Genomic DNA, 141,472 nt, shown 5'->3' on the forward strand with positions numbered 1-141,472 from the left:
CCATGGCAGCTTTGTAACTTTGTGGGATAAACCACTGGGGGCTGGTACGATATCCAGACAGAGGTGACGATGCCTGGCCTGGGGCTTGAGGAGTGGATGAGTTCAGGACGATGTTACTGAATGCTGGGAACAGTGAGTGCAATACCTATTTTAAAGCTGGGGACACCGAGGGTCGGGGTGGTGAAGCAAGTGGCCTCATCAGAAGTGGCCCTGCGCCTTGAACTGGGGTCTGCCTTCTGCTGCCCCCTCTTGGCCCACAGCCACCCTCCTTCCCCCATTCTCGCTTTGTACAAGACCTCAAGCAACCCTGCAGAGGTCTGGGGCGCCCCGCTCAGGGCAGCTTCGGGAAGGAGGTTTTGCAGGTGAAGGTTTTGCAAGAGTCGGGGCAGGGAGAGCAGGCCCGGGTGGTCTCCCACGCACCTCCCTGCCCTGCCTTCTGGTTTCCTCTCTTCCCTTCCCTTCCTTTCCTTTTTCCTCCCTCAGGCCCCCCTCCCCTCTTTCCTTCCCTTCCCTTTCCCGGACAGCGGCGCCCAGCCCTGGGTCGTGACTCACCTCCTTTTGCTGCTGGCAGCCGCGCTGGGATCCGAGGCCACGCCCGCCACCCGGAAGCCGTGCTGTGACTACGGGCCCCGGGATGGGGGGGGGGACAGGGCCCTCCGGTTGGCCGTTCCCGGGGCTCAATAAGAGTGGCCGGCGTGGAGAAATCTTCTAACGCTGAACTTGAGACCCAGAAGGCAAAGTGTGTGGGCTCCAGCGGTACCCCCTTTGCAAGCCAATTTTGAGATCTGGGGCGCAAATTGGCTGGCGTAAGGCTGGTTGTGTGTGAAAAATCCTTGACCCCTGGGGGATGGGGTTCAGAACTCCGGGCCTGGTATCCCCTCAGCAATCCAAGACAGAAGCAGACCTTTCAGCAGTGTGGTCGTCGGCCTGGCAGTGTGACCTGTCCTCTCCCAACCAAATCACACAGCACCTGGCCTAGGACCTCTCAGAACCCTAGGGAACCTGGGTCCTTACCACGGTTTGAGGCTCTAATTAGATTTAAAATTAAGACCGGCCAAAACTTGGGTTGCAAAACTTGGGATATGTTATTGGATGTCTTGCATTTATCCCATTGATTCTTTTAACACACACAAATATAATATTTATATCATGAATATTAATGTGTTCCTATAAATATAAATAAAGCAATAATATAGTGGTTTCAGTTAGAGATCAAATGAAAGGCTGACTTGGATGCCCTGTGGGGACAGGAGTGAGAGCCTGATTTCTGGAAAAGCCCTCCAGGCTGATGTCCCAATGTGACCTGGGGGGTCACCTCACCTCTGTGAAGCCTCTATTTTCTCATCTGAGAAGTGGGAATAGCAACTTGCAGCTGCTACTGCTCCATAGGGTTGTTAAGACAATGACATTAGTTAGTAAAGGCTCAAAACATTTCCTCAGTGTCTGCCATGAGCCAGGCATGCTGCTAAGCTTTTGATGTCCAGGGGAGCAGGTGATCCCCAGGGTGGACTTCATTCAAAGCCCTTTTTCGAGGTGAGAAAACCTCGGCCCAGAGAGGTGAGGTGATGTGAGTCAAGGCTGATTCCGGGACTGTATTCTCCGTGACTCCGACTAAAACTCTTTTAGCTGCTGCAGATCGTTAAAATGAGCTCGTAAGAGCACCCTCTGCCCTAGGGTTCTGAGGAAGAGTAAATGAATTGATCGTTTAAAAAACAGTACAGTGCCTGGCACAGAATAAACACCCTGCACGTTTTTTGCTACAATTTCAAAAGCCCTGTCTTAGATCCACACAGCCTCGGAGAGGCAGGGTCCAGTGCGGGGCTTCTCTGGCCGCCCCCCGCCCCCGCCCCTAGCAGCGCCCTGTCCAGAAGGGGTTAAGGCGCTAATGATTTTCCAAGCAGAGGTTGAAAGGAGCAGGGTTTTGTGTGCCTCACACACACGTCGGCCCCTTTCCTCCCTCCCTCCCTCTGCGAGTCCTGGAGCCTCTTGTGCAAGCCGCCGGCGCCCGCCGGTTCCCAGGCCCGGCTGCAGCTGCGGGCCGAGGGGCAGGGCGGGGGCGGCGCGCTGTTTGTCTAGCGCGGCGGTGCCAAAGGCGGCGGGCCCCAGACAGCGCGGCGCCTCCGTACACCTGGGGATGCTCAGGTTAAATAGCTCCGCATTCCTCGGGCCCAGCTGATGGAAACGCTCCCAGGCCGCCGCTGAGCCGGCCTCCAGATGGGCTGGGGCCGGGCCAAAGGGGAAAAAGAGGGAAACGTGGAACCCAGAAGGCGCCCGAACGGCGGGGGAGATGGCCCCCGCCACCGCCACAGCCCCTTCCTCCTGGGCAAAAAGGCCCTGTCCTGTAGGACTTGCAGGGGGACGCGCCCGTGTCCTCGTGGGTGGGCTGGCATACGGGGGCCCGCACGTGGGGGGAGAGTGGGCGCACACGTGCGCCTCCAGGACACTGCAGGGACCCGCGGACGACAGTTAATGGAGATAGTAATGATAAATAGATGTTTAGCCTGTGTTTCAGGCACTGGGACACAGGCGAAAATTAATAGTAATAATACCTACATATGTCTCTATCAAATAAACACCACGTGCCAAATCCTGTGCTGAGCGCTTTATTCTGTGCAATAACCTTGTGAGATTAGTCCATTTGAAGGGGTGTGGTGGTATCAAACAACATAATTTACCTACAAATACTTTGTTCTTTGAGGGGTGTGGGGTCAGCATCTGGCATTATTTTAGAGCTCGTTAAATGAAAATCTTTTATTATTTCGATCACTGCCTCTCTGAGCCTCAGTTTTACCTGTTGTAAGATGGGGATCAGATCCAGCTTTTAGCCCTCCAGAGATCCATGAAACCCTTTATGTAAAAACTTCAGCATAATGGCTACTATTTATCTTCCCTTTTGACAAAATATATTAAGAGTGTTTGCCCTCCTAGGGACAGGTTCTTTGTCCTTTCTGGGACTCGAATTCCCCCTGTGAAATACAGAGGGGTTAACCTGGCAGAGATATTTGAGAGTTGATGTTCCCAGAGTTGGGACCTCAACTTTAAACGGAGGGTTTGTCAGTCCACAGTCACTGCTGCTTCCCTAGATCCAGAGGCCCGGGAATGCCAACTGGCCCCAGACACACAAACCCATGCATTGAGCTAGACCCACTCAGAGAGGCTCACAATGCATTTTGGCACAATTCTTAAGCCCAAATAGCTGGAAATTGCACACTTACCTGCAGAACACATGTCCTCACATTTACCCTCCTGCATACACTCCCACGAGTATCCTCATTCGCCACCCCCCCACGCACAGGGCCTGTACGTGAACAGATGACCCAGCCCCTGGGGGGAGCTACCAGTTCACTCATGTCACACACACACGTCTAGACACCCATATGCACACCCCCGTGAATTATGAGTGCATGCACACACACACACACACACACCTGTCCAGGCAGAGAGGCCATTGCCAACACCATCTTCCTTCAGTTTAGGAGCTGGGGACCTGGCTGGCCCACCCCCTCCTCAGAGCCTACACAGGAGCCCCAGGGAACGAGGAGGTACATGTGAACTGCTGGCAGAGCCAGGCCAGGGTGAGGAGGCTCAGCCTGGACCAGAGCAGGTGGCCCAGCAGCTGTGCCCAGCCTGGCCCTGCCAAGTTGCTCACCCACTTGGACAAGCCCAGAACCCCAGGGCTAAGCCTGTTTAGGTCTGGTATCCAGGGCAAGGTGGCCTGTTGGGGTAGGCACCTCCCACTGGGGAATGGGGCTACAGCAGCCTGCCTCAGACAAGTTGGACTTCCCTTCCATATTGGCAAGGAACTGATGGTCCAATGACCTAGTTCTCCAACTTAAATGACTTCAATACTTTCCAGCCTCAGTGGGGGTACTGGCAGGTTGATCTGCATTTTAACAACCTCCCCAGGTGATCCAGTTGGCCCAAGAACCACTTTGAGAAACCCTAGAGGGCTAGAGGATTTAATTTTATGACATGGGGGATGCAGGGAAATGGCCAGGCCTGGGGGTTAAGAATAGACTTTAAAGACAAGGAAACGCTCATTCAGGTCGGTAAAAGTCCAGATGTGGCCCTTCGGTTGCCACGGGTCCAGCATATCAGCAGCAAGCCAGGTCAGGGGTCAACCCGCACGCCCCCAGGCCCCATCCCTCAGCCCAAGAAGCCACTGCGACTTTGCTATCATCTAAAATATTTGTTTAATAACAAAAAGCACCCCCACAGAACTATTGTAAAACAATATTCTCAGTCAGTGATCATTGTAATATACAATACAAGCAATAAATTTCCTCAGAAATCTGAGAAGCACCAAATGTGACCATTTTTTAAAATGTCTTGCTTTTCAAAAAACAGAAACACGCGGGGTGGGAGTCCCTCCCCCCGAGCCAAGTCCCGAGACCCCGGAGGCTGGCAGAGGGAATCCTCCCCCTTCTCCAGTCCCCTAGCCGTCCGCCTGATCAAGCAAGCGCCCCAGGGCTGCCAATATTTCAATTTGTCTGCAAACCCCCAGTTCCGGCAAGACGCTTGCAGGGGGGGGGGGACACACTTTTCCTCTCCCCCTCTTGAGGGCTGGGGTCCGCCGTTCCCCGAGGACGGCGATTCAGCGACACAAGATGCGATCGTCCGACGGAACACATGCAGCCTGTGAAAAGGAGAGAGAAATGAGGTGAGGCGGACGGGTTGGAGGGGGTGGCAAGCGCGGCAGGTCCCCCGGTCCCTCAACTCCCGGGGACACGCGGGGGTAGAGGTCCACGTTTTTGCAGGTCTCTTGGAGCAAGTCTGCACAGCCAGAGGCTCAAGAAATGAAACGAACACAGGGGCACGCCTCCACCCTCCCTTCTCTGGGCCTCAGTTTCCCCATTCGCAGAAGGAAGATGGTCTACAGTTTCCCAACTCGGGCCTCACCTCGGCTGCCAAGGCGCTGATCTCGCCGTTGAGGGTGCTAAGCGGAGCTCGGGACGGCAGCCCCCGGCCTCCGGCGGCCCCGACGGCGGATTCCGAGTCCAGCTCCAACTGCAGGTCCCAAATGTAGTCGATGACGTGCTGAAGGATCTCCACCTTGCTCACCTTGCGGTTCTGGGGCAGGGTGGGCACCAGCTCCTTGAGGCGCGAGTAGCAGCCGTTCATGTCGTAGAGCAGCACGTTCACCTGCTGGTCATCGAGCAACGCGGGCAGGCGCGTGCCAGCACCGCCCGCGCAGCGCGAGATGGCCACGCTCTGCTCCGACAGGCAGCGGACCACCTCGCCCGCGCCGCCCGCCGACTTGCCCGCCTTTAGCGAGCAGCTGGGACCCGCAGAGGTCGCGGCACTACCACTAGCGACCTTCATGATTCTGGCGTCGCAATAGACAGAGGGGAGGAGGACAAGCGGCTGGAGGAAATACACCAGGTGTACCAAGAAGACGAAAGAGCAAAGGAAGGCGAGTATAGAAAGCGAGAAACGAGGGCCAGCGCCTGGTTTTATAAAGACTCCGTGGCCGCCCCTACGGGGCGGGCTCAGAATGTTTAAAAGCAGCCAATGTGCGGCCTAAAGGCGTGGCTTTGCGGGCTCCCGGGTCCCGCCCCCTGCTCAACTCTAGCACCCTCCCGCACAAGTTAAAGGGGACCCCGATCCCTTCTTAAAACTGACTGGGTGGGAGGACACGGGGCAGGGGCGGCAAATGGACACCAGGGCTTCTTTGGGAGCGTCCGGAAGGAGACAAGCGAGGCTAAATCGGTATTGCCGATGATGATAAAGACTTCGGGATCATTTTCCCGTGTCCGTTTCTCACCTCTCGAGCTCCATTTTACAGACGAGGGAAACTGAGACCCAGACGCAGAGTCGACTGGCTTTAGCTCGCCAAACGTTCCCAGGACTAGAGCCTAAGTTTTCAGACCTGCTTGGAAGATTATCTCTCTAACCTGATCTCCAGAAGAAGATCTGGGCCGAAGTTTTAAGTGGGTTCCTCTTTGCACTCTACACCCCGGGCTGTTCTCCCTTCCCCAATGCCAACGAGAACGGTGCTGGCTAAAGACCCCTGGGCCGGGAGGGTTTACCCACGTCCCTCCGGGTAGGAGCAATTAATTCAAGAAAGTCTTCTAGGGTTGGGAAGACTTTGCCTCCAGGACCTGAACTAGATTTTTTTTTTAAATGGCGCGCAATAAAGTGGGGTCTGCACCCTCGAATTCTACCCTAAATTTGCAGCCCCTGCAAAAATCCCCCAAATATGCAACCGGTGATTTTAATTTTTTTTCTTCCTTTTATAGCTGGGATTTTGTTTTTCTCAAAGACCTCGGAGCAGGGTCTCCCTCCCACGGCGCGGCAGCTGCGAAGCTCGAGTCTTCCCCCCCTTTCCCGGGCCGGCCTGTGTCAGCGGCTAAACAAGCGGCTCAGACCGTTAGACGCCAGGCCCGTGACGTCATCCATTCATAAAACCCGGACGGGCTGTCAGGCTGGCGCCGCGCGGGCGGTCGCCATGGAGACCGCAAACTGGGCTTGCTCTCCCCACACTCTTTGCCAGTCACCTGCGAACCTCCGGCCGGGGGCCTGGGAATGCACTCTGAGCGGGCGAGGCCGTCTGGCTGGGGTCACCTCCCCTCCCCGCCCCACACCTGCGAGTCTCCCCACCCTGTCCTACCGCTTGGGAGGTTCCTGCAGAGCCTCCCCGCCACTCCCCTCTCTGTCTGGGGAGAGGCCCAAGTCCCGATTCCAGCTCAGCTGTTGGGTGAATGTAGGTGAGTCGAGCACCCTTTCTGAGCCCTAGTATCTTCTTCCTGGTATTTAGTCATAAAAATGACCGCTAATTGCGTTCCTACTTGTACTAGGCATTGTGTGAACGTTTGCCTTTATTTTCTGTAATCCTGTCCACAACTCTTTAGAGAGGAACTGTGTGGTCTCAGAGAAAGAAGGAAACTGGCTCAAAAGGCCTCTCTAGAGTCACAGCTATTGTAATGGCTGCATTACAAATAAAAAGGACACAGTAGTTTAGTGCCTGAGGTATCTGATGGAGGCCAGCAGTTTAACTCCAGTACCTCGGCATACCACAGGCAGGGAAACTGAGGCTTAGACTAGTCACAGGGTTAGCAGTGATAAAATCCTCTGCTTACAAAGGAAAGGATGACATTATGGTCTCCCCTCCCCCCAGCAATTAAATCACTAAGTATCAGCAGGTTTTGTTTTCCAACAGTCTTGGGGGAAGTGCTACTAAACCAGCCCCCTACCCCCCGCCTCAGGAAACCCAGAAAACTTCTGTGAGACCAATTTCAAAGGAGAGAAACATCATCAATGAATTAGCAGGACTCCCCACTCCCTTGCTACACACTTAAAAACTCTCCAAACTTTCCAGACCTTGTTTAGCAATTATCTAGTGATGGAAGAAAGCATTTTGCTGCATAAATTATTGCTAAAGAATTGGAGGGACACTGGTCAGCCAGAGGAAATCAGAAAATTCATTATTGACTGTGAATCGAAAAAGCAACCCTGTTTCCACAAATTGATTCCAGAGAAACCTCAACACCCAGGCACAAAGATGTCTGCTCAAGGGTGTTCATTGTAGTGCTGTTGGCAAGAAGGGAAGTTGAAATAATCTAAATGCCCATCAGCTGTGGCATGATATAAACTATGACTGGAACATGAGTGCTGTCAGCACCTATGCGGCAGGTGAAAAGTATGGTCAGATGGGAAAAGCAAGTGACAGACTGGGGCCCCAGGGAAGAACATTTTATATGTAAAAAAAAAAAGCAAACATACTGCTCCTGAGTACACTTGGGTCTGGAAATGCATACCAAAAAAACAAAAAAACTAGGGAGGACCATGATGCTGCAGAAAAGAACCCAAACACTATACTGTGTGGTTCCTCTTTGAAGTTCTAGAGCAGGCACAACTAATCTATGGTGAAAGAAGTCAGAATGGTGGTTGCCTCTGGGAGTGGAGCGTGGGAGTTGCCAGAAAGAGGGGTGAGTGAACTTTCTGGAAGAATGGAAATGTTCCTTATCATGATGAGGTGTAGGCTACACAAGTATATGAATTAGTAAAAAAAAAAAAAAAATTGATGTATACATTTTTGTCCATTTCATTGTATGTAAATTGCACTCCAATAAAAATATTAATGGCAAAAAAAAAAAAGATGGGCAGATAGAATGTCAGATAAGATAGTTGGGTGGAAAAAACGATACAGCAAATGTGGCAAAATGTTGAAAGTGGCGGACCTGGATATCTGGGGGAATAGGGGTGGGTTGGAGTTCTCTGTACGAGGCTTGTATTATTTTTGTAACTATCCAATAAGTTTGAAAACATTTTAAATTAAAAGTTAAAAAAAAAAGACAAGAGGATCAACACCAAATTACTAACAGGGGTTACTGCCGTGAAAGGAAGTAGAGGGAGTTGGAGAGCAGTATGGAACAAGGATTTCACTTTTATCTTCACATAGGTATTTCATTCTTGTTTTTTAAAAAAGTTTTATTGAGGTATGACTGACATACAAAAAACTGCACATATTTAAAGTATACAATTTGATAAACTTTGACATATGCATACATTCATGAAATCAACACCACAATCAAGAGAAGGAACACATACTCAGTCCCCCCCCAAAAAAATAAATGTCCTCATACCCCTTTGTTATCTCTCCTTGCCCCAAGTACCTAAGTAACACTCTATCTGCTTTCTCTGTAGATTAGTTTGAATTTTCTAGAATATTATATAAATGGAATCCTATGGTATATACACTTTTTTTGCAGCCTTTTGAACCTAGCTTCTGTCACTGGAGATTCACCCATGTGTTACATATCTCACTGGTTCTTTCCTTTTTATCGCTAAGTAGTATTCCATTGTATGCTGTATCACAATTTGTTTATCCATTCAGCTGTTGAAGAACATTTGGTTGTTGATAGTTTTGGCTTAGTACAACTAAAGCTGCTACGAACATCCTGTGCTTTCCTTTTTCTTGGGTGAGTACCCAGGAGTCATATGACTGGGACATATGGTAGATGCTTGTATAACTTGGTTAGAAAGTGCCAAACTGTTTTCTAAAGTGGTCAGACCATGTTATGTTCCCACCAGCAGTGTATCAGATTCCCAGTTCTCCCACATTCTCTCCAACAGTTGGCATGGTCAGTCTTTTTTTTAGCTATTCTAATAGATGGATTGTGGTATCTCAATACAAATTTTAATTTGCCTTTCCCTGTTGACTAAAGATGTGAGTATCTTTTCATGTACTTATTTGTCACCTGTATATCTTCTTTGGTGAAATGCCATTTCACTTATTTTGTCATTTAAAAAAAAACTTTATTTTTAGACAATTGTAGATTCAAGTGGAGTTGTAAGAAATAATATAGAAAACTCCTTTCTGTCTTTCACCCAGGGTTCCCTATGGTAACATCTTGCATAACTACAGTACAATATCACATGCTACTCTTTTATCTTTTGCCATTTTTTAATTGGGTTGCTTGTTTTCTTATCATTGAGTTTTGAGAATTTTTTATATATTCTGAATACAAGTCCTTTATCAGATACATCATTTACAAATATTTTCTTCCAGTTTGTGCCTAGTCTTTTCCTTCTCTTAACAGCATCTTTTGAAAAGTAGAAGGTTTTAATTTTGAAGTCCAGTTAATCAATTTTTTATTTTATTTTATGGATCATGCTTTTCTTGTCATATGTAAGAAAATAACAAAGATTTTCTCCTATGTTTTCTAGAAGTTTTATAATCTTAGGTCTTACATTTAGGTCTATGACCCATTACACACGGGTATTTCTTGAGTCTATTTTTAAATAAATGTGCATATGCGTACTACTTAGGGTAATAAAAAGCCACTCCAAATGTTGTTTTTTTGGGGTGCATGGTTCAGGAATCGAACCCGGGTCTCCCGCATGGAAGGCGAGCATTCTATCACCGAATCCAAATGTTTTTTATACCTCCCTCTGGATTTGACTGTTAGTCAGGATGAAGTAGAATGCCAAGGACACTTTGCAGACAAATGGGAGAGAAAGTCAAGGGACAAGTAGAACCCCCAGTGGTTAAGTGCTTAGATTCTGCATGAAACATTTATGGGCATCCACCCCAGGCCAGGCGCTGTGCTAGACCACGGAGGGTAATTATTCTCACATCAGGACTACATTATGAAAGTTCTTGCTAGATGCCGTGGAAACACAAAGTATTTCTACCTTGGAGGTCGCAGGAAGGCTTCCTGGAAGAGGTGACCTCTTCTGTACATATTATGTAGGAGACACACAAGGAGAGATGGCTTGAATGAAGGTGTGTGGAGGGGGCACAGGTGGCTGGAAAAATGTAAAGCTTTGAAGGTTTGGGAAGAAACAGTTGGCTGCGGAAGGAAGAGTGGACAGGCTGGGCTGGGGTCCAACAGCTCAGGATTCAAACCCTTGTTTTGCTGTGTGACCTGGAGTGAGACCTTTTACTTCTATGAGCCTCTGCTTCCTCATTGGCAAAATGATAAAAGTTCCTACCTTCCCTTGGGGGTTATTGTGAGACGCCATTGAGATTAGACTCACAGTAGGTGCACATGAAATAATGCGTAGTATTAGCATCTGTTCAAGTCCAGGCCAAGCCCTTGGGGCCCAACTGGTGGCAATTTTGCTTCCAGGTCTTTAGTGAGCCCTGGGGGACAGGTTTACAGACACCCTGAAATGTTCAAGCTTCCAACTGAAATAATAAACATACCCCGACACACCTACCCAGCCTATGGGGAAACGGCTTTGATTCAGTCCAGAAGACTTTCAGTCCTCTTAGGTGCTGTTTTTTCTCTTTTACATTTTAAGGCCTTTGACAAGGAGTTTAAATAAAGATAACCTGTTTATCTTGTTGCCAAACAGGGCATTTTTCTGGCCTTCTCCTTGGTACTGTGAATGGAGTGAGCATTTTCCTCCCAGCCCGACCTGCCCAGGTCAGCTCAGGAAAACAGACCCCTTTTGATGGCCAGGAAGTTGGGAGGGCTCCTTAAACAAACCCCGCACCGTTCTGACCCAGGATCCATGCTACTAATCTTAGGAAGCCCTTCTCACATACTTTGCACCCTTTGATTTTCAGAGCTGCCTCCTGGGACTGTGGCAGCAACAGCTGGTGTATGATAATAACAGCCTATTTCACAGATGGGAATGTCGGGTCCAAAGAGAAGGGACCAGCCCTTCACACTTTCAAATCCTGACTCTGCCACTAACAAGCCATGCCTCAGTTTCTTCATCTGTAAACTGGTATTGCCCATCCCTCTCCATAGTGTGGTTGTGAGAGTGAAATAAGCCCAGGGCAGGCCGCAGGATCTGGTGATGAGAGGGAACGCTTTTCCATGATTATTTCCGTCACCACACCACCTGTCCTGCCTGCCACTGTGTGGCCTCTGCTCTGGCCCGCAGGGCTTGAGGCAATGGCTCACATTTGCTAGGTGCTCACTCTATTAGGCCTGACTCATAAGATGGTGAGTTCAGGAGGGCAGGGCCCAGGGCCTTTGGCAGTACCCGGCACACACAGAGGTGCTCCACAAGTATTTGTTCAATGAGGAAAAGACAAAGCAACAAATCCAAGACAACTAATCATGAAATAGGTAGTGATGTTATATATTCCTTACAGCTGAGGCCCAGAGAGATTGAGTTACTTGCTTCAGGTCACACAGCTGGGAGGTGGCATTGACCCCAGGCTGTCTGGCTCCTGAGGTAGGGGCTGGGCAGGAGCCCGGGGCATATGTGCCGGCCTGTAGTCCCCACAGTGCATCCTCGTCAACGCATGTTGAGGGCGGGGACATTCCCTAGCGCCTCGGAGACTTGGCCTTACAGGCTCGGCGGCGGTCCCCCCAACCCCGCGGCCACGTGACCCGGCCCGGCCCTGGCCCGGCAGCTGCTCCCCAGATGTGCCCGCTGCACAGCGCCGTCTTCCAGCCGCCAGGCCGGCGCCTTTGGGCTGGGACCGCCGGAGCTGCGGGGGAGAGACCTTTGGCTCTGGCTGTCCCTGCTCCCCCCCACCCCCTTGTAACAGGAGACCACAAGGGCCGCCCCCTCCCTTAACCCGCCCCCCCCCCCCCAGCACTGGGAGCCCAGCAAAAACTGTGCTGCTGCCCTGCGATCAGAGAAAAAAGTCCAAACCCCTCCCCCTGCCTGCGGGCCCCGCCCTCCACCCCGCCCCTCCGCAGCAGCATCTGTTGCAACGCCCTCACCTGCCACCTGGCCCTCTTTACAAACTAGCTTGGTTCTGCTTCAGGACCTTTGCCCTTGCTGTTCACTCTGCCTGGAATACTCACTGGCCAGATCTTTGCGAGACTAGCTGATTTTCATCCTTCAAGGCTCAGGTCAGATGTCACCTCCTCAGAAGCCTTCCCAGAAACCCACTCCCACCCCCACCCCTGGCTACTCACTTTCCTTCCCATCCCCCTGACCTTAATTATTCATTTTATTTATTACCATCTGAAGTGATCTTTGTTTTCTTCTTATTGTCCATCTTCCCCACCCCTCACTCCACATCTGCCAGGGAGTGAGCTCTAGGAGAGCAGGGCGTTGGCTCCCTTGGTCACTGCCGCGTCCCTAGTGGTGAGCGCAGAGCCCGGCCCTCAGAGGGTAAACCCAGCATAGTACTTCGAAGAAATACTATTTAGAGTAATATCTGCTGAAATAATTAATTTGTTGCTTTATGAGCCTGTTTCCTCATGCAAAGTGGGTACAGAATTTGAACGTAACCCATAGAGTTGTGACACTTCAGTGGTAACCACAAAGAGGGTCAGAATAGATATTTTTTGTGTCCTCCCAGAGGTCTCATTTTACTGTGCCCCAACCCTAGCAGGAGGCTGTGAATGAACATGGAGGGGGGGCGGCTTCTGGCTTCAAGCTCTCTCCCCTTAACAGGCTATGAGACCTCTGCCAAGACCCTTTACTTTTCTAGATCTCAGTTTGCCCATCTGCAAAATGGAAACTTCTGCAGCCCTCCATGCCATGGGTTCTGTGCTGGACTACTGGGTTGTTGTTTCAGGGAGCGGGGCTCAGGCCTAGATTCACCTTTTGCCTCCCATCCTGTTTTCCAAAAGAGGCCCCAGAACAATGGACGGGAGGCTGGAGCCGGCCAGTCTGGGCCCCTCCCAAGTCCCCAGCAGATCCAGCAAGGGGAGGGCCTTCCTGTGGACAGACAAAGGTCCCCTGCTGCCCCCAGGGTCTCCAGTGGCAAAGGGAAGAGGGCAGAATCAGGGCTCAGGGAGCTCCCTCCTCAGGCCACTCAGCACAGCCCAAACCTTGCAGGGCCACACACTGTTCCACATACCCACAGAGCAACACACAAATACACATCCCCACAGAACCAGCACAGTACGCATTTGCACAACTGGTCCCGTGACACAAGTACATCCAACTGCCAGCAATGCACCAGTGCACACACCCAGCAGAGCAGCATGTCAAAACATACGGCCCAGCGGCAACTCTCCAGGATATGCCATCGATGACACTCAGCCCTCAGTGCACAAACCAACACATCAATAAAAATACTGAGACCCGAGGAGGCAGCATACAGAGCACCCAGTCATCACACCCAAGCAACACACCAACACAATCCCCTCAACAAACACAACACACAGATACATATGCCCTACACACAAGTGTTCACCTAACAGAACACACACTTACACCTATATGAGTATTGCTCTCACAGACACCCCAGCCCCATGAAGATGCACAGAGAGAACACAGAGAGACACACAGAACAACCGATATACAGATGGATTCCACCGGTTTCCCTAAACACTGCCCCCCCACCCCGTGCTCATGCCCGATCAACATGTACCTGACACCACTTCACAGACACTAAATTGCCCCCCAACCATCACCAAAGTCTTCTTAGGTGTAGACAGGCCTCCTCCCCCAACACACACACAGTTCAGAATCCTGCAAAAGTCCCACAGACTCACAACCAACCACACCAGCCCAGATCTCGACCTCTCACGCCCACGGCCGCAGCCGGGAGCCCTGCCCAGGGTGGAGGCGTGAGAGTTCTGACCCGACGACCTGACGGAGGCCGGTGCGGAGAGCGCCCCGAGGCCGGGCCGCCGCACCCTCGGCACCGCGGGGAAGAGCCGGGCACAGCCCGCCCACGCCTCAGCTGCAAGGTCCACGCAGTACCCGCGAGTGGGATTAGGTGGACTGGAGAACGAGGCCTCCAGATGGGGGTCTCGGAGGTTCCCCATAAGCCCACCGGGGGACAGACAGGAGAGCCCAGGGACCCCCCCTTCCAGAAGTCTCCTCCCCCGCGCGGTATCCCAGCCCCGCCTTTGGCCTCCTGACTCACCTACCTCTCGCACACCTGGCTCCCCACCCCCTCCTGCCCGAGCCCGGAACCCGGAAACCCGCTGAGAACGTATCTCCCAGCGTCCCACCCAGTTCCCTGCGCACCCAGTGAAACCCCCGGCAGCCCCCACCCAACCGTGAGTACCCTGTCACCAGGGGGCGGCACCCTCAGCCGCTCCCTCACCTCAGGCAGGGGGGCGCGCCTACAATCTCCAAATCCTGTGACTCATGAAAATCTCTTCTTAAATCTTTAAAAAAGTCTTACTATTTTTTGCTGATGCAAAAGCAGTGGTGTGCTGGTTAAAAGGAAGTTAAGTAGTCCCAGAAACACTTAAGGAGGAAAGAGACTCTTCCTGGAGATAGAGCAGAGGGAGTGCTCTCAGAGAACCAAAGAGCCCTGGGTTCACCTCCTGGCTCCCCTGCTCCTGAGCTGTGGACTGCAAACCCCTTCATTTCCTCCAGTCTCGGTTTTCCCATCTGTTAGAGTGGGTATGGTAGGAGTCCCCATCTCTCCGAGGACTAACCAAGTTGAGTGACATAAAGAGCTTAGAACAGTGCCTGGCACAGAGTTCAACAGATACTCGTTGTGTTTATTACTGTCACTTTTCCCCTTTCCTAGAGGTAATGCCTGTTAGGTAATTGGTTATTTGCTCCACCTCCGAACCTCAGAACTTTAGAGTCATTAAATGCCATCCAGTTATCCTGTCCACAATGGGTGTGCTCCTGGGATGTGCTGGGCGTTGCAGGGAAAGAACAAATGCAGCCTGGTGCTCCTGGTCAGATGCGGGAGAACCAAACGGGAATAAGCCCCACGTAGCTGGTTTGTGTCTGCTGTGCCTGCATGCTGGGGACAGAGATGCCACCAATAATTGGTCCAATGCCAGGGCATCTTGTTGGACTAGAAAGGGAACCCCTTCCACTGAGCATAGATGCAGCCCCTGCAAGCACTGTCTAAAGCTTCTTTATATTTCTCACAGCCTATTCCCGGCTTTGCAAAAGCGATCCCTGCCCAGGAGCTCACAGACTGGCAGAGAGACTGAACAGTAAGCCAACAAACACCTCCTGAGTGCTGTGACTAGGAAGCGAGGGGCTGTGGGAGGCATGGCCCTGGAGAGACTCCCGGTCCAGCTAGGGGAGGTCATGGAGGCCTTCCCACAGGAGGAGGTGATATCTCAGCCGGGATGAAGAAAGATGAGGAAGGGGGAGGCAGATGCTCCTGATCCCCAGTGCTTGCACATCTGGGATGTGTGCCACAATTAAATTGTGAAACCGTTTTAAAGTCTTTAGTATAAAGTCTTAGTGAGGCTGTGGAAAACAGCAACTTTCGTCCACTGCTGGTGGGTAAGTAAACTGGTGTGATCACTTGGGAGCTCAATTTGGCAATATTGAGTAAAAGTGAACATTTGAACAACCTATGACCCAGCAATTCACTCCCACGTACATACCCTAAAGTTCTGTGCACGAGATGCAGAACACATGGGCAACACATTGGCAGCCCTGTCTAAAGCAGCAACGAAGTGAAAACTCCCCACTTGTCTGACAACAGGAGGAGAGGGAAATAAAATGACAATGGAATAGTACACAGCACTCAACAGGAATAAACTAGACTCATATGCATTCTTCTAGTATATACAAAATATGATCTTGCTCAGCGAAAATATAGAATGGCTTTTTAAATGCGTAAAATTTTGAGGGCAGAGATGGCGGCGCAGTATCAGAGTTCTCCTCTGCCATGAGGGGAACCCTAGTTCAGTTGCCCGTGCCTGCCCATGCAAAAAAAGAAGAAAAAAAAAGTGTAAAATTTAAAATTTACAAACAATGTTATATGTTGTTCATGAATACATTTCTTTCTAGTAAAAATTTAACAAAAACAGTTTAGAAGAAAATATGCCCCCAAGTCATGATATTAATTGTGGGAGGGGGTGGCAAATCGTCTTGGAGAAAAAAGGAAAGGGAGCACTGGTTAATAGAAAAACTAGCACCATTTGTAGAGCTTTTTTTTTAAAAAAAAAAAAAAGGGGGGGGGGAGCAAATCCAGCAAACTCCACAGATCTGGGCTGGGAAATAAGGTATTTGTAACGAAAACCGCATATTCCTCTGTAATTTTTAAATTCCACAAAATAAAAAGTTAGGCAAGAAACGAGGGAAAGAAACATTTCGGGCAGAAGAATCAGTGCAAGCAAAGGTTTTGGGCAGGGGAACCCAAAGTGCTCGGCCTTGGAGGAAGGGGGCAGGGTGGGTGGGGGTGGGGGGCGGCGGGCAGCTTGTCAAACTGGCCCTTGGAAGGGGCGGGCCTGAGCGCAGCGGCGCCCTTTGCCCTAACAGGCAGCCTTCTTGGGCCGTAACTTTGTGCCAAGGCCGGAGAGGAGGGACCCCGAAGCCGGGTTTTTGTCTGTGATCCGCACGCGTTTGAAAGGCTTTCCTCGGCTCGGGACCCCTGCCACAGCGGGACGCCTGGCGGCGAAATCCGCGGGACCGCGCCGCCGCGCGCGGCAGATGGGCAGTCCAGGATTCCCGCGCTCGACCCGTGGGAACCGAGCCGGACCGACAGGGGCGGGGGCGGGGACCCCGGGAACCGCCCCGGGAGACCCGTGCGCAGATGGGGCGGGGGCCGGGGGCGGTGGCAGATGGGTGCAAGGTCGGTCCAGGGCTGGGGGACAAAGGCTGCGGGCAGATGTTCGTGGCCAGATGCTCGCGGGGGAGGGAGGGAGGGAGCGCCTGGGAAAAAACCGGCCTTCTTTCCCGCCGCCCTCCCCCTGCGGCTGCTGAGGGCGGGCCGAGGAAGGTGCGCTGGTGCGGCCACCACCGGGGACCACTGGGACGGGGTCGGGGTGCGAGGTCCGGTCCGGGTCTAGGGGTTTCCCTGGTGGAAGAATTTTACCGCTAGCGACCCTATTCCCATAACCCTCCCACCCTCCTGATGCAAAGTACCAGAAAGACATTTCAGGAATCAGGCCTGAAGGCCCCCCTCCCACGTGAGCCCCCCACCCCTTGCATTTAGTGCGGCATCCTGCGTGTTACCTGATGTGAACCTCTGCATCAGCGTCTGTGCAGCCTCAGCAGCAATGCTGGTTGACATTTAGTAAGAACTTACCAGGGCTTTAAATGATTAGCGGGTTTAATTCTCACAGCCACCCTGGGCAAGATGTGCTTTGAGGATCATCTCCCACTGAGGGGCTTGTGAAACAAGCAGCTTCTGAATAAGATCTGCCCAAGGTCACAGAGTAAGTAGTGGCAGGACTGGGAGTCCGAGTCCAGGCTACTGTCAGAGCCTGTGCATTCTTGAACTTGCCTGTGCATTCTTGAACTCCACTCCTCTTTTAGCTTCCTGTGCGCTAAACACCTTACACACCTTATTCCTTAATCCAATCAACAATTATGGAGCGCTTACTTCATGCCCAGCTCTGGATCAGCACTGGGATATTGTAGTGGACAAAACAGAAGTCTCTGTCTGGCAGAATTTTTATTCTAGGAGTGGGGGCACACAAAGAACAAGCAATATATGTTACTTTATCTGCTGATAAATATTATGTAGAAAAATAAGTCAAGAAAGGGAGATAGGGGCATCTGGGGTTCAGGTGGTTTACAATCTTAGTGGGAGCTGGGGTTAGCAAAGTTCTCCCAAAGCAGGTAATATTTCAATAAAGAACTTGTTCCCTCACCTCCTTCAGCTGTTGGAGGTGGGTGGGTGGGGGAACACTGCAGGCAGAAGGCATAGCCAGTGCAAAGGTCCTGAGGCAGAGATGCACTTGGCTTGTTCAAAGAGGGCGATGGAGCTGCAGCTGAGCAAGGAGGAGACTATGGGACATAAGTTCAAGGAGGTATTACAATGAGGACATTGACTTTTACTCTGTGAGCCAGAAGCCATGGGAATGTTCTGAGTAGTGGAGGGCCTGACCTACCCATCACACTGAATCTCAACAACTCCGACCCTGTGGTGTGCGTGAGACATGGTGGGTATGAGGCCTGCCCTTCCCGGTCTCGGGCTTTGTGGTTCTCCATTTGTGCAGAGATGGCAGTTGGTTTAGATCAAAGTTTCTTAACTTCAAGGCTCCTGGGTGGGTTTCAAAGTTGGGAGAATGATGCATTTTTTTTTTTTCCTGAGGAAAAGGATCCACAGCTTCTAATAGATTGCTAAAGGGATCTGGAAGGGATGCCCCAAGGGTGTAAATGGTTCATGACAGTGGTGTTTTTAAGAGCAAATGATTGGAAACAACCTAAATATTCGTGAGAAGAAGAATGGCTAAATAAACTATGAAATACCATGGGTCCTGGGAAATCATGAGATGGCCATTTTACTTTCAAGAATTTATTCTAAGAATATACACAAACGTGTGAAATGATGTATGTACAGAAACAGCAACCAACTGGGAAAAAGCCAAATGTTCATTGATCCTATGGGGTGATTGCAAAAATGATGTTCTATCCATTCAAGAGAAAACTTGGCAGCTGTAAAGGAGAGTGAGGAAGTTCCCGGCATCCTGATATGCTGCCATCTCCAAGGTCTGCTGATAAGTGGAAAAAGCAAAATAAGAGTTGCAGAGTAGTGAGTACGCACCATCACCGTCTTTATGAACAAAAGAAGAAAAATAATAAGATTATATAGGTATTTGCTTGCATTTACCCACTGTTCCTAGGAAACTGGTCATAGTGGCTGCCTCTGAGGGAGTAGAAGGGAGACTTTCCTATCTTCTGAATTGTGTTCCATGAGCATGCATGCGTCATCCAGTCAAAGGATGAAATTAAAGGGTAAATGGGAAGGGTCTGGCCCCAGAAAAATATTAAGGGAGTGGCTATGTCCCTGGGGACTTGCCCGTACCCTGAGCTGCTGTGGCTTGGAGATGTCTGTGAACAGCGAGTGGATGAAACTCCCCTGGGCGCTCACATGGTCACTGGAAGGACAGGAGGGCTGGGGGCAGTGACTCCCTGTCACTGGGGCAGGAACATTTCTAGAATTTACTTTTTTTTAACGGCTTTATTGAGCTATAATACCCATATCGTACAATTCATCCATTTAAAGCGTAAAATTCAGTGGTTTTAGTATATGCAGAGTTGTGCAACCATCACCACAATCTTAGAACATATTCATCACCCCAAAAGAAACCCCATGCCCATTAGCAGTCACTCCCCATTTCCTCCAGTTTGTCTGCTCCACCCCCCACCGCCAGCCCTCTGGCAACCACTAAATTGCTTTTTAATCTCTATAGATTTGCCCATTCTGGATAATTCATATAAATGGAAGTATAAGATAGGTGGTGTTTTGTGATTGGCTTCTTTCTCTTAGCATAATGTTTTTAAGGGTCTTCTAGACTTTACCTTTTAAATACACACAGACCCCAGTAAATTGTAATAGTGATTGTCTTTGGGATTGGAAAGCGGGATCACTTTTGGATTGAAGGCAGACTCTCCCTTTTTGTTTTATGTACTTCCGTATCATTTTCTTTTTTTTGGAGTGGGGTGCATGGTCCAGGAATTGAACCCGGGTCTCTTGCATGGAAGGAGAATCATTTACTTTTTTATAATAATGTATTCCTCGTATTAAAACTGATTGAAATGGCAACGATTCATTATAGAGCATTTGGAAATATAAATCAGCCTCAAACAAAATAAAAATCATCCTTACTCCCATCCCTATGCCCATAAATGCATAGAGAAAGCCCCTGTTTGAATATTTAAGTGCAGAAGCGGGGGCTGGATTCGGGTGAGGGTGCAGGAGAGGCGATTTGCACTGGGGAACAGCAGGACCGACCCAGTGGTTTCCAAGATTCCATATGAAGAGGCAATGATTTTTTTCTCCTCCCATTAGTCGGTCACTTAACACAAGGTAGGATTGTGTATTTATTTGAAGAATCATTTAGCTTATGGGCATTTTAAATCTTAAGGGGTATAAAGCAAATGGGAATAACAATTCCAGCATCACTCAGTTAAGAGCAAAGAATGTGGGGAAATTTGAAAACAGCCAGGGCGTAGTACCTGGCAAACAGTAAGTGCTTAATAGAATGTAACAGATGATTAAGCCAACTCCTTGACCCAGAGAATAAAAGACTTGTGCTCAAAATAATAATGAATGTTCCCTTCCTCCCTCGGGAGAACATTCCCTCCCTTCTTTAGTTATTTCATTCACTTGATGCTCAGTTATTAGCATCTTCTGTGTGCCAGCCTCTGGCCAAGTTCTAGGGACGTAGAAATGAGTGATATTTAGGTGCCTTTCCTTTCCTTGCTTCCTTTGGGACTCTCATGCAGCTTTTTCCAGAATCATTATTTAATTCAGCAGTGCCACCCTGTATGGTTGTGGTGGGGATGCCACGTGCTCTACTTTACCACGTCCAGCGTAAGCCCTCCAGAAACCGTGGGGACCCCTGAGAGTTCATTACTGATACCAATCAGAAGTGGGGGTTCTGTGCCTGATGTGCTCAAATGACCAATTCCTGAGACCCCAGGGTTTCAAAGAGAGAAAGAGTCATTGCTAGGCACAAAGCAGAAGTACTGGCCTAAAAATCTGTCTCCCTGAACTGCAGTAACTCTGATGGTTTTATAGTACCAAAAGATGGGCAGGTTTTGGGATAATGAGCACGATGGCTCGAGATGATCTAATCTGTGAGCATGTGCAGAATGATTATATGCTTAGGCACATGTCACTGCATGTAAGAAAATGCGGCCTTAAAATGATGGGGGACAGATGAGTAAAACATATGGATTAAAAATAAATAAATAATAAGGGGAACAAATGTTAAAATAAATTTAGTAGATTGAAATGCTAGTGATCAATGAAAGGGAGGGGTAAGGGGTATGGTAGGTATGAATTTTTTTCTGTTTCCTTTTTCTGAATTGATGCAAATGTTCTAAGAAATGATCATGATGATGAATATACAACCATGTGATAAAAAAAGAATGTTCATATTGTATGTTGATTGGTTTTGTTAATAAAATTTTTTAAAAATGATGATGGGCATGATTTTTTTTATAGGGCACATACAGCTTAAAGTTGAAGCTACTGCGCATGTCAGGCGGGCCCCTTGTGGTCAGATCCAGCTTTGTCCAGCAAGATAGTTTTGGAATTTGGGTGGGTTAATTCTGGGCTGAACCAAGGCCTTTCATTGATAAACATTAGGGGCTGCTTTAGTGATCATAAGAGTATAAAGCTGAAAAACAGGATGAGGGTCCTAGGTTTTAACAAGCACAGGATATAGGCTATATCATTATACAATCATCAACGAAGACCAAGGCAGCTGGAGTCAGAAATTTCAGATATTTCCCTCTTTCTATTCTAATACACTAGAAAGTAAAAAACAAATACCTGCATGATTCAGTAAACATGATAATTTCTTTTCCTTTTTTGTGGGGGGAGGGGGTGGGCGTGCGTGGTCTGGGAATCGAACCCGGGTCTCCAGGCTTGGGAGGCCAGCATTCTACCAGCGAACCACCCGCGAACCCCATAACCATTTCTTAAATCCAGGCTTCTCGGGTGCATTACTAACCCTGTCCCCTTTCGTCCTGCAGTCCACAGTTTGAGCCTGTCACCTGCGGGAACCTTCCCAGCCACACTGCGACTCGTGTCCCATCCCCTCCGTCCTGCAGGTGAGGAATGGAGAGGGCAGACTGCTGGGGGTGCACAGGCAGGCCGCGGCGCGAGCGCTCTGGCCACCTGACTCCCGGGACCAGACGCAAGCGGGGCTAGGGGCGGCGAGGAAGGGGCTCCTGCCCTCCACCCTCCACCTCCCTTCCCTGGGAAAATCCAACAGGTGGCGGGGCCGGAGCGCTGGGGGCCATTGTGTGGGGCCCCGGAGGGTCGGGGGGCCAGTGTGTGTCTGGGCGAAGATGGATGCCTTCATTTCCATGTGAATCCTGGGAAACCGGCGCCTGCGCTGGGGTGGGGGCGGGGGTGGGGGTGCGGCTGGGTGTTCCCAGGCCCGGACCACACAGAGGCTGGGAAGGGACTCCAGCAGAATCCCGAGGGACCCATGTTTCGGGGGAAGCAACTGATAATGGGATTTCCCTTCTTGTTTAATTTCTTATTATAGGCCATCTCCATCCTGTGGGGCTTAAAGAGAACAAAAATACTTATTTTTTCTAAGGGGTGAAAAAAAACCTTTCTTTCTCTCTCGGTTGCAACTTTCCCACCGATTGCGCCGCAGATCGGGCTTCATAGTTCAAGTTGAGCCTTTCAACGCCCGGCGCGCAAATCAGCATCTCTGTGGGGAATGTTCCAGCAGCACTTTTTTTCCCCCCTATTCCTTCAATGGCTCTTCCATTCATGTAAGTGCCTAAGTACATCCAAGGTGATTACTGAATAGTTGTTGAACAAATCAGGGTGGGGGTGGGGGAAGGTTTTAGGCCTGGAAAACAAAGGAGTCATCAATTTTGCCAAAGCCCAGAGGACTGGCCTGGGTTTAAGAAAGAGACCAGACCCCCCCCACCCTCCTCCCCAGGGGATGTGAGCAGCGCTCATTGAGTGCCAGGAGACACGGGCGCTGTTTTAAGGTTTTATCTCACATGGAGCCCGTGAGGTGTGTCCCATTTTCAGATAAGGAAACTGAGGCTCCAAGTTGCTTGGCCACACAGAGAAGAGCAGAGTTCGAGTTTCAGGCCCTGTTTTCTCCAGCCCCAGGGTTTGTGTCCTCCTGGAGCTTCTCCAGGGAGACCCAGGGAGGCTGGTGGAGACCCGGAGACTGGGAGTGGCACAGGCAGAGGGGAGCATGGGCCACAGACCGAGACCTGGGACCCCCCCCCCCCACAGCTCTGGGCACAAAGAAGCACCAACAGCACACACTCACAAGCTCGCACAAGCAAAGCCTTTGTAAAAACCCCTTACGAACCCCAGATACTCCTACAGCACACAGGGTGGGGGTCCCCCTCTCTTTCTCTCTCATACACACCCACACTCACCTCGGCGCTCACATACACTCCTAGATATACCAAGATAGACGTGGACAGGTGAGCACGTGTTCACAAACGCAACCAGGTAAGAATCACATCTACAGTACTGTCAGATTTCAACACCCTCACATCACACTTAAACCCACACTGGTATACTCTCACAAGAATGCGTGTTCTCTCACACCAGCCCCAAGGACCCGGGTCAAGCAGAAGGGACCCAGCCCCGCGCCCCTCAACTCCACTCCGCAGCTTTCTAGCCTTGGCCTCCTGGGTTTCTCTAGGCACTCTATCCCCACCACCTGTGCCACGTGTGCCTCCACCTCCCTTCCCCCCGTGCCTGGGGGTGAGGGGAGGCACTCAGTTCCTGGCGGCAAGGGAGGTCACCTCCCTGAGGCTGACCAGAAAGGCAGGTGGCTACGTTGGATGAAGGCGCTGGGCCCCTGCCCACCCCCACCCCCCAGGGCTGGTCCTGGGGGGCACGGCGACCTCAGGCAGGCCAGTCACCCAGTCTCGGGGAGGTGAGGGGAGGAGGGGAGGAAGCGCCCATTGCAGACCCTGGAGGCCTCATCAGCTGCGGCAGGGGGTCTGCCTTCACATGCAGATTGGCTGTTTGTCTCACCTGTTCTGCTTTAAAATGATAAAGAAGCGGGATGCTGTCTGCATACCAGGTGGGAAGACAACCGACCGAAGGAGAAGAGGTTGTTAATGGTGGAAACAAAGTAGATTCAAAATAGCGTGCTCCATAGATCTTATTTGGGTTAAAATACATAAGTACAGGGAAAAGATTGCACATATCTATGTTAAGGTGTTACCGGCAGTAACAGTGGAAATACGTGGTGTCTACTTTTTGTATGTATTCTGACTTTCTACAAGGCATGTACATAACTTCTGTGATAAAAGGTTCTTTATAAATGAGTATTTGATGACATGAGAAGTGACGAAGGAGAGGCGCCCAGCCATGGCTGGGCATGGGGTGGTGGCCCAATGCGAGCCCAGGGCTTGGGAAGGCTCCTGACTGCTGGGCAGTTCCCTTTTCTTCTCTATCCCTTTATTTCAAAATCTGTATAGTGGGGTCTCAGCACCTGGGGGGCGATGAGAGCATGAAGGATGTAAGGTGAACTGTATGCAGGCACGTGGGACAGAGCTGGGTGCACAGTCACTGCTCCGTAATGGCAGTTGCTGCTGTTTGTTACTATCCCACAGAGGCTCTTCTTGCCCAAGGCAGATTGCACACCTGGGTGCCCGCAGGGAGGGGTATGCACGAGTCCCCCAGGCTGGCCTGTGCCGGCTCATATGCCAGGTTTGTGCACGCACATCACTGTGCTTTGTGCACGCCCCAAGTGCACATAAAACTTGTGTGTGTGGCATCACAGTTGCATTTACAGGTGTATGCAAATAGGCCCGTTTCTCTGAAAACACCCTGAGTTTGGGGAAATGCTCTAGCCTCAAGTCTCTACACCTGGCACCCTCATTCCTCTGGTCCCCGTTAGCTGAAAGCTGCTGGGAATTTAGGCTTCTTCCCATCAGACTGGACTCAGATAGGCTTACCACTAAGGGTGGGAAGGGCACGTGTTGAACCCCAAGGAAGAGGAAACTGAGAAGTGGAGTCAGGACACCTGGCTTGGTGGCCCTGCTCTGCTGCTGAGACATCTGGATGGTTCTCTTTGGGCCATTCTGAGTCCTCAGGCTCTCTTCCATCCGCCCCCATGACCCCTGTCCCATTATCATGTAGAGTGCCCCCATTACTTGCCTGGAGGCCTATCCCTGGCTTCCTGTTCTCCAGTTCTAAGGCTTAGAAAGGGATGCTGCACTCTCCTGCTCAGAATCCTTCCTTGGCTCCCCATTACCTTCAAATAGAGCCTAAGCCACTTAGCCTGGCTCAGGAGGCCCGAGGGATCTGCTCGCCTCTCCACATCTCTCCCTCTTCTCTCTCATTCAAATCTCATCTTTGCCATTTCTTAGCTCTTTGAGGCCCTGGACAGGTTTCAGACCCTCTCTGAGTTTTAGATAATAGTTGATATTTCTTTTTTGTAGGGCTGGATTTTATTTTTCAATTGTATTTGTTTTTGAAAAATATGTTCACCTGATTAGAGATTAAAACATAAAATATACAAAATACTACATATACAACAAAAAACTTGCTGCAAACCACGATCCTTTTGTATCATCCTTGTCCCCAATTTAGCCAAATAGCATCTCTCTCTTTTTTTTTACATCTTGGAGGCTGTTCTTCAAATAATTATCTATTGACGTGCATTCCATGGATTTTTTTCACTTAATCCTCACAGCCTCCCATCAGATAGATGAGGAAACCGAGGCTCAGAGACATGAAGTCACTTGTCCAAAGCCACACAGCTGGTAAGCAGATCCAAGATGGTGAGTGCCTGCTGCAAACACATCCCCACGAATGTGTCCAGCCTTTCTCTCCATTCATTCAACAAATGCTGAGTGCCCCCCTGTTTCAGGTACTGGGCTGTGTGCTGGGGCTACAGCGGTGGAGAGGAAAAAGGCTCAGCCGTCGCAGAGTTTACATGCTAGTGGGGACAGCCAGTCAGCAAAGGAGTTGCTACTTGTTCATCCTGTTTGCCGCGTGAGAAAGCTGATGAACAGAGAGGGAAAGAGACTGCTTTGAGGTCACACAGCGGTAAGAAAAGAGCTGGGATAATCAGCTCCGTTTCACTGGATGTGAAACTCAGGCACAGAGAAGTGAAGTGACCGGCGCAAGAAAACCTATCCGGTAAGAGTCAAGAGTCCGGAATGGGACGCTCTCGCGGGCCTGCCTCGGCTGGCGGGCGCGGAGGCTGGGCCGCCGCTTGCCCCCTCCCACCGGCTGGCCCCGCCCCGCCGAGCGACGCCCCCTCCTCTCCCGCGCCGGCCTCCTCCCCTCGCGGCCGCGTTCCTGGCAGCCGAGGCCGCCCGTTTCCTGCCTGCGTCGCTGGGCGGGCGGCCGGCCCATCTGGCGGCCCCCACGGGGCGGCGCGGGGAGGCGGCCCAGACTCACTGGAGCCAGGCGGCGGCCCGGGCCCCCCTGCCCGCCCGGAGAGCCCAGGTGTGGCCGCTGCGGAGGTGGGGGTGGCGCTTTCCTTCCCGCTCGCTTGGCCCTTCCTGACGGGCAGGATGCAGCCTCCTCCACCGCCTCCTCGGCCGCCCCCGCCTGAGTCCTGGGGGGATCCGAGCGGTGGGAGAGGGCGTGGAGCGGGAGCGGGAGCGGCAGCCCCCGCCTCTGATAGCCACTCCTGGTGGGACCAGGCAAGTCTTGCCCTTTTCTTGGGGTGGGCTGGGAGGGGAAGAGGACACGCACTCAGTTTCCCCATTTGTGTAAGGATGACCCAACTCTAACCTTCGCCATCTCCCAGGCCCTTGCCTTGCCCCTCAGAAACCCCAGAAAGTTTTGTGGGAGCTGAGAGGCCCTTTCCTGCTTTATGTTCCAACTCTTCACTTCACATAGTCAATATATTCAGACACTTCAAGTCCTGACCAGGCCAGCTCAGAGAGAGCGGGCATTTGGCTGCTTGTGTTCCCTCCTGTGTCCGCAGTGACTTGACCAGCATGCGACACGTGGCTGGTGCTGAGGCCTGATGGAGCGTCTCAAAGCTCTCCCCCCACCCCACCCTGGGCAGAAGGTTGCGCCCGCCCCGGGAGGGAGGTTCGCACCCATTTCCCAGCCGAGGAAACAGCGGCCAGAATGCTGTCGCACTGGGGAACGCAGCCTTGCTCTGTCGGGTTCTAAGGTTGTCCCCCCCCCCCCCCCAATGCCCCTAAGAAAACCAGGAATCTAGCATCCCGATGTATGTCAACTGTGGACATCAAGGACTTAGAAACCTGACACCCTGGGTTCAAATCCCCCCGCAGTATTTACTTAACATCTCTCTGCCTGTCTCCTTATCTGTAAAAATGTTGGTACCCACCTTATAGGGTTATGAAGATTAAATAAGTAAATACTTCTAAAACACATTGTATTAGGTCAAACACGGTACACACAAATAAGAGTGTTTTGGGTCTCAGCAGGGCTGCTCTCCCCCTATGGAGGGTCCTTTCTTTCTATCACAGTCAGGGGAGACTGAGGCACAGAGGGGGACACTTAGCAAATCAGGGTCAGAAGATGGGGGGTTTGACGCAGTTTCCCAGGGATCCACCCTCACCCATGCCCAATCCTTGTCCGGCCTGCTGCCATTTTTCCATGGGACTCTGGCGGTGGCGGTGCACATCTGGAGTCTAGACTCGGAGGCTCTGCGGGCCGGGCCTACCGCCCGGGCTGGGCCACCACTGCCCGCTGTTTGCTCAGCTGAAGCTGGTTAATTGGAATTAGAGTGGCCTCTGCGGTGCTGACCGGGCGGGCGGGCCCTGGATGGCTGCTGCTGAGGTCTGTGGAACATCTGGCCGGGCCAGGATGGTCATTAGGTGGCAGGCGCCTGGCGCCACCGCCACCTCAGCCTCTGCCGGGGGCCGGCAGTGACTCAATGGGGCCTTTGTGGGCTCTGGGCCGCAGAGCCAGCTACGCTGTGTGCCTGGCCGCCCACCCCATCTGCCTCCCTCAGAGGGGCCTTGTTCCAGGACCACACGGCCTCCCCTCCAGAGGCGACTAGGAGCCAGCAGAGAGCTGAAAAGCCCCTGAAAGGGACCCCTGGGCCCAGGGGAACCTTTGAGAGTTCCTAACCTTCCTTTCCTTTTTGTAGAATCCTAGGTCCAGAGAAGGTGGGTGGCTGGCTCAAAGGCACCCAGTGCACCAGCCACAGTGACGTGGGCCCTAGGGGTCCTGGTGGGGGTTGCACGGTCCTTGGAATCCCATTTGGATTGCTTGAGGTCTACACTGATGTTCTCTAACAAGTTGGCCTCAATTCCTTCAGCTGTAACAAGGGGAGGGGTACGTGTGTGTTAACAATAGTACCCAGAGCCAGGGAATGTTTGAGAATTAGGTAAAATCCTGTATTGAGGTGCCTGATACATGTAACAGCTCAATACCTATCACCTAGTGAGCTTATTACAATGTTGTTCTTGATTCTCCACTTACACTTTTAACTTGGCCATTCCAAACTGGAAGCCACTGCTATCTTCAGCCTTTGAACCTGAGGCTTGGACAAGAGCGAGCCCTGGAGTGGGAGCCAGGGCCTGGCCACCCCTTCCAGTCTCGCTTCCCGAGCAGTCAGATGGATGAGGGCTGTGCCCACCCTCCCCTGGACCTCTGGGAGCTGTCCTGTGGGCCCAGGCTGCCATCTCCAGCAACTTCTGGGGAACCCTGGCCCTGGGGTCTCCAGCTCTCAGGCTGTGGCCTCTATGAATCGTAAGACCCAACGTCTGCCTTGTGCCTGTAGAGGAACAGGTGGTGGCACAGTTCTTCCCCTCGCCTCCCTGCTCCCAAGTCTTCAGGGGGCCCTTGGCCTTTGGTCCTGCAGTACTTATTTTGGGAAGAACTGTGGGAATGGACAGAATGGAAGATGGGGCCCTGATCTCCAGGGCAACCATATGCCTCCAGGGGAAGCCATATGGACATCAGATCCAAGGAAGCTGGCTCTTGCAAGCTTGGAAATAAAATCCAAACTCACTTTTTCCTGGGGCCCATTTCTCTGGCTTTACTGTCTTTGGCCCCTTGTGGCATCAGCCTGGCCTTTTGGTCCTCCCTGCTCTAGCTGCCAAGAGAGGTGAGAGGGGAGCACAGCGGGTACCTGCTCAACACCGGTACTGCCCCCTGCCCCAGTGTTCAGAGGAAGACTGTGAGGAAAAAACATGATGGCTGGAGAGAGGAGGGCTCATGGGCTCCCTCTGCTGGCTGATGGGTGTACCTGGGGCACCGAGTTTGCACTTTGGCCAAGCACCCAGACTGTTGGAAGGACCTGGAGGTCAGGGTCTAGCCCCAGGTTAGGATACCCCACTCTGCCCAAGAAGTCTCTGGGTAACAGGGTGAGACCAGTAAACCCAGTGCAGGATGCTGGTGCTCATGCAGAGCACCTTTCCAGGAGCATGGCCGGCCCCAGCAATGGAGCAGTTTTTAATGTAAGGCAAAGTCAGTCCACAATACAAAATCTAAAAATCAGACCCCCTCCAACCCCAACCCCTTGCTGTTGCCCAGAGATTGGGGTTGGGGCTTTCTTTGCCTGCAAAGGATGGGGAAGGGCAGAGGAAGGTGGGAGAAGGGGAGAGGGAGAAGCCATAGAGGCCCTGCTTCAGCGGGGTCATCCCTCTCTTGGAGCCACCCTCGCCCACTGCGCCCTCTGCCCGCCTGTGTCAGTCTCCATCCCCCGCTGTCTGGTCTGGCCCAAAGAGGGTCAGGCACCGGCTGCATCATTTCTCCTTCTTCTCCAGCCCTTTCGATGCATCTGCGCCCTCTTTGGATTCTGCCACTGCCGCTGGCTCCTTAGGATTTGACTCCTCATAACTGACCCAAAAAATAAAATAAAAACGACACATTTAGAGGAGGGGGAGAGCAGACCTTTGTGGCCTCTCCCCCCATATCTACCCCGCCCCCCCCCCCCCCCCCGCCCCCAGCCACCCCGCCCAGGAATCACCCTGGGCACAGGAAGAGTATCAGCCCCGCACCTTCCAGCACGTGGCCCTGGCCCCACTGGGTACCCTCCTCAGTCAGATGGCTCTAGGGGCCTTCTCTGTGCTGGCGGTGCCAAAAGGCAGCAGGAGTGGTGGCAAGTGGAGGAGAGATGGGGCCCAGGTTTCTGTTGGAGGAAGTAGCAAGACAGGGCAGCCAGCTGAGGCTACGGCAGGTGGGCTGCTCCCAGGGCACTTGGCAGGCAGCTCAGCCCCAAGGGCAGGAGTGGAGGGGGCACTCTACTGGCAAGTGACAAGGGGCCATTCTGGAAGGCAGACACCCTGGCTTAGCTGTGACTATGGGCTCTGCTTACTGAGCAAGTGAGTTCATGCCAAGGTCAATACACACAGTTCCTGACCAGATCAACCCTGTGAGGCAGGAATGTGCCCACTGAGAGGTAGACACAGAGAGGCTTAGAAAGAGGAAGGTGACTTGCCCAAGGTTATATACATATATACAGTGAGCAGTGAGGGTAACTGTTGCTGTTCAACAAGGGCCATTTAGTGCCACTTGCTCGTGAGCTCCATGTTACTGATGTGGCATGGAGGTGCTGAGCCCCATGGCTGAGTGTAGTGGCTGCCTGGGGCCTGTGGCAGAGCTGCCTCGTGCTTGCTGCCCACCCATGGCCGTATTCCCTGAGCCATACACTGGGGCTGGAATGTTGGCCCTACCTTGGGCCCTGGGGCAGGTGGGGGGAAGCAGGCAGGTGGGTACCCGCTGGGCATTAGATGGCGCTGGGATTCTGTGGGCGCCGGCGGCGAGGGCCAGCTAGCTTCTGTTGCATGGAGTCGGCCAGGCTGGCTGGGGAGCCCGAGACTGTGGGGAAGTGGGTGAGCCTCGGGGTGTGAGGCAGGATTTCCGCCGAGGACTCGTAGCTGTGTGAGAGACAGACAGAGACAGAAAAAAAGAGATGGAAGGGCAAAACTAAGGGAGGACAGAATCAGTCTTCCTTTCCAGAAGAAGGAAGCAGAATTGTGTTTCTGCACTTTCAGACTTCGTGGAACAAAACTGGCATCACTTGGAGAATAAAAAATGATGCACGTAACGTGGGACAGAAATCCTAGAATGAGGTGGGATTCAGCATAAGGGGTTGAGAAAACCTTCTGGACCAGAAGGGGGAAGAGCAAGATGAGACAAAATGAAGCGTTAGTGGCTGAGAGATTCCAAACAGAGGTGAGAGGTTATCCTGGAGGTTATTCTTACGCATAATATAGATATCACATTTTTAGTTAAGGTGTGACGGAGAGGCTGGAGGGAACTGCCTGAAAATGTAGAGCTGTGTTCCTCTAGCCATGTTTCTTGAAGATGACTGTATGATATAGGTTTCCCAGTGTGACTGTGATTGTGAAAACCTTGTGTCTGATGCTCCTTTTATCTACCTTATTGACAGACAAGTAAAACATATGGATTAGAAATAAATAAATAATAGGGGGAACAAATGTTAAAATAAATTTAGTAGACTGAAATGCTAATGATCAATGAAAGGGAGAGGTAAGGGGTATGGTATGTATGAATTTTTTTTTCTGTTTTCTTTTATTTCTTTTTCTGAACTGATGCAAATGTTCTAAGAAATGATGATGATGATGAATAAACAAAAACAAAAAAACAACCCCAAAAACAAACAAAAAAGAATGTATATTCTCGTATGTTGCTTTGTCAATAAAAATTAAAAAAAAAAAGGATGCACCTATATAAAGGAGCACGATGTAGTTGTGCAAAAGAATAAGGATGTTTTAGATGTATCTGCGCTGTCCTAAATATAAATATCTTTAAGTATCTTTAAGAAAGACTGTTCTATGAGAAAAACAATACACAGAATACTCCGTGAAAGCTCCCCTCTGTGTGGGAACAGGTATACACATATTTTCTTGTAGGTGTGCAGATGTCTCTCAACTGCCTATGTAACAGAGGCTGCCTCTGTGGGGTGGTAGGGCTATGAGGTCTATGGAAGTTTGAACCATGTGATTGTGTTACCTATTTAAAAATAAACACATGAGAAAAGTAAAACAAAGGATGAGGTGGAGAATCAGGGAAGAGAGATGGATAGAAAAAGAAAAGAAACCTTCTGCTTTCTTGCCTTAACCTAAAAACCTGGGTGGGCAAGGCAGAAGAGGGGTAGGGCAGGGTGTCTACATGGCAGGATATTTAGAGAAACCAGCACCCAGTAAGTGAGGGGCACCCTCTGCCCTGGCTGCCCAGGGGTGGTGGTGCTCACAGCTTGCGAGAGGACACAACAGGACTGGGACTAGGAAGGTGACTCCAAGGAGAGGGGAAAGGGGGCCAAAGGCTGGATGAGAGCCAGAGGGAGTGAGGGCAAGGTGCTGAGCTCAGGGACTCTTGCCCCATCCCAGCTTCCAAAGCTCCCCAGGGCTGTCCCCCAGGTTTTTCACCCTCCTTGCCCCCACTTGCCTAAGAGGCCACAGGGCTTTGCCAGGCCAGGAGATATGGGCAAGCAGGTTGGGAGCCCTGCTTCTAGCCAGGGCAGAGGCAGGCATGGGGGAGGGGTGAGTCACAAGTTTCCCTGCAGGCACCCAGGTGCAGGGGAGGCCCTGGCGGCTGCTCGAGGGACAACTTGGAGGCCAGGCACGTTGGAGTTCGGTGGAAGGCCCCTGAGTGGGCAGCTTCAATTGCAGCTGGTAGTTATTTCTGGGTCCCTGGTGGGGGGTTTGGGGGGGAATGGGGTGGGGTGGGGATGTCAGTGGTGCTGAGGAGCAGACACCTGCTGGAGTCATGCAGAGTTTGGGGTATGGGTGGGGCTGTGCACAGGGTGTGGCAGGTAAGGACATGGCTATGGGGAAGGGCATGGGTGCAAGTGAGATACAAACTGAGAGAAACTAGCTGTGGGTTACAGCCATAGAGGCAGGTGTGGGGCCCTAAATATGGGAAACTTAAGTCTCTGAGTAGGGAAGGGGTGTGTCTGAGGTCCCACTGCTGGTAGGGGTGAACAGACACTGACACCTGACTTCTAATCTGGGGCACTTTCTACGATTTCAGGCACCTCCACGTGCCCTTTTCCACTGACCACATGATGGGACAGAGGGTATGGAGGAAGGACACAACTGAAATCACACAGTGGCACAGCTGGGTTAGGAAACCACAGTTCCTGCAAATGGGACAGCTGGGAGAGAAATCCATACCAGCCGATCCCTGAAGGTAGGGGCTGCCTAGAGATCCCCAAGGCGCTGCCCTTCCCTGGCTCCAGCCCAGGGAAAGGTTCACCTGGTGCCCACAGGCCAGGCACCCACAAGCAGGTGGAAAGGACAAGGGTAGGGCTGGTGGCAGGAACAACGTTCCCATGGGGAAGCGTACAAACACCCCCCAGGCCCCACTAGCTGGCGGCAGGTGCAGCTGCACCCATGTGAGCATGTGTCCCTGGCCCTGCCTTACCTGAACATCTCTGTCACTTCTCCCTTGGCCAGCGCCACCAGGACAGGAAAGCCAATGCAGGCAGGCACCAGGTACAGGAGGGCAGGCTGTGGGAGGACACAGGCTGGTCAGGCAATGGTGGCCAGGGCCACTCCCATCACCCCAACCCCTCCCGGATATAGCTACAACCCTGGCTTGACAGAGGGAAAATCACTGGTCCAGGTTCACAAAACAAGTCAGGGGCTGGGCTTGAACCCAGGGCTCCTGACTCTCAAAGCAAGGCTGCACTCTGCTGGGAGGAAACACCAAAAAACAAAACAAAACAAACAAATAAACTCAAGCATGCAGGGCTTCAGCCAGGAGCCCTGGTTCCCAGGGGTCTGCCTGGCAGCGTCTGAATCAGCTGGGACATTAGGTTAAAACATGTGCCTCCTGGGGTTTATCCTCTGACAACCGGCTTCCCGAGGTACGGGGTGCCAGAAATCTGCATTTTAAACAAATGTCCCAGGAGAGGTTGTTGTAAGAATGACCATGATGACGATGACGTGCTGTGGCCTGTAAGAAGGTCACCCGGCTGGTCGCTGGCTCTGCCAGGACTCACAACCAGGTGGCCTGGCCCTGAGCCTGTCCTGAGCCCTGAGGCAGCTGCACTTGGAGAAAAGGACAATGATCTAAGAGCTCCTCTTTCTGCTGCACCTACTGTGGCAGGTGCTGGGCTCAGCACTCCTAAGGAAAATTCCATCCCAACTGTGTCCCTGTGACCATCCTCCTTTTGTAGAGGCAGAAGGCTGAGACCAGACGGACAAAATCTAGTTGTTAAACTGGGATTCGAACCCAGGCATGCTGGACTCTAAAGCTGTTTCTTTCTTTGCAGAATCTGAAAGTTAGACATCATTCTACTGCTCACATCTCTACTGCCTCCGATGCCCTGACCCCCGCCTCCTCCTCCACCCTGAGTGCCCTGCTCTGGCCACAATGGCCCCCTTTGGGTTGTCCTTGTCACCTCCAGCCACAGGGGTTTGCACATGCAATTTCTGCTGCCTGGGATGCTCTTTTTTCCCCACCTTTGCCTAATTACCTCCCCTTTATCCTTCAGTCCTCAGCTCAGATGTTACTTCTGCAGGGAAGGCTTCCTTCACATGGAGTCAGTTTCCCTTCTTGTGCCCTCTCAGAGCCCCCTGCAGTTCTCCTGTGCGGAATTCCCTGGCAGTTTGCAATGAACAGGCCTGTGCCACGGCTGATCGGAGGCTCTTTCTTTGCGAGGCTGTGAACTCAGTAAGGGCAGGGTTCACATCTGTCTTGTCCACTGCTGTATCTCTAGTGCTCAGAAAAGAGCCTGGGAAATACTAAATGAGTGGCTCCTTCGTTGATGCCCGAAGTTAAGGGGGTGTCTTGGAGATACCTGGGGTGGGACAATCCCTGTACCCCTCCTCACCCATCTGAGACCATTTCTTGGCACCTGCCATGTGTGGGTGTAAACCACATCACTTCATATATGTTATCCCTGAATCTAAATAATGCCTTAAGTATTAGGATCTGGGTTTTACCAATGATGTCACTGAGGCCTGGAGAGGCAAAGTGTCTTGCCCAAGTCACATAGGGCACTGTGAGTGGCTCAGGTGGAGTTGACCCTGGGCAGCCGAACATCTCCCACTGCATTAGGCCTTTGCTATGAGCTAGGCTTTGGGCCAAGAACAAAACAAATCACAATGACAAAGGTCCAGACCAAAATCCATGGGAGGCAGTCAAAGTAGTACTCGGAGGAAAATTTATAACCTCAGGTGCATTGAGAAGTGAAATAATTTAAGTTTTCAAATCAAGAAGCTAGAAAAAGAACAAAATAACCATCTCCCACCAAAAGCAGAAATAAAACAAACAAAAGCAGAAATTAATGGAACAGGAAATGAAACAAACATGAGCTGAGCATACTAAAATTTAATTTCTGAAAAGTACATCTCCTCATACTCATTTTATTGATGAGGAGACTGAGGGTCAGTGCGGAGTGAAAGGACTGGTCTAAGTCACATAGGATTTAGACCCAGCTTCTTCTGTCTCTAAGCCTGGTGTAGCTTCTTCACCGTGGCCAGGTTGGGCAAAATGAAGGGCTTTCCCTGGAGCGGGCTGAGTACCCCACCCCCACCCCAGGTCTGCCTAACTTGAAGGCTGGCAGCCATTGAGGGGCTCCAGGAGCCAATATGAGGGGCTTCTTTGGAAGTCAGTGAATCCCAGATAGCATTTCTTTGCTGTCTTCTTAAGATGCTGAGGGACCTTTCTGAAGAAAGTGATAAAGTGAAGCTGGGATGTATAGCTTGGGGCAGTGAGCTGGGTAAGGACTCCTGGCTTCCCATCCTACTGTGGCCTGGCTGCTTCTCTCTCTGTACAGTGAGGGGCCCTCCTCCTGATCACTCAGGGCCTTCCTGGGGCGCTCCCAGCATTCTGACTTGAGTGGGTTTTGGGCAGTGGCCAAATGGGTAGAAGGTCTCACCAGGGGAGGCAGCATTTTATTTAAGGCAAATGCTGGCACTGGGACTGTCTTAAAGAGAGAGAGGGACCCCATGGAACAGGTTTCCTTCGGATCTTGGATCCTCTTCCCAAGTGGGGTTTTTCTGAAAGATTTCCACCTGGATGCCCGGGGAGATGGGCTGGGCTGCTGGTGGGGAGCAGCACCGGCCTGGGGTTGGGAGTCAGGAGGTCTGGACCCGGAACCCCACCTGAATTGCTGTACAGAACCAGGAGAATTCTCTTTTGCCCTTGGAGCTGCAGTTTTCCCATGATACAAGGACTACCTCTACTAACCCCCTCCTAACAGTGTGAGAGCTCCAAATTGGGTCCTCTCAAGTCTAGACCACACTGCAGGCAAGGCCGCCACCTGCTGGCCACCAGGAGAATGGCTCCCAGGCTTAAAATCTAAGAGGGGTTGTATGCCTCTAGACCTACCCCCCCCCCAATTCAAGGCCAACTGCACTCGTGACCCCCTTGCCAAGTGCATGCCATTCTCAGCATGCAGTGCTCAAGATGCATTATTCACTGAGGCCATTTGTGACTGAGGTGAATGGGGCGAGACCCCACCTATCAGCTGGGGAACTTTGGGCCAAATCTGTAAAACAGGAATACAACTAGTTCCTACCTCATAGGGGTGCTGTGAGGACCAGATGAGTTAGTGAGTGAAGGGTTGAGCACAGTGCCTGACACAGAGTAAGCGCTCAAACAAATAGCTCTTGTGACAAATTTAAAGGCAGCTCCTCTGTGCCTCGTGCCTTTGGGGGTAGGGGGAAAGGGAAGGGGAAGAAGTCGGGGACAGGGAGGAGGCAGGGCAACAGCTACAACAATACCCACTAATACAACTGGGGCTGGCAGGGTTCTGAGGACTTATATTAACTCATTTCATCCTCAAACTCATTTCATCCTACTACTGCTACTAATACAAGCCCCTGCTAACAGTGGTTACTATTATTTATCCCCATTTTGTTTCTATTGATTGATGAAGAAACCAGGCATAGGTTCAAGAACTTGTCCAGCCTCACAGATGATGAATGTGGAGACTGGCTCACACCCAGGGCTCCTGGCTCTGTACCATCTTAGCTTGTGCTCCATACTGCCTCTGTGGCCAGCAGTTCAGAGGCCTGGCCTGGTTTTCAGGCTGACACAGGTTTGGATCCTGCCTCCACTACGTACTTGCTGGGTGGAACCTGAGCTTGTTTCCTAATCCATCCAGAAGACCTTCATGAAGTACTGAGCTAGGGTCTGGCACATGGGAAGCATGTAACAAGCAGTAGTGTTTATTATTTCCAACAGAGAGTAATCCTGTCCCCCATCACTGATTTAACCCATAAGATATGGGCAAAAAGTCCTCGGAGGGGCCCTGGGAAAGTTTTTGCCTTCCTGATGAAGGTGACAGGCATTGCTGGCAGAGCTTCTTTCTCCCATTTGCCATGAACGTGGATGTACTGCCTGGAGCAGTGGCAGCCATTCTGCAGCAGCGAAAAGAATCACAGACACACCTGCTCTGATACCATGAGCAGCACCTACCTCTGGACTGCTCATACCTGTGACAAACCCTGTGTTGGTCCCCAATATTCACAGTGAAACTACTCTTGATATACAGAGTGCAGGCCTGCTCACCTGGGCATGCTTGAAGATGTGCATGATGAAGATGGTAAGGCCCAGGCCGAAGATGTAGGCTGCAAAGCTGGTGTAGAAATAGGTGTGGGTGTTCTTCTTCAAGCTGCACAGAAGGCGTGGGGGGGAAAGAGGAGGGTTAGTTGTGGGGAGTGGGGCAGCAACATCCCTTCTGAGGAGGAGAGTTGAGGAGGACCCTGGAGGTTGTAGAGGGTGGAGGAGAGCCCTAGGTGGGGGGTCTGGTGGTAGGTGTGCACATTGCTACTGCCCCCAGTCATATGTCCCTGACAAGTCACTTTCCTTCTCTCCACCTCACTTTTCATCTGCAAAGTGGGAAAACTACAAGCCCTGGCTGCTTCTGAGCCTTGAGCTGCAAAGATAGTGAGAGCTACCCTGTTGTGAAGGCTGGGGTACAACTGCTTGCCTGTGGGGTTGCTACAGATTCTAGAACTAGAACTCCCTTATCCTGTGATCTGCCTCCAAGGAGCTGGCAGCTGAACCTGGGTCTCTGGCAGGTAGCCCTGGAGAGTCGTGTGGATCTCTCTCTGCATTATCTCTGAACAGCCAGGAACAGAGCTGGCTGGCACAATGTACCTCTACTAACAAACAGGTCAGGTCCCTTCTAAAGGCTGCCTGAAATCCTTGTATCCCTAAGGGCCACTGAGGTACTACACAAATGACCCAGATGTATGCAAGTGGAGAAAAGTTAAGTTTCACATGGAAACTGGATTTTGATGATACTGATCCTAGGTTTCTCATGACCGCTGAAAGCACTATTACTGTTTCTGCAATTATCAGGCTGAGAGACTGAGAAATGTTCATAAACCACCTCAAAATGAAGTGTGCAAACACAGCACACCCTCCACTGTGGAGCTGAGCACAGTGAGGGGGCCCGATCTCTGGCGCCACCTGCTGGCAGGGGTCCAGTTGCTCTGAAGCATTAACCACGATACTCAGCCGCCCCCACCCCCCCCCACCCCCAACCCCGCCCCTCGATTGTGCTCACTTTCTAGACAAGACGAAACAAGCCTGAGTATGGAGAGGAGCTGGGACACGGTGACCTGACCTCGGGCTGATAACAAACGGTGACGATGATGACCAGAGCAGCTGGGTTTCCTGGAGTGCCTCGGGGGTCAGCCTGCCCTCAGCACTACCTCTGCACACTCTCTCCAGACTTTTCTGGTAATACTGAGATAGAAACTCTTGTTTACCACACATTTAATGATAAAAAACCTGAGGCTCAGAAAGTCAGACCACCTGCTCAGGTCACGTATGAGGAAGCACTGCAGGTGCTATCAGGCCCTGCTGGCTTTAAATTCCTTGGCCTGTGATACTTTATTTTTGGCCACAGGCCCTTTCTTCAGCAGGTGAGCACTTGGAACCTCAAGATGGAAAATGCAGATAAAAGCAGAACTGGTCTGGCTGCCGTGGGGGTGGAGGGTCTGGCTCCCTGAGCTCCTGCAGAGCTGCTGGGGAGCCGCTGCCTGGGGGGGGCCCATCACTCACTGCTGTGGGTGAAGGACCACAGTTCCCAGTGACTTCCCTGAGCTCCTGCAGAGCTGCTGGGGAGCCGCTGCCTGGGGGAGGCCCATCACTCACTGCTGTGGGTGAAGGACCACAGTTCCCAAATAGCTTACCTGATGTCAAAACGCAGCAACAAGGCAATGAAGATCCCTGAAAGGAGAAAGCCAGGGTTGGAGGGCGGCAGGGAAGGAGTGGGAAAGTAAGCTAGCACTCTGACTGGCTCCGGGGAGGTCACAAGGGCCAAAAGTGTGGCCAACACTGCTAAGAGACCAGCAGGCCACCTAGAACAACGAGAATTTTTTGCTTTGGCCTGGGACCACACTGACCTAGCACCTGACAGCACAATACTATGTTGCACTGAGTCCATTTATTCCAATGTTGGTCCCAAAAGTGCCTACTAGGTACCAGGCATATAGGGGTGAGCAAAATCACTGTTCTCATGGTACTCAGCCTAGGCGACTGGGGTAGAGACATTAATCAAATAGAAACACAAATAAACGTAAGACTCTAACTGTGAAGAGCACTTTGTGTGTCATGGGAAGGTATAACGGGGAGGGGGGAGACCCAGATCGAAGGTGAGGGCAGAAAGGCAGGAGGGCTTCTTTGAGGAAGTGAGTGATACAGCCAGGGAGCAGGAAGAGCATGTGCAAAGGCCCTGAGGAAAGGGTGGAGTGGGTGTGACAGGCACGGGGAAGCCAGTGAGGCTGTAGCCCAGAGCAGGTGATACGAGGACGATATGGCTCACGGGGGGCCCCACAGTCTATGGGGAGGAGCTGAGTTTTTATCCTGACAGTAAAGAGACACACCAGTGTTCTAAGCAGGAAGACGACCTGAATAGATTTTGAAAAAGACCCTTGTGGTGGCTACATGGAGGGTGAATTGGAGGAAGAAAGAATAGAAGTAAGGAGATGGCTCTGTGAGAGTTCAGGAAAGAGGATGGTTAACTCTGCCCCTCCCCTGCACTCCTACCCTACTTGCACCCCAAAATCCAAACTATGCACCCCAGATCCAGCCAGACAGTCCACCCTCTAGATGTGCACACTTGTCACTTCTGTGTGACTGCCTCCCTCAAGTATAATCCAGCTGAGAGCAAGTTCTCAAGAACCAAATCATTCCATGCTAATCAGCAGTACTGACTGCAACATATGATTAATCTTAAAAAGGGAAACGGGCTTGTCCCCAGGGAAAACTGTGAATGGGCAGCGGTGGTGGAGGGGCAGCAAATGCTGCCTGTTTGGAACCGAGCCAGGAGCTTGGTGCCCCTGGTGGTTGAATTCTGTATCTGTTCTTCAGCTAATCCAGGGGGCAGAGCTCTGCCCAGGGCTTTCACTACCAATACTTCATCTGGCCCTTAAAACAATGTGTGCAACCCATTCTTCTTAGAAGAGCAACGGCAAGGCGCTGCAAGGGCTCAGTCTGCTTACTTTATTGTAACTGCTGAAAGATTTGAATACTATCTAAGCACACACAGGAACCGTAGAAATGTCCTGGCGCGTCTCCAGGCCAGAACTATGGCCAACGAGGACACCAGGGGAGTTGGTGTGGGCGCCTGTAACAGACCATCCCCTGCAGAGTGAGCCAAATGCTTTATGGGAATCATTTTCTTCTGCCTGTTGAAGCTGCCTCCTTGGAAAGCAAGTTACAGAAACAGTATTGCCGCCCATCCCCAAGGCTTTAGGTAAGCTGAACTAATCTCTCTGAACCAGTTTCTTCATGTATAAAGTAGAAATACGCTTTACTCTATCGAGCTACATGACAAATGGTGGCTGCTGTGGTTTTTATCTGACAGTTCTGTGCCACCAGACGTAATCATGTCGCTTGCTGGTATGCGGATTTATATAAGTCCCTTCATTTCTCTGAGCCTCAGTTTCTTCATTGTAAAACAGGGAGCCTCTGCTTCACCTACATACATATAATAAAATGAAAGTGTCATACACAGAAGTGCCTGTGACATTCATTTCAGGTTATTAGTGGAATTATTACTTCCTACTCTGAAAAATAAGTCAGCTTTTAATTGGCTTCAAACTTTCTTCTAAACAAGCATTAGGGATCCTGCTACCCCTATGGTTCGAAGACCCTGGGACTAGGAGAACAAGTTTTCACTTTAGCTGTTCACTACCCTGGTCCCTGAACCCAGATCTGCAGACACAGCGTCAGCTGCCCAGAAAGTGGCAGCTCGGCTTTGCTCTTGGGTGCCTGACCAGGGAGGCAAGGCTGTAGACCCCTGAGGACATAGGCCCCTGGTTGGGATGGCAGGCAGTGATAAGCTCCTACACAGAGGTGCATTTGTCCAAATGCCAGCTTGTGTGTGTGTGTCCTTGTGCCTTTATCCCAGGTGTGTATTTTCCTTGGGGCTCTCCCAGCAGAAGGAGAGGGCAGTTCCAACACGTGAATGCTTGTGAAAACTGGGAAGGGTTGCGGGGTGTGAGGGGGCTCAACTTCCCTCCTGGCTGCCATGGAATGTTCATCTTCAGAGAGTGCCTCAGACTGCCATTGTACATTTATTTGTGTGGCTCTTGATTAATGCGAGAGTTTACTCAGACCAGGAGCTCTGTGAAGAGCCTGACACATGACTGCCATCCCATAAACACGTGCTGAGGTTGAATCCTTCACTAAACCCTGGGCTGATCCAGGATGGGGCTTTGGAATCACCCAGCCTAACCCTGTCTCCCATAGGTAAGGATGTCTGCTTCGTGGTCCCCCCCAGCCCCATGTTATGGTGTCCACACAGGCAAGTCACCTGGAATGACGATATCTCCGAGTCCCAGCATGGCAAAGTTGTCTGCTTCAAGGCCCTTTTCCAGCAGATCCTGGGGAAACACCACTGCAGGGGGAGAAGGGAATGAGGAATCAGCTGGTGTCCAGCTTACTTCCCTGCCTCCCACCCTGCTGTATGAAACTCACACTTGTATTTCTGGGTGGGGAGGATGGGGAGGAATCAGACATCAGCTACATCAAAGGTTCCAGTCCTTTACTGAATATAGCTCACATCCCATACAATTTGATGTCTTTTTATAGCTATGGAACCCTTTGGTTAAATGGTATTGACTCCAAAGCCTAGTACATTAAATAGATAACTGAGACCTATGGAGTGCTGACATCTAATAGCTTCCTTCTCCCCACAGCAGGGGTATGGACAGATGGTGGTCCTTGCTGTGAGGCAGCATAAGCCCAGGCTCTAGGCTGTGTGCCTGCAGAGGGAGAAAACACTGTGCACCTGCACATTCCTTGCTTAAAGCCCCCCACTGAGAAATCTTGCTGGCCGGCTTGCTGAGACAAGTATAGATTAGGGAGAAATGCCTCCCTCTGTGTCCAGTTATGGCAAAGGCAGTCGAAACTGGATTTCAGCCACAGGTCCTTATGAGAAAAAGAACATGGAGGCTATGAGGGGATTTCAGCACCAGCTGCTTGGGTCAGAATCCTGGCTCAGCTGCACGACTCTGCCCGGGTTACTTAACTGCTCTTAGTTTCCTCATCTGTGAAATGGGTGGAATAATCAGACTGACATCATAGGGTTGTGGTGGGGATTAGATGATTCATACACGTTGTTAACTGCTACCCATTCCTGCTCTACTAATTCGGGCCTGATTTCCACCGGGACAGGCTTCCCAGGCGACAGGTCAAGTTTGGTCTAACACGAAGCCAGTTGGGTCTCCTTGGGTTCTTGACAGTCTTTGTAGCTAAGAGGACATGTGACCCAGTTCTGGCCAATGGCAAAGCAGAAGTACACTGTGGGATGATGGGTAAGCTCCTGCTTCCCTAGTAGACACAGATGCTGGTGCTGTGCCCACTCTCTGCCTGAGTACAAGCATTTGCAGATCTCCTCCTTCAGTCCTCTCAATCCTAGTCCTGTTCAGTTGTGAGTGGCACAGTAACTGTCTCTGTATTACTGATGTGGAGTCCTGAGCAGCTAAGTCTCCCCCCAAAGCCACACAGCCAGCAAATGGGGTAGCTGGGATTTGAGCCTGGGCAGCCTGGCTGCAGCATGTCTGCACCTAACCACTCTGTTCCTCTGCCTCCCAGCTCTAGTCCTGGCAGTGGAAGGCAATGGCCCTTTCCCCCCACCCAGAAAACCAGAGTCCAAGTATCAAGGCCAAATATGCCAGCGTCATTTCTCTGCTCAGCACCTTCTGACGGCTCACCCACTGCCTGCTGGGCAGTGTCCAAGCTCCTTGGCATGAGATCTTTGGCTTCCCCAAATCTGGCTTCACCTCTCTCTCTAGCCTCTTCACTTCTGCTCCCCTAGATTCAGCCACATTCCTTCTCTCTATCCCAGGGCTCTCTTTGCATTTTCCTGCCTTTGTCCTCTGCTAAAGCTGGGCCCTCTTTTTCAAATGCCCCTACAGCCTGGGAAATGCTCATTCATCCTTTCTGTTCCAGGAAAGCTTCCCCTGACATATTAGCTGGGTTCTCCAGGCTCTCATAGCCCCTGAATGCCACCCTCAAAGGATGTTCGGAATAACTGTTATTCTGGCTTGCCCAGAACCCCATTCTCCTGATGCAGAGAACTGTAATTCTCCACAATTCTGGAAAGGGCAGTGACCCAGACTTGTCCAGCAGAACCCTCCATTTCCATGGCCAGAGTGGCTGGCACAGGACTAAGGCCAGATCCTTACAGTGATTCAAACCAAAGCTGTGGGAAACTAGCTTTCCTCTGGGGTCACGGAGCTGGGACCACTGAATTCAGGAGCAGGTTGGGGCCATGAGCTTCCCCACCAGTTCATGGAGGACACCTGTCTGGGTAGTGGAGCATGGGACCAGGAGAAGACAGCTACTTCCTGACTGTCTGAGGCTGATGTCAGCCCAAGAAGCAATGCCAGGAGCAACACTTCCCGGGGCACTTCCCGCTGCCTGCCCTCTTGGCAGGCCCCTTCTGCGTCTTCCTTTCTGCTAGGCCTGACTAATTCTGCCCCCTCTTTGAGCTCTGTGATCCAAGGAGGTGATTCTCGATTATTTTAAGGCTCAGACTCTAAGGTAGTCACGCTTTTCCCAAGCCTCTTATTGATAGGTTGGGGCTTGGGCCTATGGCTCAGTTCTGGCCAGTGAAATGTGAGGGGGGCTGCAGAGGGATTCTGGGGAAAAACCTTCCTCCCTGATGAAAATACAGACATAAAGAAAAAGTGTCCCCTTTCTGTCTCTGGACATGGCTGTGTGAAGAGTCAACGTGGGAACCCTTGGTAGCCACCAGGGAATCATGAGGGGATGAGCTTAAGGGATGGGAGGACATAATGAGAATAGTGAAGGGGTTGGGGACTGAAGTAACTCTGGTTCTGGGTGAATCACATAAGCACTGATTAATCTACCCTAAGCTGCTCTACCACTGGGCCTGTTCTTATGAGAGAGAACACAGTTTTATCATTTAAAGGTGCTTATAGTTGGATTTTCTAATACTTATAACGAATGGATATAGCTGAAGAATAAAACCAGAGCAGTTTAAGAGGCAAGGGACAGCACTCAATACTGAGGGAAAGGGGGGTTGTGCTTCAGGCCTCAGTGCGGAGGTCTTCTCTTTTGGAAAGTCCTTACATTTCCCACTGCAGGCTAAGTTACATCACCTGCTCTGTGCTCACTCTCACAAGCTTGTCCCACACTACTCTGCACTGTGATCAAGGGGACCCAGGAAGGAAGCCAGGCCAGAGAGGCACAGGGGAGCTTGGAGGAGGGAGAGGTGTGGGGAAGGGGTAAAGAAGAGGTACTGACCAAAATAGGGACCATGGGGGTGGGGGTGGGGGGTGCCAGCTGGGATGGGGACAGGGGAATCCACATGGTGGGGTGGTCACTTACATTTTATAGGTGCCTCAAAGGACTTGGCCACTGTCACCATCACATTGGTGCCAAATACCTAGAAGGAAAAGAGAGGAGTCTAGAGGGAGATGAGGGGCTAGGAAGGAAGGAATGACTGACTCTGGGTTCCCAGGTATGCTGCCCAAGACCCACAGCCAGTAGGGCTCCAGAGAAGAAACGAAGTTGAGGTTAGGCGGCCTCTGATTCTGGTAACATGGACATCTCTGGACAGCAAAGAGGGAGAGTTTGAAGGAACCTGGAAGGGTCTTTCAGTGGCCCATGTCAGGCAGTCTGTGGTTGCTTAGGGCTCTCCCCTAAGATATAAAAGTCCTCCATCACCTTCTACTCATGGGGAGAAGAGGCCACCCTGGGCCAGGGAAAGGCTGCCTGAGGCAGACTGACCCTTGTCTCTCCAGGGGTACCTCGCAAAGTGAGTTTGGTTGCCCCTTAGTTCAGGGCTGGGGTGTTGTCAGAGCATGCTGTCGGCAGCTGCCCCTGTCCTCACTATCTGCGCCCTTGCTGAGTCCTTTCCTCAGCGTTCCACCACCCCTGCTCGAAGTTCTCTGATGTCAACATGCTGGCTGGGGAGACACAGGAGGAGGTGATATTCCTGAGGGCTGCATGAAGGTATACACTGGTGGGCTCTCAATAAATGGCAGCATCTGCTCTCCCTGGCCCTATTCATGGGTGAGGGGAACGGGGCTTGGCTCCACTGGATGACTGACTGCCTCCGGGCCCGCAGAGGCAGGTGGGTAGGAGGGCGAGGGTGCCCCGCCACGTGTCCATCCCTGGCGCCCCTGCCCGACTCACCCAGAAGACATCGTAGATGAAGAGTCCCCCCAGCAGGATGCAGCCGGTGCTGACATTGTTCAGGTGCAGGAGCTCCACCCCGTTGAGGGAGAAGGCCAGGCCAAAGACGTTGTTGGCGATCCAGTGCTGGGGAAAGGCGGGCGTGAGGCCAGCTCGCTCTTGGAATGCCTCCTGCCCCCCACCTGAGCCCTGGCTCCTTACCTTCCTCAGCAGGTACCAGACGCCGACGACACTGCTCAGGCCCAGGCAAACCAAGTCCTTGGTGTCAAATTCATAATTGACGATCTCTGGGCAGAAAGGCTGGGTCAGTCCACTCCCAGGGTGCCCCTCCCCACCTGTCAGTCCCTGGGTGGAGGAGGGCACAACTGTGGGCTCCGTCAGAGGCCCACAGGTGGTGGTTGTTGGTGTGTGTGTGTGTCTGTGTGTGTGGGGTAGACTCAACTTTGGCTGCCCCAGACCGAGGGGAGTCTCAGGATGGGGAGAGCTCACTGGAGCTGCTGCCAGCCCCTCCAATTTCCTAGAGGAGAGAACAGAGGCCCAGAGGGAGTACAGGCCTGGTGAAGGGTCAGTGGGAGTGGTCCCTGGTGTTAGAAGCACAGGCTCTGGGGTCAGGCAGACCTGGTTTGAATCCGGGCTCTGTCACTTGTAGTTGGGTGACCTTGGGGGAGGCTGTTCCCTCTCTGAGCTTCAGTTTTCCTCATCTGTAAAAAGGGGACACAGCACCTCCCTCATAGGGCTGTTGTGGGGAGTAAATGAGTTGGTCTGTAGTAAGTGGTCAGCTCAGGGCCTGGCACGTGGAGGAGTTCAACTGCTGCCATGTGCCACTGAGCCCAGGTTCATTCTAGAATCTTTCTACCTTGCCACCAAAATAAATCGAGAAGGTTCCTGGCCGCCCTATTTCACTGGTAAAGGAGGAACAGGAACGCGAGAGCCAGGCCAGAGGAGGCCTGGAGCAAGGCAGGAGGGAGTCCCGAGGCTGCTCTTGTAGGAGGCCCCGTGGTAGACATCCTCACATCAGACCCACTGCGACTGCATCCAAGTCTCCAAATAAGGAAGACAAGAGGGTCACACAGCAAAGCTGCAGAGTTGTAGAGTGTAGCAGACTTCTGGTTACCCCCCTATTTCTATTCTTTACTTTTAGCTGAACTTGAGGCTGATTAATTAACGGCCACATTTCCTAGCTTCCCCTCTTGCTAACTGGGCTGCAGGGTGGGTGCTCAGCCCCCTCTGGCCTGAGCACAGAGTGATGGTGTGCTACTCTGGACCCTGAGGGGCACCCCCAAGTATGGCAGAGCAGGAGACTGAAGGAAAGCGTGGCTAGCTTAGACTTTTACATGACAGAGAAAAGTCACTGATAATTCTTTTATGGCATTCAAACCCATACCCTAATTAGTTCACAGAGCCAAGGCTTTCCCCAATTTCCCATGGTTTTCTTTTTTTTTTTTCAAAGCCAAGGAGCCCCCTTTTCAAATCTGATGTGGAGCAATAATAGCCCTAAAAATAATCAGGTGAAGATAGTCATAGCAGCCTATGCCTCCTGAGTGTCCACATGAGCCAGGCAGTATGCTGAGTGCCTTGCACTCATTATCCACTTGTCAGTCCGAACACGTGCCCGTGCCTATGAGGGAGGTACTAGACCATCGTTTCCTTTTTACAGATGAAAACACCATCACCAGCAAAAACCCAAGAGGCTCAGAGAGGTAAGGGCCTTTATTCAGGGCCCGTCTAGGGAGTGGCAGAGCTGGAATGTGAACCAGGTGACATGATTCCAGGGCGCACCTTTTCATCATGTGCTGTCCTGGAGACCCCAAGTACTGGACAGACAAAGGCGAGTAGAGGGGAGACACCCAAAGCAACTGTCAGGGGAAAGCAGGGTGGCACTGACCTTCCTTGTTCTCCCCAGAGCCCTGTGTGAAGAGCAGCTGGTACTGTCGATTTGGGAAGTTGGCTGGAAAAAACTTATTCATGAAGGGGCTGGAAGAAAAGACAAAGTGCGTTGGCAAACAGAACTCCTGAAGGCAATCACAGCCCTGCCCCATCTTACCCAGGTACCCATCTACCAAACTTATTCCCCTGCACCCTTAAGGCTATGCTGACAGGTAGGTGTTATTATTCCCATTTTACAGATGTGGAAATGGAGGCCCTCAGGATAAGTGACTTGCCCAAGGTTACATAGGAAGTCAATACATGTATGAGCTGAAACTAGAACCCAGGTTTCTGGACTCTTAGCCTAATGTTTTCTGTACTGCCTCTTGTTTATCACCAAGAAAATACAACACAGGCAAACTTTCATGCAAAGGTAATTTTTAGGGGTGCAATGGATTCCAAAATCTGGCCTAAGGATCATCTGTATGAAAACTACTTTCAAAGAATTCATGTTCCCAGACCCCCTTCCAGACCTACCAAGTCAGATGGCCTGACAATCTCCTATTTGCCCCACCACTTGACCCCATACCCTCATGACCAGTTATATACTCAAATTTGAGCACCACTGCTTTCCAGCAACAGGCCTGGGTGTTTTACAATTTCAGCAGGACCCAATCAGCTAGATGAATCGTGGCTCCCTGGTGCTCCCAGTGGAGCACCCTCCATTCACCCCTTCCACAAGGCCAGTGTGGCTCAAGACCGCTCAGTCTCTTTGGACACGTTCTCGTTGACCACCCAGCACGCCCCCCTTTCCGGCCAGGCAGAGATGAAGACTTTCTTTTATGGGTTCTTCAGAGCATCTGGGCCCAGCCCAGAAGCCTGAGCCGCCATACACTAGTGGTGGGGCGCTGGGTGAGCCACTGCACCTTCCTGAGCCTCAGTCTCCTCACCTGTACATGGGGATAATACCACCTGACTCAGAGGGCTGCTGTGAAGACGGGAGGGATGGCAGGGGAGACAGCCCAGCACCGGCCCTGCGGCAGGCGCATGAGAATCGGGAGCTTCTGTCATCGTGGTGAGCTCATCCAGAGTCTGAGCTTGAGCACAGTTTACACCAGCTCACCCTGACAATGACTAATGAAGTGGGTGAATTCAGATATGGTTTTCCCAATGGAGAAAGGTAAACTGAGGCAGGTCCAGGCAGTACCCAGGTTACACTGGTAAAAGCAGACTCTTTTCTAAGACCTTGGGGCTCAGAGAAAGAAGACACAGATTTAAAAACCATTTTTGGGCCTTGGTTTCTCCCTTTGTGAAAGAGCTGATTCCTGCCCGCCCCCGCAGGGCCACGGTGTGAGCAGATGAGAGGGCTCTGTGAGCGGTGATGCATTTGGCACAAGGATGATGGGCACTGGGCTGCTAGAGCAGGGTTCCAAGGAGGCAGGTGACAGAAGCTGAGCTGGATGAAGCTGGAAGCTACTTTCAGCTCAGTTTGTGGATTTACCTTTGGGGGGTCTGAAGCCAGAAGGTGTGTGTGGTGTGGGTAAGAGCAGAGGCAAAGAGAAGTCCAAAGGAGCTAAGTCCTTTACCCGAGCCCAACCACTTCCTTAGGAGCTTGGTGCTTAGTTTCCCCAACCAGCAGAGTGCAGTGGTTAGGAGGATGGATTCTGGAACCAGACTTTCTGGGTTCAAATCCTGATTCTGCCACTTATTAGCTATGTGACCTTGGCTAAGTTACCTAAGTGCTCTGTGAAACTGTTTCCTCATCTAGAAAGCCACAATAACAGTAGTTATTAAGAGGAGTGAGTGCTTGGCACATTGTAAGCTAAATAAGGTTTTTATGATTGTAGTTTCAACTTCAAATAAGAAGGCTCTAGATTGATGTTTTTGTTACCCTGATAGAAGAGGAGCTGCTGCATAACAAGGATAACACAGTGAACGAGCCAAGTGATGGGCTGGTGTGAGTCTGTGAGCTCCAGGGCAGGGCCCTGTCTCATCAGCTTCCTGCCTCTTGCCAGGCCTGGTCTTGGAGAGGAACCTGGGAAATGCTCGCTGAACAGCTTTGAAAGCAGGCAGGGAGGTTTCTTCTGGCCCTTGTTGGCTCATGTCAAACCTAAAGGTCACTGCTTCCTACTGAGAAGCTACATCCTGGTTCCCTTCTTGCCTGGGAGTGGAAAGCAGGGGTCAGTGAAACTGGCGATATGGCCTCCTCCTCCCTGGTGGCAGATTTTGACATCCTGGGCTTTTTTCCTCTAAAAGACAGCTGGGTGGGAAAAGAGCTCAGAGGTAGTAAATACAAGCTGAAGTTCCCTTGGCAGGAAGTCAGGGTTTGGGACTGGGCTTGAGCCTTGGTGCCTGTACAGGGTGAAGGGAAGCTGTGGTGCCTGCCTTGCCCCAGTAACACAAGCTGTGGCGTCTTCCCCCAAATGCTCACAGCGAAGAGGTGGGGTAGGAAGTGGAGGCGGGGGATCCTGAGGATGCTGCAGCGTGGGGCCGACACCACTGGGGGCTTAAGTCTTCCCAGCCTTTCAGTAGGCAGAGGGCGGCGCGCCTACCCTCCCTTAGCCTCCGCTTCCCCTGCACTTTCCAGGCCAGGGAAGAACACTGCCTGGGGGTCAGATCAGGCTTAAAGGCCTGCTTTGCTCTCACCAGCTGTGAATGCTGGGAGTGATATTTATAAACCCCCCAGCCTCAATTTCCTTGTCTCAAACCTTGATCTGTTGTTTGGATACTGAGGAAGGTCTGACACTTAAGTTTGTGGCTATAAGTAGCTCATCAAATTGTAACAAAATTGTAGAATTTCTACTGAGAAAGTATTTAAGAAATGCAGTTTAATTGAAGAAGAAAACAATTTAATTCTTGCACCAACTCTTTAAACAGAATGATTAAATTACACTCCCCTCCCCCCTTTTACTAAATTGTTTTCATCAGAGTCAGTTTTTTCCCCTGCAAATTTTACAGTAAAGATTTCACTCATCCATCAGTTTTCGGCCCCTACTAGAGTTTTCACAGGACAGCTTTGACCACAGCAGGCACCCTTTCTGTCCATGCCCATGCATTCTTTTCACAAGGTCCCATTTTTCCTGGTCATAGTTTGTGTTCTAAATTTACCAAGAAAATGATTCTTCTGTTAACATCTAGTCACTAACAAATTTTGCCATGGGTTTCAAGCTGTTGATGGCTTTATTTTCTGTTGATAATTTCTATCAATAAAAATAATGGGTTGGCTAAAGATGGATAGACAATTGTTTCCTGGCTAATCCACAAGAAATTTGGGACAATGCCCTTAATCACTGTTCTAAAAGGAAAACAAGTATCTTTGGGGTCAAAATGAGAGGGTCAAGATGCCCTGCGCAGACTGCTGGATGGAAATGAGATCTCTCTTACAGGGTTGTTGAGGAGATGAAGTGAAATAATCAGTCCCTCAGTAGGTGGCCCGGCAGTGACTTCCAAAATGAACTAGATCCTCTCACTCTGAAGTGGTGGGTGAGCTGTGGGGAGAAATGGGGGTCTCAGGCCCCTGGTGGATGGAGGGATGGGCTGGAGTTGGGGGGAGCCTTGTCAGCATGGAGAAAGGACGGCCCAGTGCCTGGAAGAGACGGCCCATTCCCTCTACCCCTGTCCCCCATGACAGAGAGTCCTGTCCTGCAGAGGGCAGTGACCGGGTCTGCCATGATCTTCCCAGGTGTCTTTGTTTCTCAGGACAGGTAGGGGCTGGCCGAGAATTCTTCCAAGGTAGTTAGAACAAGATTTTGTAGGTCTGAGGGAGATGCAGTTGAAGTCAACAGTGAACTCAGTCAAAGGAGCAGAGTTCAGGTCCCAGCTTGGTGTCACTGGGCCAACAGTCAACTCACTGTGTGCTGGCACTGCGCTCGTGACACACCTCATAGCAGCTCTTTCGACTCTTACCACATCCCTACCAGGAGGTACTCTTAGTAACTCCATTTTGGAGACGAAGAAACTGATGCTCAGAGCGTCTAGGTAACTTACATAAATTACAGAGTTAGCAGAGCCAGGTCTTGGGCCAGGGCTAGCTGCCTCCTGAGCCTGCACTCGGTCCTTCCATCCTGCCCGTGCACCCTGAGGAATGAGGCCAAACTCTGGCTTTCAGTGCTGTCTGTGAGCAGACCCTGCTCTTTCTAGCACCTTCTTCAGCTGCTCAGGAAAGACCCCAACTGTGCCCTTGATATGCACACACAACCTAGCGTTGGCCTTTCCCAACTCTGCACCTCTTCCGGTTTTCCGACCCTTTCAAGCTGCATTCCAGTCACATTTCTCCCTTCTCAGGAAAGCTGCTCTGGGCTGCCAGCCTCCTTGCAGTCTATTGGTGCTTCTCAGCCCCAGGCTGCACTACCTCCAGGGGACATATGGAAACAGTCAAGATGCTTCTGTAGTCACAACCTGGGAGCAGGCAGGCACAACTACTGCTGGGTGAGCAGGGTTGGGGACACCAAATGACCTGTGCTGCTTGGACAGTCCTGCACAATGGAGAACTGACCTGGCCAAAACGTCAGTAGCAACTCCCCAGGGACCAATGACCTGGACTGTCCATCCCCATCAGACTGACTGGTTTCTTGATGAGCATGTGGCAATCTGGAGCTGCATGGAAGTGGGAAGAGCATGTGTTCTGGGGCCACACAGACCTGGGTTCAAATCCTGGCTCAGTTGCCCATGAGCTGTGTGATCCTAGCAAATATCTTCATCTCTCTGAGCTTCATTTTTCCTGACTAAACCACAGGATTCAAGGCAAAAGCTAAGCTTATGGGTTATCTAGCAGGTTAACACAGAAAATAATAACAGCAGCTAATAGTTACTGAACACAAAGGAGGTGCCAGATACCGGGCTTACAGCTTTCTACATGTTCCTAGGAGAAAGGTATTGTTTTCCTTCACTTTCAGGTAAGGAAATTGAGGCCAGAGAGATTAAGTAACTTGCCCAAGGTCACAGGGCTATTAAGTAGCAGAGTCTGGATTCCAAGCCAGGTAATCAAATTCCAGGAGCCTGCATTCATAACTTCTCTCCCACTGCGAGGAAACAGCACATACAAAGAGCCTCGCCTCATGTTCAGTGCACAGCAGGTGGCCTTGATACCACTCATCTCAGCACTTAACAACTAACGTGGACACTGCTGTCACTAAAATCTCCCACCAGATACTCTCATGATTCTCTGAAGGCAGCTGTGGTCCAGAGAGGTCAGTTTTTGTCACTCACAGAGTGCTCGGGTTTTACAGCCAGGATTCAAACCTGGCTCTGCATGACGCTAAAGGTCATGCTCTCAGCCAAGATCCTGCACTGGCTCCTGAGAAAGCCGCTTCAAATGCTGCAGAGAGATGCCTTCTGACCTGATGGTGTGGGACAGGGCCAGGATTCCCAGCACGAAGAAATACATGGACAGCAAGAGGTTGATGTACTCCTGGGAGAATATCTGAGGCAAAAATATAAAGAGAAACAGGAAGTCAGGGTTGCCGATGGCTATGGGGACACGAGAGTCCCCACTTTTCTTCCAGAGTTTGGTTTAATGACTCTGGAATTGGAGGACGGTGTCAGGAAGAATCTCAGAGAGTACCAGGGCCTTCTAGTTTCTATGGCTAAAAGAAACATTTTCTGGGGAAAAAGGGGGACCCTCAAGCCCCCAGATGCATCTCCCAAAGGAGAGTGTAGGGTTACACTTGGTGGCTCCACAGCTGGAGAAAGGCAAAATTATGTCTGGGCCTACCTGGGATCCTGGGATAGAGGTGAGTCTCAGGACACAGCCCAGGAGAACTGTCTGAACCTCAGAACTCACTCTTCCCAGGTTCTTTCTCCCGGCTCAAAAATCCACTGAGCCCCCTCCCAAGTGGCCACCAAAGCCTGGCCTGCTGGCTATGGCTCTCTGCGTCCCACTACCTTCTCCACGTCGTGCCTCCTGGGTGACTCCCCCCATGAAGTCATCACTGCAGACCCCGACAGCTACTTCTTTGTCTTCAACTACTGCTAGGTGAGACTGAGAAATGTCCCCTTTCACAATGCTCCCAAGCAGGGTGCCACATATGGTTAATTCCAGGCTTTGGGAAGGTTCTGCTCTATCACCGTGTGTTGTCACATCATCTACTGAATTTGTGATCGTGATGCTCTCTAACTGGGAGGGAATAAAGTGCTGTCCTGTAGGGCATGGGGACACCGGCTACTCTGAAGTAGGGCTATTATGGGATCTGTTTAAATGCCCGACTGCTCACATCACTCCCCTGCCTACAGCCTCTGAACAGCTCCCCTCTGCGCCCATAAGCTGAAGGCTCACACCCTCACCTTGGCTTCTTGGGCCCTCGCGTTGATCTCTGCTGACCCCTCCGTCATGGCTCACCCCCCATGCGCTCTTACTGTCCAGGCTGCAGCCACACGGGCCTTTCTGAAGGGCTCTGTTTGTGCATATGCTCTTCTGCTGCCTGGGATGCTCTTCTCTCTCCCTCCCTCACCTACGCCACCCCTAGTCATCCTTTCTCAGCGCTCAGCTCTGAGCAGCTTTTCTTGGCCCAACCTCCCTCATTATCCGGTATGTGTTTACTGAGTGCTTACTATTTGCTGGGTACCATGCTAACACCGAACATGGCAAGGAACGATCAGACACAGCTCCTGTCCCCCAGGGCTCACATGCCAGTGAGGGCGACAGGGTCTCAAAAGGAACAAGTATGCAGTATACCATCAAGTGGTGACGGAAAGCAGGAAAGTAAAGCAGGGCAAGGGAGTGAAGGGGGGAATGCTGCTATTTTTGATGTATGGCCAGGGAAAGCCTCCTGCTAAGAGGACACTGGAGCAGAATTCTTAAACGAAACACACAGGCATGTGAATATGCGGGGGAAGTGCATTTGAGACAGAGGCAAAGGTGAGTGCAAAAAGTGCTGGGGTGGGCAGGGAAGAGTGAGGTTCTGTGGGTGTGGAACAGAGTGAGCCAGGGGAGAGTGCCTGAAGGCCATGAAAAGGGCTTTTGATTTCTTCTGAGATAGGCCGCTACTAGAGGGTTGAGGGTAGGTTGTGACATGACCTGATGGCCCAAGAGGAACCTCTGCTGCTGTGTGGAAGAAAGACTCCAGGGCAGGGCAAGCAGAGACTTAGTGTGAAGAGCACTGCGTGGCCTAGCAGAGAAGGATGGAGCCCTGGGCTGGGGGGTACGGGCAAGCAGTGAGCAGTGGGTACCTGATCTAGTCTGCAACTGGAGTGGCAGGATGTGCACAGCCGGATATGAGGGCTGAAAGGAACAACAGGAAGGATGATTCACGGGGCTCCTGGCTGAGCGTGAGGTGGATGGAGGTGCGGCTGAGATGGGGGGCTTGGCAGGAGCAGGGGTTCATCCTTGGCTGGTGGTTCTATGGGGCTTTATTGGACCTTGCTTTTATAGCACTTCTTAACAGTGTAATGTTACATTATCTGTGCGGTTATTCTATTATGTCTGTCTCCATACATAATAAAATGTTCACTGAGGGCAGGGACAGGCCATCTATACCTCTCACCATGGTGTCGCCAGCACTCAGCATAAGGCCTGGTGCCTAGCAAGCACTCAAACATTTATAGAATAACTGAATGAACAAATCAGTGGCATAAAATGTGAATGAAAAAAAAAAAGACCGTGAACACATCTGGGGCATATGGATTATGTTTCATTTGTGAAGACGTGGTATTCTCTCTATGTGGGCAGTTGAGAAACATTTCTCTCTGGCCACACTTCTGAGCTTCTCGTTGGTTTTGACTATATGGATGATGTGCCTTGTACATGAAGTCTCATTTTCCTTTTTGCTTTGGCTGCTAGAAAGTCAGAGTCATATCTATGGCCCACTTCTGGCAAAAGTACAAGCCTTCAGAATGTGGGGTTTGGGTATGGGTCTCACCCAAGACTTCATTTTTCTTAATCCTATTTTAATTTTCTTCTTCACACCAAATACTTCCTTTATTTTTCTTATGCTGTTCGATTAAAATTTTTATTTAACAAACAAACTCCCCTTCCTGGATTTAATTTTTATAAGCTGCCTCAAAGCCATCAGTTCTAAATGAGGTGGGATCAAGGAAATTTAATGATCTTTTGAGAAATGTTACGATTTAGTACCCCAACTAGGAGGAGGAAAGGGGGCTGGGTAAAAGAGGCCCTGGGGTGAGCCTTTTTTTCTGTTAAACAAAACAACCAACCAACCAGCTGTCAGTTTGCAGTTTGGGAGGAGCCCAGCACTGGCACTGCCCAGGCAGCTGCCTTTCAGAAGTCAACATGGACATGCCAGAGGCACAGAGAAGAGGAACGCCCTGCCCTTTGGCACAAGGCAGGCTGGGGCCTCGGACTTTGCTGCACAAAAAAGCTGGGGTTTACCTGCCTGGATAGGATGACAGGCTGGGCAACAGGCACCCAGTGCCTTAAATAAAAATGCTCATACCTTCTACTGTCAGAAATTCATTTTTGGGGAATCTAGCCCCAGGAAAAAATCCTAAACTCTAAAAATGTTAGAAGGTCTTAAGGCAAGGGACTGGGTGTGTTTGCCTGGCACTAGATATTTGAGAAATAGCTCCCAAAAGCCAAGTCAGTGGGAGTAGACAAGATGGATATGGAACAACAGAGCAACCTCAAAAGTGTACGGGACGGGAAAAGGAAACAGTGGGAGATGTACAGCACTGTTCTCTTTATGGAAACTAGATTCTCACTCATACACACAGATATGCTAACACGATATATTTTACAAGGAGACACAAACATCTAATCTAAGGACATAAACCAAATACATTAGAGCAGGTACCTCTGGCAAAGAGGGAAATGAGGTGGGAAATGGAGATGGGGATTAGGGGTGAAGGGGGAGGAAAAAATAAAGAGGGGGCACCTGGCTTGGAATAAGGGTGGTATGCTATGAACCACGACATCTGGTAAGTCCAACTTGCACCTGAGGTCCAGGAAGAAAACGGTGAATAGTTGATGTTATTTGAGTTACTCTTACTTATAAGAGTAAAAATATGAATGACACTTGCAGTTTCATGTGAGAGGATGCTGTAAGTAAACTGTGATGTAACCGTGGGAAAATTCTGAACCATTAGAGTATTTCTAATCCAACAACAGTGAAGGAGTGCTGGAACAGGAAACAGGCATTGTAAATCACACTTTTCACTCACTTACAGACTGGTAGAAATTAAAAATTTTGATGCTACTGAATGCAGGTGAGAGTACAGGGAAACCAGTGTGCTCACAGCTGTTAGTGGGAATATAAATTGGTACAATCTTTTTGTAGGACCACTTGGAACTATCTATCTAAAAGACAAATGGAGACACTACTTAACCTGGTGAGCTCACTGCCTGTATACCTGAAAGCATGCTAAGATATTCGCATGAAGATGTTCACAGCAGCTCTGCTGTGACACCCCAACATTGGACACACCTCAGTGTCCCTTGGCAGTACAAAACAGGATCATGAGCAGCTGTTAAAAAGTTAGGCCGATCTCAACACAACAAGCAAACTCTCCACCCTCCCCCAGTCCACGTGGGACATGACTCCCAGGGGTGTGGACCTTCCTGGCAACGTGGGACAGAAATCCTAGAAATCCTAGAATGAGCTGGGACTCAGCATCAAGGGATTGAGAAAACCTTCTGGACCAAAAGGCGGAAGAGTAAAATGAGACAAAGTGTTAATGGCTGAGAGATTCCAAACAGAGTCGAGAGGTTATCCTGGAGATTATTCTTACACATTATCTATACATCACCTTGTTATTCAAGATGTAATGGAGAGGCTGGAGGGAACTGCCTGAAAATGTAGAGCTGTGTTCCATTAGCCATGTTTCTTGATGATGATTGTATAATGATATAGCTTTCACAATGTGACTGTGTGATTGTGAAAACCTTGTGTCTGATGCTTTTTATCTACCTTGTCAACAGACAAGTAGAACATATGGAATAAAAATAAATAATAGGGGGAACAAATGTTAAAAATAAATTTAGTTTGAAATGCTAGTGATAAATGAAAGTGAGGGGTAAGGGATATGGTATGTATAATCTTTTTTTTTCTCTGTTATTGTTTTACTTCTTTTTCTGTTGTCTTTTTATTTCTTTTTCTGAATTGGAAATCTCTCAGCCATTGACACTTTGTCTCATTTCACTCTTTCCCCTTTTGGTCAAGAAGGTTTTCTCAACCCTTGATGCTGAGTCCCAGCTCATTCTAAGATTTCTGTCCCATGTTGCCAGGAAGGTCCACACCCCTGGAAGTCATGTCCCATGTAGACAGGGGGAGGATGGTGAGATTGCTTGTTGTGTTGGCTGGAGAGAGAGGCCACATCTGAGCAACAAAAGAGGCTCTCTTAGGGGTGACTCTTAGGCCTATGATGCAAATGTTTTAAGAAATGATGAATATGCAACTATGTGATGATATTGAGAATTACTGATTATATATGTAGAATGGAATGATATGTTAATGCTTTTGTGCGTTAATTTTTAAATTAATAAAGGAATAAATTTAAAAACACGTAAGATGGTACAAAACAATGGACTGTATTTAATAGTGCAATGGGCTGTATTTAATATGAAAATTATAAAAATGTTCTATGAATTGTAACAAATGTATCACACAATGCAAGGTGTTAAAAATAGGGTGGCATTTTTTCTCTATAAGCCTACAACTTCTCTAATAAAAAATAAAAACAAAAACAAACAAACAAAAGTTAGGCAGATCTGACTGTGTTAATATAGAAAGATCTCCACAGTACAAAATGTATGTTTGATATCTATATTTGTTTTTAAATTTTAACATAAATGTGGAGCTATGTGCATAATGGGAAGATTCACAGGAGACTGTACTGGGAGAGGATTATGGTTCATTAGTACCTTTTAACCATGTGTATGTATTTTTAAAATATAAAGTAAAAATTAATTCTTAAGGGCGGGCCACGGTGGCTCAGCAGGTAAGAGTGCTTGCCTGCCATGCCCGAGGACCTGGGTTCGATCCCTGGTGCCTGCCCATGTAAAAAAAAAAAAAAAAAAAAAAAAAAAGATTAATCCTTGTGGGTATTAAACTTGATTAAGTGGAGATGTGTTGCCATCCATTCCAGGTGGAACTTGGTTGGTTTTATGGAATCCTTTAAAAGAAGAAGTATTTTGGAAAAAGCTAGAGAACAGCAAAAGAGAAAGCCACGAGATTCTGAGAGAACAGAGAACACCACAGAACCACAAAGCAGAGAGTCCACCAGTCAGTGACTTTTGGTGATGAAGAAGGAAAACACCTCCCAGGGAGATGGAAAGGAAGCTAGCAGATTCTGCCATGTTCACCATGTGCCCTTCCAGATGAGAGAGAAACCCTGAACTTCATTAGTCTTCTTGAATCAAGGTATCTTACCCTGGATGGCTTAGATTGGGTATTTCTATAGACTTGCTTTAATCTGGACATTTCAAAAGCCTAAAACTGTTAATGTGCAACTTATTCAATTTCTCATTTTTAAAGTCCCTCCTTTTCTGGTATATTGCATTCCAGCAACTAGCAAACTTGAATAGATTTTGGTGTCAGAGGAGTGGGGTACTGCTGCAGCTTGCAAATACCAAACATGTTGGAATAGCTTTTTCAATGGATAAGGTGAAGATTTTGGAGGAGCTGTGAGATGCTCGATAGAGAAGGCCTAGAATGCTTTGAAGAGACCGTTGTTAGAAATGTAGACTCCAAAGATACTGTTGATAAGGTCTTAGACGGGAATGAGGCACATGTTATTGCAAACTGGAAGTCAGGTGATCCTTGTTTTAAAATAGCAGACAATCTGGCAAAATTGACTAGGGGCTTTGGCTAGAAGGCAGATTTTAAAAAGCCATGAACTTGGATATTTAGTAGAAGAAATCTCTAAACTAAATGTGAAAAGTACAGCCTGGTTTCTCCCCACAGCTTATAATGAAATGAGACAGGAAAGAAATAAGCTAAGAACTGTACCTCTGTGTGCAAAGAAACCAGAAATTGATGCTCTGGGCTTCCAGGAAGGGAGACCAGAAAAATCTGGAGAACAAAAGAGAAAGCCATGAGATTCTGAGAGAGTAGAGAATGCCACAGAACCATGAAGCAGAGAGTCCACCAGCCAGTGACTTTTGAGATGAAGAAGGAAAATTCCTCCCAGGGAGTTTGAGAGGAAGCTAGCAGATGATACCATGTTCACCATGTGCCTTTCCAGATGAAAGAGAAACCCTGAAGTTCATCAGCCTTCTTGAATCAAGGTATCTTTCCCTAGATGCCTTAGATTGGACTTTTCTATAGACCTGCTTTAATTGGGACATTTACACAGCCTAAAAACTGTTAACTTTCAACTTATTAAATTCCCCTTCTTAAAGGGAAATGGAAAAAATATTCCATTTCTGGTATATTGCATTCCAGAGCTAGCAAACTAGAACACATGCTTCTAGGTTTTGTGCCACCAGTTCATGTCAAATAGTGGGACTGTGAAAGTATTCATGTGGTAGAATGGCAAAGGTCCATTTTTGTCCTCCCAATGTGAATGAGAATGTAGGCTGGCTAAAGGGATCTAAAAGAAATACTGAAGAAAACAGTATCAAGATCTAATACAACATGACATTGTCTAATTGAGTACTTATGTCTTGTAATAAAGTAGCAATGCCTGACACAGCGGCAAAAAAAAAAAAGTAATCCTTGAAGAATTTTTAATGACAAGGTTAAAAAAAAAAAAGATACAACACTACAGTTTTGATTATAATTATGTCAAAAATATGTTTAGAAGCCTGAAAAGGACAGAGATGCCAAAGTGTTAATAGTGATTATCTCATGTATGTTTATCACCAGAAAATAGTACAAGTTATATTTTTCAAAAAATGTTTAAGGAGAGTCTGCAGCAAATGAGAGAACACTTATGATGTTATTCATGTGACGTGAAAAGAGCAGCTACAAAACTGAATACCCCACGTGGTCACAGCTGTGGTGAAACCATGCACGGGAAAAACAGTGGAAGGACACACCTTCAAAGGAAAGTGTGATTGTCTCTGGTAGTGGGGTTTTGGATGACTGCTGTTTTTCCCTTTTTACTTTTCTGTGTTTTGCAGGTTTTCAACACTGAGCCTGCATAACTTTTATTGGGAAAATAAGCCTCAATAAATTAAAAAAAAAAAAAAGCAATTAGTATATCCAGACACAAGATATACCCCAGCATAAACAGTACAATGAAATCAAAACTGGTACCACAAAACCAAAACAAAAAGCTGCAGGGAACAAAAAAAATAAATCCTGGTGGGAAAGACTCCCAAATATTAACAATGATTGCTTCTGGGTATGGATCCAGGGGTTTATGATGATGATTTTTTCCCCTGCTCTTTATTTTCTATAAATGCACATGCATGGCTCCTGTACTGAGAAAAGTAAAACAAAATAAATTTACTGAAACCAAATGACACAATGAGTGGCAAAGGACTTACTTTGAAAAAGAGGTAGAGTCCCAAGAGGGTGCAGCTGGCAATGATGGGGAACCGGGCGGCGTCCCGGCTGGTGATGGTTTCGGGCATGTCCGAGGCATTCTAGAGAGAAGAAAGGTGCTGAATGAGCAGGGGAGAGCATCTGACTCCCATCAGCTGGATACTGGGGGAAGTTTGGTGCCCTGTGGCACCTTCCTCTCTTCCCCACTCTCCACCTCGGTTCCATTAGATGCCTTAGAGGTTCCGACATATCTTTCTGCCCCTGGATTTTGCCTTGTGCCCAGTTCATCCTGGAGCAAGATGCTTCACTTTCGCCACTCTGCAACTGAGGGGATCTGGACCCCAACCGGAATGGCCCTGGGAGGACCCAGTGCACCTGTCCCCAGGGGAAATCTGGAAGGGCTTCATGGCAGTGATATGTGAGCTGAGTCCTTGACAAATGAGAATTTTGCATATCAGAAAGAGGACACTGATCTTGAAAGCTTTTGACTGTGTGTTTTTAAACAGAAGAGCTATTGCAGAGGCAGCTATATTACCTAAGTGAAAGAAAAAACTGGAAACTGATGACAATAGAGTAGCCCTAGCCCTCAAGAGCAGAATTATTTCCAATTTTCTTATGGATTAGCTAAGAGGTAAATATCATTAGTCTATTAGGTAATGACTTTAATGAATGGAAATAAACCAACAAACAAAACCTAACTAGGCTGAAACTGCACAGGGAAGATTACCAGTTAACAGGAGAAGTAACTCTTGACAAACCGTAAGTGAAATTTGACTGGGAAGTTGAATATGGTAAAAATAAAAGCCACAATTAAACTTACAATGGCAGACGCTACAGTTGGCAAGAATATGATGTGGGTAAAGAGCTGACAGAAGAAGACAAATATTTACATGAAAAAAAGCTGAATGCAATAAAAACAGTTTCAGTATTAGAAAACTGGAAAAAAATGGGAATTTTTTAACAGTACAACATAGGAATAAAATCAGCTTCGTGGGATTTTTCTTTTTTTTTCAGAATATTTTCTGTTGTTTTTATTGCTTGTGTTTGGCTTTTTTTTTAATTGTGAAAAATAATATATATATATATATATATACACACAAAAAAGCAATAAATTTCAAAGGTCACTGCAACAATTAGTTTGCAGATTTCAGAGTTTGATACAGGTTATAATTCACAATTTTAGGTTCTTCCTTCTAGCTGCTCCAAGACACTGGAGATTAAAAGAAATATCAATATAACAATTTAGCAGTCATACTCGTATCCTATCTTCTCTGTTATAACTCTACCTCCTCCTTTGATCTTTTCCCCAATCTTTAGGGGTATTTGGGCTATGCCCATTCTAACCTTTTCATGTCAGAAAGGGCTGTTGATTATATGGGCTACGGGGATGGAACTAGTTGATGTTCTGGAGAGGCTGGCCCCCCTACAATTCAGGACCTAACTGGCCTAGGAACTACCTGGAGGTTTCTTCTGGAAAGTACCCCACGGAACATTTGCATAATCTCAGATAAAGCCCTAGGTGTTTTTTAGGGTTGGCAGGAATGGTTTGGGTTGGGGTTTGGCAAACCATGACTGTAGCAATATCTAGCTGAAGCTGGCCTAAGAGTAGTCTCCAGAGTAGTGTCTGCACTCTATCTAAACTCTCTCAGTCACTGATACATTATTACTTGTTACAATTCTTTCTGTGCTTTGTTCAGGAAGGACATGCCAAAAGATTTCTAATGAAAGTTCATCAAGGGTAGTATGATTCTGGTTCAAATCCATATTTAAAAACACACAGTTAAAAGCTTTCAAGATCAATGTCCTCTTTCTGGTATGCAAAATTCTCATTTGCCAAGGACTCAGTTCAAATGTCACTGCCATGAAGCCCTTCCAGATTTCCCCTGGGGACAAGCCTACTTACCAACTTCAATTCTCACTGCATTTTATGTTTCTAATTCTATTTTATAACACAGCTACCAAAAATCCTAGCAATGCCAGAGTAGACTTCTGCTCAAGCCAGAGAGAAGTTCTCTCCCCAGCAGCCACAGGCTCATCGTAATGCCTGAGAGCCCAATATCACCACCTCCTTTCTGAGAGGTAAGGGGCCAGCATCCCTAGGAGGTGCAATACTTTTAGCTGAGGAGGTTCACTAATATTTGGCTCACAGCTGGCTCTGAGAAACCAACCGGAAAAACCTGCAAGGGGGAAGCTATTGAGGAAGGATGGATTTTGGCTTAGGGAGGCCCAGCTGTCCCAGGGTGGAAGGGTGCCAAGGGAAAGGAGAAAGGGCACAAGGCAGCAGGACCAGGAAACAGTCATGAGGAGTTGGAGGTATGGGGAACTGGGATGCACAGACACCGCTGACTTGCGCACAAACCAGTCCAGTCTTTTAGGAGGGCAATTCAGCAGGACGCATCAAACAGGACACGTCAAATAGGGCACATGCCCAAAGACACAAAAAGACCGTTTACTGGACAACAGCAACGTCTCTTAATCACAGGGAAAAATCTTCAGATTTACTTCTAAGAGAAACAAATTAAAGTACGTTGAGATTTCACTTTTTATCTATCAGGATGGCAAAAATCCACACTTTGCTAAGCTACTAAGTTGGTGAGGCTGTGGGAAAAGAAATCCTCTCCTTGACTTCTGTCAGGAGCATGACTGGTCTTCCTGTGGAGAGCAATTTGGCAACAAACGTTCAAGTCACAAATGCACAGACTTTAACTAAGCAATTCCACCTCCGGGAATTTCTTCTACAGACATAATTCACCCACATGCAAAATGATGCAAGGTTACTCACTGTTCTGTTAATGGCTTGCTGGGTGACTGAGGTAAGTCACTTACTCTCTGAGCCTCAGTTTACTATCTGTCAAATGCGATGACAATCTCTAGCTACTTATCTCTAAAAGGGCCAAGAGGTTCAAACTAAATGAGAAATGGGACGTGAAAGGGCCTGGCACACTGCAGTGCTGTCACTGTCCGAGGGGCTATGATTATCAGGTAGCAGCAAATGGGGGGACCCTGAACCACCCCCCAACACATGTATGGTGGAGGCAGCCCAGGCACACGGCTGGAAGGCAGACCCTTTCTTCTGGAGCCACCAGAGGCAGCTCTGTGAGTCACTCTCTGGCAGCTCTGTTGGGAGGTGCGGGTGGAGTGCGCACACGATACTGACACTGGGAGGCAGGGCTTCCTTCCTTTCCTCCCCTCTCCCAGTCCTTGGTTTCTGCTTTAGGCACTAGTGTGCTGTGGAATTTGGGCAGGTTCCTCACCCGCTGTGGGCACCACCATAAATTCAGTTCATTTCCCACAGCAGCACTGTGGGTACAGAGACGAATTCAACAGCTCCTGACCTCGAGAAGTTCCCAGGCAGGAAGGCTAAGACCATGTAAACAGAATATTACACTACAGGTGACACGTGACAAAATAGACATCTACTGATGTGATACATGTGTGAGCTCCAAATGGTGAAGAGAGGGTATCTGACTCCTGGCTCTACTTCTCCCCAGCTGTGGGACCTTGGGAAAGTCATTCTCTCTCAGAGCTCTGATTTCCTCAGCTGTAAAAAGGGTTGTAAGGATTCTATAATTTTTGCCTTGAGATTTAGCACTGTGCCATGAGTGATCACTCAAGGTATATGTTATCTGCATTACTCATGGGTACAAGGGGATCATGTGATAGCAAACCAGACAACACATAGAATAAGGGCAGATGGCATTCAAGCAAGGCCTCGAAGGCCAACACAGGGTCTGGTATAAAGTAAGAGAGCCAGATAAACACCGACTGAGCTGAGGAGTTAGCTTTATGTATAAGGAAGGGAAGCATGAACCAAGCAGAGGGAGCCACAGAGACCCAGGGATGTGACAGTACACGCACGTCTCTCTGGCTTCACCTACAAACTAGTGTTTCAGCTCATTTCCACGTATTCCTTTCAAGTCAGCCTAGTACCCTGGGTGGGAAGAGGCTTAATAGTATTTGATGACAAACCAAGGTTGGACAGATGCTCACCGAACAGAGGAATTAGCTCTCCTCTGTGGATTCCTGTTATAAATAACCTCTGCTGCAATGTTGAGTCAGAGCGGGAGACTTTTGAAACCTGACTGAGATAGAGTAATAACAATACTGAGAGCTTTCTATGTGCCAAACACTGTTTGAGGTGCTTTATGTAATTTCACCCTCACAAACCCCTCAAGTATGCACTTTTAATAGCTTCTTTTTAAAAATGAGGAAACCAAGGCTCAGAGAGGTGAAATAAGTTGCTTAGAGTTACACAGCAGGCAGGTAGCAGAATCAGGATGCAAACTGAGGTAGTCTGGTTCCGGAGCCCAAACTCTTGGCTCCTACTCCCTAAATTACCTATATTTTGCTAGCTGGAAATTTTTGTTAGATATACAAAACGAGCTAGGATTCTCTACCAATTCAATTTGGATTTTTTTTAACCTAACGCACTTATGCAAATGCAATAGATTCTGAAACACAAAACGTCAATTAGAGGGGAAAAAAGCTGACACATACAGCAGAAATAAATTTAGCTTACAATGACACTCTGTATGTTCAGTTATCTGAGTGGAAGCAAAGGCAGTAAGGGAAGACAGATGCTGGGCTTTAAGCCACGGGCTCATTTTGAGCTCTGGGAATAGTGCTTTTAGGTCATGCCCTAGAAATCATCTGGAATTTGCCAACCATTCTGTTACTATGTTGCCCCAGCTGGAGACCCCAGGGTCTCCTTCCTTCACCACCATATTCACTGACTTAACTCCCCATGATTCTGCTTCCTAAACATCTTCTGAACCTTCTCCTCCCCTCTACATTCAGTTCCCACTGCTGTTTTTACCAGATCACTGCACAGCATCTTTGCTGTTCTCCCTCCTGCCGTTTACCTATCGCGCAGGGTGCTCTTTCCAAAACCTAGACCTGATCGTATCATATGTCTGCTTTAAAACCTCCGGAAAATGAATAGACTATTATGCAGCCATTAAAAAAGAACCAAGGTCATTGCTGGGTGGAGAGTAAGCTGATACAATTCCTACGGTGAGCAATCTTGTAAAATCTATCTAAATAATGTCTTTGATCCAGTAAATCAATTTTAAGGAATTTATCCTACCAATACACAGACAAGTGTGAAACGACAAATGTTACTCCTGGGACTATACTCTGAACATCGCTACTCTAACAAACTGTGGGATACAGGTGGGATACTGTACAGCTGTTATAAAAGAAGACAAACACTCTATGTGTACTGACATGATTTGACCTCCAACATACTTTAGGTGAAAAAAGCAAGGTGCATGAAAGAGTGCATGCTATATATATAAAAATACAACAATTATATTAAAAAATGGGGGGAAGAGGGAGCAAATGCTTATTTATTTGTAAAGACAGAGTCTCTTTGTAACAGGAGCTGCCTCTAGAGGGAAACTGGGTAACTGAGATGGGAGGAAAACTTTCACTGTGAACTTCACTGTGAACCTTTTGCACCTTTTGAAGTCTGTCATAAAAGAATGTGGCAGATCCTTATGTCTGATATAGAAAAATGACCAAGACACATTGTTAAAGGAAAATGAATCAGGTTGCAGAGAAATATGTACTGAATGATCCCATTTTTATCAAAGTAAAATTACATTTGTATATATACAGACATATGGAATGTTTATAGGTTACACATGTTCTGAAGGTTATTCAAACAGTTCATCGGGTTACTTCTAAAAGGTAGTACTGGGGGGAGGCTTTTCCTTTATACTTCTGCATTATTTGCATTTTTTCTTTTTTTTAAACAAGTGTGTAGTTTTACTTTGTAACTACCAAGATGGCAGCTGCTTTGCCTTTAGGATTCTGCTCCTCAGAAAGGCCACAGGCTCCCTAAGCATCTTGTCACTATGTCAAAGCCCCTGCACTGGGCTCATGTCACACTACTGACTGCCTCCCTGAGTATACCTTGTGGTCCCATACCTCTCTCTTTTCCTATCCTGCTTGCTGAAGTCCTACTCATCCCGGCAAAGACAACGGCTGCCTCCTTTAGGAAGATTATCACTATTCATTCTAGTTGGCTGGTTACATGTTCATTTCTCCTTGGTGACTGTGAGCTCTGTGAGGCCAGGGCATGGTCTCCTTGTCTCTGTTCCTCTGGTACCCACTTCAGGGCCCGGCATAGAGCAGAGTCCTGTTGGCTGAGGGGTTCCTCTGAGTTACAGGCCAAGGGACTTTGGATCAATCTGATGTGCAGCTACTGCTAGGGCCAGGATTTACTCCCTTCTGGGAAGAGTGCTCAAGACAGTGCTTCCTCTGTTCTCCCTGGTTTATCTGGGCAGAGTTTTAGAATGCTGAGAGAGAGGATTTCGGAAGGGATGGGCACTGTGCTAAGATGGCTCCTCCCAAGGCCACTTCTTTCCAATACACTCTTGGATGCTCTTTTCCTCTTGATTTCACAATTATCCCTGCCTATTATGGTCACCAACTATGTAGGACTCCTGCCTCCAGGGAGTATTCTGTCTTCATATGCCCTCTCTCAGAAGGACCAGAGAGAATTCTGCTCCCACAGGCCCTCTCTCAGTTGGCTCTGGGGGTCTAACATTGATGGTAAATCAAAACTACTGGGTCCCTGCACTAACTTTTCTCTTTCCTTGTCAAGTGACCAAGGAAACTTGTCTCAGTGCAGAAAAGGGAGTTGCTTGGCCTGTCCTTTTCCTAAGCCCAAATGCAACAAGTATGGTCTTTAAAGTATCTGATATCAGAGAGAGTGGCCCGGATTTGGACTAGTTACACTTCATTCTGCCTCTAATTGCCAGAGGGATCTTGGGAACTTATTTCTTTGACCCTCAGTTTCTTTCTCTGTACAACCGGGATAATGAAACTGGCTCTGCTTACCATGCTCAGTTGCTGTGAGGATCAAAGGCCAGTAAAAAGCTTTTAAAGTGAACACTCAGGGCCTTCGGTATTGGAAGGCTATTTAGAGTCAGGCCCTGTCTGCAACATCATGTGTACCCTTCCATCTCCCAAGACAGGAGATGCTTGGGAAGTACTTAGGGGTTGCAGTGGATCTAATACTCTCTCCTATGCACACCCTCTGCTCCAGCCACAGCTGACCTTCTGTTATTTCCTAAACCACCCTGAACCTTCTTGCATCAACACCTCTGCTTACCAGGTTTCCTTTGCCTAGAAGTCTTCTTCTGGCTGAAATTCCATCTTGATATAAAGGCCCAAACCCACCTCCAACACAAAGTGACTCTGTTTGCTCCAGATATGTTCAATCTTTCCCCCTAAAATCCATAGTACTACTTGTATGACATCAAAGATCTAGTGGTTCCTCCATCACCCAGACTCCTAAATTCCTGGGTAACAGGGCTTTGACACAGTCATCTTTACAGCCTTCCTCTATCCTGGACAGTAGTGGGTGCTCAGGAAATTCTGTTGCATGGAAGATGTTTTCTGAAGAGATTACTGATCCATGCACAGAGGTGCCAAGGAGAATTACTCACACAGTTCTGAGAGCCACTCAGATCAAACCACCCAGTCTAATGCTATTCTGCCCCTCATTCTCTTTCTCCTGGTCTATTTTAGAACTTCTTCTTGCCTCAAGTGACAGATATGGCAGGAAGGCTTAAGGCCACATGAATCTTGCTTAGAAGAGGTACAACAGAAAGGCGATGGGTTTATCGCTGAGTTTCTTGGCCTAAGCCCTGCCTGTTTGTGTCTGACCATTGAGTGAACAAGCCAGCAACAGGTTCTCTGCTTTTGGGGAAGAAAGGTGGCCATTGCACAAACCAGGTAATGTTTTCAGAACCCAGGCTTGAGCAGTTTCAAAACTGGCAGTTGCTTTGTGGGCCTGCCACACAAAGACAGCTTCCGCTTGGGTCTGAAGCTCTGGGTAGGGGTGGGGCATCAGCTCAGGAGGTTGTGGAGGAGGGGAGAAGGTGCCAGGAAGTGGGAAGCTATTATTGGTACATGGACTAGAGAGGGAAGAAGTGGGGGAAACAGGGGGTGGGATGCACTGGGGCTTAGGTGTACAAGGGACAAGTGACAAGGAAGCCCAGGGATAAGGTCTGGCCCAGCCTCACAAGAGAGGTCAACAGCAGCTCAGTGACCCATCAGCTAGGTCCAATTTGGACTGTCTTAGGAAGGATGGGGAGAAAGGCAACTTTGAGGCAGAGTCAGGTGCAGGGTGGGAATGAGGGATTAGGAAGAGGGTCGGGACTCAGGCTGGAGCAAGAGGCAGGTCCAAGGCTGGGTAGTGGTTTCAGGGGAAACAGCAAAATCTGGGGGTCTGTGCTTGGTTAAAAACAAAAGGCACAAAAGGGCCAGGCTCTGTGGAACTGGTTCTAGAAGGTGATGTGAAAAGCTGGGATCTGAGCTTAGACTATATTCCTAGGTTAATTTTCCTGAGGCAGGGGCAAGAGCATGATCTGAGGGTTCTGGGGCAGCACACAACAGCCAGATTCTAGCTAGACAGGACTCAGGGTCTAAGGGTGGATCTGGATGTCAGGGATGGGGTGAGGTAGGGTTCCTGAGGAGACAGGGTTCCTGAGGAACCATCGGTCCTGCATCAGGTACAGCTCTGGTTGATTCAGGGTCAGGGTGGAGCTGGGCTGGCTGGGTCCAGCAGGCTTAGAACAATCAGTGCCCGACTCTCCGTGCGAGGGTCAGCTGACGGTGTTCCCGGCTGCGTGAGTGATGCATGCAGGGGTGTGTGTGTGTGTGCGGGGGTGTTGGGGCAGAAGTTAATCCCAATTTGGGGAAAGTGGGGGGTCCGTGTCCAGTTTCTGGGGATCAGAGGTCAGTTCCGGGATGGGGGCCCGAGCGGGGGGCGGTGGTGGCCAACGCTGGGAAGGGTCGGTGTCCACGGGGAAGGAAGGGTATATGCCGGTGTCAACCCCGGGGTGAGAGGCGGAAGGCGTCCAGTTTTGTCGCTGACCCTACCTTGCCACGGGCGCAGCGCACGGAGCGGAGGGCACCGAAGAAGATGGGTAGCAGCGCCATGAGGAGGAGACTACCGTAGGCCAGCGCGATACCCTCGGGAGTGGAGGGCGGCCGCGTTGTGCCGTTGGTCTGGGTGGCTGCCTCGGCGCTGGCGTTCTGCGGGTCGCTGAGGGCCGGGTCCATGGCGAGGCAGCGCTCAGGGTCCGACTCCAGTTCCGGGCTCTGCAGCAGAGAACGACAGGGAGCTGACCGTTGCCGAGAAAGCCACGTTCCCCTAAAGCAACAGGAAGTGACGTGCCCACACGCCGGCCGGACCGTGCACGCTTGTACGCACACGCGCGCGCGCGCTCCTGTGCCCCCCCCACCTCCCGCTCGCCCTCTAGCGGTGACCGAGGGCGGGGCGGGGCGTTGCTAAGCAACGTGCTAATGATCGGTAAAGAATGCTGGACCACTGCGCTGAGCATCCATCCCGAGAGACACCTGAGGACCCTAGGCCCGGTCCCAGGGCGCCTCCTCATTCCCAGGCTACCCCATTCCCACAAATAAAAAAAAATGCAGAATTTATTTATTCATGCATGCATTTATCCAATATTCAACCCTTTATTCACTCCTAATATATTTATTGAGGGTTCCCCTATAAGCAAGGTCTTGTCTTAGGCTCTGTGGACACAAAGCCGAACAATACAGGCACATGTCCGTCCCTGCCTTTATGCGGTGAGGGGGAAGACAATAAATAGAACGAACAAAATAAATAAGTAAAATATAAAGTATATAAGGTGTTAGTATAGAGATATGTGCTATACAGCATGTTGAATGGATTAAAGTACTTCTTGTAGAAACCCACTTCAGGTACAAGACAGAAAGAGGTTGAAAGTTATAAGGGTGGAAGAAAATAATCCATGTAAGCAGAGAGCTGGAGAGGCTAGATTATTGTCAGATAAAATAGTCTATAAGTCATAAAAGATTACAAGAGATAAAGAAAGATATTATATATTGATGAAAGGTTCAATCCAGCAGGTAGATGTAATGATTATAAACATATGCACATTACAACAGAGCCTCAAAAGTAAAAACTGACAGAATTGGAGGGAGCAATAGATCATTCTACAATGATAGTTGGAGACGTCAATACACTTTCAATAATTGATAGAACATCTAAACAGATGAGCAACAAGGAAATAAAGGTCTTGAACAATGCTATTAACCAATTAGAGCTAATGGATATATATAGAATAGTCTACCCAACAACAGCAGAATACATATTCTTCTCAAATGCACATGGATCATTTCTCGGGAGAGACCACATCTTAGGTCACAAATCAAATCTTAATACATTTAAAAATATCAAAATCATACAAAGTATCTTCTCAGATCACACCGAATAAAGTTAGAAATCAATAACAGAAGGAAAACTGGAAAACATACAAATATGTGTAAATTAAACAACATACTATTAAACAACCAGTGGGTCAAAGAAGATATCACAAGAAAATTTAGGAATGTCTTCAGATGAAGGAAAACATATGGGATACAGCAAAGGCAGTGCTTGGAGGGAAATTTATAGCTTTAAATGCCTATATTAAAAGTATCATAAATCAAAAACCTAACTTCACACCTAAAGAAACTAGAACAGAAAGAGCAAACTAAACCCAAAGTTAGTATCTGGAAGGAAATAGTAAAGATTAGAGCAAAGATAAATGAAACAGAGAATAGAAAAACAATAGAGAGAATCAACAAAACCAAAAGTTGTTTTTTGTAAAGGTCAATGAAATCGACAAACCTTTAGCTAGACTGACAAAGAAAAAGTGTGTGGACATAAATAAGACCAGTAATGAAAGTGGGGGCATTAATACTGACTTTACAGAAATAAAAAGAGTTATGAGAAAGTGCTATGAACAATTATATAACAACAAATTAGAAAGTCTGGATGAAACAGACAAATACCTAGTAACATACAAATTACCTAATCTGATTTAAGAAGAAATAGAAAAGTTCGGGACCAGGTGATTTCACAGGTGAATTCAACCAATCACTTAAGGAAGAATTAACAAAAGTCCTCAAACTCTAAAAAACAAGGCGGAGAAGGGATTTCTTCCTAACTCATTGTATGAGGCTAACTTTAGCCTGATACTGAAGCCTGATAAAGACAGCAAAAGAAAAGAAAATTACATAACCACTATGAATACAAATGCAAAAATTCTCATCAAGATAACTACTAGCATATTCAAAGACTTTATTTCCAAATAAAGTCAAATCAACAGCACTGGGATTTTCTTGGGGAGACACAACTCAACCGGTAAGGGACTATAAAGAAATATTCAGACAAATGAGGAAATTTGAATATGGACTATTGATTACGTAATGTTAGTGCATTAATGTAGAATCTCTTGGGTGTGAAAATGAACTTGTGGTTCTGCAGGGTCCTGCAGCTCAAGGAGTGGTCCCAGGTAAGAAATCCACAATCTCAGGCTTCACCCGGGACCTACTGAATCAACACCTGTCTTTTAACACCATCTCCAGGGGATTCACACACACACACACACACACACACACACACACACACACACACACATTTTAGTTTGAAAAAATGTGGATAAAGAGGGTGTGCGGTGGTGGCACAGTAGCAGAGTTTTCCCCTGCCATGCGGGAGACCTGGGTTCGATCCCTGATGCCTGACCCCCTCCCTCCAAAAAAAGGCTGAGGACTTTTTCACTTGATTGTTTCAGAAATGAGGACTACAGGTGGGGCCCCCCGATAGATCAGCCACTAGAAGGCCAGGTGACCCCATGTCCTTGATCCCCAGGAGAGAAACCGCGGGAAAGCAGTAAAACTCTGTAAATATTTACTGTTCTTATAGTCTGCACGGGCCACAGGGCCCTTAAATAAAGGCACAACAAATATTTGTAGATGCATGAACATATTGTCCCCTCTCTGCAATCTTTTTCTTACTCCTATTTAACCCCTCCTCATCCCTTAGAGCTTGAGTAAAATGTCATTTCCTCAGGAGAGACCAAAGGAGCCAGGGTGAGCAGGCGGAACTGGTGTGAAGTGCAGTGGGGGTTTTACTAAGATAAAAAAAACAGCGAGAACCTCCCTCTATGTCCTCCTATGACCTTGCATCAGGGCTGGAATCCTCGTTTGGGAAAATCTTTCTGGTGGTCCAAGCAGTTCCTGTGGAGAGAGGTGCTTTGAGCCCCATCTAATTAATTGTCTTGATTCCATAACCCTAGAGAAGATTGCACACGGGACACAGGTCCGTCAGGGCACGTGTCCAAGGGTTTACCTTTACTGTTTTTTTTGTTGCTGTGGTTGCTTTTTTTTTGTGTGTGTGTGTGGTAGTGAGACGTTAGAACAAAACTAGGTGTAGATAAGATGTGCTGAATGTACTTGGTGGAATCCTAGGGAGCAACAGGAGGTCACAACCTAAACGTTTCTCAGATAGGGTGATGCGACGTCCTGGTTTGGACAGGACAATCACGGTTTGTACCTTTCGTCCTGGCCTAATTATTATTCTTACTATTTTAAAATTATATTTTTTATCACCACAATTAACTTTTTTCTTTTTTTTGTGAAAAATAATGTACATACAGAAAAGCAATAATTCTTTCTTTTTCTTTTACATGGGCAGGCACCGGGAATCAAACCTGGGTCCTCTGGCATGGCAGGCAAGCGTCCTTGCCTGCTGAGCCACCATGGCCTGCCCTAAAGTGATAATTTTCAAAGCACATGGCAACAATTGGTTGTAGAACAGATTTCAGAGTTTGGTATGGGTTACAATTCCACAATTTTAGGTTTTTACTTCTAGCTGCTCTAAGATACTGGAGACAAAGAGAAATATCAATATAATGATTCAGCAGTCATATCATTTGTTAAACCCTACCTTCTCTGTATAACTCCACCATCACCTTTGATCTTTCTCCCACTCTTTAGGGGTATTTGGGCTATGCCCATTCTAACTTTTTCATGTTGGAAAGAACTGTCAGTAATATGGGGTAGGGAGATGGAACTAGCGGATGTTCTGGAAGGGGGCTGGCCCCTCTGCATTTCAGGACTTATCTGGTCCAGGGACCCATCTGGAGGTTGTAGGTTTCTGAAAAGTTACCCTAGTGCATGGACCCTTTGTAGAATCTTATGTAAGATTATGTAATGCCCTAGGTGTTCTTTAGGGTTGGCAGGAATGGTTTTGTTTGGGGTTTGGCAAGTTATGGTAGGCAGCACTGTCTAACTGAAGCTTGCATAAGAGTGACCTCCAGAGTAGCTTCTTGGCTCTATCCGAACTGTCTCAGCCACTGGTACCTTATTTGTCACATTTCTTTTCCCCTTTTTCCTCAGGATGGCATTGTTGATTCCAGGGATCCTGGCCTAATTATATTTATTTATTTATTTTTAAGTACAAAAAAAAAAAACACCAAATAAACGCAAACATTCCTACTTTGATCATTCCTTTCTACGTATATAATCAGTAATTCACAATTTCATCACATAGTTGCATATTCATCATCACGATCATTTCTTGGAACATTTGCATCTATTCAGAAAAAGAAATAAAACAAAAACAGAAAAAAAAATTATACATACCATACCCCTTATCCCTCCCTTTCATTGATCACTAGCATTTGAAACTAAATTTATTTTAACATTTGTTCCCCCTATTATTTATTTTTATTCCATATGTTCTACTCATCTGTTGACAAGGTAGATAAAAGGAGCATCACACACAAGGTTTTCACAATCACACAGTCACATCGTGAAAGCTATATCAATCATCATCAAGAAACAAGGCTACTGGAACACAGCTCTACATTTTCAGGCAGTTCCTTCCAGCCTCTCCAGTACATCTTGAATAACAAGGAGATATCTACTTAATGGGTAAGAATAACCTCCAGGATAACCTCTCAACTCTGTTTGGAATTTCTCAGCCATTGACACTTTGTTTCATTTCACTCTTCCCCCTTTTGGTCCAGAAGGTTTTCTCAATCCTTAGATGCTGAGTCTCAGCCCATTCTAGGGTCCTGGCCTAAGTAGTAATAGAGCCCTTTCCATTCTCAAAAGTATACTGGCTGATGATCAACTGTATTGTCACTATCTCAGGTCCTGTCCCCTAGAAGCGGGAGGAAGGGGCTGACCGAGGGAAGACAGGAGATAAAAGGCCATGTGAGGATGTGGGCTCAGCTGGAAGCAAGGAGTACCCCCTTGTGTACCCCTGTATCTGTCAGTCATGGCCAGGGCCTACAGGTGTAGGGAGTGGCTAACTGGCTCCTATTTGACCAAGGGCAATTCTCCTGTGAGTGGTTTTCAGCAATGCTCACAACAGCTGGGGGACGGGTGTCCTATGTCTGGTAAAAAACATCTGGGTGGGATTTGCCAATGGCATCCATTACAACCACCTTAACCCTCATCAACACGTATAGCTCTAAATTTTAAATAAGATTTCTGTAAATTAAAAGTGCATATCATATAGCAACATTGCAAATGTAGAAAAGATATTTGCAAATTCAGTGACACATATTCAGCACTTTAGAATGGCTGTCGATAGAGGGGTGGGATATGAGTGGGAACTGGGAATTAAAGTCCTAATTTTAATTAATTTTTCTTATGCACATAATGGAAAGAAATGTACAGAAGTGAAATAAGACAGGGGCCTTGCAGAAAACAGGGAAGATAGTCTGCATTGAAGAAATGAATGATTAATTCATACCTCTGCTCCTGACATTCAAAAAAAGAAAACACAAAATCTCGGAAGATGTTAAGAAAAAGTTGTCATTTCAGCGTTCCCTTTGTTCTTTGTAGGGCTAGGGACAGAGGCTGGGGTTTGCAAACGGGATGGCAGTCACTGTCCTGAGAGCCAGTTAGGGTTCTCTGCTGGGAAGGGCCGGAAGCGCAGCTTGAAGCATTTTAGGCAAAGGCGGCTCTTGGCCTAAAGTACAGCCTTAGCCCTGGCAGTACTAAGAACAGGCTGTTGAATTCAAAGGAAGAGGTGAAGAACCAAACCCTTAGGCAGGACAGATAAGGACAGAGCTGGGCCCCATTAGCTCCAGGAGCCAGGGCTTCTACGCTGCCAGCATCCTCTCTCTGCCTCCCCTCTCTGCTTTTCTCTGATTGGTCTTTATTCCCTTTCACTGCAAATCTCCAAATGGCACGCTCCCCTGAGCCGAGTTAACATGTTATGTTTTATTTCAGGAGGTCCCCTGTTCACAGGCCTCCTTGGCTCAGTGTGGTCAGGGGAGCCTCCAGAGTGTCCAGCTGTGCTGTCAAAAGGCCTCTGAGCTGGGCGAGGCTTCCATTACAAGGTCTGAGTCTGAGGTCCTTGAGGTTTCCGTAAAATTCAGGCCACGCCAGGGGATATAGAATGGTAGCTGCACACTGTCCTTGGGATGGCAATGTTATCACCCAGCCACGGCATCTCTCCTAGGCAGGGAACTGTCTTCTCAAGGGAAGACACCTTGGCAATCTGCTTGAGGGGAACGTGAGACCTCAATAGCCTGGATGGCAGGTGCCAGAGAAACAGAAATGGCAAATACGCTTTGCATTAGGAATGAATGAGAGTTTGAGGGAGGGAGAGAATAAGATAGGCGGAAATGAAGGGGAAGAAGGAGGGAGAGGAGTCAGTGAGATGGTGAGAGGTGGGGGTGCCAGGTGAGGAGAGGGGACAATTTCCTAGTGGTGAAGGTCAAATGGCTTGTTTGTGGGGCTCTGGTGTGAACGGCTCTCGTCTTCCACTCTTTCCCACGCCCACCTAATGCCCTGAGGACTGGGCTTTGTGTAGGTCAGGGATCTCCTCTTTTGGTTTGATACTGGGTAGTGTGAGGAGCTGTAAACCGAGCAGAAGGGATTTTGGAAGTAGATGATACCACGAGAACTCTGGCTGCTAAGTGGGAAATGGCTTAGCCAGAACCAGAGTGAAAGCAAATAAATAGACTAAAGCATAGACGGTAATGGCTTTGACTAAGGAGGGGTCGATGAAGATTGAGAGAAGTGGCTGTGATTAGATACCTTTAGGAAATAGAATCAATAGGACTCGCCGATGGGGTGTGAGAGAGGAGCATGTCTGAAGACTGAGTCCTGAAGTTCCTGAGTCAACAACTGGGTGATGGAGAGCTATTTATTAAATGGGGAAGAGAGTGGGGGGAGGGGCATCAGGGTTGGGTGGGAAGTGCAGGTTATTGGGAAGTTTTGAGAGTTCATGTTTTAAAAACTGAGATATAATTCACATACTATAAAATTCACTCTACAATTTAGCAGTTTTCACTGTATTCATGAGATCGTGCAGCCATCACCATTATCTAATTCTAGAATATTTTCACCACTCTAGAAAGAAACCCTGTACCCATTAGCAGTTACTCTGCATTACCCTCTCCCTCAAGTCCTTGGCAACCAGTAATCTACTTTCTGTCTCTATGGATCTGACCACTCTGGATGTCTTATATAAATGTAACCACACAATATGTGTTCTTTTGTGTCTGGCTTCTTCACTTAGCATAATGGTTTCAAGGTTCATCCATGTAGTACGATGTTTCAGGACTTCATTCCTTTTTATGATTGAATAGTATTCCATTGCTAATATTCCATCTTACCAATACTAAATCTTGCAGTCCATGAACATGGGATGTCTAGCCATTTATATTTCACTCTTCTTTCATTTCTTTCAATGATTTTTGCAGTTTTCAGTGTATAAGTCTTGTGCTTCTTTTATTAACTTATTCCTAATTATTTATTATTTCTGATGCTGCGGTAAGTGGAATTGTTTTCTAAATTTTACTTTTTGTATTGTTCATTTCTAGCATGTAGAAATATGATTGCTTTTTGTATATTGATTGTGTATCCTGCAACCTTGCACTTTATTAGCTCTAAAGCTTGTGTGTGTGTGGAGAGTTCACTTTTGGCAAAATGCCTATCAATCACAGTCTACACAATGGGAGACAATATTTGGAAATGATATATCAGATAAAGGTCTAGTATCCAGAATTGATAAAGAGATTGCTCAACTCAACAACAAAAAGACAGACAACCCAATTACAAAATGGGCAAAAGACTTGAACAGACACTTCTCAGAAGAGGAACTACAAATGGCCAAAAGGCACATGAAAAGATGCTCAACTTCCGTGACAGTTAGGGAAATGCAAATCAAAACCACAATGAGATATCATCTCACACCCACCAGAATGGCCATTATCAATAAAACAGAAAATGACAAGTGCAGGAGAGGATGCGGAGAAAGAGGCACACTTATCCACTGTTGGTGGGAATGTCAAATGGTACAACTGCTGTGGAAGGCAGTTTGGCGGTTCCTCAAAAAGCTAAATATAGAATTGCCATATGACCTGGCAATGCCATTGCTAGGTATCTACTCAGAGGACATGAGGGCAAGGACACAAACGGACATTTGCACACCAATGTTTACAGCAGCATTATTTACAGTTGCAAAGAGATGGAAACAGCCTAAATGTCCATCAACAGATGAGTGGCTAAACAAACTGTGGTATACACATACGATGGAATATTATGCAGCTATAAGACAGAATAAAGTTATGAAGTATGTAACAACATGGATGGACCTTAAGGACATTCTGCTGAGTGAGATTAGCTAGAAACAAAAGGACAAATACTGTATGGTCTCACTGCTGTGAACTGACATTAGTGAGTAAACTTGGAAAATTTCAGTTGGTAACAGAGACCATCAGGAGATAGAAATAGGGTAAGATACTGGGTAATTGGAGTTGAAGGGATACAGATTTTACAACAGGACTGAATGTAAAAACTCAGAAATGGACAGCACAATACTACCTAACTGTAATACAATTATATTAAAACACTGAATGAAGCTGAATGTGAGAATGATAGAGGGAGGAGGGCTGGGGGCATAAATGAAATCAGAAGGAAAGATAGACGATAAAGACGGAGATGGCATAATCTGGGAATGCCTAGAGTGTAAAATGATAGTGACTAAATGTACAAATTGAAAAATGTTTTTGCATGAGGAAGAACAAAAGAATGTCAATACTGCAGGGTGCTGACAATAGATGGTAATTAATATTTAAAAACTTAAACACATGTGTGAGACCAAAGCAAAAAATGTTTATTTGATACAAAATTTATATTTTGACTAGTGTGTTTCCTAATATAACTTATGTAGACAGTTTAATTGAACACCATGGTACATGGAACCTTGAGTAGGGCATGAGATTTTGTAGGTTTGCCCAGAGTAATGCCCTGATAAATCCCAGAGTGACTTTAACAGTAAATGGAAAAGTATTTGCAAAGTCCCCTTGGTGAGAAAGGGGGAAAATTCAACTTCTTCAAATTGAGAATCCTTGAATTCACAAGCAGTGGAGACAACCAAAGCAATAGGCTGAGCCCTCACTCTTGGGGTTTGTTCATATGAAACCTAACCCCGCAAAGGATAGACTAAGACTACTTAAAATTAGGCCTAAGAGTCACCCACAAGAGAACCTCTTTTGTTGCTCAGATGTGGCCTCTCTCTCTCAGCCAACACGAAAAGCAAACTCACCATCCTCCCCATGTCTACATGGGACATGACTTCCAGGGGTGTGGACCTTTCTGGCAATGTGGGACAGAAATCCTAGAATGAGCTGGGACTCAGCATCAAGGGATTGAGAAAATCTTCTAGATCAAAAGGGGGAAGACAGAAATGAGACAAAATAAAGTGTCAATGGCTGAGAGATTCCAAACAGAGTCGAGAGGTTATCCTGGAGGTTATTCTTACGCATTCAATAGATATCACCTTTTTAGAAGCTGGAGGGAACTGCCTGAAAATGTAGAGCTGTGTTCCAGTAGCCATGTTTCTTGAAGATGATTGTATAATGATATGGCTTTCGCAGTGTGACTGTGTGGTTGTGAAAACCTTGTGTCTAATGCTCTTTTTATCTATTTGATTGACAGACGAGTAAAACGTATGGATTAAAAAATAATAATAATAGGCGGAACATATATTAAAATAAATTTAGTAAATCGAAATGCTAGTGATCAATGAAAGGGAGGGGGAAGGGATATGGTATGTATGAATTTTTCTTCTGTTTTCTTTTTATTTCTTTTTCTGAATTGATGCAAATGTTCTAAGAAATGATCATGATGATGAATATACAACTATGTGATGATATCATAAGTCACTGATTATATATGTAGAATGGAATAATTATATGGTAAGAATGTTTGTGTCTGTATTTTGGTATGTTTAATAAATAAAATAAAAGAAAAGGAAAAAGAAAAAAAACAACAACAACTCAAACGTGGCCAGTATGCCAACATTGGTTTAAAAACACTTGGGGAGATCTATATCTGAATCTATGCATATATTTTTGTTAAGACATGTGAAAACCTCTGGGGTGTGGGAAGCATGAGTAGAGGCTGGTGTGTGAGGGAGGCTTTTCTTCTTTCCTTTTAAATTTGAAAACACTTTAAAAAAATAAAAAAGAGAGAATTAAAAAAAAAAGAGATAAAAAAGAGATACCATCCAAATAAAAAAAAATCTGGCATTCCCAGATTATGCCATCTCAGTCTTTAAAAAAAAAAACAACCAAAAAAAAAAAGAAAAGAGAGGAAATAATGAAATAAGCACTTATGTAATTTACCATCCAAATAAGCAAATGTCAACATTTTAGCATACTTGCTTAAAGTTTTGTTGTTGTTGTAAACAAAGGAAACACAATATTATAGATGAGATTAAAATCCTCTTTGTAGCTCTTCCCACCCCATTTATCTTCCTCTTTCTCCAGAGGCAACAATATAATGAATTTGGTGCTTATTCTTCCAACGCATTTTTAAATACTTCTATGTACATATGTATCCATGTATGTAGCATTGCTTTGTGTGATTAAAATGGTATGTTGTCGTACTGCACATTATATAATTTTGTAACTTTGGATTTTCACTTGGTGATGCCTTTTTTTTTTTCTCATCGAGTTACTGAATTTTGGTTAGATCATAAAATATAAATGTTTTTCCATAGGTATTTATTAGCCCGTTATTTTTTACAGAATGGGATTCCAAAACCAAGGTCCAGAGGGCTCAAATAATTTGCCCAAGGTCATGTAGCAGTTGGACAAATGAGTTATGATTTGCCCCGGGGGCTGAAATTCCCCAGTTGGCCGCTATGCCCTTCCTGCATTCTCCCCCGTCTCCCAGCAGTGGTAACTTTATCACTTTTCCTGTCGTTCTTCCTGGACCACGTGGCTTTGAAGGAGGTAATTTTATTGGTGATTTCCACCGCATCCCTAGAAGGCCACGTTCCCAGCCATGGATGGAATCCTTCCTGGAACCAGCAGGAGGAAACTATTTAAAAATGAGGCACAGTCCTGGCTATTTAAGCTCTCCTGCTGGTGCCATTTTCATCAACTAAGTCTCGAAGTTCCTGGCTTAGTTCCTTGCCCAGGGAGCTCATCTTTGGAGATGACGCTGTCCTTCATAAGGCATCATGGGAAATGATCAGCTCTTTCAAATCTCATTGCCGGACGGGTTGATGCTTCTGGTCTGAACATGTGACCTTGAACTTCTAGAATCCAGAACTGTGAGTGATTAACTTTGTGTTGTCTGGAACCACTTATTTTTGTGGTGCTTTGCAGAGGCAGCCAGTTCTGGAGGCCAGAAGTCCCAAATTAAGGTGTTGACAGGGACATGCTCCCTCTGAAATCTGTAGGGAAGAATCCCTGCTTGCCTCTTCTAGCTTCTGATGTTTGACAGCAATCCTTGGTGTTCCTTGACATGTAGAGGCATCACTCCAATCCCTGCTTCTTGCACCTTTACATGGCTTTCTTTTCTCATCTGTCTTATGACGCTTTTAATGTCAGCTCTATGTATATAATATATTATATATCCATGTTAAAATATATTTCATTCGCTAGAACTATTGTGGTGTTCCATCAGGTGAATGCACTACATTTTATTCATCTATTGCTTATTGATAGACATTAAGGTTGTTTTAAAATTTTGCTACTATAAACCATGGCAGATTAAACAATCTTGTTCATGTCTTCTTTTTTTTAAATGCTCTTGGGTACTTAGAATTTTTTATTTTACTTTATTATTGTGGTAGCATATATACAACACAAAATTTCCCATTTTAGTCCCTTTCAACCATACAACTTAGTGGCATTAGTTACATTCATAATGTTGCACTACCATCACTACCATCCATTACTAAAACTTTTCCATCACCCCAGCAGAAACTTTATATCCACTAAGCATTAACTCTCCATTCCTCCAGGTCCCTGGTAACCTGTAACTACTTTTTATGTTCAAGTTTCTTGCTTTCTGTTCTTTTGGGTATACAACTAGAAGTGGGACTTCTAGGTCATATACTCTGTTTAACTTTTTGAGGAACTGCCAAACTGTTTTCTGTAGAGGCTGCACCATTTTACTTTCCCACAAATGACACATGAGGGTTCCTATTTCTCTCCATCCTTGACAACAGTTATTTTCCATTTTAAAAACGATAGCCAATTAGTGGGTGTGCGTTCACATCTTCTTTAGAACAGAGGGAAGAGTTCCATCTTACATATTTTCAAAATAATACTTCTAGAGTGTATGTGTGTAGGAATTTGAGGTACGGATCTAATTTTTATGCATTTTCTGTACAGAAAGCCCAGTGGACCTTATCATGCAGCTCATTTTTTCCTGTCTTCATTTGTAATGCACCCGTTGCATGATTGGTATACTTTTGGGCTAATCTTTTCTGCTCCACTGAACTGTTTGTCTAACCCTATACCAGAGCGTCAGAGTTTTGAATACTATAGCTTTATAGTAAGTCTTGATGTCTAGTAGGGCAAAATCACCCTGTTTGTTCTTTTCCAGAATTATATAGAATATTCAAAGACCTTTCCTTTTCCATATTATTTTCAGAGTCTGTTTGATTCCATACAACAATATTCTGCTAACATTTATATTGGAATTGCACTGAATTTATAGGATAAGTTGGGGGAGAGAAATGGGATCTCTATCGTGTTGAGTCTTCCCATCCTGGAATATTGTTAATCTTCCTTTACGCCCTTTGATAATATTCAATTTTCTACATAAAGCATTGCTCATATTTTGTTAGATTTATTCCCAACTACTTTATAGGCTTCGTGGCTGTTATAAATGGGATTTCCCCCTATTGTATCTCCTAATGATTATTATAGGTTTGTAATAACCACAGTAATTACAATTGAACTTTCTTGTTCCGTTAAAAGATTTTACATTAGAAAACATTGCTTTATAAGTTTACGAAATGTATTTTTAAAAATTCTGGTTTGTATATGTTGAGCTCATAAAGCCCTTGATTAATCCAAGTGAATCTGCAGTTCCCAAGGAGAGGCCGGGTGAGAGCGACACACGAGAGCCGTCACCAAGCAGAAGACATTTAAGGCCCTCTGTATAGATGAAATCACGAAGGGAGAACATGTGAAGATGACAAGGACTGGGGGCTGAGTCCTGCTGACAGGGGGAGTGAGTGGACAATCCCAGGCCCTCTCCATGTTTTCCTCCTACCATGTGGAGTTCTGTATCTTTGGGAGGAAGCTGCTTCCCTTGCCCCAGCGCCCACTCCTACCAGCAGGGGGCAGCCTAGGCCAGTCGATAGACTTTGCTGCGCCCTCATGGCCTTGATCAGGATGGGCCTGGGGACACTGGCCATGGGAAGGCCACTGCCTGGTTGACGGAAAAGCAGATGGCCTGCTCTGATAATCTAATCTGGCCTTTGGCTTCGAGGCAGATTCCAGTCAAGAAACTGGGGGCCGTCCATGTCCAGCGCTGCTGCCCCGTGAGGTCACAGCATCTCTTCTCGGGCTGTTTGAACAGCTTTTCTGAGGAGTCCCCTGGACTCTTCTCCACATCAGACCTTTCTCCTTGAAAGTTTTCCAGGGTCCTCACGGCCCTCAAGCTAAATTTCAGGCTCTTCACTGTGGCCTCTGAGGTCCTGCTGAGCTGCCCCTGCCCAGTTGATTAGCTCATCCATCACCTCACCCCTCTGATTCAAGCTCTTTTCTCTCTCAAGCCTTTTGCACCAGCTGTCCGCCCCCATCTGGTCTTCTTTCTCCCTGCTTTTGTTAAACTAGGGCCTTTTCACAGGTCTCAGCCTAAATGTCACCTTCCCCCAACACCTTTCCTATTCTTTGTCTCAGTTACTTAAAAAAAAAAACAAAAAACTTCATAGCAAATAGCATTTATGTAGCAGGAGGATTTGATGTATTTCTTCGTTTTCCTCTCCCCATTTTTCCACCTCTTTCTGTGATCTCTTTGGTCACTGGTCCCAAAGCAGAAGCTGCCAAGACTTATTTCTGGTTTCTGTTTTCTATACACTTAAATATTATAGAGCAGGTATTACAAACTGCCAGTTTCATAGGCCCAATCCTGCTTACAGATTTGTTTTGTCTGACCTTCACTAGCGTTAAAAATGTTTTACTTAGATGCTAATGTTAAAAAAAGAGGACTTTCAGAATAAAAATTTGGATAATTGGCTTCTTTTGAACACTTAGTAGACCTGGCAATAGAGGCCCAGCATTTTCATGGGTTAGGAACGAATATTTGCTGAGAATCTATTAATATCAGTGCTTTCTCATGGGAAGTTGTTGTTCAGGTAGGTATGAGTAATATTCCTTTTTATGGTTGAGGAAACAGGCTCTGAGAGGTTAAATTGCTTGCCTAAGGACTTATAGAGGGTAAATAGCAGCACCAGAATTTGAACTCAGGCAGCACAGCTCTGGAATCCAGGTCTGTAACCAAAGGCTTCACTGCCTGATGGAGGTGAGCTGTGGCTGCCCCTTTGGATGGGGCAGGTGCTCTCACATCACCAAGTCTTATAGTTAATAAAAAAAAAACCTGTTTGGCCCCTGGAGACAGAGTCTGTGAACACTTAAGGGTGCTTATTACAGGTGAGGGCAAGGACAAGGGGAGAGAAAGACTCTTGGAGGCTGCGAAGGGAAGGAAGGCTGGTGGGATCTGGGACCATGGACCTCTCCTGCCCGTGACTTGGCAGTGCCGCAAGAGGTGACCAGACTCTGTGGATGGACGGGGTGCCCGGGGAGGCTGAACCCAGGCCTGATGATTCCAGCTTCCTGCAAGACTTCCAGTTCCCTTGCTTGGCTTGGTAGTAGGAGCTACCAAACCTCAGGGTATGTCCAGGGTTTGGACACTGCAGTCAGAGGTGGCCCATGGACCAGTGCCAGGAAGAGCCTACTGGCTTCCCTCCTCATCCCCTGGTAGGGAGTGGCCTCCAGTAAGGATGGATATGGAATTTCTCTCCAGCCCAGCAGGATGGGGGTGAGGAGCAGAATTTGACATCATTTTGAGAAACTAAAGCAATGGTTAGTTCTTGCATACCTCAGTTTGGGGGCTAAGATTTACACTTGCTGCAACAATTTGCGATTATTTTTATTATTTCTGTTTTTATGAATTTTTCTTTTCCAGGTTGTCTCCCCCCTTAGGACCATGAGTTCCTTGAGGGCAGGAACTTTGCAAGTGGTACTCACTCTGTATATCTGCTGTCTTACCGAATGCCAGGCCTGTAGCAGATGCTCAGTAATGTTCACTTATCATTTGTATGTACTAATTCTTCTGATCCTCACGTCTCCTCCCTCTGTCCATCATATGAAGGAATCTGAATAACAGAGAGGCTAAATAGTTTTCCTATGATCACACATCTTGGGCCGCCTCTAATCCATACTCATGGCTTGAATGGCTGAGCGGACGATTTCCCAGAGTGCTCCTTGCTCTCTTGCTTCCAGGCTGTCCCTGACCTACCCAGTGTTGGAAATGCACGTGTCAGACCCAGACAGGCGACTGCCTCCGAGTCTTCAGCGATGCCCCGAGGCCCACGGTGCTATGTCCTCACTCCTGGGACTGGTGACTGACCAGCCAACCCTCCCCACCCGGCCTCTTGTTCTAGCCTAATTTTTCTTTGTCCCCAGCATTGTACCCTACATTTCAATGCACTTAACTACTCCTAGGTCCCCTGGATCCTTCTCAGCCTCCCTGCTTTTGCACAAGCTCTTCTCTGTGCCAGAGGCATCCTTCCAGTCCTGAGATTCCTTTTTTTTCTGAAAGGAGACAGGAGGAAGGCAGGCCAGCTCTTTACATCACTTGGTGCCCTTGTGTAGTAATAAGAACACGCTGGATCGCGTCTGGTCCTTGGGGCCTTAAGGAGGTGGCAGGGTGGAGGAGGGGCCATGCAAGAGTACCCTCATTCCTCTCTTTCTGGTAGGGAACCCGAATCCCAGAGAGGAGAAGGGGTTTGATAAGGGCCACACAGGAGGCCCAACTCAGAGTGGGGCTGCAGCCGAACCCCGTCCTCCCAGCCGAGGGCTCTCTCCATGGTGGGGCAGCTCTATTCGGCCATTCTGATCACCTGAAAAGAGCGCCTCTGCCCTGAGCCTAGTGTCTGAAACTCTACCATTGGAAATTATTTCCTTTGGGGGGCAGGAGGCGTTGAAGGGCTTTTGGACTTCAGGGAGCCCCCAACTAATGATGCAAAACCCTGCGATGAGTTGTATGTTCAGCTCTTGTCAGCCCGTTCCCAGGAGGATGAGCTAGCTGACAGGCAGCCAAGGGCGAGATGCCGTGGGAAGGAGATCCTGACTGAGGGCTGGAGGAATGTGGGAAGCACAGGAAAATGGTGTGTGTGTGTGTGTGTGTGTGTGTGTGTGTGTGTGTGTGTGTAAGCAGAGAATGGGGCAGCTGTGAGAACTATGGGCTGGGGACTAGGAAGCTTGGCTTCATCACCAAGTTGCTGTGTGATATCCTGCAAGTTTTTTTCCTACTCTGATCTGGGTCAGTGCTACGGAACAGATTTGCTTCTGGGTTTATCTTAGCTTGGGTGTCAGGAAGTTGGTGCCCCAGGGGACAGTTGCCAGGACAACAATCTCTGAAGAGATAGTGACTAAGGAGACGGTTGCCATGACTACAGTTACCAGGGCGGAGGACTGAGTGATTGACTATCCGTTCTGCTGCGAGACAAGTGCCTCCCCTTCATCTCCTTCCATCACTTGCTGAAGTTCAGTGTTTGAGGGGCCAGATAGCTGACACCCGAGAGAGGAGTCATGGACCTGTGTTCTCGTGCCTTCTCTTAAATGGAAAGGCTGTGTGACTGTGGGGAAGTCACTGCTCTGTCTCTGGGCTTAGTTTCCTCACCTGTAAAATGAAGAGGTTGCATGAGGCCCTTCCATGTCTAAACTTCTACCGATTTGCCTTTACAGAGGACAAAACTTTAAGCCAAAGGGTTTTCTAGGGGGCGACAAAAAATAGTATTAACAACTGTTATGACTGCCACTGACCAATTAGAACTGCCCTTGATTGCCCCTGCTATGGCGAGTCTGACCCCTTTGGTGGCTGTAAGTGGGGTGATCTGGAGGGGCCATTATGCTTGAGGGTATGTGAAGGGCACCCAGGACAGGGGTTATTAACACCGGTAGGTAGGAATGTACCTAAATATTTTGACAACCTGCACAGCCATAGCTTTGCATACTGGCTGAACCTTAGCCTCAGTTTTATCTATAATGGTGGAATCACAGGCACTGTGAATAGTAGGGAGGGAATTTCTGGGCAAGAGGGGCCCCCTTGATGTCACAGAGACCGGGCCACTGATGAAACTGACGGCTCTCAAGCCCGGCCCTGAGCAATATCTCTGAGATTAGGGTCAATCCTCCTTCCTGGTCACCGCACCCTCCCCGAGTCAGCTATGCCCTACCCCTAGAGAGTCGAGTTTGCCAGCATCTCGATGCCAGGAGTGGCTGATGCCCAGACCAGTGGGCAGGCATGACAGGAACTGGAGGAGGGAGGGAGCCCAAGGAGGAAGCAGGGAGCCCAGGGGACGCCTGCTCCTCCTCTCCCAGGAGACCGCCTGGGGCTGATGCCAGAGCCGTGGCTTCCCGCATCTGCTCCCCCCTCTGCTTTGATCCCCCAGGCCCAGCAGTGTCCTCTCCCCTTGCCTCTCCCAGCAGGGCTCTGCAAACAGCTTCTCTGGATGAACGCGGCTGCCGCCTCCTCCCTGCACACTTTCCATTCCCAGCCCTGAGCCTCAGCCAGGGTTCCTCGGGAAAATTGGCTGAAAGAGACATTTTCCATTCTCTTGACTCCTCTGCTGGGTGGCTGTCCCTGCCTCCACTCTCCCCAGGGTCTTCTCCAGCTGGTCACCCCAGCCCCGGAAGGAGGGGAAATATTTCGTCAGCTGGTTGCTGCTCACTCACCATTGAATTTTTTTTTTTTTAAATGAGAAACAAAAGGTTGTTTATTCAAAAAAAAAATTTTCCAATATAAATTGGAAATAGACATGACAATATGAAGAAAACGAAAAAGGAAACACCAAAGCCATTACTCTTTTTTAAGAGTAAAGAAATCTAGGCATTAAGAGTTGGGCAATTTCAATTAGCTGGGGTTACAGTGTGTGTTTTCGTTCCTCTATCATGCTATCTTTGCATAATGCTTCATCTTTTTTTTAATTGTGAAAAGTAGCATATGTGCAAAAAAAAAAAGCAATAAATTTCAAAGTATACCACAACGATTAGTTATAGAACAGATTTCAGAGTTTGGTATGGGTTACAGCTCCACAATTTTAGGTTTTTTCCTTCTAGCTGCTTCAAGACACTGGAGGCTGAAAGAAATATCGATAGAACGATTCAGCAGTCATACTCATTTGTTGAATCCTGTCTTCTCTGTTATAACTCCACTTCCTCCTTTGATCTTTTTCCCAATCTTTAGAGGTATTTGGGCTATGCCCATTCTAACTTTCTCATGTTGGAAAGGCCTGTTGATAATTTGGGGTGAGGGATGGAACTAGTTGATGTTCTGGAGAGGCTGGCCCCTCTGCATTTCAGGACTTATGTGGCCAGGAACCCATTTGGATGTTGTAGGTTTCTGGAAAGTAATTATAGTGCATGGAACCTTTGTAGAATCTCATATAAAGCCCTAAGGTTGGCAGGAACGGTTTGGGTTGGGGTTTGGCAATTCATGGTAAATAGCATTATCTAGCTGAAGCTTGAGTAAGAGTAGCCTCCAGAGTAGCCTCTCAACTCTATTTTAACTCTCTCAGCCACTGATACCTTATCTGTTATAATTCTTTCCCTCCTCTTAGTCAGAAGGGCATCATGGATCCCAGAAAGGCCAGGCTCATCCCTGGGATTCATATCCCATGTTGCCAGGGAGACTTTGACCCTTGGATGTCATGTCCCATGTAGGGGGGAGGGTAAGGATTTAATTTGCAGAGTTGGGCCTAGAGAGAGAGAGGCCACATCTGAGCAACAAAAGAGGTTCTCTGGAAGTAACTCTTAGGCGTAACTATAGTAGGCTTAGTTTCTCCACTACATAAATAAGCTTCACCAAGGGCTTGGCCTATTGACTTGGGAGTTCCTAATGTCTGAGACAGTATCAGGAGTTTCCTTGGTGGTAAAGTTTAATAGTTTCGTATTTTTTCTCCGGTCCCTCAAGGGACTTTGCCAGTACTTTTTAATTATCTGCCCCACATACTCTGATATAGCCAGGCATTACATTAAGCTATATAGAATTACAAGTCCTCATTTCCATTCTGGGCTCCATGTGTCTGGGTTGTTTAAGTGATCTATCCAGTCAAGTTGAGTTACAGTATGTGCTACAGAAAATTTAGGTTTTGGAAAAAATAAATCTCTCTTCCTTTGGTGTCATAGAGAAGATGAAGGTCTAAAATCCAGACAATGTTCTCCTTACCCCTGTATTCTGATTTACTTTAGTCCCGACCCGATTAGCTTCATTCATATCTCTGATTGAAACCTGATCTCTTTTTCCATTTCTTTAACAGTGGTTGTATGTGGCAATGCTGACTTTTAGACCTACATAATTCCTGCTCTGAGTCTCAGGTGTCGCACATGCACCCACAGTTCCAAGGAAATACCAGGTTATAAATATATAGCACAACTTCTCAAAATCTAGACGTAACAATGTGTTCTGTCTCCAGACTAAATGTGACTGCCATAAGAGCTTACAATCTAGGCCCTCATTTTCTTACAAATATTTTCTAAATGATACTATACGATATTTGCTGTTTCGTTTCTGGTTTATTTTAAATCACATAATGCCCTGCAGACTCATTCACAATATCGTATGCCTGAAGACTTCATTCCTTTCTGTAGCAGCACAATATTCGATCATTTGTTTGTACTACAGTTTGTCATTCTACTTCTCGGTCAGGATACCTTTCAGCCACCTCCACCCACTGGGGATCATGAATGATGTCCAAAGCCAAGAGTCCATGTCTCACATTATCTTTACTTAATAGTAGAATCATCATCACTCTCCATTTTAGGCAATTTTCATCGTTCCCAAAAGAAAAATAACTGATAAACACACCCTCACCAAACAGAAAATCCAAACCTCCTCTTAACTCTTGTCCCTCCCCCCATTATTTACCCCTGGTGTTGCTGTGGTACTGTTGATGTTTTCCTGTTAAATGTAGCCCAAAGCATGCAATAGTAGGTTTCTCCCTATACCCTGATATTATAAACTTTTTGTACAAGATTCATACCTTTGAAGGAGTTCATGCAAGAACTTATATTTGTAGTGTTAATTGTTGAGATACATGGCTCTATGTTCAATCATGTTCACCATCAATGTGGCAATATTACTTGTGGGCCCACTGATGAACTGCCTTCACTTCTACCCTTTCCCTTACATTAAAATTCAACCTCATTAGCTAACCATTCACCCATCTCTAGCTTCCTTGTCACCATTTAATTTTTCATAAGTCATTTCATCACCCTGGGCCTCAGTTTCTTTATCTGTGAAATGAGTTAACTGCCCTGGGAAGCAGACTTGGCAGGCAGACATTCCTGATTTACTCCTTAGTTCAGCTGGCTACTAACTGTGGGTTTGGACAAAAGACTTAACGTATTTGAGCCTCAGTTTTTCTCATCTGTAAAATAGTGCTATCTTTTACTGTTGTTAGGATTAATAAAATAATCTGAGAAAAAGGCCCCACACATGACAAGTGCTCAGTGAATAGCTGCTGTTTTTTAAGTTAGTAGTTATTAGTGACTGCTAGGTGTTGGATGCTATGCTGCAGGTATTTTACACATCTGATTTCTAAACCTCATAAGAACTGTGCAGAGTGCATGTTATCCTCTTTCCTCTTTGTAAAGCTGGAGGCCCAAAGGTTCAGAAAGTTCAAGTGACTAGCCCAAGGTCACACAGCTGACAAATGGCTGAACCAGATGGCTTCAAGCTCGGATCCGGTCAACCAGAATTATCTTTCCAATCTTGGCTGGATTTCGTTCCTTGCAATTGAACTAACTCATAAAACTGTAATCTCATTTATGAGGGAAAAAAATCAAATCTAGATATGTGAATCAGATGCATGATTTTGATTTTGTAGCCGATATCTCCTAGACAATTGGTTTCAGTACTAAAGACAAATTATCTTAGATAACAGTAAGTTCAGTGGTGGGGCAGATTCAGGGTTGGTTAATTCAGTGGCTTGACTTCATCCTCGAGGACTCAGGTATTTCCCATTTTTCTGCTTTGCTGTCCTCTGCCTAGAGTCTCTTATGATTGCAAGATGATGGTTACAGTTCCAGGCAGAACATGCAGATACTCCGTGACCAACGTAGAAAAGGGACTGTACCTTTTTGCTGTACCTCTTCTTTAAGAGCAAAGAAACCTTTTCCAGAATGCTCCAGTCAACTGTTCCCCTCATACCTCATTGGCCAGAGCTGGGTTCCAGGTTCACGTTTAAATCAATCACTGGTTTAGACTGTTCAGGATTTATTCTTGATCCCGTGGAGAAGATGAGAACAACAGAAAAAAAATGTGACTTTGCCAGCATGGAGATAAAAAAAAATGGATAATTGTCTACTACAATGCATATGTACGTGGGCTGGGAAAATCTGGGAGGAAACACCCTAGACAGATAAGGTGGGTCCCTCTGAGAGAGAAGAGGAGCTGGGGGGAGAATGGAAGAATACAGCAAACACTGAGGTTGCCTGTCCAATGACCCTTGTCTGCTTTCCTCTTGCTCACAGAGGGGACAGTAAGGGTGTGTGTGTGCAGACCTGGTGTCCTGACATTGTAGGATTGCTGACTTAATCCTAAAATTGCCTACCTCTGGACATCTTGTTAGAAAATGTCTTCATAAGGATTTCTATTATGTGCAGCGGAGGGCATCCTAACAGAAAATGCATTTCAACTTCTTGCTATGTAATCTTCTCTATTTTGATGTTATTTAAATATAAAAATCTATGTCCGTAATCCAAAATTCAATTAAAAATATATATTCCCCCTTGACATTGGGCACTCTTGGTATTTCCATAGGCTTGAAGAGGCTTGGAAAGGGGGGTGGAGGAGGGGTTAAACAAAAGGAACAAGCTGTTCTTTTATAATTAAGTACTAACTACATGGTATGAGGGGTGACCTTGCAGATTGGAGGATGGCTGAGAAAATATTTCTCTATTGCTGTTTGGGTATGCACTGGACTTTGGGTTTACAAACCGTCAGCTTGTATGCAAAATTGGACTGCTGGCCATGTTTTGTTTGTCCTGCCCAGCGTTTTAAATACTGGAATCAGTCATCATTAGTTATGAATTGGGATACTTCATATAAATATCCACCTTACTGACTTCCTTTGGAAAATTGAACTATCCAGCAATACTGGGCTTATATCCTGTGCTGGTTTGAAAGGAAGTATGCCCCCTAAGAAAAGCCATGTTTTCATATAAATCCCATTTTATAAAGGTAGAATAATCCCTATTCAATACTGTATGTTTGAATCTGTAATCAGATTATCTCCCTGGATGATGTGATTTAGTCAAGAGTGGTTGTTAAACTGGATTAGGTGATGACATGTCTCCACCCATTTGGGTGGGTCTTGATTGGTCTATTGGAGTCCTATAAAAGGAAATATTTTGGAGAAAGAGATTCAGAGAGAGTAGAGGAGAACGACATAGGCACGAGAAGCAGAGTTCACCAGTCAGTGACCTCTGGAGATGAAGAAGGAAAATGCCTCCCGAGGAGCTTCGTGAAACAGGAAGCCAGGAGAGGAAGCTAGCAGATGGCGCTGTGTTTGCCATGTGCCTTCTCAGTTGAGAGAGAAACCCTGAACTTCATCGGCCTTCTTGAACCAAGGTATTTTTCCCTGGATGCCTTTGATTGGACATTTCTATAGACTTGTTTTAATTGGGACATTTTCTCGGCCTTAAAACTGTGAACTACCAACTTATTAAATTCCCCTTTTAAAAAGCCATTCTGTTTCTGGTATATTGCATTCCGGCAGCTAGCAAACTAGAACATATTCCAATAGCAATAATTGGCAGCTTAGTTTTTCTCTCTAGATAGGGCAGGTGTTTGCCAGATTCCACAGACCTTGATGCTCCCTAATGTCCATTACACAGTCTACTTCACCAGTTTATATGACCCGCCTGACCCTGTGCATATTTAAGTTAGTGACATCCAATTCAGGCTTTAGAATTGATGCATGCTTGTGTACATACATGTACATACACGTGCGTGTGTGTGATTCAACGGTTGCCTCCCAGACACCTGGCCATGTGAGGAAGCATCTATCTTCATGCACAGAGGTGGGCAGACCTAGACAAGGTCTGGATTTGGAGTTCACACTCACTCTGGCCTGGCCTGTAGGACTGGAAGTGCTAAGCGCACGCTGACTGTCCTGCCGAGGTGCTCGGGTTGTTAATCCAGCCCCAACCACTCAGACTTGGGAAATGTACTTTTGGGGAAGGGCAGAAATTCTGAGCAAGACCCACATCTGGGGGTAAGGAGTGGGGCTCTACTGAAAGGTGGGTGAGTGGAGAATTACTCAGTGGAGGCTTAAAGAAGCTGTTGTTTCTGGAGAGATGCATGGACTTGAGGAAGGGAGACAAGGTCAGAATGTGGGGACAGCTTCCCAGCGTTCTCAATATCCAACTAGCAGGGAACCCCTTTATTTCAGGGCCTTTGTATTCAGGAGAAGCGGACTGGGGTGGGAGGGGGAAGAGTGAGGGTCCATCCACAACCTTCCCTCACTTTGTTCCACTGTGGCAGGCAAACTAACGACTCCCCAAAGATGCCTCTGTCCTAATTCCTGGACCCTGTGAAGTTATTACATAACACCAATCAGCAGACCTTAACATAGAGAGATTGTCCTAGATTATTTGGTTGAACCCATCGTAATCACAAGGGTGGAAGAGGAAGGCAGAACAGGGAGAACCAGAGAGAGGATAACATCAGATCTTGGCCTGACGTTGCTGGCTTTGCTGACAGAGGCAGGGGTCATGCACCAGGGAAAGTGGGCAACCTCTAGAAACTGGAAAAGGCAAGGAAATAGATTCTCCTCTGTTGCCTCCAGATAGGAAGGTAGCTCAGGTGATACCTCAATTTTAGCCTAGTGAGACCTGGGTTGGACTTATTATTAAGAAAACAATGTTGTACTGTTTCAAGCCACTAAATTTGTAGTAATTTATTATAGCAGCGACAGGAAACAAATAACCCAGGTAATTTGTTATAGCAGCGATTGGAAACAACCCAGGCCATTTGGGGGGGGGGGCATATAAAAATATTCTGGCCACCAGCTCCAGCTGAGAACCCAATTTACTATTGCAAGCACCAACTTCCAGATATGTGAGTGAAGACACTTCCAGATTTATTCTAGCACTTTCAACCTTTGAGTCTTCCTTGGTGAGACCATGGAGACAAGCGGCACCCACTGTGCCCTGTACAAATTCCTGAATCACCAAACCCATGAATATAATAATAGTGAAATGATCTTTTTATTCCACTAAGCTTTGGAGTGGTTTGTTATGCAACAATAGTAACTCCAACAGTGACCTTTCTAAAATCCACCCCCTTCTTTGCTGTCCAAGACCCAGTTTTCGTCCCCCAGGTAGCTTTTCTCCTTGGTGTGGCCATGTAGGATTCTACCCCCAGCTTGGGGACAAACCCTGATTACCTAAGCCAATGACTGCTTAAAGCTGGCCATGTGACCTGCCTCTGGCCAATGATGAGAAATGAAGGAAAGTTTGCTAGAAGGCTTCTGGGGAAGAGTTTCCTTGCTGATGAAAGAGATGCTGTGCTGGTTTAAAAGGATTTATGTACCCTAGAAAAGCCATATTTTAATCCTAATCAATCTTGTGGGAGCAAAGGCTTTTTTCTAATCCTTGTTCAGTAGTATAGGCTGGAAACTTGATTAGGTTGTCTCCACGGAGATGTGACTCAATCAATTGTGGGTATTAAGCTTGATTAGATGGAGATGTGTCTCTACCCATTCTACGTGGGTCTTGATTAGTTTACTAGAATTCTATAAAAGAGGAGACATTTTGGAGAGAGTTCCTTTTGAGAATGAGGAGAGAGCCAGAGAACCATGACAGGAGGATGAGAACCACATAGCCCACCAGTCAGCTACCTTTGGGCTGAAGAAGGAAAACCCCTCCCGGGGACCTTCATGAAGCAAGAGGCCTGGGGAGAAAGCTGGCAGACGCCACCATGTTCACCACGTGCCCTTCCAGCTGATAGAGAAACGTTGAACGTCGTTGGCCTTCTTGAACCAAGGTATCTTCCCTGGATGCCTTCATTGGATATTTCTATAGACTTGTTTTAATTTGGACAATTTCACAGCCTTAGAACTGTAAACAGGCAACTTATTAAATTCTCCTTTTAAAAAGCTGCTCCGTTTCTGGTGTACTGCATTCTGGCAGCTAACAAACTAGAACAGATGCTCAGGAAGAAACCGCTTTTTTTGTGTGTCTGCATCTGACGCCTGGAGCAAGGGTGGCCATCTTGGGATCCCAAGGGTAGTCCGCCCAGGGCAGGCTGAGATACAGAGGGTGGCACAGTGGAAAGATGGAAAGAGAAACTTACACATGCGTTCAAAGGGGCATTTACATCGTTCATAGTAGCACTGTTTGAAATATAGCCAAAGAACAACCACAACAGTCAGTCAATAGGAGGAAGGATAAATAAGTCTTGCAAGTTCAAACAATGGAATACCATTCAGTGATGAAAAGAAATGACTACAGTTTCATACACCAGCACGAATCAATCTCATAAATATAACATTGAACGTAAAAATGGAACGTCAGGATATATGCAGTATGATATTTGAGTGAAGTTTAAAAGCATGCAATACTATACTTCAGAGAACATACACATATAGGAAAAGGTATAAAGAAATGCATGGGAATAACATTAATAGCTACAGTTTACTCTGCAAAACATTATGCTAACAAATGCCTATATGTTTGAATTCGTACACCATCTCTTAGAGATAGATACTAATAATATCTCCATTTTCCAGATGCGAAAACGGAGGCACCTAGTGGATTTTCTTAAGTATTAAAAATCTTGTTTAATCCATAGGAATGTATCACTTCCAATTCCAAGATGAAGCAATTGAGGCTGTAAGAGAGCCTGTCATGGTTGGAACTGCTGATGTGTACCCTAGAAAAGTGATGTGCTTTCAGTCCTGATTCAATCTTGTAGGGGCAGCCATGTTCTATAATCCTGACTCAATTGTTGGATGGAACCTTTCCATTAGGTGGTTCCCATGGAGATGTGACACATCCAGTGTGTGTGTTACCTTTTGATTAGATGGAGATGTGACTCCGCCCATTCGAGATAGGCTTTGATTAGTTTACTGGAGTCCTTTAAAAGGGAAAACATTTTAGAGAAAGCTCAGAGCTGACACAGACAGATGTTTGGAGACGCAGAAAGTAAACACTCCCCTGGGAAGCTGTTTGAAACCAGAAGCCAAAGGACCAGTAGATGCCAGCCACATGCCTTCCCAGCTAACAGAGTTGTTCTGGATGCCTTTGACCTTTCTTGAGTCAATGTATCTGTCTCTGGATGCCTTAGTTTGGATATTTTCATGAGCTTAAAATTGTGAACTTTAACTTAATAAATACCCTTTATAAAAGCCAACCCATTTCTGGTGTATTGCATTCTGGCAGCTTTAGCAAACTAAAACAGAGCCTGAGCCCAAGTCACACACAGACCAAGTGTCTGAGATGAGATTTGAACCCATGTCTTTTCTGGTTCCAAAGCCCATGCTTTCCAAAGCCCATTAATATCTCATCACACCCATGAAGCACGGGAATGTAAGCCATAACATAAACACACACGCATACACAGATACACATCCTAACCTTGAACTTGAACTGGATGAAACTGGAGAAAACTGCACACATTATCCCATCATTAATATTATTTTTAACTGAACCCTGAACCGAACAGAAGAGAGCACTGCTCAAATTGAAACTGAACATGTATATTTTTTCAAGCTGTTTTCCTAGAATATTTAAAAATTCTTGAGACATAGACAATCACATTGAGACTTCTACTGTAACCCCAGCACTCTGTATATTTTGATTTAGTACAGGTCATAGTTGAGCTGAGAGTTTCTTAATTTTTATAATGCACTTGCATACGAATTTTCCACTGCTTCTACAATTATTTACCCTTTCCTTCTCCTCTCTTTCCCTCCCTCCTTCCTTCCCCACTCCCCCACCCTCTGTCAGGGGAAGGGGCTTGCAAATTCATGAATCTGACAGCTGAAACCCTCCTACCCTACTTGCCTTCCTTCAAAAACACACATTATTTTTTTTCAGAACAACAATGTTTGCAGAATGAAGGAAGGAGTGAGCTTGTGAGACATATATTTCCTACCACCCAAAATCAGGGCACTCGGGCCCGAATCTGATTCCTTTAGGGACCCCAAGTAGAAGCTTCATGGCCCTGGCCAAGGAGTTGAAGCTTTCCACCAAGTCCAGTGATCCTCCGTATCTGAGCAGCCCAGCTGGGGTGTCTCGGGTCCCAGATCCAGGTGGCCTTCATCTCATTTGGACCAGGCCGATGCAGTCTGTACCCTTCCCCCACAACCGGGGGTGGGGTGGGACTCAGAGGAGACTTGGGGGCCCCTGGGGAGACATTCGCCTTTCCAGAGCTGTATCATTTTTTCCATAACAGTACCCATCCTTTCAAGGTGAAAAGTCCCAGCTGGCGGCTGAGCATATCTGCAAATGCTTTTGTTCTCTGCCCTGCCCCCAGCCCTGGAGCAGGGTGCAAGGCAATCACACCTCTCTTTTTATACCAGCCTGTTCCCTGACTTGCAGTGCAATATAGAGGAGCCCTTCCTTAACACTATGGGACTAGAGTTCCCTGGTTTGACTCCTGGCTCTGCTATTTGCTAGCTGTGCAACCTTGGCAGGACAGAGAACTTCTCTGTTGTGCCATCTGAAAATGGGCACAACAATATTACCAGTTTGAGGAGTTAATGAAAAGCACTTCGAACAGTACCTGCTGTCCTGCCTCCTGGTTGCATACTCTTCCTCCGTCAGGCCAGCTCTAGACCATTACCCCTTCCTGCCCCACTGTGGCCTTCAGTTTCCCCACCTATAAACTGCGAGGGATTGGACTGGATTATCTTCAGGGCCTTCCCTGACCACCCTGATTTTCAAGAATTTACCAGTTTCTAATTGTTTTAATCACGTTTTCTAGTCTGTCTCCCCCATCAAACTGAGTCCCCATGAGCAGCGCCCACTCCTCTGGCTCATCACTCCCTCCCAGAGCCTGGCACTGTGCCCTGCACTTAGTAGGCCATCAATAAACATTTGTGGAGGAAGGCATGAGGGAATGACAGCTACCAGTCTTCACTTTCCTCAAAGCCAGCTCCTGTGCGCTTTCCCTCCCTGCCTCTCACCAGCCAGGGCAGACTCAGGCCTTCCATCCGGCCTGCATTTTTCCGGGTTTGATATCATTTTTTCCACTCTCCCGGCTGCCGCGGGCTGCCTCTGCCAACTTTCCACAGCTTTGGCCCCTCCCTCCGGCCGCAGACCAGGGACACCGAGCTTGGGGTGGGGGAAGACCCTCTTGCTCTTCGCTTCCTCACGCTGGGGTTGCAGTGGGAGAATAAGTGCCATCACTGCCTGGCTGGCACAGCTGGGGTGGACGGTCACAGCGGGAGATGGCTAGTGGGAGGTGATGGCTAGCTAGTGCTACGGTCTTCCCCTGCACTGCGTCCCTGACGGTTAACAGGCCCACAATTTGTGCAAAACTGTGTTTGAAAGTCCATTTCCCTGGACCGCCATAGCTTTCTGTCACTTTCTTAAGGGGAAATAACGCTAAGCTGGGCATAGATTCTGGTCCAACAAGCCTTGGTTGGAATCTGGGGCAACTTTACCTGTAGTAGGTATATGATCTTGGACATGTGCCTCACTGTCCTGTGCCTCAGTTTCCTAATTAGTAAAATGGGGCTAATAGTAATACTCTCCTTTCAGGTACTGTAAAGATTAAATAATAATTGTGACCGCTTAGTACAAAGTCTGCGCTTACAGAACAAACACCAGCCATTACACTGCCAGGATAAATACGGAGGTTCCTTCTAGATCATATTTTATGAGTCTATATAATCTAAAGAAATCGGTCAGTGAGAAAAGAGCCGGTCATCACACTTAACCATACTGTTGGCATCCAATGTGCCTCGGGTCTTGGCTGTGCATTACCTCGGTAATGCAGGGGCTGTGCATTACCTCGCAGAGGCCTGGAGAAGAGTCTGAACACACAATCGGTTCAATTACTTTATTGATTGAACCTAACACTAAGCCGGCAGGTTAGACCTGTCTGCAGCCAGTGTGGATGGGATGGCAGCACAGGAGGTGAAATGCCTGGAGGAGCCCAAGGAGGAGTGGACTGGGCACTGAGACAGATCATCCTTTGGTCTGGTTGACAGTGGGGGCTTCTGTGGGTTGACCAGAGCCCAGTAACAAGAAAGATACTCACCACGTAAAAAAAAAAAAAAACCCAACAAAAAACCAACCCTTCTCTGTGCCCAGCTTGGGGCTTCGGCCCACTATTCCGTCCATTGTGTCCCCAGGGAGGAGGGGGTCCCTGAGGTTACGGCTCCGGGTGACCACCCAGTCATTGGCGCTGCGGACAGGCTAAGGCTCGCGATGCGTGTCGGCGGAGTCCCCAATGCACCCCTATATCCCGCTACCCCAGGAGGGCTGGCGGCCTCAGAGCACTGCCAGGTTGTGGCAGGACTTGGAGCGGGCTTTGAGGGCCCGGCGGCGGGCGCTGCGAGCTGTCAGGCGAGCTAGGAAGCGGCGGGCGCGCTGGCCGAGGCTGGCTCGCCGTCGCGGGGCCGGGGGGTCCCGGGCTGCGCTACCCTGACGGCGCAGGCGCAGTTGGCGTACCACGCCCTCGAAAAGCTCCGCCACGTTGTGCTGCAGTGTGGCCGACGTCTCGATGAACTTGCAGTCGAACACCACAGCGCAGGCGCGGCCCTCTGAGGGGGCGGGGCCGGGCGAACCGCGGGGAGTCACACCCGAAAGGCGGAGAGAAAGGTAGACAGAGGTGTGTTCAGTCTTAACAGCAAAGGAGTTTTTTTTTTCTGCGCTCCTACGTGTGTCAGGCTTTGTGCTGGGTTCCGGGGAACTCAGAAATAAATTAGACCCGGCTCTGGGCTTTGAGGAATTGGTTCATAGGCTAATGACTGAGCTGGGCCTGGAAGGATATGTGGCAGTTCACCTGTGTGGCAGCAGAGTGAGGCTGGGAAGCCGAAGAGGCTGGGAAGCCGAAGAGGCTGGGAAGCCGAAGAGGCTGGGATCAGATAGGGAACGGTCTTGAATGCCGGGTAAGGGGTCTCATCGGCTCTGCATCAGAATTACCGCCAGGGGAAGCTGGTTAAAATGCAGATTCTTGGGCCCACCCCCAGGGATTCTGATTCAGTGTCTGAGATGAGGTCCTGGAACCTGCATTTTAACAAACACTCCTGGGGATTATGTTGCAGTTAATTGCAGTATCCGTCCGCGAAGCACATGACCTTCTACTTGCAGGAGCCGCTGGACCTGGAGACAGGGCTCTCGGTTCTAATCCTCAATGGCTGACCGCTCTCTGGGCCTCTGCACATTTGCAAATTGAGGGCAATGCACTGATATGGTGGGGGCTGATTAAACTTTGAAAAATGTTGGTTTAGATTTTACCCTGTGGGTAGGCCTTTAAAAATCTGTATGGGTCCCACCTATCTATCAAACATAGTAAGATGTTCCCCATTCCATGTTAACTATAACTTATATATGACTTTAAAATTTTTTATTTCATTTATATAAAGTGCCTAGAATAAGCAAATTCATAGAGATGGAAAGTAGATTATGGGTTACCAGGCTTTGGGGGTGAGGGTGAGGAATGGGGAGGTATGGTTTAATGGGTACAGAGTGTCTGTGCGGGGTGATGAAAAATTTTAGTAATGGATGGTGGTAATGGTAGCATAATACTGGTAAATGTAATTAACACCACTGAACTGTGCACTTGAAAATGGTTAAAATGGGATTTTTTTTTTGCATGGGCAGGCACCAGGAAAAAATGGGAAATTTTGATTCGTATACATGTGACCACAATAAAAAGTTTAAAAATTTTGATTTGTTGGTTTACACATTATATTTTTCAGACAATTTAAAGATTTGTGAATTTGGATTTATAGTTTTCTTACTGTATTTTGGAGCCAATAATTGTTTTTTTAAGTTCTTATATACAAGCCCTGGAAAAGCCTGTGGGCACTGGGCTTATCATGCATGGTGTATAAAGTGTCTCTGACTAAGGTTCTGGGTGGGCCATAGGGTAATAATTTTAAGCAAAGAAGTGACAAGTTCAGATGGTTTTGGAAAACTCTGGCAGCTGGCGAGGACAGGTTGAGTGGAGATAGAGAAGAAGTACAGGGACTGGTCCAGGTAGAGGTGGAGATGCCAGGGTAGGGCAGAGACTGAGGGCATGGAGAGATGGGAATGTAGGATTAAGGGAGGTGGACCTGACAGGACTTGACGGGGACTGGCTGGAGGTGGTGAGGGAGGAGGTAAGAATGTGCCCACCTTTCAGACTTCCCAAGTAAATGCAGGACAGGGTCATGCAGGGGGCAAGAAGAGCAATAGGGTTGAAAGAGGAGGAGGGTGAAGTGGAGGACTCACCTTCCACTGAGACTTCCCGGCAGCGCACCAGGTCCGCCTTGTTGCCCACAAGGATGATGGGCACGTGGTCAGCCTGATGTGTGCGCCGCAGCTGGATGCGGAGCTCAGAGGCACTCTCGAAGCTGCCCCGGTCTGCAATGGAGTACACGATGACGTAGGCGCTGCCCACCTGCCTGCATGACTCCTGGCTCCAGCTTTCATCCTGTGCAGGAGGGAACCCATGTCACCCCCTTAGAGGGTGCCTGGGCCCTGGCTGGGGAAGATGGGGCTGAGATGTTCTAGTGGGTACAAGATGCCTGAGGTTTATACTTTGGGCAGGCTGGAGGGATGAATTCTCTGCCATAATTCCATGTGACACTTTAGGAAAGCCACTGGACCTCTCTGCTTGAAAAAAATTGGCTAATGATACTTCCTCACTGCCTTCACTCATTGATTCCTTCTGTATGCTAGGCACTCGAGACAAAAATTTACTTTTGTCTTCTGCCTGCTAAGGAGAGTTCTGGCTTTGCCTCATAAGAAACTTTGAACAGGTTCTGAGGAGGATTCTGCCTTGTCAGATAGTTCTTTTGGCCTTCTGCAGTCCAGAATTAAGAGGAAAAAGTAAGGGGGAGGGCCATGGTGGCTCAACAGGCAGAGTGGTCGCCTGCCATGCCCGAGGATCCTGTCCATGTGAAAAAAAAAGAGAGAGAAAAAAGTAAAGGAGAGAAGTGAGGACAGAAGGCTTACTTCATGGGGAGGCATTTTTAGGACATTTTCATTTTGAAATGAGAGGCAAAGGAGCCACCATGCAACGTGAGGATAGGAGAGGCAAGGGGCATTTTAAGAAGTGTGATCTTCAAGCTTTTGACCAAGGCAAGGAAAGAACTTGAGTAATCCTGATAGTCCATTTTGGTCGGCATTCTTTTTTTCAGGGACAATTCTCTGAGGCCAGATGACCTGGGTAAAAATTTTATATGTGTTTTTTCATAAGGTGCACTTTCTGCTCTCCCGTAGCTTATGATCTGGAATGCAGGCCATGGAAATGGAAAGTTACAATGCAGTTTAAAAACTACCATTAAGAGAGGCATATGCAGGTGGCTGGGGCAGTCATGCAGATGGAGGGGGGAAGCCAGAAGAACTCAACCAGGCAGAGTGTGGGAGAGCTTCCCAGTGGACTGGTGAGCACGTCGTCGAGCAGGTCGAGCAGGTCAAGCAGGAGAGAAGAGATTCCAGACAGAGGGAGCAGCTGGAGCTAAAGCCTGGAGCGTGGTGGAAGCATTGGTTGTCAGGGGAGAAGAAGCGAGAAAAGTTTTCTGGTAACCAAATGAGATTGATGAATATGATAGCATCAGATCCATGGTCAACATCATTGCCAAAGGGGCCATTTGATTTTCAACAGTCGTACTGATCCATCCATAGGTCAAATAATCTTGGGCTGGTCAGACAGAGGTGGGTTCTTATCCTGACCTTGTTTCACTATGAGGAGGACTATAAGAGAAGGAGGGTCCTTTCTTCCTCTGGGTCTGCTTTTCCCCATCTGTAGAGTGAGAGGGGAGGTCTAAACAATTCATCCATTCCACAAATATTAATGAAAGATCTGCTGCCTGTTAGCATCACAAAGGTTGATGGATTGGTGGGTAAGAAGCCATTCGGGGTGTGAGTAAAAATGTAGGTTCCAGGACCTCACTTTCAGAGGTTCTGATCATTAGGTCTGGGGTGAGGCCTGAGAATCTGCTTTTTTACACTCTCTCCAGGTGATCCTCATGGTCGTGCAGGCTTAGACACTACTGGATGAGTTGCAGGCCTACCCAATTCTGTCAGATTCTGCCTCTGACATCAAAGAATACCATGCAGCCAAAGAAGGAAAGGATGGGTGCTTATTCCAATGAGGCTACCTTTAGGCAGACCCTCTTTGGGAGCTGCTTTCACAATCACCAGCTTGGTTCAGTTTCCCCATTTTACTGGTAGGAAAACCAAAGCCAGAGGAGAGGAGAAAACCTTTTCAGGCCCACTCAGCAAGTTGGGCGCGAGTCCCAGTTCCTGCCTTCTAGTCGAGTACTTTCCCCATGTCTCCCAAATGGAACTCCCAGTCTGATCATTTTCTTATTCACTAAACTGACCCATTGGATTCTCAACTGCCTCCAGAAAGCAGATACTCCCTCAGTAGCCTCCATGAGAGCAGGGGACAAGTCTTCCTAATTCACTGCTGTGTCTCCAGCTCTTGTCCATGAAAGACACTCAGCAGGTATTTCTGAATGAATGAAGAAGTGAAGGAGCAAAACCTCAGCTGAAGGTTCAGAAGGTGAAGCTCCAAAGGGAGATGGGAAGGGGAATCTTAGAGCGTAAGAATACAGGCTCTGGGATCTTGTCGATCTGGGTTGGAATCCCACGTGTTGAGGGCGTTGAACACATCAATTAATCTTTATGAGCTCCAACTTCCTCCTAAGTAGAATGGGAATTAGAAGAACATTTGCCCTATAGCTTTTGTCTCGACTGAATGTCATAATATTCATCCAGTGCTTAACACGGGGGTGTCACTTAGAAAGAATGTTCTCCATGAATGAGAACCATGGTCATTATTATGGTGCTCATTTGGACCTGGGTTTCCTTTTATGCTTGTTAAAAGGAATTGGACATGTAGCTCCCTCATCCCTATCTGCTCTGGAGCTGTCAACCATTCCTGTCAATCACCCAACACTGCCCTCCTAAGCGCCACACTTTGGGAAAGCATCCCTGGGTTTTAGGGGAGATGGCCTACCCCTCGGAGAGATGCTAATTCTCTCTGAGAAGTTAGGTGATTTTTAGATCTTTCTTATTGCTTAGATGTTTTTCCTCAAAGTTCTACAATGAACATGAATTACCTACACACCAAGAAGAAAAGAAAACCTGAACAAGAAAAAGAAAACCTAACGGGGCCATGCGCCTGGTTGCTGCTCGGTTCCTGCTCTGGAAGGGGCATGGAAGGACAAGTTACACTCTTTGGTTTCCTTTTTTACTAGCTACTAAGTTATGATTAATAAGACTGATCACTATTGCAATCTTCACTCATGTTCTACATTTTCTTATGCTCCAAACTGTGCTTATCTCTGTGAAGCTGCATGAGAACTTTTTAAAACCAGCTGATAAGGAAGGCAGGAATGATGGACGCATCCATCACCTGAGAAAACTGAAGCTCAGAGTGTTTCCATCAATTGCAGAAAGCCACACAATAGGTAAGAAAAAGAAAAGGGTTCAACCTTAGGCATTTAAGTGCCAAATCCAGTGCTCCTTCCTCGGCCCAGTGTGGGTGGGTAGAGTGGTATAAAGTGATAAAAAGGAGAGGAAGACTGGCAGAGAGAGAAGCACACCCTGGGATGGCTGTTGGGAGGGGGCCAGCAGAGTTAGAAAAAGGGGTCAGGGTCGTGAGAGTCTTCTCTCCTTGGCTGGAAGGCTGCTTTAGGAGCTGTGGGTTTTGTTGGGGGTGTGGTGTTAGGGATGGCTCCTGCTCTGTAGCATCTCAGGAGGGAAGAGGAATTGACACTGGTGCTAAGTTGGCTTTCCCGCCCTCCCCACCGCCATCCTGCTTGCTGTGCCATACCAGTTTCTCCGCCTCCCAGGTGTCCACGACTACCAGCGTGGTGTCCTCCCCATCCACCGTGAGGGTCCTCTCGTATACATCTTCTGCAATCGAGGGAAGAGCTGGATTTCAGGGAGGAGGGGCAGGCCTGGGGAGTCTCCCTTTTTGGTCACATAGCCCCCTGCACCTCTCCTTGTAAGTGTATACCAAGCTTGTTTGATGTCAGTTTGCCCTGACAGGTTGGTAAAGCTCCACAGGGAACCCATGTTTCCCAGCTGCCAACCCATGTTTCCACAGTACCTGGCACACAATAGGTGTTCAGAAAGCTTTTGTTGGTTTGGTAGATTGAATGAGTGGGTGTGGGGTGATGGGGTTAAGGTTGGGCTGGGAATTCCCCCAATCCTGCTCTGTCCCTGGCTTCAGGCAAGTCATTTTACCCTCTTTGAGCCTCAATCTCCCTATCTGTAACTCATACAGGGGTACGTGTGTACACCTTTCACATGAGTTCTCACTCTCAGGGCGGTCAAGGCTCGACAAAGGGCCTGGCCAGTGTCCTCATTTTCTCTCTGCTCTTAACCACCCCCTTCTTTATCCACCCTATGTCCTCTCAGCCAGCCCTGCAGGGGCCCATCTTCATTTCTTCCTTGTACCCTGCCAACCTTGGTCCCCCACCCGTATCAGCTGACTGCATTTCTTGGGAGTAAAAGAACCCAGGGCCTAAAACAGGGGGCCTGCGAGCCTCCATCCTGGGCATGATCTTAGTTTTGCTGTAGACCCTTATAGCCATGGATGGGTGTCTATGGGGTTGGGAGGATCTGAGAGTCTGGGGGAACTGGGGTTGGGAGTTTCTCAGCTGGGTGAAAGTTCACCATTCTTTGTCACTTAGGAAACAAATGGAACTCAATATTGTTCCCTTCATGACATGGAATTGAATAATTCACCTCTCATCCACGAGAAATTGGCAAAATAACTATTCAAGGATCTTTCCTCTTCCAGACCATTGTGTAGTCTCTGCCCTGCACAACTCTAGGAGGCACCACTCACTTCATAATCTATGTGAATGATGCCTTTGAGAGTTGAGCAGTGCATGGCTTGTACAGCGGTTCTCGGAACCCCGTGCCCTAGTAACAGGTCTTTTACTCCTTTGACCAACATCCCAACCAAGCCCACAGGGCCCCTACCTCCCAGCTGTTCATGGAGGTCCCGCTCTTGCTTTCCTGCAAAGAGGTTGGCCAGGCTTGTCTTCCCTACACCAGGATCTCCAAGCAGCACGACACGGTAGAAAGCCTCCCAGGAAACTTCAGAGTCGCTGGATTCCGAGGACCAACCACTGGGGGCAGGCGAGGGGATCCGGGTGGGAGGGTTGAGGGAAACTGATTGGCCCAGCCGGGGATGCTGGGATTCCGTAGAGGGCTCTGAGTACATGAAGCGGGGCTGGTGGCCCTTGGGGGACAGTGGCAGTGGAGTGCTGCCTCGCCGATGCACGGGGGTCTTTGCTTCCTGCTGGGTGTTCAGTGTCATCCTTGGGCGATAGGGTCTGTCCTTCCTTCCTTCCTTCTTTTATGAGCTTGAGCCAAGTGCTCTGAGTTCTTCCTGTGTAGGGTCCTGGTGAGCTTCCTTCGAGCCTTGCTTGTTCAAATGGAGAGAGGACGCACCTCAGCTTCTTGGAGTGTGGGTTCTCTGACTTTGGGCCCAGGAAATTCCTGGGTCAGGCCTGGAGGGGTGAAGGCTCAAGTTGTAAATGCACACATGCGTGCACACTCAGAGGCCATTTCACATGTCCTGAGGATGACCCATCCCCATAGACAGGCAGACAGGCAGCAGCCATATGGGATGTATATGCCCCCGCCCCCACCCCACCCATGGGGTACACAGACCTGCCTCTCTCTATTCTGAACAGGAGGTCCACTACTGGCAAGTGTCCCCTAGTCCTGCTAAAAGGCACCCAGGCCCGGAATTGGAATTGTCCCTACTCTCCGCTTCCCCCACCAATCTCTTCCATACAATGAGGCTGCAAGAGAAGGCTGGCGGCCCCGGGAAGCTCACTTCCAGCTGTCTGCTCCCCAGGGCGATGAGAAGGCACAGCCGGGTGCACTGGTGCCCCAGAGGGGAGAAAGGGTCTGGGGGGGTTCCTCCCGGCTGTAACCGGAGCGCCCGGGTGCCATGGGAACGGCGTGCCCGGCCCGCCCCCTGCGTGAAAAATTCAGGAGCGGCTGGTACTGCGGCCTCCCGCGGGGCTTGGGGGCGGGGGCTACAAGCCGGCCGGGCCCCGGGTTTGGGAACCCGGTAGGGTCCTGGCGGCGGGGCAGGAAGGGGAACTCTCAGGGTCCGGGGGCGCATGTACCATTCCCGGAGTCTGGGCCCGATCTTTCGCAGCCCCGGGGTCCCGGGCATGAGCACCCCGATCCCGCGGAGTTTCTTCTCCGAGGCTACCCAACCCTCCGGGCCCCAAGTCCGAGGACCTTCACCCCCGGGGCGCTGGTTCGAGAGCCCCCTCGACTGCGCACGGCAGCGCCCCCACGCAAGCGGCTGGCGAACTCCGCTCCAACTTGGCTAACTTGGCGGAGGGTGGCGCGGGACTTTACCTCGGCGCGAGGAAACGTCCAGGGTCGCGGGCCGCCTCCCTGCCGGCTCCTCCAGGCAGTACCACCCGACTCGGCGCGCAGCCCCTCGGGCGGCTCCGGCCCCACCGCCCAGCCGCCCGGGCCGGGGGAGGAGCCGCGACCCCGCCCCGTCCAGCCCCGCCCCTTTAGGGCAGCCCCGGGGTCCCCGCCCTGAGGCCTTGGCAGCATCTCGGTTTTCCTCCGAGCTCAGCTGACTCGCGGCCTCAGGTCTTCAGTCCACGGTGGGGGTGGCGGAGTTGAGGTGAGGGGTGCGAGAGAGGAAGAAGGGGACCTCTGCATTCCTGAGTCTGGCTCTCCCTTGCACTCCGGGCACCAATGGGACCCCATCTACTTTTTAATTTTTTTTTAGCCCTCACAGAACCGCTTGGGGAGCTTGTTAAATGTTCAGCTTCTCAGGTCCCGCCCCCCCCCGCCCCCCAACCTCCCACCTGAGAAGAGCATTCAGTGGTCCTGGGGCGAGGAGTTCGGAAATCTGCATTTTAAACAAGTACCCAGGTGATCTTGACGCAGTAGTTTGCGGACTTGCAGAAACTGATCTGGATGGAGAACTAATTTTGGGAGGTGTCTTGGGAGAGGAGTGAGCCCAGGAAGGTTGCACTGAGGAGTTCGGAATGTGTTATTTTGGCGTCATTCATTCATTCACTAGCCAAATCCTAGTTCAGCTTTAAGCTTCAGGATTGCACCCCAGCTGTTTTGAGTCCTGGAAGCATGGCTGCCTCTTCTCGGATGATTATTTCCCGCAGCCTTAATCAAGTGTGGGGATCTGTTGTGAGCACTTTACCTGGACTGTTAGCTTATTGTATCCTAGCGCAACCCTGAGAGAATGAGCAAACTGGACTCAGAGTGGGTAACCAGGCAATCAGATTCTCTATCTTCCACCCATGTTGCTGCCCTGGAAAGGGGAACATTCCTTCCTTCATTTGTTCATGCTGTTATTGAGTGTGCTTCCGCTGCCAGAGTGGGATCCCAGCCCCTGACCTCCTGGTCAGTTTTGGTGGTGTAACAAACATGGATGTTTCAGAACTGTTCTATGAGGAAGCATAGGATAGTAGCTTGTCCTGGGTTTGCATCCCGGCTCTGCCTTTATTTGCTGTGTGATCTTGGGCAAGTTGCTTACCCTCTCTGAGTCTCAGTTTCCCTATCTGTTCAGACAGAATTGTGAGAAGTCACTAAGTCAATAGACAGGGTCTGGCACATAGTACATGCGCAACAAACGGAAGCTATTTTTACACGATAATGACAATAGTGAATTGATACCTACTGTGGCAAAGATGAGAGTTATCACAAGAAGAGGTGTGGTGTAGTGTCTTTCTTTCCCCAAGGGGTCGGGGTGGGAGGCATAGAGTCAAGGACATCAGCAGCTTCAATAGCTGATAGAGACTGACAAGGGCTGTAAAGAGAGCGGAAAGAGGGAAAAAAGTGCTCAAGGAGTCAGAAGCACATCTGGCTAGCTGCGGGGAGGGGGGAGTGTGGAAAACTGGATGTTTTCCTGGATGAAATGGCATTAAAAGTTGAAGGTTAGGTTTTGGATGTGCACAGATGGATCCCTGCTGCCAGACACAACCAGAAGCACCAGTGTGGCGCTGGTTGTTTTTCCAGTATCAAAACTTCCCTGAAACAAAGTTTATATGGCTGCTCAGATCAACCACATGCCTCCCCAGGTCTAAACTTCCTGACTCATACCTTCTTGGGAGAAGACTTGAAGTTGCTGGCATGTTGTTTTGATATAGATCTGGAAGATCAGATTCATCAGCTTTCACTTTGATAATTTCCTCCTAGGGAGATTCTCCACAATTCTGGTTTTGCCTCAGTTTCTCCATCTATAAAATGCTGATAGTACCCCCTACTTCATTAAGATTGTTTATGGATTTAATGGAATACGGCTGAGCACCTGATACGTGACAACAATAAGTACAAGTTCCATTCACTTATTCATTCATTCATCGAACATTAACTGAGTGCCTGTTATGTGCCAGGCACTGTTCCAGGAGCTCAGGATAAAGCAGTGAACAAGCACAGACAAAAATCTCCACCCTCATGAAGTGACATTCTAATCAGACCAATAAGAAACAAGATGGCCAATTAAAATGACAAGATAGAGGGTGAGTGGTGCTGTGGAGAAAAAGTAATGGTGAGGAGAGGGAAGAGAAGTATGTGGGGATGGGGGCTGATGTAGTTGAAATTGAGGTCAGGGAAGGCCTTAGTGATAGGCAGACTTCAAACAAAGTCCTGGATGAAACGAAGGAGCTGGCTGTGTTGACACTGGAGGAAGAGTATTCCAGGAAGAAGGAAAAGTGAGAGCAAAGGTCTGGAGGTGGGACTGTGTCTGCATATTTGAGGAACAGTGTGGCTGGAGTAGCTGGGGTAACCTGAGAGGGCGAGAAGGTGGGGGAGGTGTCAGGTCATGTAGGGCATTGTAAGGGGTTTGTGAACTTTCCTCAGGGAGAGATGGGAGCCACAGAGGGTTTTTGTCAGAAAAGTGAAATGATTTCACTTAAATTTTTTTTTTAATTCTAAGATGATTTCAGACTTAAAGAAAAGTTGCAAAAAAGACTCCCGACGTTCACCAGATTCCCTAGATTATCACATTTAAGTCATTTTTGTTTTATGCTTCTCTTTCCACGTATATAGATATATCAATATATAAATTTTTTTCCTGAACTGATTGAGAGTAAGTTGCAGACATGATTCCCCTTTAGCTTTAGATACTTCAGTGTATTAAGTGTGTATTTCCTTAAAGCAAGGACATTCTCCTATATCAAAATCAGTGTATGGTGTTATTATCCCGACACAGGATATAGTATTACTGTACACTATTGATGCGGTTTTATCTAATTTACAGACCTTACAGGTTTTGCCAGTTGTCCTACCAGTGTCCTTTTTTTTTTTTTTTATCCTGATTCAGGATCACACATTGCATTTAGTTGTCATGTTTTAGTTTCACATGATCTGGACTTTTATTTTAAAAGGGTCCCTTTGACTGCAGTGCTGAGAATGGACTGTGGGTTGGTGGAGCAAAGCAGAAGTAGGAAGATGGGTTGGGAGACTATTGTAGTAATTCAAGTGGGCAGAGGACGGCAGGAGAAGCAGGGTGAGGAGGGAAGGTCAGAAGCTCTATTAGAATATAAGTTTGAAAGCCCTACTTGCCATCCTTTCCTTGTATTTCCTTGTCTTGCAGACATCTCCATTGAGATTTGTCTGCAAGGCGCAGAAGCTGAACTCCAACTAGTGTAAGCAAGGTGGAGAATTTATTGACTCATAAAGCTGCAAAGAACAGAGGCAGAGTGTGCAAAATTGAATAAGGGCCCTAGGTGCCAGGGCCTTCGTGGCTGCAGCAGGGTCTCAAGGCTGTCAGAATTTTATTTCCTTTCTTCTGTCTCTCATCTCTTCTTATCTCTGCCTGCCTCATTTTGCAGTTAGGCTTTTTCTATGTGAGCACCAGCAGCCTCCTATAAGCAACCCCAAGGAAAAATATTTTGTTTCTTATGTCTGTATATCAGCCTTAAGGAAGGGCTTTAAATGGTCCTGCTTGGGTCATATGCTCATCCTTATACCAATGGCTTGTCCAGGGGAGCCAACCACTCTGGCCAGGCCGGTAAGAGGGCTGATTCTATTCTTTTTGAAGAAGAGAAATGCAAGCAAAACATCTGCACAGTGCCACAGAATAGTGACCATAGTCGTGACTTCAGCCAAGCCTCGTTAACCAAATAGAGGGGTTTTTTTGACCCTCCTCAATAGACTAAGTCCAGGTGTGGCTGTGTGGGTGCGTGGGTGTGTTTGTGTGTGTAGGTTCCACTCAAAAGGAGATCGAAGTTTAATTCAGGGGACATTCTAAGATGAACATACATGGAAAAGTTGATGAAGCAACTTGAAATGGGCTCAGTAATGTGAAACCTAAGATCAATGTCAATGCCTCTCTGAGCCTCAGTTTCCCCAATTGACAAATGACCGTTGTGGTCATCTCTAAGCAATTCTCTGAAGGAATGGAGAAGTTGCTATAGAAAACTCACTGGAGAAATTTGACATGGGGTGAAAGAGTTGGGGGTGGGGGCTTGTCTAGAGAGTTAAGTGAAAGTTCTATAAAAGGAGAAGGAGAGATTGAAAACTGGAGAATGGAAGAGGAAAATCTACCTTTGTATCAGTTATCTTAAACATTTTAAAAATTTAACTTAATCGTGATGTTAAATGAATCTGCGGGGTGGGCATCATTTCTGTCTTGACAATTAAGGAAAAGAAGGTAGTAAAGTTCCAGAGTCACACAGGGTCTCAGTTCCCCACCCACTAAGTGGTTTGTATTCTGGAGCCACTTAGCTCATTTGAGCCTCAGTTTCCTCATCTGTGAATTGGGAGCAGTGTCCCTAATCCACACAGTTGCTGTGGAAATTTGTGAAAGCCTGGTGCAAATAAGTGTCAATAAATATTAGCTCTCTCCTTTCATAACAAGGATAATTTTCTCTACTGCGCAAATGTGGAGATTAAGGCCCCTAATCTCCACACATCTGTGGCTTAGCTGGGCCTGGGACTCAGTCTGTGCCTCTCAGCCTCATGCCCCTTTCCGTCATGGTCTATGGCATTTTGTGGTCCCAGAGATGTAGGAGGAGGGAAGACACACTGTGATCTTGGTATGGAAGAGAAGTTGGCTCTCGAGACCTGGCGATGTTGGCCATCCATGGGACAGGATCCAGGCTTTTTGAGTGGGGTGCCACCCTTCAGGTCCTGAGCGATTGGGGCCCATATGTGTGTAGGACTCCTGGAGACCAGGCTGTACCTGTGGGTGGGGTTCAGTTTCATGGCTGAGGGGGTCGGAACAACTCCTACAGCAGCGGAGAGGACCGGCTCAGCCCCTGTAGGTCCGGGGCAGAGGCTGAACCTACCTCACACCTGGCTTTCTCCCTTGGCCTCACCCTCTGAGCTTTCCTTCCCTCACCTGCAAGATGGGCTGTGAGTGAGGTAACTTGGCTTGGGATCTCAAGTCACAGAGCTGAGATTGCTGAGTTGCTGTGTGGCTTTGGGTAAGTCACCTCTCTTCCTTGGGTCTCAGTTTCTTTATTTGAAAACCAAATCTAAGCAGGTTACACTCTTGTGAAACACCTTTTAGTTGTCTACAATATAAAAATCTGAACTTGGCATTCAAGGTCCGTCATGCTGTGGCTTCATCTGTCTTTTGCAGGGTCATTTCCAACCTCTCTTCCAACAAATCCCTTGCCCTTACCATGTTCTGCTCTTTCAGGCACATTCTGGTCCCTTTGCCTGAAATGCCCTTTCCGTTACTCATCTTTCATGATGCAGATCAGATGCCTCTGTTCCAGGTACTGTTCTAAGCTCTGTGCACTCTAGCATAGATTATCTCAGCAGTTCTCAAACTTATCGGTACATTAGCATCACTTGGAGAGCTTGTTAAATGCAGATTTCTGGGTCCGCATCTCACATCTTTTGATTCCATAGGTTTGGGTTGGGGCTTGAGAATTTGCATTTCTGACATCAACCAGGTGATGTCTCACAGCCATTAGAGGGAGCATGCTGGGATCGAACCAGGTATCTCTCAAACTAAAGCATTTCACCACCTCTCAGCGGGGGAAGATGTCCAGTTTCTGACCCCAGCCAATGAATGCCTCAGGAAGTTGTGCCCCAATCTTCAGAGCCCAGCAGCCTCCCCAGGGTGTGGCTGTCCAGTTCCCCATTGGCCAGCTGAGATCTAGCGACAGCCTAAGGGCCACAAGGCCCTGACTCCCACTTAGATCCGCCGCCCACAGCCCCACCTCTGTCTGCAGCCTAATAAAGCCTGGGCTGCAGGCCGCAGGGCTCAGAGCTCTCAGCTCCTTTCCTCTTGTGTTCTCCCCAGTGGCCACCCCCGGAGCCCTGTAGCCATGACACAGCTGTTTCTGATCATCCTGGCGCTCCTGGTCCTCAGTAACGTGCCTCCAGGTAACATCACCTATGGGCATGTGGGTGTGCGTGTGTCTGGAAACGAGGAAGAGGCTCTCAGGTCCTGGGGGACAGGGGGCATATGCCAGCGTTTAAGCTCTGGCCCCACCACTGACTTGCTGGGCAGAAGAGCAAGTTGCTTAATCAGCCAGTGCCTCAGTTTCCTAATCTGCAAAATGCAATTCACTCAACAAATATTCATTTGAAAAATATCTCACAGTGCCAGGCACTGTTGGGGATCCAGCAGTGGAAGAAAACAAAGTCCTTGCTTTCGTGGAGCTGACACTTGAGTCAATGGAGACAGAAAGTGAACGGATGAACATGTAGGATGTGAGGTGGTGGTTAAGTGCTAGGAATTATAGAAGGAGGGCCAGGGGTTAGAGCTGTGTGTGTGTGGCATGGGTGATGGCAGTGCTGATGGGCTGTTGAGGAAGACCCTGGATAAAGTGAGATTGTTTTTTCCTAACTTTTTATTTTGGAAAATTTCAAGCAGAAAGCAGAAAGAGAGAGTAATATAATGACCAAGGTGAGTTTTTCCAAAAAATTTTTATTGTGGAAAAAATGTAAATTTATACGAAATAGAGAATATTGTAATCAAGCGAGTTTTTAAAAGAAACATTTTTAATTTAGAAAATTTCAAACATAAATAAAAATAGTAGAGTGGAAAGAACTCCCATGTACCCACTATCCAACTTCAACAATTATCAGCTCATACCCATCCTATTTCATTATTATCACAGCCTCCTTCCTCTCCACTGAATTATTTTGGACTGAATCCCATGTACCTTATCATTTTATATAAGGTGGGTCTGAGCAGGGATCTGAGTCAAGTGAGGATAGCCAAGCGAAGATTGTTCCGGGGGGAGGTAGCAGCAAGTGCAAAGGCCCTGAGGCAGAAAGATGCTGAGATTTTGGGGAGCAGCAAGGAGAACAGTGTGGCTGGAATGGGGAGTACAAGGAAAAACAGGGTGGGAGATGGAGATGTGAGGAGGAGAGAGCAGATCATAGAGGAGATAAAAGGCCATTTATCTGGAAATGTCACTGTAACAGCCAAGTCTGTCTAAGAGATACTTGTCTCCTCTCCCTTTCCCACACTCTGCTGTGATTGGTTATCACAGCACCCTGTTAATTTTTTTTCAGGGTGCTAATTTCAGAGTCTACTTATTTTCTTGGTTCTTAACTGCTTTCCCAGCCAATGGAAAGCTCCTTGAGGGTGTGGACATGGCCATCTTGTTCACTGTGGTACTCCCACCCCCAGTGCCCCATGTTTGTTGAATGAATATATGAAGGAGTGGCTCAACCCTACGTAATGGCCACAGACTTGGAGGGGGTGCAGGAGATGCTCCCTTAGAGCCAGGCTCATGGATGGAAATTCCTTCACTAAACCCTAACATTAAACAGGTCCATTGTGAGAGGCAACTGGTGTGATGGTCACGAGTGGGAACTCTGGAGCCAGGTTGCCTGAGTTTGAATCCTGGCTCTACTCTTAAAGGTTGGGTGACCTTTGGAAAGGTTATTAACCTCTCTGTGCCTCAGGTTTGTTACCCACTCATGAGAGGTTGTACTAAAACCAACTGTAATCATATAGTATTGTTATGAAAAGTGTACCTGGTGTGCGGGTTAATCTGGACAGGAAACTATTCTCTAATACCTGGGGCCTGTGTGCTAATCTGAACAGATTTGCAATCTAATTGTAAACAGTAGTCTCGTATACGGCCAGTGGTCTAGCCTATGACCTGTGTCTGACCTGTGACTTGTGGTCTAACAAGCCACCAGAGAACTAACCTGTGGCTTGTGGTCTACACTGGGACCCTGTGGCCTACTTTGTGACCAGGTCTAACCTGCAACCTGTGTCCTAACCTTGATTCATGGTCAAGCCTGTGACCAGTGGTCTAACCTGTGACACATGGGCTGCTTTGTGACCTGTGGGCTTCCCCTGCATAGGGAGAAGTGAATTCAAACGGTGCTGGAAGGGCCAAGGAGCCTGCCGAACTTATTGCACAAGACAAGAAGCCTACATGCACCTGTGCCCCGACGCCTCCCTGTGCTGTCTCGCCTACGTGCTCAAGCGTCCACCATTGCCCAAGCCTGACTATGCATGACTCGTTCCTGGGCTGGCACCCTCGCTGTCCAATAAAGCATGCTGTCTCCTTTTGTCATTTCCCTGCCTCCTGCCCCACTCCACCTTCCTGGCGGGGGACACGCCCAGGGTGGGGGAGGGATGATGTGGTGGGAGGCAAGGTCCCAGGGAAGAATGGACCTTGATAATGAATGGCTGTCATATTAAAAAGTGATGGTCCTGCCTCCATCACTTTTTTTCTACCCAACTCCGGAAAAGTTGCACAACCTCCGTAAGCCTCCTCAATCTCCTCATCCATGAAATGGGGGGTAGTTATAATGTCAGACTACTAGGTCTTTACAGAAAGAATGCAAAAAGCAAAGTGGAGTTAATAAACTCCTGTTGTTCAGAATGAGATGCTACAGCAAGGCATTCTGCACGAAACTCTTGGGAGTGAAAGAGTTTTTCTATGTTCCTTTATTTCCTATTTTAGCATTTTAAGTGACTGCCTAGGTGGACAGGACCATGAGAGTTTTATGAAAGAGAAGTTTTCGTATAAACAAGGAAGAGGAGATAGAGGAAGAGACTGTCTCTTCCAAGTCCAAGAATAGAAAGGCAGGGAGAAGAGCTTAAACAGGGTAGAGAGATAGATGCATGTTCTAATTACCCTGTTAGGATTGTGTCTAGCAGAAAATAACAGGAAACTGAACTTGTGGAGGCTGATTTTTCTCATGTGAGAAGTCTGGAGGTGGGCGGCAGCTATCTCAGGGCATGCACTCTGGGGTCCCTGAGGATCGTGATATGGCAACCAAGACTTCAGGCGTCGTGTTCTTATTTAAAGCAGGAAGTAGGGGAAGGGTGGGTACCAGCTACGTCTCTCTCTTTTAGCACCAAGGCAAAATCCTTCCCTGGACTCCTCCTCAGCACACTGTGCTTACATCTCATTGGCTGCTGGACTATACTAGATAGGTTGGGAAATAAATTATTTGCCTTTCCCAGTCTCTTAGAATGAACTTGAACTTGGGAGAGAGTTGGGAAGATCCTTAAGGAATGTCTGCCCTTCTTCTGCCTGGGGATTGAGCCCAGAAAGAGGGAGGCGTGTTGGATAAAACCCCCGGGGCAGAGCAGCTCTTGCCCACTTTGGTACTCTTGGAGAAGACGGCTGTACAGGGTGGGCTTGCCTCTGGCCCAGATAAGGGTGGGCTTTGAGCCGCCAGGCTAAGAAAGGATTCGTGATATTCAAAATCCTTAACGTGACCGCAGCAGGTCTTGGAGGAGGTCACCTGCTAGGGCAGCTGTTTTAGTTTCTGGTATGAGGGACTTGAAGGTGGGTCAGAGACAGCTGAGTGGAGGGGGGGTGGTGCCTAATAGGAGCTTGAATAGCAGCTTTTTACCAACCATGATGGAAGCCCTGAGTTATTTTAATAATAGAGTTTACCGCTTGAAGATCAGTCCTGCTTCTGAGCCTCCCTCTGTTCCCGTGTGGTCTGCATGTTGAACTGAGAACCGGTGGGCCTAATTTGAGGGGAATGAGGTGGGCCTGGAGGTCTGGATCCTGGAGAGGGGGTAAGTGAGAATCCCAGAGAAGCCAATGGAAACTTGGAGACCTGAAGTGAGGGGCTGTGAGTCTGGTGTCACCAGGTATCACCTCAACTAATCAGAAAGGGAACAGACCATTCACCAGCAACTCCCAACAGCTGAGAAGCCAGTGGCCAGTCCAAGCCACCCAGACCTCAACAGGCGCCAGCTAGCCCTAGATCATCAGTCTCCTTGCCCTACCTCAGTTGCCATATTGGGGAGGAAAGGATCTGAATGAACTGTGCCAAAGAGACCGAGCCTCTCTGAATTTAGGAAACCTCAAGAGAAATATTTAAATTATTGAGTTAGATCAAGTTTTAAATTGGATTGAGCTAGACTTATTCTACATCTGAACTCTCTCACCTCAGTTGTTTTAGAAAAAATAAGGAACCTACATTTCCCTTGCCTTGTCTGAGATGAGGTGTGAGTAAATTTGAGATCTTGTGTCAGTGAAGATGGCGAGGGTGGTGGGGGGTGGGGGAAGGGGTCAGAACTCAAGCCCATACACTGCAAGGTACAGATTGGGTTACAGGGGGCAAGTCCCTTCCCATGTCTGGTAGCCAGGTGCATTCTCTGCAAAAGGGGAGTAAGACAGCTCCAGTGGGGTGCCTGTGGGTCAGATGAGAGCGTCTACACTTTGCAAGTGCTTGGGAAATGAAACTTGCTCCACTCACTGTCAGAGTTATTGACGAGAAGTACACTACTGGCCCCTTTCTCCTCTTCCTCCTCCTTTTCTCTCCATGTAATTTCAGACTTATAGAAAAGTGGCAAGAATAAGACAAAAGAATTCCTGTGTACGCAAATTTTGCCACCTTTGCTTTCCCTCTCTCTCCTGTATGTATATACATATATATTATTAAAAATTTTTTTTTTCTGAACTCTTTGAAAGAAAATTGCAGACACGGTGGTCCTTTGACATCAGTGGGTTTTTTCCCTGAAAAACGAAGGCATTTTCTGATAGAACCACAGTACATTTATAAAAGTCAGGAATTAATACTGATAAAGTACTCTAGTCTAATCTGCAGACGTTGTTAAGATTTTACCATCTATTCCAAAGACGTCCTTTGTAGCAAAAGAAAATCCCTGCATCATGCCTTATGTTCAGTTGTCATGTTTCTTTGATCTCCTTTAATCTGGAACAGTTCCTCAGTCTTTCATGATGTTGACATCTTTGAAGAGACCAGGCCAGTTATTTTGGGGAATGTCCCCGTGGCTGAGTTTGTTTGACGTTGCCTCACGACTGGGTTGAGCTTATGCATTTTGGGCAGGTATACTACAGAAGCGAGGCTGCATTTCTCTCAGTGAAATACATGGAGAGGCAGCCATTGGTCTTTTGAGGGTTGAGGTCAAGACACAATAGATTAGATCATTTTCTGAGACTTATTCCTTACAAAACACGTGGCTGTTTCCTACCCAGAGTCCATATGACCTCCTCTCGCCTACATCCGACCTTCTAAGTCATAAGGATGTACCTAACAAGCCAAGGAGACGAGACAATTCTAGGTGGAAGGTTCCTCAAGATACCTCGCAGATGAGACTCCAAAGCACAGAGAGGGGATGTGACTTATCCAAGGTTTCACACAGCTCCCAGGGGACAGAGCCAAGGCTTGGGCTTGAGTCTTTGGATTTCAAGTCAAGGCTGTTTCTTAGGTAGAATGACAGCCATGAATTGGTAGAGCAGGCCTGAGTGAGAGGAAGCTTCAGGAGGAAGGGCGCTCCCTGGCACTGGAGGTGTGCAAAGTGAGGCCAGTGGGTGGGGGTTGCTAGAGAGGGGATTTTTGCTCTGGATGGGGGTTCCAAAGACCCATTTCAGGGCACAAACACTCACCACAGAGTCACTGAATGGCTGAACTAATGATGCTATCAGTTTTTCTTTATTGAGTATCAACCACTTACATACATCATTACACTTAAATCTCACAGTGGTGAGACAGCATTATCCCCACCTTATCTCTAAGGCAGCTCATGCTTAGTCAAGTGAGTTGCCCAGGTCATAGCTAGTGGTGGAGCTGGGATTTGGCCCTGATCCTCACCCCACTTTGTCTTCCAGAGTCACCCTTTATTTGTACGCTGAAAAACACTTTTTTTTCTTATTATAAAAGTAATAGTTGCTCATTGGAGAAAATTTAGAGAACAGGGAAGCACCAATTCAAAGACAATATATCAGTATTTTCACTGCCTACAAATAAAAAATATGCAAAATGTGATTTTCAAAAATAAAATGGAATCAAATTGTACTTATTGTTTTATGTCCTGTTTCTTTCATTTATGATTATATCATGAACATTCTCATGTTTTAAAATATTCTTCTAAAACAAGGTTTTTTAGCACTAAGTTGCTGCCTGAAATTCCTTAAAAAAATTTCTTTTCTTTTGTTTTATGCTTCAGACGTTCATTTCTTTATTGCTTGAATTTTTTTGCAATAGGTATTACTTTGTTTTTAGTTAATTAATTCTTTTTCTATTGTGAAATATAACATATATACAAAAATGCAATAATTTTCAAAGTACATTTTAACAAGTAGTTTTAGAGCAAATTTCAAGTATGATATGGGTTGCCGCTCCACAATTTCAGGCATTTTCCTTCTAGCTGCTCCAAGACACTGGAGACTAAAAAGAAATATCAATATAATGATTGAGCAGTCATATTCATTTGTTAAAACCTATCTTCTCAGTAACAACTCCTCCTCCTCCTTTGATCCTTTTTCTCCCAATGTTTAGGGATATTTGGGCAATGACCATTCCAACCTCGTCTTAAAACTTCCATTTTTTTTTTTATTACTTGAGTAATATGTTTAGAACACATTCTGGGGAAATAAGAAAAAATAGATAAACCTCAAAATATTCATCACTCTTTCATAATCCCTGTGAGTCTTTAGGTACACCTCCTTTTGGGTTGCATATTTATATTTATGCATATATACACACACGCACACATTCACACATGTATACTATATTTACACATGTATATTATATATTTTATTTATAAAAAAATATATATGTAGGAGCCAAGGGTTAAAACAAGACCTGCAGGTTTTGTTGGGAGCAGCTGGCCTCAGGATGGCGGCAGTAAACTGTGGAGATCGTTAGGTAGAGCAGTCTGGGAGGAAGACAATGTTTACCCCAAATGGTTATGTTAAGTATGAAGGAAGAGAGCACTGAAAAAAAAAGCTCTCTGTTCTCTCAAGAAATGCATGCATGCCTTTTGTCACCCTGCAGTATTTAAGTAGGATCTGGATAAGAATAAAGTTGTCTTGTCTGATGTAAAGTTAAGCTTCAGACCCCCTGAACCCATCTGTGTCTGTCTTTCTTTTCTTCCTTTCTTTCTCTCTTTCTAATCATTCCTTAATATCCTTCGAACTCTGTTTCAATAGGAAGCAACATATATATTATGTATCTTTTTCCCCAATAGATTTAAACATTTTCACATGCATCCGAGAGTCTTCCACTAGAGGGGTTTCTCATTGTGCTGACCAGGTGGATACTTTTGGGCACATAAGGTAGGAAATGGACAAGATGATTACAAAGATGAATATTGCAGGGGATTCAGGATAGGATTTGCTCTCTGACAGCTACCCCTCCCCTGCCTCCCCGCTTGGGTTTTTGGTGGCAGTGTTCAGTGGAATTGCTTATCAAACCAGGCTTGGGTTTAAGCCTGAGAGCCAGGCAACACTTACAAATGGCCCAAATTACCCTTGACAATCACTCAGCATGGTGCCTTTTTGGAGACCAACACACAGTGAGTTTCCCCAGTGATGCACCAGCGTGGTGGTTGGTTGGCTTAGGGGCCATTTTTATGAGAAATAAATATCTTTTGACAATGGAATTGTACAACAAAGTGTGATGCCTTTGTAGCCAGATGCTTTCCCTGTGTGGGAACCAGGGCAATTCTCATCTTAAGACACTGGATTCCTCTGGCTTATCTGGACTGTTTTTGCTCATATCTGCAGTACATATATCTGACAAAAGACCTATATCCAGAATATATAAAGAACTCTTAAAATCAACAAGAAAAAGACAAACAACCCAACAATAGGGTGGGCAGACACTTCACAAAAGAAGGTGAACAGATGGCCAATGAGTCCATGCTTAATATTATTAGTCATACGGGGAAATACAAATTAAAGGCGTAGTAAGTTAGCACTATATACCCACAAGAATGGTTAAAATGAAAGAAAAAAAAAAACCTGATCATAGCAAATGTGGGTGAGGATGTAGAGTAGCTAGAATGTTAATATATTGCTTGTGGGACTGTAGTATAGTACCACCATTTTGGAGGGTGTTGCAGAGCTACCTATAAAATACTTTATAAAAAAGAGACACTTACCATGGGACCCACTAATACCAAAACAAATGGGAGCATATGTCTATATAAATACTTCTTTATTAATGTTTACAACAGTTTTATTCATACTATTCCGTAACTGGAACCAACCCAAGTGTCCAACAGTGAGCATAGATTGTTCACTAAGCAATAAACAACAAATTACAGATGCACATAGCATGAATTAGACTAAAAACTTTATTTAAATGAAAGAAGACAGATATAAAGGAGCACACAATGAATGTTTCCATTTACCTGGAGTTTCAGAAAGGCAAAATTACGTTGCTTTAAAAAGTAGGAAAAAGTTGAGACGCCCCCAGCCCTGAAAAAAACCCTTATTATTTCTCTATCTCTTCTTTTCTGAGCACGTGTAGTTGAGTTTAGGTAAGTTATCTATGCTTATGACGCAGCTCCACTTTTCTCAAGAATAGACAATCCTGCAAGAGAGAAAGCAATACTTTTCAAGACTGTCGATGGCTACGTGAGTGGTTTTAAAGGAGAGCTACTGCCCTCTACAGGTTATTTTAGGAATTTGTTCAGGGCATTTTTTTCTTTTTCGAGAATAATTTCTTTTCATTGAGGTAAAATTCACGTAACACAAAATTTAACATTTAAACTATTTTAAAGTGTATGATTCAGTGACTTCCAGCACATTCTCAGTGTTGTACAACCATCACTATCTAATTACAGAACATTTTCATCAGCCCAAAAAGGAACTCCATACCCGTCCAGCAGTCATGACCATTATCCCTTTCCCCAGCTCCTGACAACTAATCCGCTTACAATGGCTCTGGAGTTGCCTATTCTGCACGGTTTATAAATGGAATCCTACAACACGTGACCTTTTGTAGTTAGTTTCTTTCAGATAACATGTTTTCAAGGTTCCGTGCGCTGTAGCATGTTATCAGTAAATCATTCCAAGTTATGGCTAAAAAACATCCCTTTGTATGGATATACCATATTTTGTTTATCCATTCATTAGTTAATGGACATCTTTGTTGTTTCCACTTTCTGGCTATTGAGAAAAATGCTTCTATATTTGTGTACAACTTTGTTTTTAATTCTGTTGAGGACATTTTTGACTGTCAAAATTAATGAAGTCCCCTCCTGGAACTTTAGCGGGTTGGGGACTGCAGATGCTGGCCTGTCCCAGAAAATGAAGTTTTGACCTGTTTCCCTAACAAAGTTCAAATTTCCTCCCAGACATTCATGCAGGTGAGAAGCCCTGAATCTAAGGCTGTTTTGCAAACCTTTTTTTTTTTTTGACGTTTTAATGCACACATTTTTTTCCAGGAATGCAACTGTCTAAATTAAGGAATGATTACACTTTGTTTTAGTTAGAATCTTTCCCAAGCTTTCCAAATCTTTTCATCATTTTGGAAAATCAGGACACAGTAACACTGTGAGTAGCATTTGAATTGCATCCATGTGACACCTATTTGAGTCTGCATTTGTAGCTGGTGCATTCATGCTATGTATAGATACAAGAGCTGTCTATTTCATTATGTTTTTAGTGCATTTACCCATTGAAATACATACTATAAAATAGTTTCCTTTTCCCTCCTTTCTATTACAGTTAGGGCTTAGTTTGATTTTTTTTTCTTGAAATTATGTGAATAGGGAGCTTACAATGTTTGTAAAATTTATTTTAGTACAGAAAGGGAACATTTGTTTAAAAAAGGGAGTATTATCTAAAAGGAGTGATTGTCACTCAACCACAGATAAATGAAACTCGGGAAGAGAAGGAGAGAGAGCCTGTGCCCATTTCCCCAGAACTCCACTAAGCTGGCCCACATCTCTGTGGTGTCCATTTCTCTTTAACCTTGAGGGCTTAGCATTACATGGAGAAAGGAGCAGGTATAGTCCTCCCAGTAGAAGTTGATTGCCAGGATGGAAACGTGCACACGCAAGATAGATGCCCCACACATTTACAGGAGGATGCTGCCTCCAAGCCAGAAACAGCTGCTTGGACAAGAGGTGGGCACATTGCAAGCCAGGTTACACTTGAAGGCTGGCCAGTGACCTATGATATAGACTGGTACAAAATGAGGAACTGGACCCATCAGATTCTTTGCTAAAGAATCTGAATTGGGAAATAGAGAAAGAATAAGGCAGTTTATAGTTGGAGTTGAGTGACGGGTGGAGTTGACTGTTGGGAGGAGTAGAGTGACACAAGGTGTGAGCATGTTGAAGCAAACGGAGGAATGAAAAGCAGGCCTCTGCCTTAATACACAAATTGTTCCTGAACTTGTGTTTGAAATCCAAACTCCAAAGTATGGTGTGGTCTACCACTTGCCTACCTCTCAAAGTTCATCTTGTATCTCTCTTCTCTCGCGCACTGCCATTCTTTCCGTTCTCCAACAAGCCACTCCTCCTCTCCTAACCCCTTTGTATACAATTTTCTCTCCACCCAGCATATTCTTTTTTTCTATTATTTTTTTTGAAATACCAAAAAACACCAAACAAATGCAAACATTCTTAACTTTTGATCATTCCATTCTACATATGTAATCAGTAATTCACAATGTTATCACATAGTTGCATATTCATCATCACGATCATTTCTTGGAACATTTGCATCTATTCAGAAAAAAGAAATAAAAAGAAAACAGAAAAATATTCATACATACCATACCCCCCACCCCTCCTTCTCACTGATCACCAGGATTTCAATCTAAATTTATTTTAACATTTGTTCCCCCTATTATTTATTTTTATTCCATGTGTTTTACTCATCTGTTGATAAGGTAGATAAAAGGAGCATCAGACACAAGGTTTTCACAATCACACAATCACATCTTGAAAGCTACATCACTATACAATCAACTTCAAGAAACATGGCCACTGGAACACAGCTCTACGTTTTCAGGTAATTCCCTCCAGCCTCTCCATTACATCGACTAACAAGGAAATGCACTAGTCAAAATATAAATTTTGTACCAAATAAACATTTTTTGCTTTAGTCTCACACATAAGGTAAAATTTTAAAATATTAATTGCCATCTATTTTCAGCATCCTGCAGTAATGACATTCCTTTGTTCTTCTTCATGCAAAGCATTTTTAAAATTTGTACATTTATTCACTATCATTATATACTCTAGGCATTCCTAGATTATACCATCTCAGTCTTTATTGTCTATCTCTCTTTCTGATTTCATTTGTGCCCCCAGCCCTCCTCCCTCTATCATTCTCACATTCAGCTTCATTCAGTGTTTTAACATAATTGTATTACAGTTAGGTAGTATTGTGCTGTCCATTTCTGAGTTTTTATATTCAGTCCTGTTGCACAATCTGTATTCCTTCAGCTCCAATTACCCAATATCTTACCCTATTTCTATCTCCTGATGGTCTCTGTTACCAATGAAATTCTCCAAGTTTACTCACTAATGTCAGTTCATATCAGTGAGACCATACGGTATTTGTCCTTTTGTTTCTAGCTAATCTCACTCAGCATAATGTCCTTAAGGTCCATCCATGTTGTTATATACTTCATAACTTTATTCTGTCTTATAGCTGCATAATATTCCATCGTATGTATATACCACAGTTTGTTTAGCCACTCATCTGTTGATGGACATTTAGGCTGTTTCCATCTCTTTGCAATTGGAAATAATGCTGCTGTAAACATTGGTGTGCAAATGTCCGTTTGTGTCCTTGCCCTCATGTCCTCTGAGTAGATACCTAGCAATGGTATTGCCAGGTCATATGGCAATTCTATATTTAGCTTTTTGAGGAACCGCCAAACTGCCTTCCACAGCGGTTGTACCATTTGACATTTCCACCAACAGTGGATAAGTGTGCCTCTTTCTCCACATCCTCTCCAGCACTTGTCATTTTCTGTTTTATTGATAATGGCCATTCTGGTGGGTGTGAGATGATATCTCATTGTGGTTTTGATTTGCATTTCCCTAATAGCCAGGGAAGTTAAGCATCTTTTCATGTGCCTTTTAGCCATTTGTATTTCCTCTTCTGAGAAGTGTCTCTTCAAGTCTTTTGCCCATTTTGTAATTGGGTTGTCTGTCTTTTTGTTGTTGAGTTGAACAATCTCTCTATAAATTCTGGATACTAGACCTTTATCTGATATATCGTTTCCAGATATTGTCTCCTATTGTGTAGGCTGTCTTTTTACTTTCTTGATGAGGTTCTTTGATGCGTGAAAGTGTTTAATTTTGAGAAATTCCCATTTATTTATATCTTTCTTTAATGCTCTTGCTTTGGGTGTAAGGTCTAGGAAACCGCCTCCTAAAATAAGATTTGTAAGATATTTCCCTACATTTTCTTCTAACAGTTTTATAGTCTTAGATCTAATGTTTAGGTCTTTGATCCACTTTGAGTTAATTTTTGTATAGGGTGTGAGATACGGGTCCTCTTTCATTCTTTTGCATATGGTTATTCAGTTCTCTAGGCACCGTTTATTGAAGAGACTGTTCTGTCCCAGGTGAGTTGGCTTGACTGCCTTATCAAAGATCAATTGTTCATAGTTGAGAGGGTCTATATCTGAACACTCTATTCTATTCCATTGGTCAGTATATCTATCTTTATGCCAGTACCATGCTGTTTTGACCACTGTAGCTTCATAATACGCCTTAAAGTCAGGTAGTGTGAGGTACTTTTAGTTATTCGGGGCACCCTGCCCTTCCAGATAAATTTGGTTATTGGTCTTTCTATTTCTGAAAAGTTAAGTTTTTGGGATTTTAATTGGTATTCCAGCATATTCTTTTGCAAACCCCATTCCAATTCTTTACACCCGTGACTTCTCCTCTTATAAGTCCCAGATTAATCGCCAAATCCTCGGAGAGAGTTACCCTGGCATTTCTTGAATTTACCCCCACCCCTCAGTTATTCTCAATCACTGTGCCCTTCGTAGTCCAGTGCATCATTTATAATTATGAATTTATTTTTGTTTAATGCCTTTTTCCTCCTCTAACCAGATTGTAGACTCCGTGATGGCAAGACTCACACTTGCTTTCTTTATCTTTTGTGTAACTAGAGAGTATCACAGTGCCTGGCTCATAGTAGGCCATCAACAAGCATTTGTTGAATGAATAACTGAACAAACGAATATATATTTTACAGGGGTTCTGGTTCAAGAGATCTAAGACATGGTAAAAAAAATCCTTAATTTCAAAATATTTTAGATATGATATTCAAAGATGTATTTCCAGCATTTTGAACATGTTCATTAACTTTGTTCCTTTTTTTTCCCTAATTTGAGCCCACAGTAGACTGGCTTTTGTCCAGTGAGCATCTGATTGAGGCTAAGGATTCCGTGACTTGGCACACCTAATGATTTCCATTTTGGTCCTAACTGTATTAAGTTAATGATTCCTACCTTTCATATCGCTAGATTCAACACACCTGTTTTTTCTGTTTTCCATTAATCCAACTATTTATTATTAAATAATACGTGCTACTCAGGGTACTGAGTTAAAAACAGATGTAAATTCCTGCTCTTCTGGAGTTTACTTTCTAGGGATAAACCCAATTTTGACTTTGGTCTCAGTATTCAGCCTGTTTCGCTCTTTGAGAGTTGGAATGGCCAAATGCCTACTTCGGTGTCTTCCTGACACCCTGAAGTTGTGTGAGCCCAGTGATTTAGTAAATGCATTGTTTGCCAACATATCTAATCAGTGTAACACCTTCAGGAACGTGAACAAATCATGTCATTTGGATTTATTGTTAATATACGCATATTCACTTTTTAGGTAAACATCCTAGATGTAACTTGAAGTGAAAACCTCATGCATTTTATATGTTTAAACTCATTCGTTAGTTGAAATATAAATGCACGTTCATGACTGCAAGAGTGAAATGTACAACTGTTAAAAGTGACTGTGATGTGGGAGGTCTGGGTTCGACTCCCGGCCCATGTGCCGCGCCCCGCCCGCCCCCACAACCCCATCCCCAAAGAAAGAAAAACTGTAAAAGCTACCAGTGTTATGAAGAAGAATTAAGACCTTTCAATTCTTCAACTTATGAAAAACCATAAAAAATTAATTTAAATATTGAGAAAATGAGCTAAAGAATGTTATATCCAGTAAATATTTTAAATAGTTTGACTATTAATACAAGACAAAATAATAGAGACTGCATTATTGTTCAAATCTTTATGAAAATATCACCATTCTTTACATTAAACAAAACCTTTTATAACTGCATTCATTTTTTTTTTGTTATTTAATTCCATTTAGAACATGTCTTTCTAGGAAAATTTGGTTTGAGAATTTCTTGCATTTTGTAAGAATTAATTAAAAGCTAAATGTGAGCTTTGTCACTTCAAAATTTTATAGGGAGGGAAAGCTCCAAAATCATGTACAGTGACATCAATGGTAAATTATCTTCAATTTATACATACCATTGAAGATAAAGAGAAGGATGAATAGGTATTAGGGAAAAAGTGAGGTACCCTAGGTGTATAGTTTTGCATTAATCAATCTTCAAAATAACAAGGCTTATGGAGGCTAAAAAATTAATGTTTTTCAAAGTTTTTGCTGTAAACCAGCACCCATTTTCAGTAAAGATGGAATATTTTTGACACTCTCAAACCGTGAATCCTAAATACAAAATTCTTTCTAGAAAGCACGTCCCGAAATTCACTTTCCTGAATTACATTCTGCCATGCATGAAAAAATTAGTGCTATCACTGAATATGCTAGTTGAAACTGAGCTTTTGTTTAGTATGGCCAATGTGTAGGATAGTGACTATAGGTGTAATTGTTCCTTAATTCTAATGTCGAACTTTGAAAATGGGACCTCTGGAATAATTAATAAAGATAATCAATTTTGGTGATGATATTTCAGATTTATGCTTACATTCCAGGAGTTAAATGGTGTGCCAGCTCAGACTCAAGCCCACCCTTCCATACTCTGCTCTGTGCTACTGGGCCTGGGGGTCCAGACCTCCTTTCCGGATGGCTTCCTTTTAGGTTCTGTCAATGGGAGACACTGGTGGGCGATTGGAAAGTGAGAGGAGGGGAGAAGGAACTCTGCTTCTGATCCCATCAGCATCCCTCCAGCAACTTAGGCCACCAGGCTTTATGACTCATGGCCTCTCAGGGGCACAGCACCAGCCAATAGATGACCCTCAAGCACCAAACAGGTGCAGAGTAGGTGCTCAGTGAATTTGTAGTATGAGTAAATGGGTGAATGAATATATATTGTTTCCCCAGATGTTCACACAATAGTGGAATAACACTCTCCTCAGAAGCTCCTCTGAGGAGGAGCCATGCAGAGGCCCCTACTTCCTTTTTGTTTCCTTAGCCCTAGAGGCAATGGCTGCTTCTTGTAGAATTACCACAGCTTTCTCTTTTTGTCCTGTTAGCCTTTCAGCATCCACGTAACCAATACCGTGTAAAAAATTTCCTCTGTTTAAATACCTAGCATGGTTTCTGTTTTTTTTTTTTTTAATGGTTGGTCAATCACTGGCACAATAGTTGGTACAAGAAGTGGTTCTAAGAACCAAGGCTGCTAAAATAAGATTCTGGGATGGTTACTTCTTTGATCTTGAATATTATGTTACTTATGTTACAGGTTGCTTTATGACCCCTGTGCCAGTGGATGATACGGGACTGGTGATCTATGGTGTGCAGTGATACCATAATTATTTGAATCATCAATTATAGCTGCGTGGGCTGAAGTCTCCGATGAAGGCAAGATCTTGGGCAACCAAATGGCTGCTGTATTTGACTGTTTGGAAGTAGTGATGGCTACGTGAGGTGGCTAGTGATTTCTGATCGCACTGAGGAGCTTATAGAAGAAAAATGACAAGTGCAGGGTTTTAAACTTCCCGCCTGAGTCATGCTCAGAGCAGAGAATCACAGAGCTTCTATGCAGTTGTAAAAGTTTCTCTTGTAGGTGCAGAGATTTGGCTGAAAATTAGACCCAAATTTACTTGTACATGTCATAGAATTATAACATGGGTTGAATTTAGTCTTTGGTGTGAAAGTTAGGACTTTGATTGGGGAAAAATAGCATCCTACCACTTGTCATGATGATATTTGGGTGGACATGGGTGAAGCTGAGAGCCTTGTACCCCTAAATATCTCCCCGAGCTTCCCTTGTTGGAGGGAGCAGCCTCTTCCTCTGTCTGAGGATACTATTCTTTCCTTGCTTGATGACTCTGGGTTATTGCCTTTAGATGAATACTGTCCAATAGAACTTTCTATGACGATGATGAAATGTTCTGTATCTGCATTGTCCAAAACAGTAGTCACTAGCTACACTGAATACTTGAAATGTGGCTGGTGTAACTGATGAGTTGAATTTAGAATTTCATTTAATTTTAATGAATCTAAATTTAAATAGCTACATGTGGCTAGTGTCTATCACGTTGGAAAGCATGGCTTGAGATCCATAATTAGCATAATCCAGGGGGTAAGTCCCAGGTCAGGTCAAGAGCATTATTTGTGTGCTTATTTGCCATCTATCTGTTTTCTTCGGTGAAAGCCCGTGAATGGGACTTCTCAACTGTGATCTTGATTGCAGGGTACTGCTGGTCTGACTTGGTCACTTAGTTGGTGGAAATGCTAAAATCTGAATCTTTTAATGTTTCTATTGGGCATGTCAGAGTCCCCAAAGACTCTACGGGATGTGTCACCCTGAGAAGGAGGCATCACTTAGGCAGTATTCTGGCTGAGGATTTTTAACCTGAACTTAATCATGAGGAGACATCAGCCAAACCCAAATTAAAGAGCTTTCCACAAAATAACTGGCCTGTAGTCTTCAACGACTATAAATGTCATGAAAGACAAAGAAAGGCTGAGGAACTATTTCAGATTAAAGGAGAATAAAGAGGCAAGACCATGAAATGCAATTTGTGATTCTGGCTAACGCCTCTATTGAAGAATTGCTGTAAAGGACTTTATTGGTTCAAGTGACAAAAGCGGAGCATATAGTATAGATTAGATAAAAGGCTTTCAATGTTTTATATATATATATATATCTCATGTATTATATGTGTGTATATGGGGTGGGGGGAGCTATGCAATGGTGTAAGAATTAGACTCAGAGATAGACATAGTTCCCTGCTTAACTCTTTAGTTCCTGTAACAATTTCAGAAAGTGGTATCTCATTGCAACACCATTGCCCTAGCTTTTCATTCAAGAGATTCAACTAAATAGAATACTTTCTCATTCATAATTTTTATTTATGCTATTTGCAAGTCTGTATTCTCTACCTTCTCCTTGTTTATCATACAGGTCAGTACTTAAATTCCAGTGCCTCTGCTGGCATTGGGGAAATCACTTCACCAGTCTGAGTCCCAGTTTACTCATCTGTGAAAGGAAAGGGATGACAATATCTATTTCTCAGGTTGGTTGTGAGGAATAGGTGAGATAAAAGATACAGAGCACCTGGCATCTACTAGGTGTAGTTTCCTCTCTTGAGAAATTTCCCTAACCCAGCCTTCCTCTCCTTCAACATGATTAGGTAGACTAGCTGTTCTCCAATGTTTTGGTCTCAGGACCCTTTTACACTCTTAAAAATTATTAGAGACCCCCCCAAAGCTTTTGTTTATTATTGTTACTTTCTGTTTAGGTCAGGGGTCGGCAAACTTTTTCTGGGGCCAGACAGAATTTTAGACTCTGCATGCCATACGATCTCTGTTGCCACTACTCAACTCTGCTGTTAAAGCTAAAACAGGCCACAGACAATACAGAAATAAATGGGCACAGCTGTGTTTCAGTTAAACTATATTTACAAAGACAAGTGGCAGGCTGGATTTGGCTTTCAGACTATAGTTTGATGACCTCTTTTATCTATTGGTATTTACCATATTAAAAATTTAAATCAAGAAATATTAAAATTAAAATTTAAATATCATAATAATAAAGATTACAATGAAAATATTATTGCAAAATAAGACATAGTTCTTGTGTTCCTGCACAGATGCAAGGACAAATTTTGGGATTTCAAAGTAATGATTTATTAGGTAATGATGAAGCAATGGAAATTAACACAAGTGCAAAGATAGCTAGTAAGAGTACAGTGGACAGAACAAACTGAGTTAGTTTCTGAAAATGAATATATTTGTACCCTAAACCTTCTACCTTAGACAATTTTAGAAACACAAGAGTGTATAAATACACCTTTCGTTGTCAGAATAATGGTATCATGTCATGTGGATTCCAGAAAATTCAACCGTACACTTTTGAGAGAACGAGAGATTGAAAAAGACAAGCAATGCCTTATGACGATGCTGCTGCTGAAAGTAGTTTTGAGCTCACAGACCACCAAAGGGGAAACTCCTGAGAAATGGTGGGGTAGAATACTGCGCAAACACAAGGAGCAGCCAGGGTTGTTTGAATAGAGCTCCGAATCCTCTCAGGTCAAACTCCAGGGATCCTCATCTGTGGTTTCAACCACGGATTTTCTTTGGGATGGTTCTTAGGCTTCACGCAGCACATTTTACCATTCGTGCAATACACGTAGATCCTTTCCCTCCTGGAGCACTTCTGGCGGCACTTGCCTTGAAGATTCCAGCATTTTTGGGTGCTGCCTGTTAAGAGAAAGAAGGGAGCAGGTGTCAGTACTAAGAAGCAGTGGGTCCTATTGAAAGGTCTATAAAAGGATTAAAACAAGGAACCATCGAAGGTTCCCAGTTTCCCATGCTGTCCACCTTAGCCTCCTTTCACACTTTTCCTTTCTTTCTTTTATTGCTTCCTTGCCTCTAAATCTTGACTAGCCTGGAAACTATAAGGCTTGTAAAAATAGCTCTTGAAAGGACTGTCCTGACAGTTTTGGGGAGGAGATTTGCACCAGTGGCACAGAGCAAGAGGCACAAAAAACTGGAGAAATTTTCAGTTGTTCCAAACACGTTTCGTAGCAAAGACAAAAACTGCTACTTGAGCTAAGCCACGAAGATCCTTAACTTTGGGACCCTTAACTTTGCAAGATGTCTTTTTCCTCCATCATTCCACCTCTATTAACCTAGACGCGGACTAGGAATAGGAACCCCATGGGGAGTCACTGTTATGCAGAAACCGAAGGACATTTTCTTTATCATCCAGGTTTTGATTACCCAGTATATCATCTTTTGGTGGCTCTCTTTACTACCCTGCACTCTTGTGTTCCCAGTTCACTTCCCTCTTAAAATTACCTGAATATTTTCAAATACAATTAATGTCTTTAATTTTTAATTGTTTTTCTTAGGCAGATCTATTTTAATGTAGTTAAAACTAAAACACACACACAATTTGTCTTCCTTTTTAAAATCTAGCACATGAAAAGATTTCCTAAACTGCCACATTGTCTTTTTTTTTTTAAATTTCAGAGCATATCACAACAATTAGTTGTAGAACAAATTTCAGAGTTTGGTATGAGTTACAATTCCACAATTTTAGGTTTTTACTTCTGGCTGTTCTAAGTCCTGGAGACTAAATGAAATATCAATATAATGATTCAGCACTCATACTCATTTACTTGAATTTTATCATTTACTCTCTTTGGTACTTGATGTTCTCTAGGCTACCTCATCTAGCTGAGAGGTGGGGGAAATAAAGAATACAGAACCCTTATGACCCCACAATGCTTCTCCATAAATTGCCCCAGAAGCTAGTAATCGCTCTTCTCTATTTTGGAAAACTTTGTGAGGGATTGGTGTGAATTCTCCCTCATTTGGTAGAATTCACCAGGAAAGCTGTCTGGGCCTGGGCTTTTCTTTTAGGAAAGTTTTAAAATTACTAACTAAATCCCTTTACTTGTTATTAACCTATTCAGATGATCTATTTCTTCTTGAGTCAGCTTCAGCTGTCTTTGTCTTTCTAGGAATTGTCCATTTCATCTAAGTCATCTAATTTATTGGGATATAATTATTCATTGTATTCCCTTAAATTACTTATCGCTGTAAGGTGGATTGTCATGTCACGTTTGTGCTTTTGGTAATTTGTGTCTCCTCTTTTTTTCATACTCTTCCCTGGAGGGAGGCTTTCAGTAAGGAAAAACAGCCTGGATTTCCGAGCTGGGTGCAGAGCTTCCAATAAGGGTTTTGGACACAAATTCCACAGCTCTCTGAATTTTGTAGTTTCTAAGGAAATGGGACCCTGAATCTGCTTCTCAGCCCAGGTCTAATGTCACCGCCCCCACACGCACACTTTTGAGGGAGGATGTGACCAAGGATAATTCCAAACCTAAAGCTCCATGTTGAGCCCACCTATACTTAGCAGACATCCTGCGCCCCATTTCACAGGAAATATTGAGGCTCCCGAGCCCAATTCATGCCCTCTGACCTCTGTGCATACAAACCATATACCTAAATTCTGACGTCAACTTCAGTAGTGCTGTCCTACTTGGCCTTGAAGACAATCAAACTCTGCTTCACTTACATTTTATTTCAACTCCACTCTTCTCCACTGCATTAGTCAGAGCTCTCCAGGGTTCAAGTTGACCCATAAAATTAGCCGTCACGCCCTCAATCTTACAGTAACCCTGTTTTTGTCTTTGTTTGGTGAGGTGTTCCTCGGTTCCTTTGGGGTGCAGTTTCCTTGGCTGCAGTAAGTTAATGCATCTGTTCTAGTTTGCTAGCTGCTGGAATGCAACACACCAGAGATGGATTGGCTTTTAATAAAAGGGGATTTATTTTGTTGGTTCTTCAGAGGAAAGGTAGCTAACTTTCCACTGAGGTTCTTTCTTACGTGGAAGGCACAAGATGGTCTCTGCTGGTCTTCTCTCCAGGCCCCTGGGTTCGAACAACTTTCCCCTGGGTGACTTCTTTCTGCATCTCCAAAGGCCTGGGCTGAGCTGCTAGTGCTGAGATGAGGAATGCCGAGCTGCTTGGCTGTGCTAAGTTGCGTTCTCTCATTTAAGCATCAGCCAATTAAGTCAAACGTCACTCATTGCAGCAGACACACCTCCTAGCCGACTGCAGATTTAAGTAGCAACAAATGAGGTTCACGTACCATTGGCTTATGTCTGCAGCAACAAGACTAGGTATGCTCACCTGGCCAAGCTGACAACTGAATCTAACTAACACAGCATCTAACAGTTGTGTCCCTTATGGTCTTTTTAAGATGGGTTTTATTACAAGGGAGCTATCAAACACCACCAGAGCTATGTAAAATAAGGCTGAGGAGCCATATTAAATAAAACTAGCCAAGGATGGGAAAATTTGAGTTTTAGTAAGAGTAAAGAATTGCAACGAATAAAAACTCGTCAAACATATTTCAATCCATGAGTTTATAATCATATTAAAAACTAACTTGTCACCTTTGGAGAGGGATAGGAAAACAAATCATTATCTTGCGGATTCCTAAACAATGAAAAATCACCAGGCATTTATTCTGTCTTTCCTATATGAACTGTATTGCTGAATAAACAATAGTAGATGATGAGTATCTTTTTTAATATAAGTATCCCAGTCAGCTACTGAAAAATTCTATGTAATAGAATATCACCGTTTTGCAATCCCCAAAGAATTAACTTGGCTTTGAGGCTGTGAGCATCAATGACTGCTATTGTCACTAAAAGTGAGACAAAATTATATGCCTTCTAATGAAAGAACACATCGCCATGGAAAGTTTTGCCACAAAGGGTAGAGCTTGAGACTGATGAAACCTTTGGATCTAGGTGTCAATTTGCAGTGGTCAGAAATACAGAGGTCAGAAGGTTGACCTTCACCTTGAATATGCAATCAACAAACTCCTGACTGTTTTGGTTTTAAGTAACAGGTCAAATGTCTCATGTTTTTGAAAAGACAAATTATAAGGACAAGGGATAAAGATGAAGTGCATAGAATAAAAGAGTCTTGAGACAACAGATTTTGAAAATGGGCAAGAGAAAAATAGGGTGCCTAGGGACTCACCCTTAGCTGTGAAACTATGAAGGTGTGCAAGGAAGTGATTGCTATGAAAGTCTGGACAGTGCTGAATTTAGGAGAGGGAAACAGTTGCGATGGGTGAGGCAGGTGGAGGGACTTTTGGGGTGGCTGTCGATATTGCTCATTAGCCTGGATGGTGCTTACAAGGGTGTGCACCTTATAACAATTCATTAAGGTGCACCGTTGCTATGCGTAGTTTTCCACATTTGTGATTCTATGTCTCATTTTACAAAAAAAGCTAAGGAAAGAGCTACCATTAAACAATGAGATCTCAATTTTTAATTCAAGAGTGTCAAGATGAACTTTTGGTAAGAGTGAAGGGAAAGACATCATCACAAACTTTGTCTCAGCCTCTTTGGAGGCTGCTTGGCAATAATTACATATTTAGAAATTGTGCACAGTCTTTCCTGAGCAATTTACTTTCTAGGAAATCCTCATATGCATAGTCAGAGAGGCCTATATACTGAAGATACAACTGTCCTCAAAGAAATCCCAGATAGGGGAAAAAATAGCTCCCTGAGTACTTGATGAACTAGAGTTGTGAAAAGTATAAAGGAAGACCTTGAGGTGCCATGAGGTGCCATGAAGGACAGGGGACATGTCCCACATACATTTAATCTCTGCTGGGTTCTTGGGATTAACATACATGCTTCTACATTCCCACAATTTACCTAATGGTAAGTGTGACAATATTTTGAAAACATTGTAGAGATGTAAATTTCCTTCTCCTTTAATTATGAGATCTTTTGTTTACTGAAAACCAGCACTGGGCAGAATTTCTGGGCTGTGGAGAAATGGTAGCTCCATTCAGTGTTCCATTTATTGAGAGCAACAGAGGCATTGCTCAGCTCAAGTAAGATAAGGGTGGTTTTAGTTCATAGCAAGACAATTCTTTTAAGAATCAACATTTGTCAAGAATTCAGCATTTCCAGATTCCAAAAGCCTAGTGGATTCAGACAATATCACAGGAGCCATAAGCCATAGGAGGCGAAGGCTGAGGTTCTGGCTGAAGAAGCTTCCACCAACCTCCATTACCATCTCCACCACCATGCAACAGGAAGTCAAAGGGAAACAGCCTTCTGGTGATCTCAGGATCACCACGAGGCTTAAACCCACCTTCAGCAGCAGCCGCATGGTTTAAGGGTCTGCTAGAATCACATCTCATCTCTGCCACCCAGCCTGGTGGTGGAACCACCAGCAAGCTCGGGACAAAGGCTCGCCCCACTCCTTCCCAGTTGCGGACTGACCTGAACCCTTAGGATGAAGAGATCAGTAAAGTAAGAAAGGAAGGGGCAAGGGTTAGGCATGAGGGTCTCTGCTATAAACACCCAGACAGGTCTGAGAAAGTCCACTGCAGGGGCAACTTATTCTTCGCCTCTCAGAGTTGGCCCAGAGAAACTGCTACCTATTTAGATAAAATTCGTGTCTTTCCCACGGAGGGGGATTAGGAATGGCTGCCGGAAGTGGCTAGGCACCTCTGCTCTCCTGGGGCATGGGACCCAGAAGTGCTCCTAGAAGAGAGAGGAAAACCAGTGAAGGGTTGAGACCCTGAAGGGCCTGCCGAAAGTGGACCCCAATGGAGAAGCCTAAACCAGGGGTCAGAAGTCTGGCTGAGACTTAGGTGAAGGACTGAGTCAATGGGGCCCCTAACTGTGCCAAGGGATTTCATTTGCCTTGGAATCCAGTAGCAGGTGCCAGCAGGACACTCTCTGACTACATACAATGGGCGTAGTGCCCCAGAAGTCCCTGAGGGTCCAGTACAGGGCTTACTCCACCTCTTCAAGCTCCTGCCTCAGGGCCTTTGCACTTGACATTCCCTTCAGCTTGATTATTTTCCATAGACCCCATGGCTCATTCCTTGGTTCACTCTCTGGCCACAGGGACCCATTCTGTGAACACCTGTTTTAAAACTGCAAACCCACCTCCCTCTGGCATTTTGTTCTTGCCTTTCCTGCTTACTGTGTTAATTTCACTCATCATCTGACACACCTTCTGTTCCACTGATTTATGTTTTAATTCTCTGCCTCCCTCAATAGAATGGAAGCTCCAAGTGCTTTTGCTGATCTTGTTTTGTTCTTCTTTGCCCTCTGTTCTACCTCTAGCATCTATCACAATGCTTGGCACATGACATCCATTCAACTATATTTATTGAGTGAACAAAGTAACTAATTAATGATATATCAGTTGACTTTCTCCTAAACCTAGATGCAATCCAAGAAAGGAGAGGGGGGAAGAGTGGGAGAAAGGAGAAATTCTGAGAGACTGAAGATATATTCAAAATTAACCTGGAAACCATTTTAAACCAGAAAAGAGAACTATTTAACTGCTGAGTTCAGATATAGTCCCTGCACACTCCTCTCTCAAAAATCCCACGAGTCCCTGGGGAAGTTCAGATGAGTTATAGAAAATAAGCCATATTTTTGTATATCAACATTTCAGGGTGTTCAATGTTGTCCGTTCAAACTGATATTACTGTATGATGATGATGATTATATCATATCATGTATAATATATATAGGATATTGTCATAGCAGATTGAGAAATGAGAAATGCTAACTGTAGGCAGCTGAGCTGCTTTCTGAGGCAGTGTCTAACCCAGCTGCTTCTGGAGCTTTCCCTCTACTCCATGTGAGTCACGTTTTAGGGAGCAGTCAGCTCACTGGGGGAAATTTCTTGACCCTGTGGAACGTTATAAGAGTCTTGGGGTGGGCAGAAGCTTCTGCCAGATGAACTGGGGGGGCGGGTGGTTAGTGCTGGAGTTAGTGGAATGGGCAAGTCTGACCAAGGCCCTGCCCTGCTTAGACTTTTCCATGGTTACCTCACCTGGACCTTGAATGCTTTCTCAGTTTACCTCTTGCTGCTCCCTTAACCCACTCCTCCATCTTGTGCCAGTTCCCTGAAGGGGCTCTGCTTTTTCCCACATCTGGGCCTGGGACACACTTCCTGGCACCACCTCCTCTCTTTCCCCTTCTAGTTCCTTTCTCAGGACTCCCCTGACCCTCGGTGGGGGCCCGCCTCTCCTGTGTGCACCCAGCCCCCCTGGCTTCCGTCCATCGCAGCTCAGGTCATAAATGCTGTCCCCCTACCAGAGAGCCCCGAGCCCTGTGGTTTATCTCCCGCTCCCACCACCACAGCAGTAGCAGGCTTCTACTCCCGCATCAAGACGGCTGCTGTCCTCACAAATCCCAAATCATTCTGGGAACTATTTTGCCAAAGGTCTACTACTATTGCCTTCCCCGCTTTCCTGCTGCTCCTGCCCACCCGTTGTACTCTTCCTCACACACGAGGCCACCTGCAGTGCTCCCTGGAGCCGAGCACGGACAGAAGGGGTGAGTTGGCTCTGGGTGTGTGGGTGGCACCTAAGTTATGGCACCCGTTGCTGGTGAAGGCAGCAGGGTGCCAGGTCCTCCATGGGGCTCCGAATGGCCACCTCCCCGGCCTGGAGCCCACCCTCCCCGCGCTCGGGATTCCTTGATCAGACCTCAGTCTCCACACCCTGCCTGTCCCCGGAAGACGTCTGCGTCACCTGGTGTTAGCTGGGACAAGAGCAGCAGCGCAGCCAAAGTCAGCAGCAGGAGCTTCATGGCTGAAGATGGCCCAAGGCGAAGAGCAAGTCCGATGAGATGGCAAAGCTCGTGGGGGAGAGGTCCGGCCTCTCTGGCTCCTTCCGATCAACCGGAACACACGTCACCTACCCGTGCCCTCGGCCGCCCACGGCCACAGCCCTCACACCCCTCCACACCGGCTGACATGCCACCGCTGCCCTCTAGGCCGCGTGGGGGAGGTCAGGCAGCATCCAGAGGCACCTTTAAAAATCGTTAATTCAGACCATGCCATGACCCAGATTGAGAGTTTCCAAGATTTAGCACAATCCTTCCCCCAGCTCGAAGCCGCCTGAGCCCGCGGGACCACAAGGGGGCGCCACGCGCCCGGACTCCACAAGGTCGGGAGAGACTGCGCAGGGGACCCGGAGCCGGGTTTTGAAGAATCAAGACCAGTGCAGCGGCCGCTGAGGCCAGCCGGTGCCGCAGTCAGAGGACAGTCCGTGCAAAGCCCACGTCAGGGCTGGCGTAACTGGATCAAAACCTGCGAGGAAAAAGGCAGGAGAGGAAGCTCCGAGCCCCTCCCGATTACTAGCTTTGTAGTGGCCCTTGCCCACTGCAGGGTCCATTAGGGAACTAGGATCCAGCTACGCAGGTCCCCCCCTCTGAACCCTCAGCTTAAAAAATTTTTGTTTAAATATAACAACATACAAACATGAACATATTTACCATATGATCATTCCATTCTTGGCATATAATCAATAACTCACAATATCATCACATAGTTGTATATTCATCACCATGAGCATTTCTTAGAACATTTGCATCAGTTCAGAAAAAGAAATAAAAAGAAAAAAAACTCATATATACCATACCCCTTACCCCTCCCTCTCATTGACTGCTTGTATTTCCATCTACCCAATATATTTCAGCCTTTGTTTCCCCTGTGTTTTTCTATACTACCTTAGCATTCCCTTTCATTGATCACTAGCATTTCAACCTACTAAACATTTTAACATTTGTGCCCCTATTATTTATTTATTTTTAATCCATATGTTTTACTCATCTGTCTGTACCATAGATAAAAGGAGCTTCAGACACAAGGTTTTCACAATCACACAGTCACATTGTGAAAGCTTTATCATTATACAACCATCTTCAAGAAACATGGCTACTGGAACACAGCTCTGCATTTTCAGGCGCTTGCTTCCAGCCTCTCCAATATACCTTAAACTGAAAAGGGATATCTATATAATGCCTAAAAATAACCTCCAGGATAACCGGATAACCTCTCCATTCTGTTTGAAATCTCTCAGCCACTGACATTTCATTTTGTCTCATTTTTCTCTTTCCCTTTTGGTCAAGAAGGTTTTCTCAATCCCTTGATGCCAGGTCCCAGTTCACCCCAGGATTTCTGTCCCACGTTACCAGGGAGATTTACACCCCTGGGTAGACTCCATCTTTTGATGGAAGGACCTGAAAAATGTGTTGGGCATATTTGAGATTTATTATAGAAGGAATAACAACAACAAAAAAATCTTACTGTTAGATGGTCAAGAACATGCACTACTTTTCTTACCTTGGCACTGAGCTTCCTATTGCATATCAGAGTGCTCATTGGCTGGAAATTCAACAATGAAATCCCAGTGGATAGAGGGTTTCTCTTTCTAAATAGCTCCAGCAAAAGTTTCAGAATTTGATCTGGTTGCCCAATTTCAGTCAAATTCCTATATCTGAACCTGTCACTGAGACCCTGATGAACTGTACCTGGTTGTGTATCCGCTGGTGATGTGTCCTCTCCTAAAAATCAGGGAGGGACGACCAGCCTCACTTGAACCCCATGAGCTAAGAATGATGGAGGGATAGTTCCCCAAAGGAAAATCAAGGGACGGTCACTAGAAGAGGGCAGAATGAATGCTGGGCGGGTGAGAAAAGTAGGTGTCCCCTACGTACTCCTAGAAACAGAATTCCTAAGTTAAATCTTTCCATGTTACCACGTTCCTTTAAAAAAGTTTGTTCATAATTTGCATCCCCTTAAGTAGAGAACTGGGTTGCTTTTCTCTTGATCCTACAAAATCCTGGGTTTGTCATTATAAAAAGCGGAGGTTTTTGCCAAGTTGATAAGTAAAGAACAATTGTTTGGTGCCACTGGAATTTGTTTTAATTTGATTCCTGATGAGGTTTGGCTCTTCAGCCCAGCGTGGACAGGTCGTGATGCTGAGACGCACATAGGACTTCAACGCTTCATTATCAGTCTTCCAAGGACTCCATTCCCAAAACAGCCTGGTGTGATGAGACCACTCAAAGGCCCTGGGGAACACATGTATTTAATAACCTGAAAAAAAATCCCTGTGCTTTGACTGTACAAGGAGCAGGCCCAGTGAGGGACTGTGATTTGCCAGGCAGTACTGGTTTCAAGGGAAGAGGCCACTGACCCAAGTGTGTCAGCAGCTCTGGGGCCTAATGAAGATGGCCCTGAGAATCCCCAGGTGTAAACCTGATTGGCTGGGCCTCTGTTGTTGGGGGAAACCCCAAATCTGCAGCTTTCCACTTTCTGTTCCCGTTCAGCATCCAGAGAACCACAGCATGCAAAGATTGGGTTGATCCCTACAGCCCATCTGCTCCAACACTTTCACTGATGAAAGTGAGGCCCAGAGAGGGTCAGTGACTCTCCCAAGATCACACAGCAAGTACATGGTACAACTAGGACTAGGAGCTGAATATGCTTGACTCTGTCCTCTCTCACCTTGAGTGTCAAAAGCCTTCAAGAGCCTGAGCAT

The 141,472-nt window shown here is 46.8% G+C and overlaps 5 protein-coding genes and 1 long non-coding RNA gene across 14 annotated transcripts; 2 read left to right on the forward strand and 4 right to left on the reverse strand.

Moving 5' to 3' along the window:
- Positions 1 to 2,125: 2,125 nt before the first annotated feature.
- ID1 (inhibitor of DNA binding 1) lies at positions 2,126 to 5,450 on the reverse strand. Its single transcript, XM_077111924.1, has 2 exons — positions 4,900 to 5,450; positions 2,126 to 4,636 (listed from the first exon to the last, which is right to left on the reverse strand). The coding sequence occupies exons 1-2, from the start codon at positions 5,320 to 5,322 to the stop codon at positions 4,595 to 4,597; spliced, it is 465 nt and encodes a 154-aa protein (XP_076968039.1). The 5' UTR covers positions 5,323 to 5,450; the 3' UTR covers positions 2,126 to 4,594.
- Positions 5,199 to 15,509, forward strand: LOC143643133 (uncharacterized). The gene is made up of 3 exons (XR_013156141.1): positions 5,199 to 5,413; positions 6,240 to 6,707; positions 15,219 to 15,509. It is a non-coding gene; the product is annotated as an uncharacterized LOC143643133 (long non-coding RNA).
- A 13,556-nt stretch (positions 15,510 to 29,065) lies between these two features.
- Positions 29,066 to 69,713, reverse strand: HM13 (histocompatibility minor 13). 6 transcript variants are annotated; one of them, XR_013156149.1, is made up of 15 exons: positions 69,403 to 69,713; positions 60,510 to 60,608; positions 52,465 to 52,547; positions 47,145 to 47,233; positions 45,461 to 45,546; positions 45,260 to 45,385; positions 44,450 to 44,507; positions 41,406 to 41,489; positions 38,779 to 38,815; positions 38,148 to 38,213; positions 37,145 to 37,247; positions 33,044 to 33,129; positions 30,328 to 30,531; positions 29,653 to 29,783; positions 29,066 to 29,491 (listed from the first exon to the last, which is right to left on the reverse strand). XR_013156149.1 is itself a non-coding variant. In XM_077111933.1 (13 exons), the coding sequence occupies exons 1-13, from the start codon at positions 69,583 to 69,585 to the stop codon at positions 29,398 to 29,400; spliced, it is 1,275 nt and encodes a 424-aa protein (XP_076968048.1). In that variant the 5' UTR covers positions 69,586 to 69,711; the 3' UTR covers positions 29,066 to 29,397. The 6 variants fall into 6 exon arrangements, 3 of the variants coding, with proteins under 3 accessions (XP_076968048.1, XP_076968043.1, XP_076968045.1); XR_013156154.1 differs by lacking the exon at positions 29,653 to 29,783; XR_013156163.1 differs by lacking the exon at positions 38,148 to 38,213 and having other exon boundaries at positions 69,403 to 69,711.
- Positions 69,714 to 98,838: 29,125 nt separating this feature from the next.
- REM1 (RRAD and GEM like GTPase 1) lies at positions 98,839 to 107,531 on the reverse strand. Of its 2 annotated transcripts, none has more exons than XM_077111947.1 (5): positions 107,415 to 107,531; positions 106,011 to 106,543; positions 104,851 to 104,933; positions 101,295 to 101,426; positions 98,839 to 99,619 (listed from the first exon to the last, which is right to left on the reverse strand). In XM_077111947.1, exons 2-5 carry the CDS (start codon positions 106,348 to 106,350, stop codon positions 99,428 to 99,430), a joined length of 747 nt encoding a protein of 248 aa, XP_076968062.1. In that variant the 5' UTR covers positions 106,351 to 106,543; positions 107,415 to 107,531; the 3' UTR covers positions 98,839 to 99,427. The 2 variants fall into 2 exon arrangements, with proteins under 2 accessions (XP_076968062.1, XP_076968056.1); XM_077111941.1 differs by having other exon boundaries at positions 98,844 to 99,619; positions 101,295 to 101,496.
- DEFB124 (defensin beta 124) lies at positions 99,539 to 115,518 on the forward strand. Of its 3 annotated transcripts, XM_077111961.1 has the most exons (5): positions 99,539 to 99,687; positions 104,368 to 104,485; positions 104,870 to 105,024; positions 113,296 to 113,378; positions 115,323 to 115,518. In XM_077111961.1, exons 4-5 carry the CDS (start codon positions 113,321 to 113,323, stop codon positions 115,478 to 115,480), a joined length of 216 nt encoding a protein of 71 aa, XP_076968076.1. In that variant the 5' UTR covers positions 99,539 to 99,687; positions 104,368 to 104,485; positions 104,870 to 105,024; positions 113,296 to 113,320; the 3' UTR covers positions 115,481 to 115,518. The 3 variants fall into 3 exon arrangements, with proteins under 3 accessions (XP_076968076.1, XP_076968083.1, XP_076968071.1); XM_077111956.1 differs by lacking the exon at positions 104,870 to 105,024 and having other exon boundaries at positions 99,542 to 99,687; XM_077111968.1 differs by lacking the exons at positions 104,368 to 104,485; positions 104,870 to 105,024 and having other exon boundaries at positions 99,540 to 99,687.
- A 15,720-nt stretch (positions 115,519 to 131,238) lies between these two features.
- On the reverse strand, positions 131,239 to 138,884 carry DEFB123 (defensin beta 123). Its single transcript, XM_077160046.1, has 2 exons — positions 138,677 to 138,884; positions 131,239 to 131,835 (listed from the first exon to the last, which is right to left on the reverse strand). Exons 1-2 carry the CDS (start codon positions 138,732 to 138,734, stop codon positions 131,666 to 131,668), a joined length of 228 nt encoding a protein of 75 aa, XP_077016161.1. The 5' UTR covers positions 138,735 to 138,884; the 3' UTR covers positions 131,239 to 131,665.
- Between the last annotated feature and the right edge of the window lie 2,588 nt (positions 138,885 to 141,472).

Source organism: Tamandua tetradactyla, chromosome 1 (genome assembly GCF_023851605.1).
Source record: "Tamandua tetradactyla isolate mTamTet1 chromosome 1, mTamTet1.pri, whole genome shotgun sequence".
Classification (NCBI taxonomy): Eukaryota; Metazoa; Chordata; class Mammalia; order Pilosa; family Myrmecophagidae; genus Tamandua; species Tamandua tetradactyla.

What these genes read in the sequence shown, in the direction of transcription:
- DEFB123 (XM_077160046.1), bottom strand. Translation starts at nt 138,734, where the DNA reads ATGAAGCTCCTGCTGCTGACTTTGGCTGCGCTGCTGCTCTTGTCCCAG. An exon ending in CTTGTCCCAGCTAACACCAG is followed by an intron (nt 131,836 to 138,676) that starts GTGACGCAGACG and finishes TTCTCTTAACAG; the next exon opens with GCAGCACCCAAAAATGCTGG.
- ID1 (XM_077111924.1), bottom strand. Translation starts at nt 5,322, where the DNA reads ATGAAGGTCGCTAGTGGTAGTGCCGCGACCTCTGCGGGTCCCAGCTGC. An exon ending in TCAGCGCCTTGGCAGCCGAG is followed by an intron (nt 4,637 to 4,899) that starts GTGAGGCCCGAG and finishes TCCTTTTCACAG; the next exon opens with GCTGCATGTGTTCCGTCGGA.
- REM1 (XM_077111941.1), bottom strand. Translation starts at nt 106,350, where the DNA reads ATGACACTGAACACCCAGCAGGAAGCAAAGACCCCCGTGCATCGGCGA. An exon ending in CCTGGGAGGCGGAGAAACTG is followed by an intron (nt 101,497 to 104,850) that starts GTATGGCACAGC and finishes CCTCCTGCACAG; the next exon opens with GATGAAAGCTGGAGCCAGGA. An exon ending in CCGGGAAGTCTCAGTGGAAG is followed by an intron (nt 99,620 to 101,294) that starts GTGAGTCCTCCA and finishes CCGCCCCCTCAG; the next exon opens with AGGGCCGCGCCTGCGCTGTG.
- DEFB124 (XM_077111961.1), top strand. Translation starts at nt 113,321, where the DNA reads ATGACACAGCTGTTTCTGATCATCCTGGCGCTCCTGGTCCTCAGTAAC. An exon ending in CCTCAGTAACGTGCCTCCAG is followed by an intron (nt 113,379 to 115,322) that starts GTAACATCACCT and finishes TCCCCTGCATAG; the next exon opens with GGAGAAGTGAATTCAAACGG.
- HM13 (XM_077111933.1), bottom strand. Translation starts at nt 69,585, where the DNA reads ATGGACCCGGCCCTCAGCGACCCGCAGAACGCCAGCGCCGAGGCAGCC. An exon ending in GCCCTGTCCCACACCATCAG is followed by an intron (nt 47,234 to 52,464) that starts GTCAGAAGGCAT and finishes CTTTTCTTCCAG; the next exon opens with CCCCTTCATGAATAAGTTTT. An exon ending in CCACAGAATCCCAGCGCCAT is followed by an intron (nt 29,492 to 30,384) that starts CTAATGCCCAGC and finishes TTTTTGGGTCAG; the next exon opens with TTATGAGGAGTCAAATCCTA.